Genomic DNA, 121,735 nt, shown 5'->3' on the forward strand with positions numbered 1-121,735 from the left:
ATTCCAGGAATTCTTATAGTATATTTATTTTCTAAAGTTGTAAGACCTCATAAGAAAATAAAACAAATCACAAAAATATTCAGCCCCACGTTGGAACGCCATTTTGCCATTGCCACAAAAGCATGAGGCAACATTGCTCCGACTCAGACTCAGGGAGAAGGGTAGGTTCTGATAATACTTGTGCGCAGAGCTCCAAGTCCCAGGTGCTAAGGCTCTAACCTAACTGTGTTCTTCGAGTTGTTTTGTTGAAAATTATTTGTTTAATGGGCGCCACCCCGTTGGTAAGGTTGCTGAGGGTAACGACGGGGAAGAAACCCTTCCAAAAGCACACAGTAAGGCAGACCCAAAGCCCTAACATTTATTCATGCTCGGTTCACAAGCTATGATATGAACCCCAATACTACACTATTAGTTTCCTGGAAATCCACTAATAGCATCTAAAGTTATTTCACCTTGATAAACTCAAATTTTACTAAACCCACTATGTTTGTGTATCTCGGCACAACTCCATCCTTAACCCTTAAAGCGCCAAACAGTTTCAGCCTAACTCTGGATTAGCGCTCATTTATTATAAAAAAATTAAAATTAGATTTTCTCAACGCTAATTTTAATTTCTTTCTTTTAGGTAACAAAATAAAACAGAAACTGCAAAAAAATATCTTTTATCATATTTATTGCCCAAAATACACATGATTTACTATTTAGTGTTCCAGCTCCTTTATAAATTTTACCCAATGCTTAAAGAACTCTGTTACTGTTTCCTTTTTTTAATTATGTATATAAATGATGACATTGCGTGCTTATATGTACTAGAATAGAACTAGAAAATAAGTATATTACATATTTAATACAAATTTATTGTAACAAATTAAGTTTACATGCCATAAATATGAAAACCAAATATTTTCAAAATTCTTAGTCCTCTAACGGGTGTTATTTTTCTAATTACAAAATAGTTTTCAGAAGTTTATAGAAGTAAATAAAAGATTGTAACACTTATTGGAGTAACAACATGCCTAAATATAAATAATAAAAATAAATGTAAAAATTAAGTATTTAGTGCTCCTTGCACAAAATCGTCAAAATCAGAATCGTCTGGATTCGCCATTCAAGAAACTGTTTATTTCAAAAGTTTATAAATATATAACTTTCGAAAAAAGATGTTCATATAACACAATAAAACTACACAGTAGTTTACCGATCAACTATTCGCACTGCTTCAACAGGACATGAAGAAGAACGCAAGAGCTGCCCGGCGAGGAGGCAGTGAACGTACGCATAAATGCGCTTGCGGCATTGAGCAATACTTAACAAACTGCCAGCTGTTCAGCAAAAACCGGTTCAGTATCGATCGATATACACAAAGGTTGTTACGTGATGTATCACAGCCCCGCTACACTACTGTAACATACACCCCGCACAGTCTAGCGGACAAACTCTGAATTAATAGTGCAAAATAGTAAAAAACAAGTATACTTGCGCGTCTACGCGCTTACGGCGTTTTAGAGCAAACTCGATCCTCGCGCGCATATGCGCTTACGGCGCTTTAAGGGTTTTAAGTGTGAAGTGCTGATAACTAATTGTAATCAAGTCCTGAGGGGACTCTAGGTTACACAGCAAAATTATTTAAATTTAATTGGCATATATCAGTTTATTTAATCTAATTGTGGTTTGTTATATTTTTCAATTCCACAAAACTATCACTAAATTATGAAGGAAAATTAAATACTGTATATATATATATATATATATATATCAGTAAAATCTTGGATTTATTTAAACATGATCAAATTAAGAACCCATTTCAAAACTTCAAAAAAGACAGGAATAACATATTCAGCTCATCAACCTGATAAGTATCAGTTCAACTTTCTAATTAAACTCAATGAGAGGAAGTAAATATTCTTAATCAGTGACCTTAGTTCGAATTCACAAGTATTCACAACAATTAATTTCAATATAAGTATGATAAATCCCCAAAATATATATCAGAAATCACCATGGCGGACAATAATAAAAATCTATCACAATAATCAATGATCAGTACTTAATAGCTATAATCAATATTCAATTATGGACAATAAACAACAAAGCAGGTGGCCACCGCTGAAAAGAGTACTCATGAAAACAAACATTAAACATTTAAATGAACAGTGAGACATTTAATAACTAACATAATTGACAAATGAAGCGCGAATTGTATCCCTGGCAGAGTCCAGAAATGTCCCCTGAAATGTCCAGAAGTCTCATAAACCGCACCAATATGAAATAGAATCGTTGTATTTAACTTTGACTATCACAGTCTAAGTCCGTGCTGGCCAGCCCAAATCCAAAATAATATTTATTCAAGTTCACCAAGTGAAAAAGAATGGACTATTCTATCACTTATCGGTTCATGACAGGCGAATTACGGTGAGTGAATAGAAGTCCCAGTGAGTAGGCACGCGGCAGAGGCAAGTGCGGTGCGGGGGTGGGGTGGGAGGGCCAATGTCACCACGGCCAACCGGTCAGCGGCGACGACGACGCGGTAGCGGCGATGCGACGTGATGCTGATGGCTGTAGGCTGTCAAACCAACCGTTCCGTTTCGCTTGACGATGTCCGGAACGTAAAGAAAAGCCCTACATATTCAATAATATATAGTATTTTTGGTTAGGCAAATAATTAAACTACATAATTAACTACAATGGTGTAAAACAAATAATTTTGCAGATTCAATATTAAACATTTTAATAAATCTATTTACTAAAGCATTATTTTTTTATATGTTTAATTTTATAATATTATTTATATTTTTAATAATTGGGATTCATTTAATTAAAACCTGAATTTAATCTTTAAAACTGTTACTGTTTACATTTATTTACATAAAATTCTAAACTTCATAATATCGATATATATATTGTTTCAGTTACTTCAAAACATTTTAATCCTTTTCTATGAAATAATACTTGTGCAGCTTAAACTGCATCATAACTCACGAGCTCACAAAATAACATGTAAAAGATAAATGATAATCTAGTATTGGATAGTTTGTACAAAATCACAAGTACGAAAATAAGGTTATTATTTAGACACATTAGAACTTTACTAAACAAAGTCATTAATTGTCATTTAAAATCATTACTACGAGATATATCAGAGATATGAAACCATTAATAAATTTACGAGATATGAAACATTAATAAATTTTGGCTCTGAAAATAGTGGACAATAATTAAATATTATATACGGACAGTTAGCTAGTAGAGCAGCTAATAACCTGTTCTTAACGACGAAAGGTAAATATTTTTAAGATAAATATATTGATAACAACACTCATATTCTGTGGCACAAACAAATAAAATCAAGTTACTGGCAATATTCAATAAGGTTACTGCAATATTCATTGTCATCGAACAATTGTGTACAAACCACAATCGTTGTCTCAAAATTGACAAATTTACAACTTTACATTTTACAAATTACACTGTTCTTTTAAACATACAAAACAAATGAGACATTTATATTCACACAAACAAGAACGTACTTGATTTTTTTTTTTTTATAAATATACATTTACTTTAACATTAGACATTTTAAGGCTACAAAATATTACTGAAACAGATTTTAACTACCCTAAATTCTTACTCCAAGTTTCTTCCTTCAAAATTAATATTGCATAATTGGCTCGTATTCATTTAAAGCTACAGTTAGATTTATATGAGTGAATTTTATATCGCTATACACATTAAACAGACAGTACTATTTTCATATTCAGCTCTTTCCCAATAAAATACAAATTGGGCAGTTTATCACACAACATAAAATATTGACAACACAATAAACGAAAACCCTAATTACTTGTTAAATAAGTAATCATACATTAAACATCGTTCCTATGTGCCATGTGTCTTACTTAGGATTGTCCAAGCATGAATAAAGAGAACCTATTTTAATGATTGCAAAAGTCTAATAATGATTTAAATTTTGAAGCTTTTAAATATTGCTTTTGGACAAAGATTTTGAATTATAGAAAATGACGGTCTGCCTTACCTCTAAGCAAATTTTCCCTGAAGAAAATGCTGAAAATCCACGACGTGAAGAGGGCTTCCACAATCCAAGTGAACAGGTCGGCAAGCTCATCCACAAACAAGCCTAATTGTCGAGACAATGCCATATCACCCGCTCAGGATTAAACTTGCCGGCGCACCGGTTCTAAGGTCCAAAGTGGCGGCTTCTGGCTAGGCAACAGCGCTTACGGCAATTTCTCAGCGCCTACATAACTTTGATAGGCAAATACTGCACGCTCAGTTTTAGGGAAATGCATCGGCCAACTTTGGCGGGGCTAGCTACCGCAGTGGAAAATGTCTAGTTGGGTGATCAATCCAACTTCCGAAATGAGGTCCATAAAACATAAACGTTACACATACAGTGTGAGTTCAAAGTATGGATACACTGTTTAGTTTTTTTTATAGATAAAGATGAAGGGATGGAACTCAGGACACCTTTCTAGGAAATAGAAGTGAAACTTTTTAATCATTGTTACAGCTTTGCCTATTTCCCCAAAATGGGATTTTGGGTGGGGAGGGGTCTCAAAATTTTTAAATGTAATCACCCATTGAGTGACATCTCACTTGAAAGGTCTTGACAAAAGAAGAAAACCAGTAAAAATAAGAGCTTTCTATCTCAACCCAGTACAAAATGACAGCTCATTGTAATTAATTAACCCTTTGCACGCCACTAATAAATCCATTAACTTTCCTATAATTCCAAGACAAGTAAACAATTTTTCTTTAAGCATTGTGTCTGTTAATATTACCGTTTAACATGAAAGTTGCTTCATCAAAGAGAGCAATGTTGTTTAATCTCTAATGTATTATTATCAATGTTCTGCATCATTATTTCACAAAATTCTACTCAACCTAAATTAGCTCATGAACTAAACGAAGTTTGTATGCTTTATAACCACTATCATGTAAACTTTACAAACTGATATTTGATATATACCTAATATTTGTAGAAACATTTCTTAGTGAGGCGTGAGGATCTTCTACAACAGACTGTAAAACATCTGTGACAATGCTTTTTAGCCGATTTTGGTCATCCAGTTTGGGGCGGTCTTTAACACTGCCTGTTTCCTAGAAACATTGGTTTGTTGTATGAACTCCTGATTTATATACAGGATTTTGATTGGGACAAGCTTCATTAAATAAATTCCTTACTTCATCGTAAGATCTCATACGGTCTCCGTAGCCTCGCGTTATCTGGATCATAATATGTTCTTACACTCCATTTCAATGTAAAGTATCACAAAAACACGTCTTAACTTTGGTAATTCCAACCAAATACTGAACATGATACTGCACTTACTCAAAACTGATAAGATAAAGGAGGCGTCTCCTGCAGCAGGGAATAACTGCAAAATTGGGAGGGAAAACTTTTGTGGCATCTGATCAGAGATCATGTGCAGAACATCCTCCTGAATCAGGATGCTAATTCTACAGTGCCCACTGCTGCAGCCCGACCAGAGTCCCGCTTGCTGAAGACAGTAGGCACTCCTCCTGGCTATAGCCCGAATAACTAATGACCAGGGGGGTGAGGTTGAGTCAACAGTCTAGAGCTGCACCCGGCGCACTAAGAAAAGCCCCAGTGATAGCAAGGCAAGCCATCCTTTGGATGCCCGCCAGACAAGCTACCACCGTCTTAGCCTCCGTTCTTGGCTACCAAACAACAGCTTCATACATTAGTGCAGGTCTGACTACGGAAACATAAAGCCAGTACTGTCATGAGGGGATTTAAGATTAAATTGCTGTTATAGTACTGTGTATCAATATAATATATCTATAATAGACAAAAATCAGTTGAGCAGAGACATTGTGTTATAAATTAATTTGTAAATACCATTAAGGCTTTTATGTAGTAGAATATCTTATATACTAAAAAAAATTATTAAAGCGTTCTGGAACGTAGTAGGTACTATACCCATACCGGTACAAAATCAGGTAGGAAATATAATGTAGCCAAGAACTGTTTGGGAATGGACGCTTGAAACTGTCTTGTGGCATTGTTCCGAAACTGGCAAATTGTGAAAAAATTTTGAGAACATATGTTTATTTATTGTTAAGAAGTAGACGTTTGTAGACAGACACGAGGCGATACATGAACATAGATCCAGTGTCCTTGATACTGCTAAGAATTAAGGCGAGTGTCGATCCATCACTAGTATAATTCTAAATACAATAAAACTAAAGCTGTATTTTGTTCAAAAGGTAATGAGATGCTCATGAACAGGACAAAGATTACTTTTGTTGAGATCGTAACTGATAGTAGTTTTATGAATATTTTGAATGAATGAGTGAACGTTTATTGTCATAATGCATTTTAAAAGATCCAGCTATGCTGGCAAGACTGATGACATAGTCAGAAATAGAACAATAATAAATATTGTCACTGCTACATAATATAACCTAATATTATATGATAATTAAACACCATTATTAAACTGCATATAAAAGTTTATGAAGATATCAGACATTAATAGGATAAACAATGGAATTTCAAACTTTGATATCAGTAATAATACTGCTAAATAAATGTAAGTGTATACATCCAACAATTCTCTTTCCTCGGTCTCCCATCGTTAGTAGTAATATTACTATCAATTTAACAATAACAAGATTCCAGCTAAATTGATTCGCTAACATATAAAAATAATAAGCTCTAATATAAATAACAGTATTACCATTTTAAGCTATGAATTAATTAATTATATGTTAATGTTATGTAATGCTATGTTATTAATGCTATAATTAACAAAAATAGATATAAATTAATTAAAAGTATTAAAACTTCTTTACATTTATTTTGTAAAACATTGCTGAGTCAAATAACGTTCAGTTTCTTACATTTTTCTTTACAAGAACTTTTGCTGGAAGAAAATTTCATAATTCTTTTTTGGATTTTTAAAATTTTTCTGCTAGTTCTACAGAGCCCCACAATGTAATTCCAAACTTCATAATTGAGTAAAAATAGTCATAGTATAGGGTCATCTTTGTTTTTAAACTTGTGATGTGTGTAACACAGCTCATATTAAAAAAAATAGTATTGAGTTTTTTACATAAGTTTTGTATTTGTCCTGTCCATGTCATATGTTCATCAAAACAAACAGATTTTATGAAGTTAAAATCTATAATGTATAAACAAGGTAGAATAGATTTTATTTTCTTGCTTTCAGTAAATTTACCAATAAATGTGAACATTTCTGTCCATCCTGTCATTGAATTTTCAAATTAATTTTTTTTAATTTCATACATTGCTTTAAGTTTTATACTTTAAATTGTGTCATTTGAATTCTCTTTTGAATAGTAATAAATATAGAATTTTACTTATACCAAGTTAATTCTTTTGTATTATTATTTTTATTGTGTATTAAAGACCATTCTTGTAACTTTGATTGTAAATATGACTTTCAAAATTAATAATACTCTACGTATGATTTTAAAGTAATGAAACAAAAATAGATATAAAGTTCTAACGTTTATGAACATAACAATGGTTAGATGGCAAATGAACCATTAACATAAGTAAAATTTAAAGTAAACTATTATAAGTGACCATATGATAAGGTACAATTTTGAATTTGAACTTTTGTGGCAGTGTGTGAGAGATGATGATCTGGGGTTTGACCCATTCCACGAGACCCAAAAGGCTTTCGCAGAAATGATGGAGAAGGAGGAACCGAACCATCAACACAATTTCCAACCTAAGCTGCTCGCAATGCAGCATAATCACCATAGGTGAGTTGTTTCAGTTTTGATTCATTCCTGTAATTTGAGTTACAAACACTTACAACCAGAAATACCAAAAACAATATTCAAATTAAATTTAATCAATTGTATTACTAATTATTAGTGGATAGGTTTGGAAGTATTGAGTTGTGTATAAATAAAAATTGAGGCGGTAGCTGCTAGAAGGCCTATCTCGAGATGGGCCCTTTTTGAGGAGATCGCTTATATTTTTTCTCCATATGTTTAAGTATAACCTCCATCTCCACTCATTCAAATATTCCTCTTTGTTATCAAGATAAACCTATTTAAACGTCTATGTGTCGAGAGGCCCTTCTAGCATAGACAAATGGTGGCATCAGCTGGCTGTGTGTTTGTGTTTTCTGCTGTACAATATAACCTCACTTCTTGTTGTTTTGTATTGTGATTGTGTAGCTTACAAGTAGTATTTGAGTGTTTTATTTATATTGGTGTTAGATACTGAAAGAAATGAGTGTGTGAACTTCTTTTGAAGTCTAACTCAAAAGGTGTAAAGAGAAAAGTAGTTAGCACTGAACAGTGGGGGCCGTAATGTTCGGAAACAAAAAAGCGGGCAGTCAGGCCTAGGTTATACTTCCACTTCGGGGGAAAAGATGTTCCGCCTAAAGTTAATAATACAGTTAAATCTTGTTGCAAAAGGGATGATGAGTGCTACAAAAAGTTCTCATTTGATGAACAACTTAACGTTTTTAACCAATTTTAAACGGAAATCCTTTGGGTAAAAGTGGTCAAGATTCATACTTGAGTAGTTGCATGACAATACAGGATAAGAAAACTGAATGTTTGGTTTAAATGTGAGAGTAAGAAAATTGATCGATCTGCTGTTTGGAAGTATCACATTAATTTTTAATGGAAAACAGTTACAGGTATGTCGAAATCTTATTTTGTCAATATTTCAAGTATCACAAAAAAAGGATTAGAATAATCCAGGCTAAGTTGATGGCAGGGGAGTCCTTTGAAGAGAGAAGAGGAAAACATACTAAGAAATGCCCTCGGGGAAAACTGTGTGGCAACTTGCTACTGAACATTTAAAGAAAATTCCCACATAGGCCTAGTCATTATACTAAGTCAAATAGGCTGTATTTTGAAGACCCAAACTATCACAATCATAGGCATTTACAAGTTGTTTTCAGAGTATTACATGGAGAAAAACTGGAAATGCTCTGCCAATGAAATATAAAACCTATTTTAAATTTTTTAGAAGGACAAACTTTGCTCTAAAACGTCCAAAAACGGATGTGTGTGACTATTGCACTCAATGTCAGAAAAAAAGCTTGAAATCAACCAAAACGATCCATGCCGTAATGACTATAATGTTCATAAAAGAAGAGCTGAAAGGTTTAAACAAATAAAACAAGATTTGATCAAACAGTGCAAACAATCTAATGATGTCTTAGTTTTGGAGTTTCGACTACTCCCAGAACCTTCCCTTACCCAAGTTAAATATCACTTCCAATTTTATTAAAAGGCTTTTATGGCTGTATTTATTTAATGTTCATGTTCACAATGACGATACATCCTATTTCTATACGTTTATTGAAGGTGAGTCAAAAAAAGGGTGCTAACTCTGTTGCGTCATTTGTTTTTGATTGTTTTGAAAAAGGTTTTCAACAAACTTCAAAATATAAAAGAAGTTGTGCTGTTGTCGGACGCGTGTGGCGGCCAGAATAAAAATGCCACAATGACACAGTTTTGTTCATGGTTGTCAAAGAAATATAATGTAAAGGTTAAACAGATATTTCCAGTTAGGGGACACTCTTTCAATTAATGCGATAGGAACTTTGGATTGGTAAAAAAAACAGCTCAAGCAGAATGAAATAATTGAAAATCCCAAAGACTACCTTGAGAGAATAGTTCTTTCTCGCCATAAACCATCTCCGTTCATACTGGTTCACGATGCATCAATAATCGTAAACTGGGACAAAGCTCTTGCTCCCTTTTTTTTACGTAATCCAAAATCAATTGAAATGAAAAAGAATTCCTACAGAAACTACACCTAAGTATAGTATTCAAAAAATATTCAGTGATTATGTATGATCCATCTGGAACTATATCATGCTGTAAAACATTTTCTACAGGAGTTTATGAGCAGTTTCAGCACATGCGCACTTTCTCCGCAGATCTTGATCTTCAACGTACATCTTCCATACAAATTAATAAAAGTAAAGTAGATGATGTTTCTTTCCCTTATGTCTGCAGTAAGTGAAGAAAACCGATGGTTTTATGTAGATTATTTTGAGAAGAAATGCAGAAAAATTTCCTTCCGATTTAAGTTTAATAGACAAAGTAAAAACTAAAAGTGAACAGTATTTATTACGCTATTCTGACACACTAATTTTAACATTAAAATGTGTTTAGGTTGTACCATGTTATTAAAGAATTATGTTGATGTAAATTATTGCTTTGTTTTATTTTGTCCTGAACTAGAAAGGCCCCTAATATTAGGTAAGAAAATTAATTTTTTTATTTAACTTTTGTACCGTTATGTGACGCTACAAAACAGCATGCCGATGTAGGGTTTTATTACTGCTGGTAGTAGGTTAATAAAAGTAATTAAACTTAGTTACACTGTGTAAATATAAAAGAGAAATCTGTTTGTAAAATAAAAAAATATAATAAGTGAATAAATTATCAAAATAAATGGCTTTCATCCAATAGTAAACATTTAAATGCAGTTTTCTCAAAACATGGTTTTTTGAGATAGGCCCTTCTAGCAGCTACCGCCTCAATTAATCTTTAAAAATATTTTGTCCATCCAAATGTCTTATCAGTGATCTATCCTATGTTAGACTCAAAACATTTTTTTTCTCAGCTTTTGATATAGATACTAGATCACTTTGTTTATTAATAAGTATTTAATTTCTATAATGGGTTCTATTACAATGTAGTTAAGATTAGTTTTTGTCAGGTTTAAAATTAAATTGTTTTCTAAATTAGAATGATTTCAACTTGATAACTTGTGAAATCGTTACATACAACTTTGGGTTTTTGAGTTATCTCACAGACTGGTTGATTTTTCATATTAGTCATACCCAAAAAGTGTGTTAATTTAGTTAGTTTATGTTTCATTTTTTATAATTTGTTTTCTTAAAGCTGACTAGCCATATACCCGAGAGTAGCAAAGCAAAGAAGATGGTTGGGCTCCAGCCAATAGTGGCGCAGTGTGTCGTTTCTGTTGCCACACATCACTTTACACATGGCAAAAACTCCTCATTATAGGAGTATTTTACACTACTATGGGAATACAAACATATTTGAATATTTGTGGATTGTCATTGTATTATATTAACCCTTTCCGGGCCAGGCGGCAATATATTGCCGCCATAGATCGTGTCTGAAAAGTGCCAGGCGGCAATATATTGCCGTCGGTGACATACGCGAAAAGCGCCAGGCGGCAATATATTGTCTCCTTGATATTCGTCGTTTTCTTAAATAAATACGACGTCAAATGATTAAAGTTTTATGTTTTTTTATTCCCTGCTATATTTGTAGATAGTTAATATGAATATAATTTTTATTTTGGAGGTCTATGCATTTTTATTTCGTAATTGTCACGTGACATTATCATCTGACTCGATCTATTGTTGTTAATTCTTTATGCTTTAGTGTAATCGTACTATTGTATGCTGGATTCTTCTTCATTATTTTATTTTGTGGTTGTAAATATTAGTAGTGTTAGTAATTACCTGCTTAGCTATTGTGTGTAGTAGTTACAATGACTGACAATTTGCGATCTCACGGGAGTGAAATTGTAAGTAGCATATTTGTAAATAGAAAAAGTGTAAATAAATTTCAAATAAAATTGTGTAAATATTTCTTGGTAAATAGTGTTTTTAACTGTATTGAAACTGTTTATGGATCCTACAATCATCTGTTTACCGGTACATCCATAATGTGAATATTTATTTTAAGTTTCTTGCAGTGTAAGAGTCAGTTGTTTTATCATTTATAAAATGTTGCGAAGTACAATTATGCGTTATTTATACAAAATGTGTCATAAAAAATTTATTTATGAGAGAAATAACACAAAAATTTTGTATGGTTGTTCCTTTCTAAATGTACAATATAATAACATAGCTCCCCACAGTAAAATTATTTTTCCTTTTTTAGTTATTTACAAAAAAAAATAACAAAATAAAATTTTTGTTTATCTAATCCATTAAAACATTATTTTTTTAAATTTTAAATTACTTAAAACTACTATCTATATATTTTTTTTGTTGATAGTATATATCTATACGAGTAATTTGGTGCAACTTTTAGGTCATTCTCTAATGTTTATGAAAAGTTTATAAATTTTAATCTAAGAGACTGCAAAATCGCCAATTTTAGCCTGGCACTTTTGACTAGTCACAAGGGGATATGATATGTGAAAAAATTTTGCAACATCTCATATTTGGTCCTAGCCCTGAAAGGGTTAATAAAAATATGATTTTGTTTAATATTTAATAATTTATGTCTAACATTGGCCAATATAAAGTGTCAATTCACAATAGCCTAGGTAACAAAAAATACAAATCCTAAGAAACATCTGCTTATGTAAAATAAAGTATGAATAATTATTAGTTTTATAATATATATTAAAATACAGTAAATAATTAAAGTAATAATTGTAAACTTGCGTTTTTCCTGGATCTTGTCATCAATCGTGTGAACCAGTTCTTCTGTAACCAAAAATGGACGCCCACTTCGTTCTTCATCGTGCACTTTACTATGTCTTTCATTGAACTGTTCAAAACCATCTTCTCACCATTGAATCACTCATCGCATTTTATTCGTAAATTTGCCAGTAAATTTCAATTGGTTTCACTTGCCTAGCATTCAGAAAATGAATCACAGATCTGATTTCACAAGTGGCAGGATTTTTAATCAACACCGACATTGTAAACAAGCACAACAAAGCGTATGTGGCTGACAATGATCTCACGTTTCTTCTCCTTGATACATATCATCTACCGCAAATGTGCGGAACTGCGATCGCAGCGCTGCAGCGGCAATAAATTGAAATGTATCTTATATTCTGGACCTACCTCGTATAATTCACACACGTACACAGACAGTTGGAACTTTTAGGTGAGTGTGAAAGATTTGGAAGTGCTGCTAACCAACACATTGTTTATCCATCCAATTGTTAGCATTGCTGTGAGTATCATCATCACAGTAACCACTTTCTTTATTCATAAAAAACTTCGCTAAAAATTTGATAATATTCGAGGCCTGAATTGAAGTATTAGTAAACAACATAAAACATTTTTACAATCAAACCATTTTCAGTTTACCATACCATATTACAGTACCAGAATATAGCAATCGACCCTTGTAAACAAATATATATATTTGGCCAGCCACTACACATGGCCTGCTTGAGTTGACATGACAACTGTGGTGTCATTAAAGGTGAGCCTTGTAGTGTAGTGGCCTTCCAAACTTCAAGGGTTCAAAGTTAAGTGTGTAACAAATATTTTTTATAGTTTGCTTTTGCTCTTTTTAAGTGATTTTGATATATTTGCTCGTAAGTCATATTTAATTACTACTCAATGATCAATCAATGTTTGTTGTCAAGGTTAAATTGTTTGTCTTTGAATTTGTCTAGGAACTTTTATTAGTCTCTTAGCTATGTATTATGTAACATAATGTCAAGAATATCTACGTAAAACTTTCAGACAAGGAAATTATCTGGAAAAAAATTTTATGAAATAAAACATTATTTTTAAATTTTTATATGACTGAACAACTTTCTGTGCACTACAGATATACAGATACACAAAAGCCTTTTCTGTGTATTTTTTTAATGTTGGATTTGGGAGTGACCACATTGATACAAATTCTGTAATTGATATTATTTTGTAAGAATGAGCAATTTCATTACTTTTAAAGTGTGGATACTGTATATTTAAAACATAATTTACGTCCAGAAGATACGTTTTATATTAGTGTGGGAGAATTCCAGCTAAAATATTCCATCTATTAATAATAAAGATAGGAGTTACTAGTGGAGGAGAATTCCAGCTAAAATACCCATCTATTAATAATAAAGATGGGGAGTTACTAGTGCAGGAGAATTCCAGCTAAAATATCCATCTATTTAATAATAAAGATGGGAGTTACTAGTGCAGGAGAGTTCCAGCTAAAATATCCATCTATTAATAAAGATAGGAGTTATTTTGCATGCACCTTTTTACCTTAAACATTTGTAATAAATAATATGAAAAAATAAGCTTCTTTTTGTTAATTTTAGCTTATTTTAAAAAGCTGTTAAAATTTGAAAATCGCATAACTTATCTCAAGTGTTTGTCTTTGTTCAGGATAAGCACGTGTACAAAAACTTGTAGATGGGCTGCGGATCGGCTCATCTATATCTCCTCGTACTCGGCTTCCTCCCCCTGGCTTCACATCCACCCCGAACCACATGAATGCCTTCGGACTTGGCATTCCACGTACAGGTAATACAGTCACTGTCAATATTTGTCTTATGTGAGAACTGAGGTGATTCAACAGTTCTTTTTAACATTTCGACCACATAAGTATTTTCCATGATATTTAATCGAAACAAACGAATTTCTAGGTTGTAATAAATCCGGTTTCAATTATTCAATTGACATACGACTTTTGCAGCCATAAAATGAGCTTATAGAGTATAGTAGTTTACAATCGATAGATTAAAGGCAAATAGATAATTATTTTATAACTGCCAAAGTTTCTAATTGCATCAGCCCAACTGCCAATAGTTTGGTTTATAGAGTTAATGATGCTGTTGTGTTTCCAATCCCCACCTGGTTTATCATATCATTTTTACCGATTAACTTAGGCACTTTTATTTCATACCACCCAATTAATTATGGCTGGTTTTTGAATAATTTTTAGACATTAATGAAATTAAAAGGCATATGATAATATATTTGTATTTGATGGTAAAACAGTACCACATGGTAGCATGCACACATGTAAAAACATGTAATGGTGGAAGTTATTTTACATATTTAAACAAAATAATCACGTTATTGTCTTTGTTTGTTTCTTGTTAAGCAGTATTAATTATTAGGTTACTTGTTCTCACAGTTGCCCTTTATATTAATTAAAATTGATACATTCATAGTTTATCTCCTTGTTATGCATTGATCTTGGTGTCATCTATTTCTTGTGTGCGGTCTTTTTATTTTATTATCACACAGGTTAACTTATTTGTTTTGAAAACTGATACCTACGTCATAGTTGCTATTTTCTTGGTTTTGGCATTGTTCTTGTTAATATTTCTTTGTTATTGTTATTACATTTATCTCTATTTATTGTTACACTATTAATTGGTTATCTATTTAGACTTTCTTTGTTATGCATCTTTACAATTTGCATAATCTTAGTTGTTTCATATAATGTCATCTATTGTTTTGTTTACTGGTTGCATATTCTAATTGTTGTTTGTTTAGTGTACTAATTAATTTCTTTGGTCAACCGATTCTGGTCACTTGTTATGCACTGTAGATAAAAATTGCAACCTTACTTGTTGGAAATGGGTTGATTTGCCGTTGAAATAATAAAAATAAAATCAAATAAAATCCCCCCCCCCCCCCACCCCCCCCCCCCCCCACCCCCCCCCCCCCCCACCCCCCCCCCCCCCCACCCCCCCCCCCCCCCACCCCCCCCCCCCCCCACCCCAAAAATCATAAAACAAGTTATTACAAGAACATCAACAACCATAATTAACACAGCATTTATTAGGTTTTGTTTTGTCTGACCGAAGCTGATTAAGAAGTTCTGGGAATACCTATCGTTGGTTTTACCATGTCTATCGTTGGTTTTACCATGTCATCTCTTATTGTTTTACAGTTATTAAGTGAGACATATTCAGTCTAGTTACTGTGTCAATGTGGCCTGCATGTGTTCCTGAATACAGAAAGACTACATTTGCTTAAAATCTAAATAATTACAATCATTGTTAAAAAAAAGCATAGCAGATAATAAGGAAATATTGCTTCACGGCCGCAAAGGACAGATATTAAATAGATTGGAAGAGATATAAATATATACAGGCCATTGTAATATCACAAACATCTCTGAGGCAACATTTCACACATCCTAACACACGAGCTTCAACAGTGACATCACTAAATTGTACCTGTAAGATAGGATATCCACAGGAATCACACAGAGTCAATAATATGATTGGAATGTAAAACATGTTGATAATGATTTCTAGCATAAATTTTATAGTTTATGGTGAATGTTCGTGACTGACTGACTATGTTCAGAAAAGAATTCTACGCTTAAATTGAAATCTTTTCAAAACTATTTCTCTACAAATGTTTTTGTCCGAAAGATAGTTAGGTCTTCAAATTTCTAGCCTCTCTTAGCAAGTCTTAGGAGGTAAGTAAAGATTCTTAGAAAATTTCAATTAAATCTATTTGATTTATAAAGATTTTGTTATGAGGCAAAATGAATTGTCCAATTGTAAAATAATTTTACTTTAATAAATTTGTTCCTGTAAAGTCACACCCTGATGTGAATGTGGTTCAAAAAGAGTTAAATGAACCACTGACTATAAATTTCATAAGAATTTGGTTTCAACAGATACTATAATTCTTATAATGGCTATATCATTGTTTTAAATATTGAACTTAATTTTGTGAATACTCACTCCCTGTGTTGAGTCCAGAATTTACTTTGGAAAAGTTAGAAGAAAAGAAAGAATTATTATCTGGTTCCAACAGGGTAGCTGCTCTGTGCCTTCCCGTCAAAAGTGACTCTGAAACAGGGGAAATTTTCTTTCAAATTTTAAGAAAGAATAGATACTTAAAATAGTTTCTTCAATTTTTAAAATAAAATTGTTAAGAAGCTCTATACTGTTTTTTATTACAGGACATAGAAATTTCCTGTTATACAAAAAAATCTATTTTTAAAAACCAGCATTAAAGTACATCTTGTGTGGTTTCCAGGGACAATTTATAATAGGGAACACAGTAAATGCAAGCTTGTATTGTTTTATGAGAAATAAATAAAAAATGCTGAATTTTATATGATGACACATGAGCTCTCAGTTAAGTCAGATAAATATTGGGAATGCAAATTTACAGTTTTCATGATGAAGGAATATTGTTCAAAATTAATTTTATGTTATGATCATTGATTCTGATCAATCTTGTACAGTCAATTTGACCATTAATCCAGATTTATTACAGTGGACACTTACTATATAGATTATAAATTACAAGACTCCTCCAGAAAGTATCCTTTCCTCAGGATTTTGAGAAAATAATTGTTCCAAACAGGTATTTATACTTACAGCTAAAAATATTGAAGCTCCTTTGTTGGTTCAGTACTAGACTAATGTCATATTCCATTACACTACAAATATCTTTCATTACATAATTCGGCTTGTACTAAAATGGTTTGGAATTCTCATGTGATGATTATCTAATAGAGACCAACATAAAAGAATAGTTTAAACGATTTAAAAATGGCTCAAATTCAGTGCAGTGATTCATATTTGCTCAATCGCATCAGGCTTTCTTCACCTATTTAAATGCTTATTTCCTTGTTTTTCTGTTTTGAAATTTTAGTCAACACTCGTCTATAATAATATCTCTCAATTAGTTTCAAGTAGTAGTTGGGTGAATAATCTTCCAATCTGTTTCCATACAATCACTCCTAGTTGAATGACAAATATGGTAGCACAACCAACACACAGTGATTGTAAGTAATTAATTATAGAAAAATATGTGACTTTGATCTTCTATAATCTAAGGCTGGATAGCAGCATTCACCCTTGTTGACGTTATGTTACATCAGTTACAGTACAAAAATGTTGACATCAGACAAGATGGATGGAGATAGTGCACTTTAGAGCTGTAACTGGACACAACATAATACAGGGTGGGGCAGCATAACTTCCTTTTTTTAAAAGTGTGCCATTTAGTTGATTGATGTCATAACGGAGCGCTAGCTGTCTCGTTCGAGAGGTGGGGCTATAAAGCTTTGTCCTGGCACAGTTCAGTCGCCATCATGCGTTGGAACAGTGAGGACCGTGCATTTGAGGCCTACTTTTCGAGTGGATGTTCAGTGATCGCAACCCATTGCACCTTTTGAAATCACTTTAATTTAACCCTGTTGGCCCCTGTTGCGGACCGGAAATCAATTCAATAATGTAACTTTGATAGCAAACAGGAAAAAATCGTTAAACCTAGTGAAATTACAAATTCGTTCAATACATTTTTTTGTAAGTGTTGGAAAAGATTTAAAAACAGATGTTTTATCCTCTGCAAAACTTTGGAGAAAAATGTATCCAATAATGTTTTTGTTCCCATCTAACCTGGAGGAAGTTCAGAGAATTATAATGAGCCTTAAAAATACAAACTCGGTTGGGTAGGATAACATTCTAATCTCTTGTCATTAAACAGTCTGTTTTTGAGATTTCTGCTCCATTGGCCGGTTTAACAAATGTATCTTTTCAGACGGGGATTTTTCCGGAGGAACTACAACTTTCTATAATAAAACCACTCTTTAAAAAGGGTGAAAAAGATTTTACCTGTTTTAAAAAATTTCTTGAAAAAATAATGACAATTCGTATTTTGAAACATTTAGAAGAATATAAAGTTTTATATCAATTTGGCTTCATTAAAAAATCTTCCACAGTAACTGCGGTTTACAATTTATTGGACTCAGTATTAAATTCCATTGATAAAAAGCATCAAACTGCTTCAATTTTATGTGACCTGACAAAAGCATTCGTGGAACATAATTTACTCTTATTACAAACTTGATTATTATGACACGTGGAAAAGTCTACGAATGGCTAAGCTCCTATTTATCTGACAGGAAACAGAGAATCACATACAAAGATGAATCAATGGAAGCACACATTTCAACTTGGAAGACTATTACACGTAGAGTTCCCCAAGGGTCAGTATTGGGCCCTTTGCTGTTTTTAATTTACATTAACCCTCCGAGAGCTTTTCGTCACGGCCGCGACTAATTAATGCCTATTATGAAGGGCAAAGTCGCGCCCGCAACTATATAACAGCACTTTGTTTTATATTCATATTAAAATGACAGCATAATAGTCAAATTCGGTATCATTTGAAAGATGAAGATTTGTTATATTACATATAATTGCGACAATGCATAATTGTGGAGGCAGTGCATTACGTCATACTTTGTTTTGACGATATGTTACAAAAGTGTTTACCGCTGACAGCTGACTGCGGTGTTGCGTGATTTTACAAACATGGATCACGATACTTTGGAACATTCTAGTGAAATTCTGGATTTTTAGATGAATATATATCTAGTAAAAACGATATAAGTGACATTGAAGCTCCTGATATAGGCCTACCTTCAGACATTTCACTTCTTGATTGTTCAAGTGGCAGTGATGAAGAGTACGAACCGGACCCTAATGAACTTTCAAGCTAGGGTCAAATTACGCCGGTGCACAGTTTGCTAAAGCATAAAAAAGACTGAAGCAGATTTTGGTGTCCTGGCTGTAATACAGGTGTGCACAGGGAATGTTTCCACTTATTAGAACATTCCTGGAGACCCCTTAGGCCTGGGAGAAAAGGAAAGGCATCACAAAGCAGTGATTTAGAGTAAACACAGGGAAAAAATTGTGTATATACTTGTGATTTTTTCAATGTTATAGTTAGGTTTTTTAGTTTAAATATAAACAAAGTGTATATATTTGTAAAACTTATTACATTTGGAATAATATGGCTATTTTGAAACTTTTGTTTTGTGTACATAGTGAAATCTTGAGTAGTGGATGTTAGGACATGACAAAATTTTGAAACTTTTTTTACTTCGGAGAGCTACAAACCTGAACAGACAGAGGGCAAGTACAATACTATTATACTTCTTTTATTCCTTTTTGTTTTGTGAATACATTGATATATAACATGAGCAATATAATTAAAAAATTGTATTTTATATGGTTTTTTAAAAAGAGAACTGTAAAAGCGCCAAAAAAGCTGTGGCACTACGGGAGTGGGTATGTGGCACTCGGAGGGTTAATGACCTCAAATACAGCTTAACCTGTTCGCCCGTTACATTATTTGCAGATTTTACACAAATTTAACAGTAAAAGGAAATAATTTGGCTGAGCTTGAAAGTGCCTTGCAAACATCCCTATGTGAAGTAAGTAATTGGTTTAACGCTAACAATCTGATATTCAACAAGAAAAAAAGCCAAATAATTCTCTTCATGTCTTTTAAAAATCAGATTCCAGAAGTAAAATTGCCTGATATTGAGGTTGTTCACTCTTCAAAATTCCTCAGGTAGTAGTAGACAGACACCTTAAATGGAATGAACACATACAGCAACTAACAAACATAACTAACTTGTTTTGCTTTGAGAACAATTAGCTCTGTATCAAACCGTGATACTATTAGGTCTGTCTAATATGCATATGTTTTCTTGCACCTGAGATATGGGGTGGCATTTTGGGAAAATTCATTAAACTCAAAAAATGTGTTCAAATTGCTAAAACGAATTATAAGAATTATGTTTAAGCTCTGAACCCGACAGTCAATAACCCATTTTTCATAAATAAGAACATTTTGACCCTCTTATATCTGTATATTTTTGAAGTTTAAAGTTTTTACAAATCCAATAGTGAACAGTTCCACAAAAATCAAGTATTTCACCCTTACAAAACAAGGAATCAGATATTACACTATCCTATTCATTGGTTAAAACTATGAGCAGGGGGTGTATTATTCTGTATTAAAAATTTACAATAAATTGTAGGATCTTTAAAAAATGAATATTCAATTCAAACATTTAAAAATTCCTTAAAATACTACCTAGTAAACCGGGCATATTACTCTGTCGAAGAATACTTAAATACTTAATTTATCTATTTATATTTCTTATTTGCCTTAAATAATTTTTTTGAGCAAAAGTGTAATTTGTACTTTTGATTTCTCATTTTTTGTATTTGTTGTGTTGACTGTGACAATTCACATGTTTATTTTAGCTCTGCTAAAGAATGTAAACACGATGTGAAACTTTTATTGAATAAATTGTTATGTGGGTCACTAAATTTCAAATGTGACAAAACGAAGAACTGGAGTCCCATGGCCCATTAGATCACCTGAGAACATTGAGAGCTTCAATGTTGCTATCACCACAGCGTTCAGCGCACAAACATACGTCTGCCCTTGGACTTTCCAATCGTTCTGTGCGGAGAATTCTCCATGAAGACCTACATTTCCATCCATACAAGATACCAGAAATCGGTATACTCAATGTATCTAGAATGGGGGACATCACCTACCTAATTTTACTCTTCAAAAATACGTAAAACAAAACTCTCATGTTTTACTGATACATACAATGTTTTATTCAGTTTTGAAAAAAAAGGAAGTTATGCTGCCCCACCCTGTATTTCTAGTGTATTCACATTTACAAAACCAACAATTTTAATACATGGGAGCTGTCCAGAAAACAACCTCAGTCTTCTGTAGTGTGAGTAGTTTGGGGAGACCAATGGTTCTGTATTGATACACACATTTGTTAGTGTTGCCAAAAGCTTCAGTGATGAGAAGTTTTGGACTGCTTGTAATTTACTGTAATATCTGTATTCGGTAATATTATAGAATACAATTTAAAACTCTGTCAAATTTAAAGTTTCTGGAGATATAAGATTTTTACTGGCCAGAAAACTTAAAAATTTAGGCGCAGAAAATGGATGCTTTTACTGACCAAATAAATGACAGTGCTGTGGTTTGTTTAAGGGTAGATAGATACTTTACTGTTATAGTCTAAGAGCTAGTGGTCGGCTACCTGTATGTATTTGACGAGACCTGGGTTTTTGTACAGTGAGGCCCCTGTACATGAGATGGGGAGTCACTAAGCTCCAGGTGGCCGACTTGGCGGGCGCTCAGGTAAGACAGGTATCAATTTTTGGGGAATTTCGTAAGTATTTGATGACATCTGCCGTTTTGTAATTTGAAAATATATTATTATTATTATCGGAAAATAACAATGGCAGACCATTATCGCGCAGATTTCATTGCGGCAGACAATTTTGAAGGTGCTCAAAAAAATAAAATTTTGAAAGTAATTGACGAGATCTGCCATTGATATATTTTATTTATTAGGATGTTAAAAATTTATATTGATCATGGCAGACGTCTATATAGCGGACATACTTTAGTAGAAAAAAAAATCTTAGCTACTCCCTGATTAAAAATATTGATTAAAACAAATTGGGTAAAGATCATCAATTGTTGAAATATGGGGGAACAACTTTTTTTTGTTGGATGTCAAAATTTGAATTTTATCGCCAAATTTCTTGCGAAGTTTTTCTTCCAAATAAGATGCGTTAAATATTGATGCTGGGTCTGAGCTTTCACTTAATTCTTTAAATATTTCAAGATACTCTTTCTGCAAATAACTCAGAAAATAACAACGTCCTCGTTTTATCACATTATCTTCAACTAAATGACATATTTCTTTATAAACAGTTTCATGTACTTCTCGGGAGATGTGCCATGCAATACGAACACAACTTTTCACGAGTTTTTTTTTTTTTATACCTAAAATTTTGCCGACAAATTTCATGGTAATGTACTTCCAAGGTGAGAGAACACTTTCTATTTTTGTTAAAGTTTCTTGGTAAATTGTAATATCTGGCTTAAAGTTTAATAGGATACTCTTTTTAAATTGATCCTTCTCTGAAGTCCGTAATGGGTCAATTTTATATCGAAATTGTTTCTTTTTTTGTTACAAAAAAAACACAAATTTGAGATTGCAGAAGCTACAGTATCGGAAGTTACAGTATCGGAAGCTACAGTATTCGAAAATTGAACATTCGATGATTTTGCTGAATCTGAAGATGATCCCTCCTCCAACGAAAGTTCAGCTTCAGCGTCGATTTCTTTTTCTGCTTCTTTTGTCTCAAGAATGTTTGCATTGTTTTCAAGGGAATCATGTACACGTGTATCCTCAATTATTGAACTATCAGCTGATGTAGATGGCTGTTCAATTGCAGACAAAGACTTTTTAGACTGATAGAACTTTTTTTTCAACATCTGTCGTCAAATACTGCCTTTTTAATGCTGTAAATGTCTTATAACAACTACTATGATATGCTGAATCATAAGTTTCGTCCGGTAAAATAATTTCTTTATATTTTAATATGTGGAATTTTCTTAACCTCAAAATCCTTTTACATTTTGATATAGTATCTGATAATGAAATCCGCGCGATAATGGTCTGCCATTGTTATTTTCCGATAATAATAATAATATATTTTCAAATTACAAAACGGCAGATGTCATCAAATACTTACGAAATTCCCAAAAATTGATACCTGTCTTACCTGAGCGCCCGCCAAGTCGGCCACCTGGAGCTTAGTGACTCCCCATCTCATGTACAGGGGCCTCACTGTACAAAAACCCAGGTCTCGTCAAATACATACAGGTAGCCGACCACTAGCTCTTAGACTATTATCTATGATAACAGTAAAGGTGGCAGGTTCAATAAAAAAATTATGGAAAACAGTCTTTGAACATTTCTGAAGCTTTGAACTAAGAAAAGTTTTCTACAAATTTACATAACTGAAAAGTTGAACCACAATTATTGAACTCATTTGAAATCCTCTCTGAATCCATAAAATACAATTAACAAACACTTCTTTTCATTACATTTTATATTTTGTTATGAAATGGGAAAAAGAGACCTAGTGAACAAACTCATAGTGATGATATTCTTGTTAATCATGAGTGAAATGAAACAATAATGATGTGATATTCATATTCTCTCACTAAACAAAACTAAATGAAGCCTAACATTTTTTTAGAACTGAAATATATTGGCTAGAAACCTACTGTTTTTATAGGATAGCAATGGAGTTGACTTGTGTAGTTTATGCAACATGAAATTACTTTGAGTTCTAAATCGTATTGTGAGGACCTTGACCTCGTATTGTATCTTAGATGAGCCATCTATAACAAGTTCCACAGTTCAAAAAATTAAACAAAAAATCCATTTTGATAATTCCAATGGGATATTTTTCAATATCCATCATTAACCCACTGAAGAAGAATGTATTGAGACCTCTGCTGTACCAGTAACAGCAATTATTAACAGCAAAGGGAGTGCTGCAAACTGCCCTTGACATCTCCTGCCCTCACAAGAAGAGCAAAAATAAAACTAAGAGTAAACCAATTCACTACTATGACCAAGAATCAGCTGAGATAAAAGCTGCCTACTTAAGAGCCTCAAACACCTATGAAATTACCGGAAGGGCACAAGATAAAGAAACTATGGTAAACATAAAAAAGAAGTACGACAGAAAACTAAGGATGTTGCAACAAAATGCAAATACACAGAAAATAATGACATCTGACAACAAATCCAAAGCTGTATGGGACATAATACATACAGAGACCAATGCCAAACAACTTAGCAAAACGTGTCCTAAGCTAAACATTGACGATGCAGTGGTAGACAATCCTCTTCAGGTAGCTGAACAACTAAACACTTTCTTTACTCAGATAGCAGAAGTGACATTACAGCAAAACAGCCAACAGCCAGGAGACAGCAGATTAGAAGAGGACCTAAACCTCTTAAACCACCCTTTAATACAACCATTTGATCTGACCGCCACAACATGGGAAGAAGTAAGTCAAGTAATACACAACCTAAAAAACAAATCATCGAGTGGTACAGACGAATACTCATAAAAAGTTGTAAAGCATTGCGCAGTGGAATCGATTCATCCTCTTGCATCAATTATAAATAAATCATTTTCCCTGGGCCAATTCCCAACAAAGCTTAAAGTCTCCAAGGTCTATCCCCAGCACAAAAAAGGACCAAAAACTGACCCAAAAAACTATAGACCCATTTCCTTAATATCAACGTTTTCAAAAATTATTGAAAAAATAGTATTGAAGAGACTAATGACACATCTTACACAACAGGACTTAATTACTGACTGCCAGCATGGCTTCCAGAAGGGAAAATCTACTTTATCTGCCACCATAGGTCTGGTCGAATCTATAATTGACAGCATAGAGGAGGGACAATTTGTCACTGCCTTATTCCTAGACTACAGTAAGGCCTTTGATTGCTTAGGACATAGCCTCATCTCTAAAAAACTTGCAGCTTTGGGAGTAACAGGTCTGGAAAACAAGTGGTTTGATAGTTATCTCAAAGGGAGATCCCAAATTGTGGAGATTCAGCATACTACATCTGGCGTCACTAGCATGTTCAGATCTTGTCCTCAACCAATTACTAGAGGAGTCCCACAGGGATCTGTGTTGGGACCCATTTTGTTTATTCTGCTGACTAACGACTTCCCAGCTCTAATTCAAAATGAAAGTATGAGCTGCATAATGTACGCAGATGATACCACTCTTCTTCTAAGAAATGACACAGCTGAACAATTGTACAGTAACTCTATCACATCATTAGAAAGCGCCATAATCTGCAGTAAATTAAATGACTTAGCAATATACCCTGACAAAACTACACAGGTACACTTTAGCAGGAAGAAAGAGGTACCAGCAAGCATTCCCAATATATCAGTGGCTAACCAGATCAAGTTTTTGGGAGTAACTCTCGATAGCAGACTCACATGGGCAGATCATGTAAACAACATATGCAATAAAATTAGTACAGGCATCTACGTTGTTAAATGTATTAAATGGGTAGGCTCTCTGGAAGCGGCAAAAATAGCCTACTATGCGCTAATAGAGTCTCACATTAGGTATGGCCTTATAGTCTGGGGAACCTCCCAAGGAAACCTCAAGAGAGTTCTGGTACTCCAAAAGAAGGCAGTCAGGACCCTTGCAAACCTTGAGCCACTACAAACTTGCCGACAGGCCTACCAGACCCTAGGCATACTTACAGTACCTGCACTTTACATTTATGAAGCCATCTTGCACGTAGATAAACTACATCTGCAGACTCACATGGACCTCCATAATTACCCCACACGCCATGCCTCAAGGCTCACCCTACCTCAACACAGAACAGCTTTATACGAGAAGAAACCTTCATACATTGGCCGGAAATTTAAAAACCTCCTACCAGACTACCTCCGCAGCCTGACAGGAAACAGACTAAAGAACCTACTTCGAGAGTTTTTGCTGAAGAGACCTGTATACACCATTGAAGAGTTCCTGGAATCTGCTAACACTGGAACCACGTGATTTTAAAAATTGAAGCATAAACCTCCTAAACTCACAATGATGACACTATTAAACTGTAATTATCTAACTTTGCATTATGTATTATATTTTGACAAATTACTGTACTTAATGTTCACGTAATAAAGACATTTTGATTTTGATTGATTAAATAGAGCAAAAACAGTTTTTGAGCATGGGAAATAATTACATCTTCTACACTTCCATCAATATTACTTAAATCAGAATTGCACTTGTAATCACTGTCTAATAATAAAGCAACTAAAGAATCCCACAGAGTTTTACACCCATTAGGATCAATTTCACAACTATACAAAAACTAACACTACACCAGTGTATAGCAGCTGACAAAAACAATGATAAACGTTCCAACAAAACAGATGATCAATTCAGTGCTACCAGTAACATAATTAAATGTATTATCTTCTTAGTAAAGGAACTATTAAACACCATGGCAATGATATCTGTTGAATATTTTCAGAACTAGAACACCCCATAACAATAAAGGGTAGCTAAACATAGACTATGTAACCAGCGTGTGACTTGGCATTCAGTCCAGGACCGCTACGCACATAACCAGGGTGTGTGTCTTCAATGAGTTAAGCCTGGGTTTTTGGAACCTTGATAACCTCAGATTTATTGCCAAGTAATTTCGGGTACATAAGAAGTCCTTTGGTTTTATATGCTTGACTAAGGAACTTCAAAATATTAGTGGTAATCCTAGGCAGCAAAATATTATGGTCAGGTTATTTCTAAACTTTTGAGATGTATTATACATGATAAAAAATTTCAAATGAAGAATACATAGAAAATATTGAAAGATAAATACAAATACATATACATTTTTTAGATGTAAATAATAAGATTTCTGTAATGATTTCAATGTTTTGTATAAACAAAACAGAGGTTACTTTCCAGACAGCACTAATGAAAAATAAACAATCGCATATAGACAAATTTTTAATAGAAAGCAAAATCAAACTTACAACTTGTAACTTGTAAAAATGTTTATATTAAATAAAGCCTTAGTAAAAATGATCTTTCATAGTAAAGATGGATATATAGGTAATTATTTTATAAGTTGAGAAGTGAAATACCCTGTGACGATGCAGCAAAAAGAACAAAATAAGGAAGCTGAGGTCTATAACAATAACCAAGCAAAATTTTTGTTCTCAAAAATGAAAAGAAATCTTTTTACAGTACAATATTTCATTCTCATTATTTGACGATTCATTAACAAATTGTTGTTTAGCAAATTAATATTACAAAATTTTCTCTTAAAGTTAAAATAGAGCAAAAATTAAACATTAAAATACTACATTCAATTAAAGCTTTTGATACAATATACTCTAACACAATTACCATTGTAGCAGCAATCAAAAAGCCATTTAGATTCTGGAAAATGTGATTTTTTTATGTAATGCAATGTTCTATTTAAAAAAAAATACAATGACCACTAACTTAACAAAATTACCTTGGCTTTTCTGAGCATGCTATATACCTGTAATACAAAAACATAAAATTACCGCACAATAAAATACTTTACAGCGGAATGCCCAGAATATTAAAAAAAAAATTGCTAACCTCTTCTTTTTTGTATCCAATAGTTTTAAAATTCAAATTGTTCTTAAAATGAATTACTGTTCTAATAGTGTAAATGCAGTTTCATCATGACATATGATCAATATTACACCATACTTTTGGCATAATAAAATAATCATTGTAAAATTTCTGCAAACAACTGTTCAGATAGTAAAATTTTAAAAATAACTTCTAATTAGGGGCATGATATGGTACTCTAGAATAGAAATAAAGCAATCAATAGGTATGTTATAATAATGAATAAACTGTAATATAAGAAACCAATTGATTAATATTCTATACTTTTTTCCTAAATGAACAATTAAATATGTTACTCTTAATTATATGTTATTTCTAAGAAAAGAAAATGTCCAAACCTGAATGTGAATTTAACTGTGGTGCTGTCTTGTATGTCACCTCTCCATTATCTAGACCTATTTCTGTTTCCCACTGATGATGTGGCAAGAGATCTGTACCTTGTGAATGAGAGGTGCTGCCATTTTCTTTTGTTTTTCTGCAAACAGTATTATAATTATTTATTATGGATATCAAGAAAGACTTTCAAAACAAATATTTCACTTATCTATTACACATGTACTGTCAAGAGTATACATCATTCTAAAATCATCAGATGTACATAAAAAGTTCTGTCAACCTTTTACTTTGGCTTTCCTTTTATCTAACCTTTCATAGTTTCATGTTATATTCTACAACTACTTATGATATAACTTCTAGAGTCAATTGTAAAAGAACATAAAGAAAATACATAAAATGGCTAGTGGAATAGTCTAAAATTGTTCAACACAAAATTATCAGATCGATCAATAAGCCAACCTTCTAGTGAAGTTTGACCACTTTAGCGTCCAATACTTTTTTATAATTAATAGGAAACCTAAAAACATGTTTTGAATCAAACAAACCTCAACCAATAAAATTTGTACAAACATTATGACATTGAAGTCCAGAACCAAAACATAAGGCCCGAGGCGGCTTGTTCTTTACCCTTCCCCCTCCCGACCATCACCTTCCTGTTTTTTTGTTTCCTTTTGGTGTCCTGCAATACTACAGGAAATGCTGACATTGATTTTCTTGTTAGTACATGTGATATGCTTTCTCTATCTTCACTGGTATGTGTGATGTGTTGTTATGTTCTTAGTACTGAGCAGTGACATTGCCTGGGTTCATTCATATCAGTTTGAACTTTATGCTGTTGGTAAACCGATCATGTATTACTGACTACAATACAATCGTTTGACTTTATTGTCGTTGCAGCGCTGACCTTCAAGATGCTTCTTCAGTTGCAAACACAATAGTAGTCACTGAACACTATATTAGGGTTGTACACAGAATTATCAAAGTTGTTCTCAGTCAAATGTTATTAGATCTTGAGTTTTTTTAGCTGCATAATAATGACCATCCACACACAACCATCCTCTTCTCAATAGTTTAAATATTAAAACAAATGTCATAGTGAATATTTCTCGAAACTTGATGAAATTCCTTTGATAACAAAGAAATCACAAAATGTTTGTTGATTTTCACTTTTTCACTCCCTTTTTGCACCAAATTGTCAGTGATCACTGAGTGATTATCAGTTTATTCGGTTATCTTTTAAAGCTACGGTAGACTCCCGCTTATCCGAGTCCCAATTAACCCAGGCTCTGGGTTAATTGAGGCCTTTGAAGATAAAAAATGTTTTTATATAGACCAAGCAGTTGCAATACAATAATAAGATAATGCATGTATGACTAACGGCTATTTCAATTTGTGATGCGTGTACTCTGGCTGTTGCTTGGTCGAGTAGTACAGTGCACTGTTACTGGGTGTTGCCACAACACAGGACTAGAACTAACTAAGATAAACTCACTACACCAGTGGAGATAACCTTAGATCAACCGGAGACAGATGTAGCTCACGAATATGTCGATCTTCATTCACAATTTCACAAGACACGTCACGTAAAATACAATGTTTCATGATTGATTCAAGAAGCTGTCAAATTATGTCTTGATTTTATAAGTTCTTGGAAACGCTAAAATTATTTTTGAAATTTTCCTGGTTCTCAGAAAAATTCCCGGTTTCCCGGTCAGATGGCCACCTTGAAAAAAGTGCATGGATCAACAGCCAGATATTTAAGGAATGTTTTTAAAGAGTTTGTCCCTGTTGTTGAGGAATTTTTAAAAAGCAGAAAGCTTCTCCGAAAAGCAATCCTATTTAAGGACAATGCACCTTCACACCCTAATGAGAATGAGCATTTTAGTGATGATATTAAAACCATATTTTTACCCCCTAATTTGACCTCACTAAAACAGCCTCTAGATTAATCAGCTCTTGAGACCACGAAAAGAAACTACAGACGTAGAATTCTTCAAACGCTTATTTCACGTCTAGACAATGGGATGAGTATTACAGAATCTCTAAAAAAAATAACAATCAATAATAATATGCAGTTTTTTGGATCGCTACAGCTTGGGACGAAGTTAAAAATTCAATACTATAAAAATAGCGGAGAAAACATTTTAACTTGCCACAGTATAAAAAAAAATGTATCAGCAGAGGAAAATGAAAGCCTATCTGAATTAGTGCAACTAGCTAATCAGCTTCCTAGTGATCAGCAAACAGAAAATGAAGATATCTGTGTGTGGTGCAATGAAAATGTTCAAATGGAACTTAGTGATAATGCAACTGTGCACATTGTCAACAATCCACAAGAACCTGACACAGACGATATCACCCCTAATGTGTTTCATTCCTATGGACTGAAGGCGATTGATGCTGCTATTGCCTACATCGAACAGTAGGAGGAGTCCAAACCACTTGACCTCCTAACACTGCAGTGATGGCGCTACATCGCGGCGACGAAAAGGGGAAAGAGGTTAGTGCAAAAATCAATCAAAGACTTTTTCATTTTTTTACATTTTCTATTAATATTACTGTATGTTATATAAAAACTGTTTGTAATTCAGTGTAAATACAAATTTGGCACATATATAATACTGTCTTTAAAATCCAACATGTTTGTTTTTATTTATAACCTATTTAACATTGTCTCTGGATTATCCAAGTTTTCCCTTATCCGAGGTAGTCTCGGACCCATTCACCTCAGATAAGTGAGATTCTAATGTATTAGCCATTTTATGTGCCATTTCATCACTCATACAGTTTTGTTTGTACGCTTCACAATTCTGACAGTTAATTTCAATTGTTTTAATGTCTTCAGTGCTAAGAATAAAGTAACAGCATTTACACAGTCTACAGCATTCTCAATCAACAGAGGCATTAAAAAAAATAAACAACAACAGATGTAAACATGATTGATTTTTGCTGTAATTGGTGTAGCTTGCCAACAAATGAAGATAGACAGTTAGCAAGTGTGGGACACTAACCACAGTACTGCAGTGGTGGAATTAAAAAAAATAGTACTTAACGGATCCAATAAAAGGAAAAGGCTATAAAAATAACCAAAGTTAGTGACTGCAAATAAAATGTTTTTTAAATAATATTTTAAACCAAAACTATTACTATAGCATGCCATTTATCACCTGGAGTAAATAGAATACTTCTTCAAGATGGTTCAGTAGACAAAGCTCTTGAAAAATAACTGAGCGTGAATTTACAGTGTATTGAGGACATTCTAGAAGCTCTTATTGGAATTCTTAATTAATTTGAAAACAAACACTCCAATAATATACTTTTTGTGAGGGCTTTTATGTTCAAAGAACATCATCAGACCTACATAACTGAATAAAAGTGGTTACAATAGTTAGTATTTGACATTATTTCTTGTTATTGTTTATAATATTGCTGTTATTTCTTAACCATATTAACATGATTTCATTGCTAAATAAATCTAAGAAACGGAAATCTTTAAGTTTAGCTTAGTATATAAATCTTGTTATAGCAAGCAAGCTATATGCATTATTACTTGTTTTATTACTACTGTTAATTCTTAGCTTAGTTCATATTTCTTTTATACTAGCTATAATAAAAATTCTAAAGTAATAAAATGGATGAAGATTATATAAATTAATTTGTCTGGAAACCAAAAAAAGGACAAAGAATTTGTTTATGAATGTATTTTTTATTTACAAGTTAGGCCAAAGTTTTGAAAAAATATGTTTTTAAATATATATTTAAATAATGCTGATAGTAAGCAAGCAAAATTTAGTACTTCATTTTATTTATTAGTTGGTGTAAAACTCATTACAATATTGTTTAAAACATTTATTTTTGCTATCAATAATTTTGTCAAGTGACAACTATTTTAATTTGCATGTGAAACTACAGACAAGAGAAAACAGATATTTTTTTCTTATTTCAGTTCAAAATATATTTACTTTTGTTATAGTTATGTTTGTTGATAAAAAAAAACTGTTATTATTTGCAATAAACAAAACAATTCAAATTTGTTTTATTTTATTTAAATTTTTTCTCTCGTTATAGAAAACAATCATACAAAATCTTTAAATGCTTTTTCCAGTGTAAACAAGTCAAATATGATCTTTTACCTCAAAATTAAGAGTACTAAATAGAGAAAATAGGTCCCAGATAATAGTAGTAGAAGGGTTAATGAGATAACTGTTTAATAATAACAATAAATGTAATGTTTTTCTAATTTTCACAAACTCATTCTTGTTAACATTAAGATAATTTCAGTTTAGTATGATAAAAATATTTGGTTTCTTTCTTAAAAAAAGGTCTTGTGCTCCTTTGGATCACTCCACAAAGGTTTTCATCAGTATTAATAAAAATTTTAGATACAGTGACAATTCTAAAATGAAAAAATAACCAAAACCGCAACATTTTAATAGTATAATTTACCTCAAACTAACAAAAATAAAAAAGGCAAGGTGTGTGTGTAAATACATACATAAAATATACAGTATTTTTTAAATAATAATTTTGTACAGTACTCATAATCTTAAAACTGATCTTAGCATTAAGACATGACCTTGAAAACTGATTACCCTAAAGTTAATATTAGCAATTCTCAATAGTAAAAACACAAATAACACGATCTACACTGCAATAAACATTAACTGAACTAAAGTTACAAGTTGTCTTAAGGCTGACTATTGGCAACAATATACATGGGAACAAAGAGTGAAAGATATATACAAATAAGAAAAGAATAACAGGATGGGAGCTTTTACAAAAAAATTGGACTCTCATAACATATAACAGCCACATGTGTGGTCACAGTAAAGATCTTTACTAACTTGACAAGAATAAAATGTAACTTCATATGATGATTACTGAAGAAATAAGTTGATATACCACACAACACAACACTTTCACTGCTGCCTCCTAATTTTGACAACATTCTTTCACTGTCCGCCATTTTAATGATTTTAAATAAATGTAATTTATAACCAATTATGATAAAACCACAGTAATTAAATTTTTTTAAAGCAGAGTTCTTCCTCTTTTACACAAATTCTCATGCATAAATATTTTCAAACAGAAAGTCTTGTTTTACAATTTAAAAAAATAAAATGTTTTTTGGAAAAATAAAAAGTTAACAAAAATAATTTCCATATACCAGTCTATAACATATTTCCCATTATTGTTTGCTGTATTCAGCGTTTTAATTACTGTCATTATAGCTACAAATATTTACAATTGAAATCCACTTTTGTTTAATACTTTTTTAGTGTGGGGGCCTAACCCACTTGTTCCAGGGCTATCATCAAAATCTTCATCAGAAGCTGAAAATAAACAAAAAAAAACTATAAAATTCTTTAACAAAGCAATTATTTATAAAAACAAGAATAAAAGGTTTTATTACTATTATGCTGATATTTGTTTTTTGAGTAAAAAACAACATCAACAAGTCCATTAGTAGTAAAATAAGGATCATTATCTATGTCATTGATGCACGAGTGTTGATGACGAGACAGGACGAGTAATTCGCTGTTCATTTTAATATAATTATTGACTCTTTTTGGGAGACCAGAGGAAGAAGTGAATGTGTATACGACAAATCATTCTATCTGGGCATCGCTGTAACATCGGTGTCGTACGTAAACCTCTAAAATATTAATAATATTGACTTCTAATTATACACGTTTGTTTGAGGTTATATGTAACAACGTGCTTCTATAACAGACTCTCGACTCTGAGCAACTCACTGTCCTGCATTTAGCCCAGTCAGGAGTAGTTGACCTTGACTGACGCTCAGTTGTGCCAGCCACTGACTGATAACAGCGGATAACAAGAGAAGCCTAATCTTCCTTATCAACACGCACCACCACTTGATTACGCTTATTTATTGTTGAACGTTTATGTTCTCTTTGTCTACTGTCTCCTGTGTCTAAATATTTACCACGTCTGAAGTCTATTTATTATTGTTCGTGAAAACTCATTTTATTTATTAACTTATTTATTTTATTAACTTATTTATTTTATTAACTTATTTATTATATTAACTTATTTATTATATTAACTTATTTATTATTTTAACTTATTTATTCCATTAAATAATTTTCATCCGATTTATGAAATGTCATTTAAAATTGAACACGCCACCAAAGGAAAACCGTGCATTTTATACGACGACCATAAATATAGACATTTTAGAGTATTAAAAAACGGTGATTTGTCCTAGCGTTGTTTGGGGAAAACCTGTAATGCATCAATTAGGAGTGACGCCGAAGTGACTGTGGTTAGTGTTACCAACGATAAGCATACTGGACAACACCCTGTCACCCTGAGACGTCTGTCTGCAGCTGCTTCACCGGCCCAGTCTCCGGCATCGCAATCACCCACCCTCGCCACACCACTCAACACCCCCTACCCACTCCTTCATCACCTACTGCACTGACAACCCCCTCGACCCCCGCCCACTGCATCACACCCATAGCAATCTCTACAAATACTTCCTCTTCATCAACTCACCCGCTTTCTGACCCAAATTCATTAATACCCACACCTTCACCTGCCGCACCGACAACCCCCTCGACCCCCGCCCACTACAACACACCATAGCAATCTGTACAAACATTTCCTTTTCATCAACTCACCCGCTTTCTGACCTCGATTCATTGCTGCAAGAAAATACACTTCTGAAGGAAGAAATAAAACGCCTACAGACCGAACTAAAATCCATATTAGACCATGCTATCGAGTCAGACCAGCGCCTTAGTCTATACATATCAGAAATTTTTGCATCCACAACTTCCCAGTCATCAAAACCCGTAAAAACCAATGACGGTGCGGTACAGTGCGACCCAATCCCTCTGACCACCCAAGAAACTCAAACCCTTCCTGTTTCAATCCCAGTTCCTGACCATAGCAATGAAATTATAGACAGTTTAAAAACTACAGTCATTATTTCAGTGAGGCTGAAATTGAATGTTTGCAACTGCAACATACACAGTGCGTCTGCAAGAATCGAAATGAAACCTGGAAACTCGTAAATCACAAAAAAAACAAAAAACAAACAATCCATTTCCTGTCCTTAAGCACCCCTCGAAACAGTGTAAACCAAGTAATTCACAGTCTCCTAACCCACCTAAAGTTCCAAACCCGACACCATTTTCACCATCAAAGCCTACCAAAATTCCAATTAAATGTAAAAATAACAACCGAAAACCAAAACCTCTTCCACTACCTGTATCTAACCTCATACCCTTCGAGTCGGTTGTGATCGAGGGAGATAGCCACGTCTGCCACATCGCTGGAATGACATCCCAGCTCCTCTCTCGACAGGGGTCTGCAAGCCTGGGGCGAGGCTGCTTCAGATCACCTCATCCCAACCTCAGCCGGTGACGAAAGGGACTCGATGCAGCGTCCTGATCGCCGGAACCAATGACCTCCTGATCGCCGGAACCAATGACATTGCGGCCGGGGAGCAGCGGAATATATACGACAACCTGGAGAAGAGGATCACGTCCGTAGCTTCTCACAACAGGCTGATTGTCGCCACGCTGCCCCATCGCCACGACTTGCCCTCTACGCACGATATTAACCAGCACACCGCCCTCGTGAATGCCTATATAGAAGAACTGGCTGCTAGGCACCACATCTCTGTCCTAGATATGAACAGACTGCAGCGGAAGCACTTCACGAGGCACGGGATGCATCTCCACACTAGAGGGAAGTGGCAGTTGGCCAGACTCATCGTGAAGGCTCTTGGCGGGTTGAGCGCCTCGACTGCTGCAGCCAAGAAGGCTGAGGTTGCTACTGACACCCGCACTGCTGTCCCACCAATGCTGCCGCCACCACCATCACTGCCACCGCCGACGCCACCACCGTCGCTGACGCCGCCACCGTCACCGTTATCGCCACCGTCAGACTCTATACAGTTGACTCCAGAGCCCCCGATGCCGACTATATCTTGTGACGACGCCATGAAGGAAGATCGAAGAAACGGCCCTGTTGTCCATTCTGCAGCTTCAAATTTACAAGAGCAAAGAATTGAGACTGCTTTTTTAGGGACCCCTCTTTAAATCAGCGGACAAAATTGGCAAACAATAGCCATCAAAAACGAACAAACTCAAAAATTTACAAACAAATTGAACTGAAACTGCTTCATCAAAATGCTCAATTTGCAACCAACAAATTGGAAGAAATTCAACTCATGTGCGAGGATCTCAAAACAGATCTTCTTGTTGTCACTGAAAACGGTTTCAACAGTGATAACATCGCACTGTGCAAAATTCCAAATTATAAATTGGCTTCCGCGTACTGTAGACCCTACTCCAAAGGAGGAGGGGTTGCTATTTTTATAAAACAAAATTTCACGTTTGCCCCCTTTCCGATCCAAGAATTACTCAAAAAAGATTATGAAGCAGTCAGAATCAAAATTCAAACAGGCAAATCAAAATTAGTAGTGATCGGAATATATAGGTCTCCCAGTGGAAACAAAGATATTTTTTTTTCAAAATTCGAACAATTACTGATAGACCTGACTGATCAACGTCAGGAATATGTTGTGATGGGGGATTTCAACATTGACGCGTTGGACAACACACACCATTCCACAGTTCGATTAGTTGATTTACTTAGGTCATTCGACCTGGAGTTGTTAGTCAAAACTCCGACGAGAGTGACGGCTACAACCCAATCGGCTATCAACAACATCATCACCAATCATCCAAGTGTCGCGGTATATGTGGTAAACACAGCTATATCTGACCACTACAGGCAAGAAGCTGTCGTCAGTGGAATGAAACTTGAAAGGGAGCCCAAAATTAACCAAACAATAAGAGACACAAGGCCAGAAAACATCGCTCACCTCAACACTTCCCTGTCAACAGAAAAGTGGAGTTTCCTTCACTCTTCTCAATCTGTAGAGCAGCAGTTCAAAACATTTAACGACGTCCTAAATTTCAATATTAACACATGCTGCCCTACAAAAACCATTAATATTTGTGAAAAAACGTCAAAAAACAGATGGATCACAAAAGGTATTCTGGTCTCGAGAGAGAAAGTGAAATTTTTCTCTGAAATTAACAAACTTACTTGTAATGAAAATTCCAAACATTCTTCAAAAAATACAAAAAAATTTACAGGAAAGTGATCCAAGCTGCGAAAGCATACGATGTCTCCAAATCTATTCTATCTTCTAAAAATATTTCAAAAACAACTTGGGACATCATTAACAATAAAACAAAAGTTAAAAAACAAATCAAAATTAAAAATGGGAATATACTTGTGGAGGATGGAACTGAGGTTGCCAATCAGTTTAAACGAATTTTCGCATCCGTTGCTGTTGGGCAAAGTCCTCGGCCGTCTGAACCGCAAGTACGTCCCTCGCGAAGACAGAGTCCAGCAGCCTCAATGTTGCTGACGCCTGTCACTGAGGATGAGCTTCACCGAATTATTCAGCAGCTCCCAGCCAAAAAGTCAAATGATCTTAATCTAATGTCCACATGGCTCATCAAACAATGCTGCAAGCATTTGGTGAGACCTTTAAATAAATTGGTAGATTCTTCATTCCGAACAGGAGTTTTCCCCTCCCTCCTGAAAATTGCAAAAGTTGTTCCAATTTTCAAAAAAGACGATCAATTTTCAATCAATAACTATCGGCCTGTCTCAATTTTGCTAGTATTGAGCAAAATTTTTGAAAAGCTTTTTCTCATAAGAATGCTTCAATTTTTGGACAAATACAGTCAGCTCTCAAATGAACAATTTGGATTCAGAAAGGGCAAATCGACGACAGACGCAGTAGTGAGTCTTGTCGATATGATTGTAGAGGGAATAGAATGTCGGAACCACACAATGAGTGTGTTCTTAGACTTGTCCAAAGCATTCGACTGTGTTGACCATAGCATACTGCTCGACAAACTTGGGTCCAATGGCATCAGAGGCGTGCCCCTTAAATGGCTTTTTTTTTCTTTTTTTTTTTTTTTTTTTTTTTTTCCTTCTGAGGGAAGAGGACACTTTGTCCCCGCACTTAGTCCTAAAAGGACCTTTGCGCCCCCTTACTTTTATTTGTGCCCTCAAAAACCGAGGCTTTTGCAAAAACCAATCAGATTTAAGGGCTCCTGTTCTTTGATGTCCTTGGGGCTGAGGAGGTATGCTCCCAGGTATCTTTTCCTAGTCTCTACGATGGCAGGACAATCCAAACCAAATGTGCTCCGCTGACTCCTCCCTCCTCTCCACAGAGTCTACATTCGCTGCTCCGACTAAGGCCTACCTTCAAAAGGTGCTTTCTCTGAGGGCCATGTCCTGTCAACATTCCTAATATCAGTCTTATATCCTCCTTATTCTGGTCTAGGAGAGCTGTCCATCCTTTTGCATAAGGAGAGATAAACATTTTGGATATTCTTAAACCCGAGGCTCTGCTCCAATTCTTATATCTTGTCCTCTTTTCCCAATCTTTAACCAGAGCTTTAATGCTGGAGAAGGATATTCCACATCCTGGCTCTGGCCCCACCAATATGGATTTCCGCTCCCTTTTTGGCGAGGATGTCCGCTTTTTCGTTTCCCATGAATTCCTTCATGACCCGGCACCCATCCGAGTGTTACTCTATTACTTGTTGCTAGCTCTGCTAGGGCCTTCCTGCATTCCCAGACCGCTTTCGAATCAATCGAACAGGTATCCAGTGCCTTCAGTGCAGCCTGACTATCAGAGAGTATAAGGTATGATAATCCTTTAGTCCCCAACTGTGTGAGTCTTCTAGAACATGAATCTATTGCCATGACCTCCGCCTGAAAAACTGAGGCATGTCTTCCCAGGGGCACAGCCATGTCAACTCCAGGTCCATGTATTCCATATCCTGCCCTTGAGTCTAGGAGTGAACCATCGGTGTAAAACTTCAGGACTCCTTTTTTTGGGTAGGCCTCCCTCTTAATCCATTCCTCCCTACTTCCGATAGAGACCGTGTATGGTTTTTCAAAGGAGTATTTTCTTAACCATAGTATCAGATACTTTGGTTTAGCATTTCAGCCTCAGGGAAATTTTCCAATATCTTCATATGGCCTTCTAGGGAGGTAAACATTTTATTACCTTTGTCCCTAGAAGCTTTCATTGCGCTCATCGCAGCTGTTCTCATCACTTCCTGGCCAAGAGGAGTATAACCCAGAACCGCTTCCATTGCTAGTGTTGGGCAGGAGCTCATTGCTCCCGTGATGCTTAAGCAAGCTAACCTCTGAAGACTCTGTAGCCTTTTTTGCAGCTGTTGTTTGTTCGACCTTCGCCACCATACTAAAGCAGCATATGTGACCATTGGTTTCACTATGGTTTCGTAAATCCAATAAATCATTTTGGTTTAAGTCCCCATTTAAATCCAAAGAGTCTCTTACAGGCCCCAAGGGGCCATTATTGCTTTGGATATCTTGTTTCTAATATGGGAGTTCCAAGTGAGCTTCTCATCCAAGATTAAACCCAGATACTTCACTTCTTTTGTTTGGTTTTATGCTGATTCCCTCCAGGACCGGTTTAGCTAGCTGGAATTTCCTTTTCCTGGTAAAGGTAATCATGTTTTGTTTTTGATGGGTTGATCCGCAGGACCTTCCCCATGACACCAGTTGCTTATGAAGTTCAGTTCTGTTTGTAATTGGCGTTCCAGCCTGCCAGTGTTTTTCCCTTTAATCATAAGCACTAGGTCATCCGCATAACATAGTAGCCTTATCCCCCTCTTCTCTGCTTTTCTTAGGAGATCAATCCACTACCATCGCCCACAGGAGAGGAGATAAGACTCCCCCCTGGGGGCAGCCTCTTTGGGCCGTGATCGCAGCCGATTCGTCCCCGTACTTGGCTTTCACCTGTCTGCTTTTTAGGAGGGCTACTATCCATTTGACTACGTCTGAGGAAAACTCCAAAACGTTCCATCGCAGTCTTCATGGATTGATATGCTACTCGGTCGAAAGCTCCTTCAATGTCCATGAAGACGCTGACTAGGGCTTCCTTTTTTCGAAGGTATTCTCCACCTCTCTCACTAAAACTGTGGAGAGCAGTGGTGGTTGATTTTCCTTCTATGTATGCGTGTTGTGTTGGGACTAAGTGGGTGTTCCAGTAATATTGCGTCCCTTATGTGTCTATTTATTATTTTTTCCATAGTTTTCACCATGAAGGAGGTTAGGCTTATGGGTCTATACGAACTGGGTTTTTGTTGGATCCCTGTCATTTTTCCGCAAGAACACCACTAGTGCTATCCTCCAATTCTTTGGTATATATCCTAGGGCGAAACTGATTCTAAATAGAATGCTAAGGGTATTTAGTAGAATGTCCAGCCCCTCTTGAAGCAGGGCTGGAAAAACTCCATCCGCCCCAGGAGATTTAAACGGCTTGAACGATCTTATCGCCCATTTAATTCTTTCGTGTGTGAATAGTCTGTTAGACACCTGTCTGGGCTTTTGCCACCTCCCGACTGGATCCCCCCCCCATATAGAGAATAAGTATCCTCATTACGAGTTAGTTGACCCCCCGGGAAGTGTGTCTCCAGAAGTAGTTCTAAGGTCTCCTTCCTGTTTCATTGTTAGGTCACCGTTGTCCTTTACTAGAGTCCCCATAGGATTTGTATGCTCCGTTTGGAGAGTTTTTTGAAGCCTGGATGCCTCGGGAAGACTGTTGATATTTTTTACAGAAATTTCCTCCAGGTTCTTCTTTTATTTGTTCTTAGTTCTTTCTTATATTCATTTTGGGCCTGTAGATAAGGGAGCCAGTCGTCTGTCCTTTTTGCCCATTTTAATAATTTCCTCGTTTTGTTTCTTAATGTTTCCAACCTCCCAGTCCACCACGGCACATCCCTCTTCAACCGGTTTGCCTGGGAGGACAGTTTTTTCTCGTAGGCCTTTATTATAGCTTGCTCTACTATTTGTGCAGACCTTTCTAATTCAAATTCATTTCTCTGCAAGGGTCCTATTTTCTTCCAACTCTCTCGGCCCAGGGACTCTCTGTAACCTCTCCAGTTGGTCGATTTTAGGAACCCTGTGGGTCACGTATCTTTCCCCTGTCTCCTCTATGTCGAACCTAATTGGACAGTGGTCCGATAGTGAGGCCTCCTTGGAGACGTGCCACCTTACTATATTTTATGTTTTTTAGTCCTGTAGATAGTGTTATGTCCAGGACTTCTTTCCTATTTCTAGTTATAAAGGTTGGGCTTGACCCTCTATTCTCTAACACTAGATCATTGCTGAACATAAACTGTAGAAGTTCCTCACCTCTCTTGTTTGTGTTCGTACTTCCCCAATACGTGTGGTGAGCATTGCAGTCGCAGCTGAGAATGAGGGCCGAGCCTCTGTCTCTGCAGCTCTGCAATAGTCTTTCTAGTTCTTTTGGTGGGCAGCTTGTTGACGGGTTGGGGAAGTAAGCTGAGGCTATAGTAACCTCTCTGTCCCCTTGCAGTGAAGGCTTAGCTCATTTCTAAGTCATAGATACCAAGTTGTCCAAATATCAAATCAATCGTCAAAACCAATAGAACTGAGGTACGGTGTTCCCCAGGGATCCATTCTCAGTCCTGTGCTTTTCCTGCTTTATGTCAACGACATAGGATCATCACTTCTGCATGGAGGACTAGTGCAGTATGCTGATGATACGACTCTCTGTTTTAGTGCAAGATCAAGTGAAGTGTTGGAACAACAGGCCTTTGTTGACATCAATAACTGTGTACAATACTTCCAAAGCCTCAATCTCACAACAAACTCCTCAAAATTCAACGTTTTAAATTTTGCTTTGCGCGATGTAGGCAACCATTGTGGATCTGCCGTCTTGTTAGCTGATTCCACACTGGAAGAAGTCCTCTCTTCAACATTCCTAGGAATACACCTTGATCGAGGGTTGACTTGGAATGAACACATCAATCATGTTTGCGCAAAAATTTCCTCAGGCATTTATGTCTTGAGATCCTTAGCAAAATACTGCCCAAGTCAGGTACTGATAACGGCGTATTATGGCTTAATTTACCCCCATTTGTCTTACGGAATGGTCCTGTGGGGAGCGTGCGCAAGCTCTCAGTTTCAGAGAGCATTCAAACTCCAAAAAAAAGCTATTCGAATAATTGCAAAAATAAAATTCAGAGTCGTGCAGGCAAGCTTTTAAGGTATTACAGCTGTTAACTCTCCCGTGTCTGTACATTTTAGAAACCACTTTGTTTTGTATGTATAAGTGTGCCTTAACCAGAGGCTGGGACATACATACGCATGAGACACGAGGTAGAGAATTACTACGAACTGCAAGCCACAGAACAGTGGTTTTTGAACACCTGCCCTCATAGGCAGGTGTTAATTTTATTAACAGACTGCCAAATTCAATACAAAATTCCCTAACGCCCAAGGCGTTCAAAAGGCGCCTTAAACACCTCTTGGTGTCACAAGCATTTTATAATGCAGGGGAGTTTTTAGCATTTAACTGGGAGACCACCCAATTAAACGACTTATTCTGCTGTTTAAAGTGGGATATATTGGCGAAGGATAAAAGGTGCATAAGTGTAAAATTGTATGTGTGAATGAGAATTTTGTGGCATGAATGTAAGAAATTTTAGATTAAAATTTGTGACGTTTGCTATACATTGTAATATTGTTGCTGCAATAAAGCTGATTTGATTTGATGTCATTTGGAATAAATCATCATTTTCACCACCATTTGAAAATCTGATTAACTCTTCTAGCACTTAATTATCTTCAATACTGTCACAATTCATTGTATTTACTTACGAAACAATCGTTGTAAACAAAATTAATAACAAGCAAAACAATAACAATGCAGATGATGAATTAACAGAACGACAACAAACGGCCGCCCGCCCACCGCGTCGACAAGTTTTTAAACAAATCACTTTTTCCGATATACCAGATGACTGTCAACAACATTTCATAGATCATAATCCATAAATAAAGAAATAAAAACATGGAAATAGCGAATGACTATCAATGCCGAAGTATAAGTACATTTAAATGCATTTTTATTACTGTAAAAATCAGAGCTGTCAAAAGACATTGTCGGCAGTCTAAAGAATTCCATGTGTGACGTCAAATGATGTTGTCTGTAGTGAAAGTGTTAAAGTAACACCACTACTACGGATTTTCTGAAAGAATGATTAAGCAATGAATACATTTACATTTAAGTAAATAATCTAATTGATTTTTTTAAATCTTTTAAATACAAGGCCTATCCAGAAAGTAACATATGTTGAATGGTGCGACAGTGGACAGGGCTACAGCCACCATCTTGGTGTCAAAACACTCTGGCGTTCGTTTAGTACGCATTGAGCTGTAGTCACACACTGTCTGTATCTCTTTTACTTTTCTCACTGTGATTAATTAAAATGTATGCTGCAATTGAAAATCCTGTCACTTGTGAAGTGCGTTCAATGTTGACCAAAAACCATACAACAATTGAAATCTATTGCCTACTGTTTCAAGTTTATGGAAATGAAATAATGAGTGCATAGTAAGGCAGTGGTGTACTGACTTTAAATATGGCCGCACCAATGCTCATGACGATAATCATAGTGGTCGGCCTAGCCTAGTTACTGAAGATTTGATGTTGAAAATCGATGACAATGTTCGTGAAAATCGCTGTTTCACAATGACTGAAAACTTGGAACATTTCACAAAGTTTACTTCATGAAATTGTTGTAGGGAAACCACAAATTTTAAGAAAATGTCTCCAAACTCTGTCAGCAAGAAAGATTATGGTAATTGTTTTTTAGGATGCCAAGGATGTGATTCTGGTTGATTTCCTCGAACGAGGATCACCAAATCAACGCAGAGAGGTACTGTGAAACATTGCAGAAGCTACAGCGAGCGATAAAAAACAAGTTTAGGGGAAAATTAAGCTCAAAAATTCTGTTTCCACAACAATGCACGTCCCCATACAGTTAATCATACAAGAAAAGTCTTGAATGATTTTGAGTGGAAAGTGTTTGATTATCCGCCTTATAGCCCAGATCTGGCACCAAGCAACTACCATCTCTTTTCAGCGATGACGACCTGGCTCGCAATGCACCGGTTTGATGGTGACGCTAAACATTACGCGGGCATTAATCAATGGTTAAGATCTCAGGTGGCAGATTTACAAAGCTGGAATTGAAAAACTTGTGCCATGTTATGATAAATGTCTCAATTTGAATGGGGATTACATTGAAAAGTAGTGTAAGAGTGTAGCTTTTAAATATATATAATAAAATGTTCCTATTTAAGTTGGTTAATTATTTATTTAAAAGTAAGTCACAACACAACAACACAGAGTCCCTCACTCACACTTTATTTAGATAATATTTTGTTCTAGCTTTTGTCATAATTTCTACATTCTTCCAAGTGACAACAGTAATATTCAATATATTTTTACTGGACAACCAATTATAATCTTAGCACACATAAAACATTATCAGTTTAAAGATTTTATAATGATAGTTTTAATTAAGTTGTGGTATATTTATGAATTAGTATTATAGTTATAACATAGCCAAAACATGAATATAGAAGATGATATATAAATTAAAAGTTATTAACCCATTGCGGATCGTATTGTTTTGGCGCGCGGGCACCAGCGGGCACGAATTAATTTACGGAAGTGGCCGCACGAACAGCAATGGTGTGCTACATCGTATCGCTCGCTCGCTATTGTATACTAGAAAATTCAGCTGTGAAGGTATTCGTTCAGATGGAACATGGGCCTGCTGGGGTATTCATAATGTAGGAACGCGAGCAAGGTTCCGGGGTGGCAGGGATGATGTCTGAATCATAGTCTAAATAAAGCGGCTCGGGCGAAGCGATTACAACATCCGGGCCATTGTCTAGACTAAACCCGCCAACATGTACGTCTGCATCGATTAGTTGTGTCACTAACCTCAAAAGTATCATAATAACAACTGAGGAAAACACCCAATTATAAGCGCTAAAAAGCAGAGAGTAATCTCATATGAATGATTTTTCAACTTCGACATACAACTGCGATCTCTAGGATATTTATAAAACTTTTGAAAACTCTAAATATAGACCGTTGTTAAACACTCTTAGTTGACAAGTGAAGACGATCGCCCGATCTATCAGACACTAATAGAACTATTTGGAGGGAAACTTAAAAGCAGATCACTTCTGCGACCTGAGCTCATCATCGTGCTCAGGTTAGGCCCGGCCGCTGCATGACGAGTCCAGCTCGTCAGTGATCTGCAATGGGTTAAAACAAGAATTCATGTTTTCACAAACATTGCTTTGGTTAATTATTTTGATTGTATGAATAGCATGTATCTCCATCATGAAATGAAATGAAATCATATATGTTTGACAGATATTCGAAACTTAAACAGTGTTCTCACCTGAAAAATTATATAGTTGCTTACAAGCCTGTTAATAAAGATTACATTTAAAATAAACACATACCATTAATTTCTTGAGTGGACAGGCTATGTGTGTTTGGAATCCATAAATAAACTTTAAATAGATAATCCAATTCTGATTTCTTATTTTTTCAGTTCATGAATTATGATTACAACAAATCTTGATATTAGATTTAAATTCTCTTGATTTCAGTATTACTGATAAATTAATTACTTTTGTATTTTAAAAGCTGTGAAAATATTCAGTCCCAGGAAAAGAGGAATATGAAAAAAGAGGAGTCACACACAAGAGGTTTACCACGAAGTCTGAAAACACATCTCCTTGTATATCCAGTATTGCAACCCTGACGCAGGCCTCATGATTGATTTTTTGTCACTTTCTTCATCATGTGTGCTTAAACTTGCTTTAACCTGAGGGAGGCTGTATCCACTTCTGACACAAGAGGTCATGCAAAAGTTAAAGCACATTCCTAACACTTATTTAAAGTTTTATAGTTCACTCAAAAATAAAGAATCATATGTTCCACTTTTATCACAATTTTTCTAGTAATAAAATAAATTATACACGTTTTGTGAACAAAGTTCTTTTAATAAGAACAACTAACTCAATAGGTAATTTACAATTTGTGAGAGAAGGCGCATTATTTGTCACAAGTACACATTTAGATTTTTTAATTAGAGATTATTTTTGTATATCACATAAAAATATATTTACTGAAAGAAAAATTTACAAAACGGAAACATATTATATATTGTTAACTATAGTAGTAGTTGTGTTGTAGAAAGGGCATATTGCAGAGACTAACATAGAGAGCACAATATAATTAAGAAACAAAGCGGTTCAAAGCATGATGATTGTTAAGTTACATATGAGAATATATGCATATTTAAAATATGAAAAGTTCCTTCAATCTAGTCTATATATTTTATAATTCCATTCGGTAAAGTAAACTGCCAAGGGTAAAACCTCTAATGTTAAAGTAGTTTACTTTGATCTTACATGCAAAATTAATTGTCCATCCATACTAAATTATTTGTAAGGAAATACCAGCAATGTTATGAATTAAGGCTGAGTTATCTGAAGATTATAATTGTGTCAGCAATGTTTTGATGTGGTGTGAACTGGAAAACATAAGATAATATTATACCCAGGTACGCCTAAAATAACTAAGGTAAAATGCTTACTTTCCATATTCCAATTTTTTGTAGATGCATTGGATTTACAATGTAATGGTTTATTTTAATACTAGTGATATTTTTTTAAGTGTATTTAACCCTTTTACCTCCAAGTATATTTTAATTGGATATGATCTCTTTGTAAAAAATTGAACAAAACTTACTTACGTTTACTTAAAATATCAACTTTTATTTCTTTAAGACATCAAGTTAATTTTGTTGTAATGTGTTCCAATATAAAAAAACTCTTAAAAAAATAAAACTCTAAAAATTACTAAAAACTGTTAAAACAAATTTTATTTCTTACAAATTCCTCAAAACCTTTCCTCAAAAATAATTTTGCTCATGTAAAATTAGTTAGAAATAGTATTACATCTAACTAAAGCAATTTATGTCAACTTATATTTACTTCATAAAACAGAAATAAATGTGTAAGCCTAAAGCAATTTATGTCAACTTATATTTACTTCATAAAACAGAAATAAATGTGTAAGCCTATCTTTCTTAGTAGAAATGGTAACGCTCATATTGCATTTTTTTCCAGATAAATCCAGTATAAATCCAGATTTGTGCAATTTTGACAAGTCTCAGTTATGTGAGGTTTTGTCTTAACCCTCTCCCGCTCGCAAGGCATGAATCGGCATGGCCACCACATAGCCACTGCAGCCTAAACGGCACAGATCGGCACGCACTGCTTTATCTACTAGAGCCGATAAGTGCTGCTCTCAAGTAGCAATAGTTTGTACTACTACGGGTTGTTTGCTATCAGGAGACCATTTACTTTACTTATACAGTAGATTTATTCCATTATTTTGCTATTTATATTAGTTGTGCGGAAACAATGGCGGGCTGAAGTACACTTCGTGACAGTGAAATCGATCTCGTTATTAGTAGTGATTGCGACGATTCAAGTGAGTGTAGTGATGTACCAGAGCTTTGTGAAGTGGTTGGTGGCATTGAGGATGTAGTTCGGAATGATCACAGTGGCAGGGGCAGTGACGGCGAGCCAGACAATGACCTTCACTAAGTAACTGCGCAACAAACAACCCCGCGCCACCGGCACCCAGCTGTCCGTGTGCCCCCTTCCTGGTCTCGTACAATCAACTTCATTGAACCAATATATAATAAAATAATTAATATATATATAATTATAGTTAATTACAATGACAGAACCTATTTAAGTTGAGGCGCCGCGTATTTTGACCGAGCGCGACCGGCAGAGCGAATTAATTGAGGTTAGAAGCACCGTGAGCGCCTGGAAACAATGCGAGCAGGAGAGGGTTAAAGAAACTAACTAATTTTGTATTCCATAGTAAATATGCCTTATCCATGTAGATTCAGTTCAGAATTATGTAAATTATACCATATATAACAAATTATACAATATATTTGAAAGTAGTACAAGAAAACAATCTTCATGGGTGTTTCTTAAACGTGGCTGAGTTAAACACCCACTTTCAGCATAACTATTGTGATTTCCGTTAGAGGCTACATTGGCACGTCTCAGCCATGATGCCAATTCCCGCGAACTCTGTCCGCGGTTTGTGGTCATCAAGTCATCAAGTCTCATCGTGGCAACACTTCATATTCATCACAATCCATTGAGCTGATTCATTTAAATTTGAATTTGAATTCAATTTATTCACATATTTTAATGTTACAATCGGTTGACCAAATATAAATACAGTGAAAAGTACCCACCAAGACTATATGATCTGTGAGTGGGGACGAGTACCTTTATCAGTCTGTTGGTATCTTAATTATCCATGAATAAACTATACAGTACTATTACACAAATAACAAACTTAAATCTATTACAACTTGATTTGGCTATTAGATAACAGTAGTCGATGTGAGTTGACTAATGCAATTATTCACTTTATAATTATTTACAGTAGTCAGCTTTTTTATAATTGTGGTTAATTTAATCCATAGTAACTAAATCAAATTACGTAACTATCTAACAATTTTAATTTTAAATTACGTCTTTTTTGCTCGGATTAAATAATTAATTATTTATACTAATCAATTGATGATTCTTATACATTTCTTATTTATAATTTTAGTCTCAAACCTATGGAGAATGTGAGTGACTGTAGAGGCATCAGTATTTAATAAGACATAATCTATTTTAAATGTTTGTGACACCAAAAGCCTATAAGGTTGCCAGGGTGTATTTCAAATTTACAGTTGAAGTCCGAAAGAACCAGAATAAAGCATTTGTATATACATTGTATACACATACATACAAACACACAAGACAATATAAAATGACTAAGTGTAATGCAAATGCATGAATGCCTCCGCTGCATCTACTCCTGCACCTATAAAAAACTCCCCCACCCTCCTACCGTATGCGGCGACACTACTCCCCTCAGCAACTATTTTCTATAGATTATATGCGAAAGATAGAAAGAATTTGTTTTGTCAATATTATTAATTAGTCTAGGAGTGAAGAGTCCAAAATTAATTTGATTTTGTGTTGGATACTCGTGCTGAACATTGAAGAATAAATCATTTTTATTATTCTTTATGTGTATTAGGAGAAATTTTAATAAACAATTATTGGATACAAAGAACTGGAAACTCCCTTTGCAGTATTTCACTCGGGCATCTACTCCCTTTTTTATATGATTCTGGTCTTCAGGACTTAGGGCTATAGGACTGTTTTCTAGAGGCTATGTTAGCTGTAAAAATCAGTCAGTGATACGTGTCAGTACCCTACATCACAATGTAATAATAAATCAGTATTATCAGCCCTAAAAGGCTAAGATTTATTAACCCTTTCAGGGCCAGGACCAAATATGAGATGTTGCAAATTTTTTTCACATATCATATCCCCTTGTGACTAGTCAAAAGTGCCAGGCTAAAATTGGCGATTTTGCAGTCTCTTAGATTAAAATTTATAACTTTTCATAAAAATTAGAGAATGACCTAAAAGTTGCACCAAATTACTCGTATAGATATATACTATCAACAAAAAAATATATAGATGTAGTTTTAAGTAATTTAAAATTTAAAAAAATAATGTTTTAATGGATTAGATAAACAAAAATTTTATTTTTTTATTTTTTTTGTAAATAACTAAAAAAGGAAAAATAATTTTACTGTGGGGAGCTATGTTATTATATTGTACATTTAGAAAGGAACAACCATACAAAATTTTGTGTTATTTCTCTCATAAATAAATTTTTTATGACACATTTTGTATAAATACGCATAATTGTACTTCGCAACATTTTATAAATGATAAAACAACTGACTCTTACACTGCAAGAAACTTAAAATAAATATTCACATTATGGATGTACCGGTAAACAGATGATTGTAGGATCCATAAACAGTTTCAATACAGTTAAAAACACTATTTACCAAGAAATATTTACACAATTTTATTTGAAATTTATTTACACTTTTTCTATTTACAAATATGCTACTTACAATTTCACTCCCGTGAGATCGCAAATTGTCAGTCATTGTAACTACTACACACAATAGCTAAGCAGGTAATTACTAACACTACTAATATTTACAACCACAAAATAAAATAATGAAGAAGAATCCAGCATACAATAGTACGATTACACTAAAGCATAAAGAATTAACAACAATAGATCGAGTCAGATGATAATGTCACGTGACAATTACGAAATAAAAATGCATAGACCTCCAAAATAAAAATGATATTGATATTAATTATCTACAAATATACCAGGGAATAAAAAAACATAAAACTTTAATCATTTGACGTCGTATTTATTTAAGAAAACGACGAATATCAAGCCGCCTGGCACTTTTCAGACGCGATCTATGGCGGCAATATATTGCCGCCTGGCCCGGAAAGGGTTAAGTAGTGTACACTGCCCTGTACTATGGTATAATTTTTTTTTATAAAGACAAAAATACCTTGTGTAAAATATGTATAGCCTGTCAAAAATTTGTGAGCACCACAGCAAGTTGGGAGAGCCTTCTTTGGCAATTCTTGACAAATTACTCATCCTTCTCCATTACAAAGAAATAAAAAGAGTGTACACAACTAATAATAACATAAGAACAATTGAATAGCAAATAAAAAATTATGTAAACAAACACAGAACGTCTGCATTAGTTTTCTGAACAACTGTCATACTAAACACAAAATACGGTAGCAACGAACTTCAAACAATACATCAATTCCATTGCAATATTGTCAATGAACATAATCTCAAAGTTACAAAAGCCTTTAGGTGTAACCATATGGGTGGTAAACATACAGAAATAAAAATAAGTGTGCTAAACAGACATCAACAGAAATAATATGTTTAGCACGGTCTGTACTGTACGGTATTAAAAGGGTTAAACATGTTAACATAAAACACTAAAATATTACAGATGAGGTGTTGTAAACATTACGAGATATGAGTCCTTTTGAACTTTTTATTAAAGACTGAAGCTCTCTACTCCTTTGCCACAAAGTAGTTTGTAGATTTTTTATAAATATAATAATAATATTTTATTTATGAGTTAATAATTTTGATAATTTATACATAGTCTGGTACTATTATTTACAGGTTACAAAACCTTATTGAACCGATCTACAACAAATAACAAAAACAATTAAGTGTATTGGTTTATAACAACATGATAATGTAGCTATAAATTAAAAATTGATATAAAATCAAGTTATTTAACAATATTCTCCTCAAAAACTTAAACTATAAAATAGATTTAAAAAATGCAACCATTAAATAAATAAGCTTCATAGGTGAATTTATTTTCTTTGTTTATTTATAACATTTACAATGGAAATGTGACAAAAAATTCATTGGCCAAACAGGCCAATTCTTTCAATTCCTTCTTTTAGCGGAGCACTACCAGCCACTTGGAGATAAGTTTAGAGTAACTAGATCTCTGCTGTCTAATATGAAAATTTGTCATACCTGTCTTCCCCAGATTGTGGTCGCTTTTTGTGGTTTTTTGACGAGTTGTTTGTTTTACGAGATTCGCCTTTACTGTGATTCGAGCTGGAGTTGGTGTTTGGTGGAGAAGCTTGTGGGACACTCGCTGGGGCTACGGGCACTGGGACTATCACTGTAACAGGCATACTCTGTCAGCAATGTTGCAGTTGCAATAAAAACTCTCTGTATGTCTAAGCATAGCACATTCAAATAATCTGTTATTGTCCACTAAATCCTTGGATAATCCTTCAAGTTGATCAGAGAACTGTATCACTGGCTTCAGAAAATTTTCTAGATTTTTACCTATTGACAACTATTTGAAACTGAGAACTACCATTAACTTCAGAAAATTATCTTGAATTCACAGATAAAACTAAGCTTAACATGTTTTAAATCATGTCATCTGCGTTAATACGTTCACTGTATCAAAAGTAACCGGTTATTTGAAGGTATTCACCCCAGTGCAGATAGCATATTTCCTGAGCCACAAACTTGATGTAAAAAAAGCTATATTTTTGGAAATTTTACTTACCAAATAGCATTTAAACAGGAAATAGTTAACGAGTAATGGTTACTTGTAACGCACTGGAGTTATAATGATTTGATTGTGAGAAAAACAAGTAACCAGTTACTCCTATAGCTCAAGCTTTTTCTTGAGTCTTCCAAGAGTGAAGGCATATCAAATTCCAGTCCATACAGAAATAAACCTCACACTTTTCTTAAAAAGGAAGGATAACTAAGCGCCAGTGTGTACAATAAAAAAAAAAAAAAAACAGGGTGAAAAAATGTCATCAAAAGATTGCGGACAAATTAACCAAACACGTGAACACATACTGTAATTAATGCTCTACAGAACCACATGTAGACTGCTTTAACAGCAAACCCAAGTAAATTGGTTATTTAAATTGAAACTGTTGAAAGCTAAAAATGTAATAACTCTTAATTTTAAATTTAATTATTTTTCTGTTGTGTAAAAGTGTTGAATTTTTAGTTTTTATGTTTCTAGTTTGTGTATACATTGTGTAATACGATAAAGAATTGTTTTTTCTTACTGAAATATATCAATAAACAAAGTTATCCACATGGTTTATATTCTATTTCTTTTAAAACCTGTGATATTTGTGCCTAGATTTTATGACTAAAACTACAAAAAAACTAATTTTTCTTGTACAAAAGATTTACTGTTCCTAAAATAACAACACTTTACTTGTGTATGTTATGAATAACTGGTTTAATATATTTTGTCCCCTCCCAAACTAACGTAGGATGCTCCATTGCAGTCGGCTGCTGAGAAATGATGTACAGAAAGTTCCCTGTGCAACAAGTAACCTGTTACTCATAACGCACACAGATTATGTTTCAATATAAGAATAATGTCTTTTTGTGATAATAATATTGCAATCAGACATGGTAGGTTCAGTTTTGTAGTACTTTTTATTAATTCATCAAAACAAAAACCTTAACCAATCAAAAAAATTTGTAATTTATACACTATTAAAACTATCTACTTAAAAAATATTTGCTATTATATCCTATGCCTATAAAAAACCCATTATAGTAGCATTGTTACCCAATGTCTACTATATAATTTTCAGTAAATCAATAACAAACAAATATATAATAAATAAAATTTAAAAAATTGGAGATAATATCGAAATTGATATTGATGGTATCAGAATCATCCCTCTTCTATTCTCATATATATATATATATATATATATATATATATATATATATATATATATATATATATATATGTATATATATATATATATGTATATATATATATATATATATATATATATATATATATATATAAATCTTTACATTTTGACTTTTCAATTATGCAGTAGTTTGAATATGATACACAAAAGTATCTGGAGTAATATTGTCATGGGCTTGATTGTGTATTATGCATTCCGCGTGGAAACATGATTCATGACATGTCTTGTTCTGGACATATATCAACTTCCTGAACCATCAAACATGTAGAACAAATTCAAGAGCTTGTGCTCACAGTCTGTAAACAGACAACTGATTAACTGTCAATTTACTGGTTATCTTGGAGCTTGGTTCAACAAATAATGAAAGATTTTGGGATGAAAAGGGTTGCTGCCAGTTTTTTCCTTGATTTAACTAGCATTGACATGTCGCCATTCAGAAAACCATTTGAACATTTGAGTTTTTCCATAACGTCATCTTAGTAGTCTGTTTTCAACATTAACATTACAAGGGTGTTAACAGTATTTTAACTTGATATAAAACACAAAATGACAGCTGCACGTTTTTTCACTTAAACCTTGCCATCACTGCAAATGAACAGAACAAGCCAGGTAAACAACACAGACGACATAAACTTTAAATGAGTTATGCCAGAGATTCTCAAAGTAATAATAAAGCAAACTTTTTTAAACATTTTCAAGAAGTGTACGTATAATTTTTCGTCATTGTCATAATAGGGCCGAATATTTTATTTTTCTTATGTTATCGGCAGTAAGATACTGTGAGTGTACACAGAAATGTTTTCAGTACAGCGCTGGAGATGACTCACGGTAGCGCCTGGTTGTTCCCAAGTCTTACTGCTCAGTAGTGTTACTGATTTTTTGTATCCCTGAACGATGGCAAGTGTCCGGAAAAATCCTGTTCCCTTTACAATCAATCCATCGTCAAAAAAAATATGTGTATATATTTACATCGAAATGAAAAGATTTCTTGCAACTGTAACAAGTGGTGGAAGTGGAGACGCATCAGTGAAGGCAGGTCAAATCATAAGTCACGGTAAAAATGAGAACACGGCCGACAGGGCAAGTGTAATCCAATGAACTTACTTACTTACTTACTGCCGGGGCGTAACAAATCTCAGTCGATTCTTTGCCTCGTCTATGAGCCTCTTCCACGCCACCCTGTCTTCCGTCAGATCCACAGACCCTCCACACCGGGTCACATCTTCGACCACTTGATCGCACCATCTTATCTTTGGCCTACCCAAAGGGCGCCTTCCTGTCGGTACCGCCTGGTAGACCTCTTTTAACCTTGTGCCCTCCTGTCTCCGATGTACATGTCCTAGCCAGCTAATTCTCTTTGCCTTCACCAAAGCCACAATATCAGGATCTTGGTATACATTGCGTAATTCTCTATTTTTTCTTATTCGCCACACCCCTTCATCACATATTGGTCCAAATATTTTTCGGAGAACTTTATTCTCAAAAACAATCAACCGCCCCTCATTTTTCTTCGTTAATGTCCATGTTTCACTTCCATACATTAAGACTGGTTGAATGATTGTTTTATAAATTCTTATTTTGGAGCATTGTGACAACAATCTTGACGTAAAGAGTCTTGTACACGCCCCAAGACACCTATTTGCATTAGCTAATTTGCTTTGTATCTCTATATCCTCCACGTTTTTGCTGTTTATTGTTACACCCAAATATTTAAAATTTCTACACAGTCAATCGAGTAGTTGTCAATGCTTAAGTTTGTTCTCACATTTCCAGCATGTCTTCCAAAATGAATAATTTTAGTTTTATCTTCATTTAGCTCTAAGCCTACTGTTTGACATTCTTTAATAAAACTTTTTGTTAGTGTGGAGAGGTCATCCAAACTTTCTGACAAGATCACTACATCATCCGCAAATGCCATTATGTTCAGGTCCACTCCTAATTTAACCCCTCTTTGTAGTCTTTTAACTTTTTGTAATGCCTCTTCCACAGCCAGGTTGAAGAGAGTGGGAGAAATCCCATCTCCCTGTCTTACTCCAGTGTTGATAAGGAAGTTTTCCGACATTTCTCCATCTACTCTTATTTTGGCCTTTGAGTCACTTATACACATTTTTGACAGTCTTATCAGTTTTTGCGGGATTCCATGTTTTTCCATCTTCTTGAACAGAGCATTCCTATCCATGCTGTCATAAGCTTTCTTGAAGTCTATAAAAATTCCATAGAAGCCTTTGTTGAACTCATAATATTTTGAAATTGCCTGTTTAAGTAGGAAAATTTGATCTATTGTGGACCTGCCTTTCATAAATCCTGATTGCTGTTCATCAATTATTGCTTCAGTATAAGGACTTAATCTTGATAGTAATATTTTTGAAAATATCTTGTAGACGGTGTTCAAAAGAGATATTCCTCTATAATTAGAACATAATTGTTTATCCCCCTTTTTGTGCAGAGGAATTACCACTGCTTCTCTCCATACCTCCGGTATAATTTCCTCTTCCCATACTTTTGTAATAAGTTTATGTATTTCTTTTATCAGGAATTTTCCTCCACTTTTAATAATCTCACTTGTAATTCCGTCTTCACCAGGAGCCTTATTGAATTTAAGCTTCGCTACCACCCGCGTCTTCTACTTCTTGCGTAGAGGGTGGCATCACCTCCGGTTGTACATGTTGGTAATTTAATTCATCGTCAACGCTTCTGTTTGTACAGTGGTCACAATTCAGGAGTTCTTCAAAGTAGTCTTTCCACACTTTAACCCCTGATTCTTTGTCCATCACTAACTGTCCATTTTTGTCTTTTATGCCATAGCTTTTTGCTGAGACGCCTTGTTTGAAAAAACGGATTGTTCTGTAAAAATCTCTTGCGTTATTTGCTGTTCTGTCATTCTCAGCCTTGGTAAGTTTTCCGTTTAGGAAGTCTCTTTTCGCTCGTCTAAGTACCACTCTGGTATTTCTGTTAGCTTCACAGTATTCTGTCCTAAGTCGTTCTGTCATTCTTCTGCCTTCTTCATCCACATTGTTCCTGCTTGCTAACCACCTGTGCTTTATTTCTCTTCTCTTGTTTACGGCTGTCCTGCATTCCTCTGTAAGCCAAGGATTCTTCTTCATATTTTCCTTTGTGCCACACACTTCCTTTACTGTTTCAGTGACTATAGTTTGTAAATTTTTCCATTGTTTTCCAATCTTGTCTGACTCAGTCATTTGTGTCTCTATGCTTTCATCTTCCAATATTTGGAATCTATTACTCAATTTAATTTTAAATTCCCTCTGCACTTCTGGTATTGTTATTTTGTCAGACGCTAATTGTTCTTTCCTAGGTGTTCTCTTTTTATTCACATTTATTCTTTGTCTTAAGCTAATTAAGACTAAATAGTGGTCTGTACCAAATTCTGCGCCTCTGACTGTGCGCACATTTGTAATGCTGCTATAATGTCTATTGTCTACTAATACATGATCAATTTGGTTGCTTGTTTTCCCATCTGGAGAAACCCATGTAGCTTTGTGAATTCTTTTCCTTGGGAACATTGTGCTACATAATTTCATATTTGTTGAACTAGCTAAAGTGAGCAGTCTCAACCCGTTTTCATTTGTTGAATCATGTAAACTCTCCTTTCCAGCTACTTCTGTCCAATAGTTTTCTTTGCCCACTTTTGCATTAGCATCACCCATCACCAACTTCACATCATATTGAGGCAGCTTATTTATCTCTTCCTCTAGCCTGCCATAGAATACATCTTTCTCCTCATCTTCAGCCTCCTCTATAGGAGCATATAAGTTTATTAACGAAAGATTCTTGAATTTCCCGCTTAACCTAATATTGCACAGTCTTTCACTAATTGGTGTAAAACCTATTACTGATTCAGTAATATTTTTCTTCACCGCATATCCTACCCCTCCATAATATCTGCCATCGTCCGTACCACTATAATAAATTGCATATTCTTTGGTATTAATTTTCCCAGCCAGTGGCCATCTGGTTTCCTGCAATGCAACTATGTCTAAATTATACCTACTTAATTCTTTGGCTAAAATATCACACCCACCAGGCACCGCTAGTGTTCTGATGTTCCATGTACCCAGTCTCAAATCCTTTGTACGTAGCTTGGTCTTTGCCTTCAGTTCCAGTCCAGTTTCCGAGGCTCCATTTAAACGTTTCGTAACATTTGTTTTTTCCAGAGTGGGTTGTTGGCCCAACGTCCAACCCCCAACCTGGAGGACCAGGAGTTTGTGTAGAGTCTTCTTCTCCTATGACAGTCGCTTTCACCACAGCTTCCAGACCCTGTCCTGGCCCTGGTTCTTTATCGGGGTACCTTCCCCTAGCCTTGCGGGAGCCAACCCTATCGTACAAGGCAGTACGGGCAGTGCTTATTTACTGGCGGCACTTTCTCGCCATGACACAACATTGTCATTGGGATTTGTGGTTTTTGAAGAGTGTGACCCCGCCACGAGTTACCCTCGCCACTCCCTCGTAATGTTGCCGTAATCCAATGAACTATACTACTGGAACGCGCACTGCCCATAAGCCACATGTTGTGTTTTCCGGTCGCACACAGCTGTGCGTTACTGGTGTATCCATGGACTTGCAGGCGCTGAAAGTGGGCAAGAACTCACCGAGTTGAGCGGCGATCAACGGGACGATACGGCATCACGCCTTTTCATGCCGAAACACAAATCATTGTTTTTATTTGCATTGTTGGCAACTCTTCCTGTTTATTCCGTCAAGACGTCTGATCTGGGCAACTCAACTAGTTTGGTTTCCTTTTATTTGTCAATGTTAGTAATGTAACGACCCTTATTTGTTCCCGTCCTTAATCCTCACCCTTTCAAATAGAAACCCTGTTTACCAAAGTGCAGTTTCCCTTATTGCCCTGACCTTTTTATTTTCCGCCTTCCGCTATTACCGACATCCTGTTGTTCCAAACTTATCTTATCTTAGCGTCTCCTCCCACGGCCCTATGTCTAGCCCTACACCCTTCGTTTTCTTTCCGCCAATCAATCCTTATTTCCGCTACACCTAAAACATCTCCTCTACTCCCCTCATATCCGTAAACAACCAGCGTCGTCCTAATTTCCCCTGCGTCATGCCCTAGTTCCACGTACCTCTTTTACCCTGACCTTAGCCCGCACCCTGGCGGTTATCCATGTTTCCGCTTACCATTATACATTTCCTGACCTCGTGTCCTACTAATCCGCTTTGGGCATCGCCTTCAGGTAGTCGGCGTCGTCCTATACACACTTCCTCTTACAATTCCTATGTCTTTCGCTTTCCGACGTTACAATAAGCCCTATCCTATTTTCCCACAATCAGTCCGGCCCCTCCGTCACTTGACCCTACTCTGCGCCGCCGATGAAACTTCCCATTACCTTATCGCCTTCCGCGTCTTTCCCCATAAACCTTACCCTCTCCTAAACACTCCTACACGCACGCCTAATTCCTACCTCCCATACGTCCTGCAGCGCCGCTCTATACAAGTCGGCACCTTTTTCCCTATGCCGACGGACCCCTAACGACCCCATCCCTACAATAAAGAATATAGTCGAGTATTCAGAAACAGCAGCGTCGCCATTTCAAACAGGTTGGAACAAGCAGACCATATAACCCTACGGAGAGATGTTGCCGGCACCGCAGCTAGGAGCAGACTGACAATATTGGGGGTTCTGCGCATGCACCAACCTGGCTGCTAATATAAGGGAGCCGATCACCAGCACAGCTCTCTTTCGTTCCTGGGAAACCACTCCAGGTAGAGCAGCTCATTCATTTGATACAACGCTCAGTAGATCCTGGTAGACCACCACAGGAAGCTCTCTGAGACCGACCATGCTTCGCCACTCACAGGTAAGATAATCGCCTTGCGCTAGAAAAATCCGAGCGCCTCTATCCCCTCGCCCGCTAAAGCAATCCAAGTGGAACCTTTCGTCCTGCGCTAGAGAAATCCGAGCACTTCAATTCTCTCGCCCGCTAGAGCAATCCAAGCGGAACCTTTCGCCCTGCGCTAGAGAAATCCAAGGGCCTCTTCGTCTTTCCCCGCTAGAGCGATCCAAGCGGAACCTTTCGTCCTTCGGTAGAGTAATCCCAGCGCCTCTTTCTCTGTCCCTGCTGGAGAAATCCGAGCGGAACCTTAGTTCTTTTGTTAGACTCTTTTCCAACGCTTTTGTTTCCAAATTACTATTGTCCATACTCCTCCTCATATCCTACTTGGCGCCTGGGCTGTGATGATACCGAGCGTTCGTATTGAGTCCACTTAGGTTGACTCTGCTCTCAATCTGAGCCTTTGGTTTCCAACTATCTTTTCCCGACCCCTGGAATACTTTACCCCATTTCACGACTAAGACTTTCTGGGTCAGTTACAGTTACGGTTACGATACGGTTGCGAAAAGTCGTCACAGTAATGTTTGTTATTTCGTGACATGGTGAAGAGTTGCTCTGCGTACAACTGCACATCCAGATGGACTAAAGGCAGCCACATTTCTTGTCACAAGTAAGTTCTTACTATATCAACCATGTCATTATTTACTTTAACCCTTTTAGCCCCGGCGTCCGATATATCGGACAGAGGTGGTCTAGCTAAAATGGCCAACGTCCGATATACCGGACATCTCGAGAATTTAATGTAGCTGGCTAATAATATGTCCAAATGCCATCAGTTTCGGTATAGTAGTCAGTGAAGTAACGGGCTACATGCAAAAACAATAACCTTCCAATTGGAATCGTATTTCGTCGTCGTTGAGCGTAGTTTATTTGTCGATGTCAGCTGTCAGACGACTTCAGTTGCATTGTTGTTGTATGCTGACTTATAACCTCAATTAGTTTGCGTGATTGAAAGCGGTTGTTTTTCATGTGATTTATTGTATTATTAGTAAAAAAACATGAGTAAACGTCGTAGAGAAAAGTTACCAGTGAGTGAAAACACTTTGATAAACACTATTATTGGTACTTTGGGATTATACTGACCACACCCAGACATGAATCGTTATTTGACATTTTGCTTCTACTGATTACTAGATTAGCGTAGAACAATATTTCGTCAATATAAAACAGGAATTGTCTTATTGCAAACCCCTCCCCATCCTCAGACAGAGGTCAAAGTCGAGCGTCTAGTAGATAACGTGATTGCAGAGTCTCGCCGCCCCTTCAGCTGGTGCGTCGCTTTGTTGTACTTCCGTGTTTTACCTCTACATTTCTCCAGACACAAAAATTCAATAAAAACAAACATGATCAAACTAAAACTAAACTCTTTATTGAAAAAACACTCAAAACTTGTTTTTATTCTTGATCACACTCCGCCACCCAAAATGCGAGTGCCATGCCTTCGCGCTGATGTCAACGAAAGAAAAACATCCCTCGAGATAGTACTTATCAGTAAAATATCAAATTCTAGAGGATCTGATCAGAAATATAAATTGAATTGTAATGGAAAGGCAATTATGTACCGTGCAAATCATGTGATGCCGCGTGGCCTGTCGTAATCGGGATTCTCGAGAAAGATAAGATAACAGCGACAACAATACCGATAACAATTCCTGGAAATGCTTGTAAGTTTGTAATTTTGTAATTAAAGAGTTGTTTTTTCGTTCTATCATGTTTGTTTCTATAAATTTATATTTTTGTGTTCTTCATACTGGTGTGGTCGGTATAATCCCAAAGTACCCTATTATTAGTGGTGAATGTGCTATTTTTGAAGACAATGAATTGAGTTGTTTATATAAAATGTATATATTGTAAATATTATTTCTTGTACTTTTTTGAAAAATTAAACAAGTTTTAGTCTTACAAACCATTACAATTATTTTGTGTTATTTTACAATTGTTATTATTTCAAAAGTAAAAAAACAAGTATACATATCTGTATACTTCTACTGACGTGTATTTGGAAATATATGAAGAAGTGCTTATGCAGCAATACAATTAATTGGATATATCTCATGCATTTATCAAGGAAAGTTCTTAAAATTTTGTGTGTGTAGTAAGAAATATGTGTGCAACAAAACTGCTTCATTTTTCAGGGGTTACAATTTTTTTTTCTACCCTTTATGTATGCCCAAACTATAAAAAATAAAAAAAAAATTTTTTTATGTATAAATACGCTAAAAAAACAAATCATTCTGTAAAAGTACTTTTTCACTATTACATCTAAGAGTACACTTATTTGTGAACAATTTAAAACAAAAACCTAAAAATTATCTTCAAAAATAAGAAAACTATATGTATTTTCCCTCAATTCTGCACTACGGTCCCTTATCGCCATGGGCTTTCTGGCAAGTTCATGGAAAAATGACTGGGGTTAAAAGGGTTAAACTTCCAAAATAGTAATTTTCACCAATATTATGTTCTGTAATACCAAATTATTAACTGGGTTATCCAAATAATTAAAAGTTAAAAAGGACTTTTAATGAGTACATTTATATTTATAAGCTATCGTTTTTTAATCATGAACAATAATTATATACTTGAATAAAACATGCTTATCACTCAATTATTTTATCCGCATTGATCCAAGATATCAATGTTGGTCGTTATAGAACTTATGAATGCATAAACTTATGTCATTGCTAAAAACAGTATATACTGACCTACTCTACTTTATAATTATGGGAACTTTGTGATTTTCAGCTACCTGTATTTTATTATTTGTTTGTTTGTTTTGGCTTTCCATTGAATGATGACAATTTACTAAAAAAGTGGATTACTGCGACAAAGAGAAAACATTTTAAGCCAACAAAACATACTTTATTATACAGTAAACATTTTACAGAACATGATTACCATTTAATTTTGCCTAACACACAACGAAAATGTCTCAAAAATGAAGCAGTTCCAACAATTTTTTATTTTCCATCTCATATACAACAGCCACTGGAGAAACGAAGGAGGATTATTGTCAGAAAGAAGGTGTTTTCAAGGGGGTTTTCAAGGGGCATTTAACTTATGACGAATTCACTGCGGAGTAAGTTCTTGCCCATTTCCAGCACCTCCAGTTTCGGAACGCAGCCCAGGATTTCGGCTCGGTTTCTCCGGCCCAGAGCACGTTCCATTATTATAGTTCGTTGGTGTAATCACTCGTTCTCCAAGTCCAAGTTGACCAAATGTAGCCAAGGTGCGCAAGCAACTTATTTATCACTAAGTTTTACAAAAACAATCATAATTGGCCAAGAACGATCACAGAGTGAAATCTGTATAGCTGTCCTGACCTCTGGCAGCATGAAACCTAACAAAATAAAAAGACATCTTGACACTAAACATGGAAATATCGCAAACAAACATAGAGTTTTTTTAATGAAAACTTAACAGTGTTAAATTTACAAAAAATTCTTTTTCTGTAACATTTTTCTGCATATAAGTGTACCTTCAAAGACTTTGTTGAAAGACATCAGATTTTTCACGGAATCACTCAGAAGAACAAACGTACACAATTGGAGAAGTCATGATATTACCAGGAGCAATTTATATGGTTTCAACTATGTTTAGAGAATCCATAGGTCAACAGTTGAAGGCCATACCAATGTCAAATGATACGGTATAAAGACGTGTAGCTGACATTTCGGAAGATATTCACGCGCAATTGGTGGAAAAGGTGAAAAATTCTCATTTTGCCATACAAGTTGATGAAGCTACCGATCTTCATAGAATTGCTTATTTAATATGTTACGTAAGATTTGTCCATGGTGATGCAATGCGGAAAGGGTTGCTATTTTGTGAGACGTTTTCAGCCGATACCACTGGTAAAACCATTTTCCAAATGATTGATACATTTTGGCAGCATATTAACATATCTTGGATGAAATGTACCGGAATTTGCACATATGGAGCTCGGGCTATGTCAGGAAAGTTCACTGGACTTCGAGGGTTGATCAAAAAGGTATCTCCAGAAGCGCGATAAACCGGCTGCATAATTCACCGAGAGGCTTTAGCAGCAAAAGGTATAACCTCGGAACTTCATGAAATTTTACACGTGGTCGTTAAAACAATCTATGTCATTAAAGGGCAGCCTCTATAGTCTCGAGTTTTTAAGATTCTCTGTGAAGATATGGTCTCAAAACAAGCACATCCTTCATATTGTAGCTCTTTATTATTATTACTTTGAGTTATAAATAACAATTATATATTGTAGTAGCTGAAATAAATAAATCGTATTTGTTGTATATAATTTGCTGTTCGATTACAATTAAACCTCTTGCCACATTAGGCTCTAATGTAGTATGCATAAATTGTGAAACTAAAAGTTGACTGTAAAATTTCGAACGCGACTCACTTACATGTAGGGGGGCCCGTCTACCAGCTGGATTATGCAGGGGGGCTCGAAGTAAAAAATTTGAGAACTGCTGAGTTATGCTATTTATGCCTAGCAGTAGATATGCATACTATATGATCACCGCCCACAACAATGTTGTTCTGGTTACTTTTGGGTACCCCCTCATAAATACAATTGTATCTATGATAAGTAATGTATGATAAATACAAATAATATATTTTAACTAACTCAGTATCCAAAATGTAAAATCAGGAAGTTCTGCTTCATAAAGAGCTATTGCACTTTGAATTTTGTTTGTTTTGAATACAACAAAGCACAAGAAGGAACATATTACATAAAAGATAAAAAAGAAAAATAGTTCAGAGGAAATATTTTATAGTTATTAAGATCTTGAACCATGGCAAGCCATAACTATGTAGCCAATGTGTCCTGTTTCTTTGATGAAGTGTTTTTTCTTAGTTCGTAAAGACTATAATAAGTATGTCTGGTTTGCTACCTATACAATTTTATAGCTAGAATCTTTGGAAGGAGCTTTGTAATAGCAAAAGTCTTAATTTTGTACAGAACCAAAATGTTTAGTGCAATATAAGAGCACTTGTACAATCACAATCACATCTCTTATTGCAACATCTTTCTTACATTAAATTCACGAGTCCCAATGAAGGTTGAACCAGTTGTGGACATAAGAGGGCTATTCACAAAGTAAGGAACGTTTTCATCTGATGCCACCAGGCATGTGCCAATCGCGTATAGATTGATGTGCTCAATACCTCAGTCAGAGTCCAGCCGTGACAATGGGAAGATCTCAACACTGCCTGTTTTATTATATTCAAATTTGAAATCTGTGTTGCAATCAAAAATCCCGCCAATTGTGAACTGCATTATTTGTTTTTTGGTGGCAAAAAACTTAAAACCAATAGAAATTCATAAGGAATTGTGTAAAATGTATGCGGATAACGTAATGACTGGAACGTAATTTCTGTCAGAAAGTGGTGCATTCAATTTAAAAATGGCAGAACAAACACTCATGATCAAGATAAGAGTGGACATCCGAGCATTGTGACTGATGATTTGGTCACCAAAGTTGACGATAAGATTAGTGAAAACCGCTGTTTCACAATAACTGAGCTCTCTCTATGTTTCTCACAATTTTCACGGCCTTTATTGTTTGAAACTGCTTCACAGAAGCTAGGCTAACATAAATTTTGTGCAAGATGGGTACCAGAAGGCACAGGCAGAATTCTATGACACAGGAATTTCAAAGCTTGTTCACCGCTATGATCAGTACATGAATTTGTATGGTGATTATATAGAAAAGTAGTATTTTAATTCCTCTTTCACATGTATATAATAAAATGTTTTTCTTGTTCTTGGTTTTTTAAATTTCAAAACGTTCCTTACTTTCTGAATAGCCCTCGTATATAGATCATTGTACCTGGTATAATTGGTATCATTTTCCTATGACAGTTATAATAGTCTCTACATAATTTGTTGGTCATCATAAGTAAATTTATTTCAAACTATATACAGGGTGAATATAAAGTGAGGACCCCCCCCTCTATTTTATTCTATAGGTAATATAAGGAGATATCCTTTGGGTAGTGGTGCAATATGGAAAGGAAGTTTCATTTTATGATATTGAAAATTTTTTTGTCCCCCAAAAATGCGAAATTTTGGGGGACCCCTCATTTTAAAGAGCATGAAAAAACTTAAATAGTGGTGAAAACCAGAGATCGCTATCTCTTTTCCAACAACATAGCCAATAAAAATTGTAATTAAGTCTTTACACCTAAATTTATTTTGTTTGGGTACAGTTTCCGTCTGCGTGGAAACAGGTTTATTGGTTGTTTGTGTTCTCAATGAGTGAGGCATGCAATGGATGAAGAATCCAATATTAGAAAGTAAACTGATAAGGAGTTTATTGTCAATGAGTGACTGGGCTTTCCCGGTTCGAAGTACAGTTAGTACAAACTAGTCCATTTTTGCTTATTTTGAGAAAATCGCGTCCAAAGTTTTGATATTGTACAAAACGTACATTAATTGTAATTATTGCGTAATTTTCAGTAGGTTTGTTCTTGAGGTCAATGTCCACTAGTAAAATAAAATTATTTAAGTAATTTCATGATTTCTGGATATGCAATTTTGCAGTTGGAACCTTGTCAAACTATAATTTCTCAACTTTTTGGGATAGGAATTTCCAGAAGGATGTAAAGTAAACAGAAACCATGTAAGACTATGTTTTATTTATTTAAATATTGTGCACAAAAACTTTTCCCAGAAGAATATTTTTGCGCTTGCAATGTTTTTCCCACTTCTTCCAGCCATTGTCTCATTCCATATAGCACAATATACTTGCTTGGTTACACTGTAAGCTGTCATATTGTACACATTCAACTTTCTTGTATAGAAAAATGAACTTATAGATGCTCTGGGACATGTAATGACATTCTCTAAGTCAGAAAGTAATACTTTCTTTATAATATTTTTTTTATTTCTCCAAATAAATCACTGGATGAATTACTTTCTAAATCACTCTGTGCCATTTTTTAATTTCAAAAATTAAGAAATATTCACATCAAAATCAACTGGACTATCATCAGTATACATAACCTCAATGTAAATAAATCGTCAGAACACAATAAGCTGTATGAGTCAGCTGATGCATTATTATTTATAATAGACAGTAGAGCTGACACCAACAGCTGATCATGCAGTTGGAACATTGTCATTTTCGTATCTTTATTATTATTAAACATACGACAATGAGAGTTAGTGCATTAAATAGAGAGTGTTTTAAATAGAATAATTGCAAAATAAAATCAAATTTCATAAAAATATTAGTTGGAACCTTGTCAAGCCAAGGTAGCGAGTAGTTATTATCTTAGTAGATCATTATTATCCAGTGGTATTGTGTGGTTACTGTTCCGTGAAGTATTTTGAGAAGGTTTTATGTGTTTTAGTGTTATTACACTAATTTATTTAGATGCACTTTCGCATTGTGAGTTTTAAATAATATTATCTAATTAATACTGATTACGAATAAAAATGGCACGTAGTCACGAAGATAAAGTAGAAATGATATTTACTTTCGGGGCTTAGAATGAAAATTATCATGAGGCAGAAAGGTGGTTTAATTTGGCACATCCTGATAGACCTGTGACAAGGAAATACTTAAGAACTTTAGTAAATAAGTTCCGAGAATTTGGTTCCATCAAAGATGCCCCACGCTCAGGTCGGCCTTCTTTAGATGGTTACAAACAGTTCGAAATTGTTGCACAATTTGTTGAAGATCCGCAGAAGTCCACCAGATTAGTAGCAAATCTTTGTGATGTTTCCCAAATGTCTGTGGTAAAGTTACTGAAAAAAAAAAATTTCACGCCTATAAAATTAAGCTTATCCATGAGTTAAACGAAGACGATCAAGACCGTCGTCTACAATTTTGTGAAGAAATGGAAGCACTAATTTCTGCTCATCCATTGTTTGTTCGAAACGTTGTGTTTAGTGATGAATGCAGTTTTTTCGTCAATGGAGATGTGCACAAACACAACTGCAGGTACTGGGACACAGAAAATCCCCATGTTTTCCGTGAATCTCGCACCCAGTACTCAGAAAAAGTTAATGTTTGGACCGGGATTTTTGGGAATCACATTATAGGACCATTTTTTATTAATGGAAATCTCAATTGTCAACTGTATTTGGAAATATTACAAGAGTCAATTTTTCCTGCAATAAATACTGTTATTAGGGAGAATCAACATGAATTTGAAGAAGAACTCGTTCATTTCCAGCAAGATGGTGCCCCATCACATTATCATCATGCTCTACGACATTTCCTGGGAACTCAGCTACGTTGTCAGTGGATTGGTAGGCGTGGTGTAATAGAACGGCCTGCACGGTTTCCGGACCTTACACCCATGGACTTTTTTCTATGGGGGTCACATAAAATCCGCAGTTTACAAAACACCAGTAGCAAACCTTGAAGATTTAAGAAACAGGATTATTAATTCTTCCAACCAAATACCACCTCAGACTTTCCAAAACGTCAAAGAGGCGTTCACCCTACGCTTGTCTCACTGCCAAATAGTAGGAGGGCTTCAGTTTGAACATTTGATTTGACTTCGTGACGTGGTGAGTTATTAAAATTGTTTTGGTAATACTGGCTATTATTTCGGATTAGGAAAGAGATAGCAATCTCTGGTTTTCACCACTATTTAAGTTTTTTCATGCTCTTTAAAATGAGGGGTCACTTGATAGGGGTTTACATATGAAATTTTTGGGTTGCCCCCAAAATTTCACATTTTTGGGGGACAAAAAAATGTTCAATATCATAAAATGAAACTTCCTTTCCATATTGCACCACTACCCAAAGGATATCTCCTTATATTACCTATAGAAAAAAGTAGAAGGGGGGGTCCTGACTTTATATTCACCCTGTATATACAAAGTACGGGCAGAAAATATGAACAAAAATATTAAACATTAGAAAAGATAAACAACTGAAGAAATCCAATAATGCCATAATGATATACATTTAATTTTTATGACACACATACATATTTGATCTTTATAGATCGATTTTGACATTTTACATTGATTATGATAACTTCTATTATGAAAGTTGAATGACTGCAATATCAGCCTGCAAGCTGAACTTGCATAATCAATTGTGATGAATGAAATAAAATTTGGATTGGTAAGCCTTATTGTAAATATTTAATACCAATCCAGAGCCAATAATGGATTCTAAAATTTAATTGGCAGTGAAAAGCTTCATTTTTAATAACATGAATATTTTCTACCTTTTATGAAATTGGGTTTATAAAAAGAAGGCACTGATTGACAGTTACTGACCAGAACCTGAAGAGGGCTGGGGTTGACCAGGCTGCAGGGCCAGGGATGGCCACGCCTCCTTGCTGGCTGCCTGCTGTGTCGTTGGGGGTGTAGTCGACACTACAGGCCCTGAACTGGTTACTGCTGGTGGACTGGGCGTTGGTTTTCTACACAGGAAGTTACAACAGTTCATCATAACTCTGTTGGTTTTCAATTAATTATCACCCATAATCTCTCATGTAAGTAATTAAAATAGTTATTAAGAGTGTAATTGAATGTGTTTTTATATCTTGCAAGACACAATTGCAGATTAGAAAAACTTTTATTTTTGTCAATTACTAAAAGTAGTAAAAATTGTGATGTGATCTTTGTCTACATAGTCTGGCTCAGTGTGATTTTATTGATCAGCCATTTTGTTTATAAGGACAATAATTATTGACATTTGTTATACATAGTGTTTAAATAAGGTGGTTAATTCAAACTATGTTGAAGTTAAAACATCTTTTATTTTACCAGGAAAGTTAGGGATATGAAGCCATTACCATTTTTTACTTGTAAATTATAATTTGATTTAATTTTATACTTTAATCCTGCAATCAAAACTGTGTTTGAAAACACCACCGACTAATCGTATAGTTAATTTTATCTTCACATAGCTTTAATCACACTGAAGTTGAAACATCATTTGGGCTTGAATAATCCCATTACCAAAGACAAAACTTAAAAGCCTACCAAATATTGTATTGGAGTTTGTCCAGATGAAATCCAGACAAGATAATTTGGAAACCACGATTACATCCCTTAATGATCAACTTATCTGCTGTCCCACTGTTTCACAAAGACCTGTTCTTCATGAACAAAGTACTCAACTACAATAATTCCAATAGACAACTTCAAGGTACCCAAATCTACTCCAAAACAAAAAGATTTGTTAACAGCTCACTTCATAGCTTTGCTTTGCTCATTTTGTTCATAGTATGAGGTAAATGAACAAAAATTAACTGTATAAATATCTCTCTTCAAACTGCAAAATCTATTACCTCGAGCCAAATAAAAAACCACCCTATTTTTGCAATAACTCCCAGACATTGGACATTTTTAAGTTCGACACAGCAAACCTACAACCAAAAATTGTTGAAAATAACTCTTATCTCTAAATAAAGAATCTTCTTGAAGAAAAGGCCACCTTGCATTGTAACTAAACTTGGGCCCAAAGAAGCAATAGAAGAATTTCATAACAAACACATTGAGCAATTATAAATTGATAAAGCTAACTATCTAATAAACCACTCCAGTAACAGCTCTTCTTTCTTCTTAATTGAATGGCAGCCACAGAAAAGAAAGAACCTGACCCCTAACGCAGTACAGAAGTAATTGAAAAGGGAACTGCTAACACTATGTCAAAATGTACAAGGGGTAAGGAACAAAGTAGATAAAAATATCTCATCTACTTTAAGATATTAAACCTGACACAATCATCTTGAATGAGTACGGTCTGAAGACTGAGCTCTTAGAGAATATTAAAATTCCACAATACTCAATCAAAATACACTTTTGCAGGTAAGAAACAAGAAAAGAAGTGATATGCCATGAATGTGAAAGACTCGCTGCATCAAAAAACCAAGTCATTGAAGATATCACATCATTACAAGGAACTCATGTGAGGTGGAAATTATCAGAATAGCGGTCGGAAAACAACACATCAACATCATTGCCATATATAGATCTCCAAGTGAAAAGCTGGATGAAGCCTTAAGACATTCTTTCTAACATCATCAAAGAAAATAAGGCTGAAAACCACCCAATAGTCATCATGGGTGATAAAAACATAAACAGCCTAGTGTAAAATAATATATCACAAAACCTTGAATATGCTTAAACCTACCTGCATCCAAAATCAATGTCACAGTAATACATGCAGGCTTGTCAGACCACACAGCATAATTGAGTAAAATTTCTCTTACAGCACAGAAAACATAAACCACTAATTTAATTGTTAAAAAATAAATAAGGACAATCTCGACACTCTAAAGACTCTCAGGAAGGCTACTCAAAACCTCTTTTAAAACTCCGGTTTTCCCGGGAGATAATTTTTGATTCTCTAGTCCATTTTCAAACCAAATAAACAACTGTAATACTGCATTTAACCCTTACACAGAGTGCAACAGTGACGATTTATCATTACCAACTGTATTTGCAGCAAATGCCACAAAGCTGCAGAGGTCTAGAACATTTTTTAGCTAGCTATATGCGAGAAATTCGGTGATGATTCATGGCTACCACATATTTTGTGCTCCTTAGTATTTATATCTTTGTCTTACAATGTGTCGACATAACATTGTGCATACCTAATAACTTTATTTTCGGTGATGTTTGGAGAATAGATGTACCCAATCTGGAAGGATAAAGAGAACAAACAATTGCCAACACCAGTCAGACTGCAGTCCAACATTGAGTCAGAGGTCTGCGGTGCAAGAACTTACGGTAAGAGACCATGATTTCGCAGGTACACAAGGTCAGTTCGGTACAACTAACAAATAAAGTAAATAATTTAACCCTCAAATGGGCAGTGATTTCTTTCCCACAGTTGGCAGGCCATTTTTGAGTCTTTTGAACCCTTACTGTTTTTTAGTTTATAAAAAATACATTTTAACTATAAACCTTTATGTGTAATACATTACTGTTTTCAGGAATATTTGAAGATAATTATGGTATGAAACATTATGCATAAACCATAAAAAAATGGCTACACTATTTTACCTTTAATTTCTTTCTTTTTTCAAAAGTGGTGGGACTGCTACTCGTAAAGTGTGATGATATTATAAAATATTAGAATCTGATATAGCCAATGTATTCTTCATTTTATCTTGTTTCAGAAAGTATTAGTATAATCACTAAAGGTGAAAATGAGGTAAAAGCTCCCAATTTTTTTGGATTACATAGATTTGCTTGATTTGCATACCACCTCATCTGACCCTCAACTTCAAAAGTAATATTGCCTCAAGGAGAGCTTTTTGCAATTTGGGTTAAAACTACCCTTGTATAAAAAATTCAAAAGTCCAAATTTAAGAATTTTAAAGATTTGCAAACTTTTATTGAAGTCTTGAAATGATTTACTGATATATATATATATATATATGATAAATTGTGACTTTTCACAAGTTTTCAATTGGTGTATGATTATATTGTAACTTTTTAATTCCTCCAAAAATCTTGTTGAAGACTTACCCCTTATAAAAATACTCTCTCTTATGGAAACATAACATTAGTATTATATTTATAGAAAAATAGTGTATAAATTATAGTTTACATAATGATATAATTAATTTTTTATTTTATTGAATTTACTTTTAATATTTTTGTATTAAACTATAACAAAAACTATTGTTTATTTACATTATAAAAGGATGTGTGAATAAAAATTGACTATTATTTAAGAGTTATATTACATATAAAATAAAATAATAAACTATAGTAAAAAGTACTTATTTTAATATTGAATTCACATCACTTTCATGAGGGTCACCACATGTTTTTCTATTCAGTTTTGGAAATACCACTGACTATACCATATATTAATTTTCAACGTACTTTCAATTTGCCTAATAGGTACTCTCTGCTCTCCCTCCAAATTATTTTCCAGCAACTACTCCGTGGTCCAACTATTGTATACATGCGTGTATTCATATATATATATATATATATACATATATGTATATAGGGTGAGTCTGACCACCCGTGCAGTATTTACAGCTGTCTTAATAACTGACTTCGACACTTTTTCTATCTCTTTTCTCCATAATTTGGCCTCTCTGAATCCGTTAAAATTATTTTCAATTTTGATAAATGCCCCTAAAGAGCCCAATTTGGGGGGTAGGGGTGGTTTTTGGGGAATTTTCAAATTTAAACATGGGTCGTGTGATACATCAATTTAAAGGTTTAATTACACCGAACATTTTGGCGCAAACAAAAGTTAATTATCTTTAACCGTATGTACAGGGTGTACCAAAACGTTTAGAAATAGGACTTTAAAATAAAGTACCGTGTTACCCTACCTACAATATGGAACAGCTCCAGATTTTTTTCCTAACTTGCTATTGACCTATTTTTCAATGAAATATGTGGTACGGGCTTTTTCACTGGATTTTCTAAATTTCAAAAATATTCAAAATTTAAGAATACAAAAAATCCTAACACTCAAAATTCTTAAATAGCAACATATAATAAATTTTATATCAAATAAAAGGTCTTTTTAAAACAATTATTTTTTGTATTTAACTTTTTTTCCTATCTATTACTGTTTCAAAATGGCAGCCGAAAAACTGAATTACGTATGTCTATTTACAAAATGTAACAGATTATTTTTAAGTGATATGAAATAAAAACTATTAATAAGTTAGGCAAGTGATTAATTAAAAAATTGTTATAAGTCTCTCCATCTAGGTGTCCTTCAACGAAAAAAGGACCTACAATTCTCCTGCCAACAATACCACACCAAGTATTCACAGTCCAGTACCTCTGGTTGTCAACCTCTCGTATCCAGTGGGGGTTCTCATGAGCCCAGTACCTCATGTTGTGACGGTTAACTTCGCCGTTGCTCCGAAATGTAGCTTCGTCACCCCAAAGTAAATTGCGAAAAAATGTTCATTTTGTAGCAACTTTTCTCTTACCCACAAACAAAAATTCATTCTTTGAATGCCATCATCACTATGAAGTTCTTGGTGCAGGGATATCTTGTAGGGATGCAATTTTATTGTCTTTCAGGATCCTCACCACTGAACTTTGGCTCATACCAGAATGAATAGCTATTCTTCTAGAAGAATCATTTGGGTTTAGTTGCACCGCCGCCAATACTTCTGGTGCCCTATCACTTCTTACAGGCCTTGCAAGTGTTTTTCCCTTATTGCTGTCAGGCTGTACCTGTCCTGTTTCACGAACTCAAATAGCAAGTCTTTGAAAGGCCATTCGTGACTGAGGTTCTCTATTTGGAAACCGTTCGGCATACACCCTCGCAGAAGCCACATAGTTTTGAAAACATTCGCCTAACACCATTACCATATTGAATGCCTCTGCATTTGTGTAAGGCATTTCGAAAAACCACAAGCTGTTCTTAACAGCAGACACCAATGAACTGACTAAGGGTAGCCTTATCACATTTGTCAGATAAAGATGTCTAGCCAGCATACCGCAAGTGATAAGCCTGTTGAGGGTGGTACAAAGTACCTTTCTAGTCCAAGACTGCATTGAGATTGTGCATACATGAATCATTGTTATCTTTAAAAGACAAACATGGAAACTACTATAAAAATATTGGGCCACATTGAAAAATTAAAACATGTTGAATTTTGGTCTGATTTCATAACAAATTCTGTTTATTTAATCACAAAACCCTGTTTGTTCAAATAAAAATAATTTGTTACATTTTGTAAACAGACATACGTAATTCAGTATTGACGTACGAAACGGGGCTGCCATTTCGTATAGTGGTCCGATTTCAATTCTTTAAGTGTATTTGTTATTGAATAACCAAGACCTTTAAAATGATATGTTACAAGACTGTAAGTGATATTTGAAAATTTTGAGTTGCCCCCCTCCCCCTGTCCCCTAAGGGTCAAAAATGTGAAAAATATCATTATTAGTGTAGCCCTTTGTAGCTAGTAAGATTGCTGCATACAGGTTTTATATGTCTAAAATAATAATAAAATTAAGAGAGGGTGAAACTTACTTTTCATACTATCGATATGTTCGTTTTTGTTAAATTACCGTAAAACGGTTTATTTAATTATTCCGTAATTTTCATAGTACAACGTGGGAGAGATTCCTCTAAGCGCTGGCTCTATTTTGTAATCCTTTGAGTGGAATGAAAAATAACAGTCAGCTGATTTTGACAGGTGTTGCCGCACTCGCCATCAGCTGGAGATGGTGCCCACAACCTGGTGCAACTGACTGGTGTGAAACTTCGTGTGTGCGTTGTATATTCTACTTCTAAAAAACAAACACCTAGTCGGTACTGGTGCCCTAGATGTGATTGTGGTGTTCATCCTGGTTGCTACAGTGCCTTAGAACACTTCAGGAGGCCTGTAGGGGGAGGCAGAAGAAAGAGCGTAGCGCAGCAATCAGAATCTGACCCTAACTAAGTTTCTTTAGTCAAATGTAGATATGTACATATATGTATATAAACATAGGGACCATAATAAGATTGTTTTTACTATTCATAATTAATATAACAGACATTTAGCTTTTGTGATGTTATATGTACATCCAAACCAATATTGTTTGAGAAGTGTTTATTTCAAATGTGTCCATTGTGCAAATTTTGGTGTATGGAACATTTTTTTAGTTTTTATATTTTGTGTGTGTGTAGTTTTTGTTCGAAAGGCTTTGAAGTGACATTTTTATTGTTCACAATGAAATTTGTATATTTTGAAATATTTATAACCATGTTTTAAAACGCATTTACAACCTCACCTTCTAAAAAAAAACAAAAAGAAAAAAGTTATCTACTACTTATCAAGACTATTTTAGAGAAAAGTGGTAAGTGTTTTGAATAATTATCTTTATTTCCTAAAGCATGTTTTTCTGAAAAGAATTATATACAACACGATCTTTGAATGTATATTTGTATCTAAAAAGTGGCTTTTAAGAAACCATGTATTTTGCTTCAAAACAGCCCAGCACTTTAAAGTGATTTAATTACCACTTGGAGGGTTAAATGGCGGCATTTAAAAGTATCCAAATTTTATATCCCAAAAACTATTAATCACATTTGCAAATTACAAGAATAAATTATTTATTGCAAATTCAACGACAAAACTAACAACTAGTTACATCAATTTTAGTTGGTGAGTGTTTATCTAAAGAGCAACACCCGTGGCTCAGAAAGCAAAGTGATGTCAAGCCAAAAAGGCCTCACTAGATGGCTCCACCCTGAAGTCTCATCTGAACAAGTCCAGAAAGGAAGGAGGAAGGAGACAAATCTACAACCATTAGTAACTCCAGTTTAGATAGTTTTTGTAGTATTGTGGTCTTGAATTGAATTTGCATCATTAAAATTACTAATATTTGCTTCAACACAGTTCAAGTTACAGTTAATATAGATAGACAAAAGTGATAATATTAAATTATTGACCAAATTTTCAGCATAAGTCTAACTTGGATAATTTACTTATTATTCTAAGAGCCTTCTTTTGCCAAATAAAGATCCTTTTAGCTGAATGTGAACTATCCCAAAGATGTATACATGGTTTAAATGAGTATGAAAAAGACCAAAGTATATCATGACAAGAACCTCCAGATTCAGACAATCCTTCAACTTTCCTTAAACCCTGGACAATTGTTTTACAAAGATGATTGACATGTTCATCCCAACAGAGTTTGCTATCTAAGTGGATGCTAAGCGGTTGTACATGTAATGACAATGGTCTACATTTGATAAATGATTTTTTAATGTAAATATTATATGTTCAGTCTTGGTATCATTATTATCAATATTACAATGTCATTAACAGAAAACCAAAGTTTTATAATTATATTTCAAATTTACATTTCGTCGCTAGCGAAATGCGAGAAATTCGGTGACGATTTATCACTATCATCTATAGTTCCTTAGTTTTTATTATCTCTTTGTCTTTCGATGTGTCTCAATAATAACTTTCCTTTCTGTGATGTTTAGAAAATACATGTATCCAATTAGGAAATACAAAGATAACAAATAAATATCAACACAGCGCTACCGTGGGGCAGACTGCAGCCCAGTATTGCGGGTCAGAGGTCTAGCGGTGGGCGAACTTTCGGTATGAGACAATGATTTCGCCAGTACACAAGGTCGGTTCAGTACAATCAAATAATCCAAATACTGTCATCTGAACTCTACTTAATTAATTTATCTTTTGTAAGGGAGGGAGGAGCCTAAGAATACCACATTACTTCAAAGAAATTTGCAGGGATTCAAGGAAATGAATATGTTTAAAATTCCAAGTAATTTTTCCTTTTTAAGTCATAGAAATGGTAGGTTATAATAAAATGAGCTTCCAGAATATATTACATTTACGTAAAAATGTATGGATTTATATTTATAGAGAATATATTTATTTACAACTATGCAAAGTACGACATACGGATAAAATACGAATTAACGATCGTCTGTTTACTATCGAGGAGCTAAAGTCCGCGCATAGAACCAGCAGACATGCTAGCATTAAAAAAATATAGACACAGAAAAAACAAACTTCAATTATAATATTATTAATTACGTTATTTACAAAAACATGTTTTACCAATCGCTAATTTGAGTACTGCCAATCGTTTTTGTCCACGAATAGACAGTGTAGACTCAGTCAGTTAGGCAACAAGACATAAAGATCCTCATGCACGTTGGACTATTTAGTTTGAACAGTTCAAATCGTCTGAACAAGCACATATGCGTACAGGTCGTTCCGGTAAATAGTAATTTTACTCACGTGAACTGTCGCAAGTATTTGCTACAGTAATGTCTCGGCAATGTTTATAATTGAAATTTTAATAGCCAACACTGTCCTCCATTCCTTGTCCGGCACTGGTTGCGGCAGCGCTCGCAAGAGCTCTTGCACCCGTTTAGACTAGCGATGTTTAGTTGGACACAAAACTTGTGCCATTTTTTGCTGGTGTAAACGCAGTTCAATCCAGATTTGGATGTGACCGTGATATCAAAACATAACATCACTTCCTTTGTTTTAACCTAAGTAATTTGATGACAATCGGAACGTGTGTGAGGAGCAATCATTCATAGACCAACCGAGGCCTTGGCTGCCAATTCTGAACATTGATATTTCTCCTGCCGCTCAACCCTCAGATCAGTCTGTCATTGCTGTGCAAATGTCCCCTTCTCGACATTACTTGTTGTAACTAACCTGCTACTTTCTTCTCCAACAGGTATCTTATTAAGCTTTATATAAATCCAACTGATATTCTGGTGTACTCAAAAACCCGGGCTGCAACTCTTACAAACCGTCAAACATTATATTATTCAACGAACCAAATTGTGAAGTCTGTTTATAACACTGTACATTTTAGGCTATCTATCTAACACACGTATTTCCAAAGTACCATTTTCTCTAAAGAATAAGAGTTGGCCAACTTTGTACGGAGACCCAACTTTGGCGACTGAATAATACTTAAGTACAAAAACCCATTTGTATCGCATTACTATTATTTTTAAAATTTTCCCAGTTCTCAGAAAAATTCTCGGCTTATTCCCGGTTTTCCCAGTCAGGTGGCCACCCTGTATATCTAAGATATCTAAACTGGAGTTACCAATGGTTGTATCATCTACATAGAGAACAGAGAAAGATTGAGCATTATAACCAAAATCATTCACAAAAATTTAAAAGATCTTGTTAAACCCAGTACTAGACTGAATAAGTGTTTTAGTAGTTTTAAATTTTACTGTACAATAAACTGCCAATTTATGTTAGGTTACTTCCAGCAATAGATTTAGTTATAATATAGCTAGGTGGCTTAGGAGTGAAGCATTTTATACTATTGAAGAGTATATGAACTGTGATATGTTGGACTTAACAACTTAATATTGTTTGTTACTTTGTCATGATGCCTATTGTAACTTATTAACTTAATATAAAATAAAGTTCTTGATTCTCATTTATGTAGATTAAACACAGATTATTATTCAGTTCAAATCTTACTTATTCAAGTAAAATCACTTTTTTAAAGTTTACATTATAAAAGAGTTTTAATAAAATCAAGATAATCCTAATATTAACTTTTTTAGGATGATCTTTAACTTATATCTGACCTATTTAAAGTTGCGTTTATTAGCTGATCATGTAGTTTCTTTTCGTATTCTTGATGTTTCGCTTGTTGCATTTCTTCTTTAGTAAAACTGGCTTCAGGATCCCCTGTTCAATAAAAAAATGTTTTAGTGCAATTACTGGAAGTTTTTATGTTAATTTAACTAAAAATATTTGTAATCGATGATAAGTAACTTGAATTTAAAACTAAAGTGAAAATATAATTTTTTAAAGGGTTACTATCTTAATCAATTGTAACTTCGGAGTTACCTTCCAGGGATAGGACAACATTCAGGTATCTAAGACAATATTATTTTAGACAGTTGAGAAAAAACAAAAAATACAGTAATGTCAGGAAAAGGAGAAAATTGATTGAGGTGAAGTTTAGGAATGATTGGTGCTTTGTAAGGAACTGACATTTTGGCTCATGTGAACAAGAAAAGAGATATATTGACAACACCTAGCAATCATCGGTACGGTCTGAAAGTCCAATTTTGGCAATGAAGGTGGACAACATTGTTATTTAAAGATATTGGCCTAGATTTTGAAACTCCTATGAAAAAAGACGGGACAAGTGAAATAAAGAAGGGAAAATTTTGAGAAATTAGGGGAAAATCAAGTAACCAAAGAGTTTGCAGAAGAGTTTTATACCAAGAAACTTGATGCATAGGACAACTTGATTATTTACTTTCGTATGTATTGATATTGATGGCATTATTACTGACAAAAATGTCGATTGATATATTCAGAGTACCCAGGATTGCCCATTTTGAACAAGTAAGCTTAGAAATTGCCAAGGCAGATGAAGAAAGGGGTAAAAAGAAAATTTATATCTCTATTTACCCACTCCATTCTCTGTCAATTTGTCTATTCACCAACTTCTCTTGTTTCTTACTACTTTCTTTTTTGCTATTTCTCTATGCTGGGAACCCAGGCTAATGAGCACCTCATTTAACACATTCAGTGCTAAGCGGGACCGTTCGGTCCCTGCCCGAGCGTCTCGGCACCATTCACGGGTGCGCGCTGGACCTATCGGTCCCACTGGGCATTGTTGTTTTGCTCTCGGCACTGTTTAGGCAGCACTGCAAAGAGGTCCTTTCTGATAGCGTGAGCGTGTTGGGCCGGTTTCGTTCTTTGTTCTAGTGTGCATAGTTTCTCGGTTCAGCTAACTATAGTTGTTTTCATCTAGTGCTGTGTTTGCTATTATTTCGTGATTCTTGTTAGCGAAATAAACAATGGCTGGGACATCTAGAGACCCCAAAGTAGTTTGTATAATACATTACCAATGATTCGTGATGATATAACAAGTGCCATGACAATAAGATGTACAATAACAAAAAGTGTTTGGTATGATGTACATATTGTAAATAAGACGTGTTAAAAACTACAAAGAAGGGAGGGGATGGTTGTAAATAATAAAATGATATACTATTAGTGCCTTTCAGTGAAAATTATCTTGTTTTAGAGTGTGCACTCATGTATAAATCAACAAAGACCTGTAGCTAGGACAACGGGACCCATCGGTCCCGCAACATATTACATAATTTTAGGAGTCTTGGGAACATAATGCCTAATTTCTTGTCTTTACTACCATCAACAGTCATAAGGTTACGTGTACACCCCTAAATAATACAATAGTTCTTGTAATAAATGTCAACTTCAGGTTCAATGGGCATTGGTCCATGCTGACGGGACCCATCGGTCCCGCAGTATAATGATGTCAAAAAAAATGTAAATGTAGGTCAAAAATAATCTTTTATGCTTTTATGTCACTTCTGCAAGTTATATTTTCTAATTAAACAAATTTAAAAAATTAGCACCGGGATTTCGCTAATACTCAAATGCTTAGCAGTGAATGTGTTAACACTGTGTAATAGACATGAGAAATCACAACATGTCTACCAGTCTGCCCATGTTTATCAAACAGCTTACCCACCATCACCATCTAGTTGTCCATACCAGAATGTGCTCTCAAAAGTTAAGTTGATCTCAAGCTTTACACTAGTACTTCACCAGTGGTCTTTCCGGTCTAACCGGACCTGAATGACAGTTCTGATACTTTGTCTTCAAGAAAAACTATCTTGTTCGTTAGAATGAGGCCTAGGCCACCTATCTCTATGGGAACACGCTCAGCCTAGCAAACATTATGCCTTGTCATGAGTTCTCACAGTAATGGTAACGACGATATTGTCCGTGTATCTGAAGGCAATAGTTTGTGTCGCATCATAAAAAACAACTACAAAACTGCTGTCTCTTATATTGGCCTTCACTTCGCTTGCCAGTTCTGTCTTCTGCTGCCAAAATATATCATTTTGAAAAGGAGGTAGAATTGACAGGGGGGAGATAGGAAAGAGAGAAGAAGAAAAAAACCGAACACATAAAAGACTAAGAGTAGAGAGATTCTGGATTCCCTCTTAATCTTTTCTGCGATTATGTAGAAAGTGTTTGAATATCTGTGACCTGCTCCATTCTTCTAACTTGAATATTAGTAACAGTTCCCAAAAATTTCATAACAATGTCATAATTTGACAGTAGCAGAAAACAACTTAGAACACAAACAATTTAGAATACAAAAGTTATAAATACGAGGCATGTTTTTAAAGTAAGTACCGTTTTTAAATTACGCTGCCACAGCGCTGCAGTTGCCATTTAGAGCATGCGCGTAGTGTAGCTACATCAGTTGGGAAGCCGCAGACGCCATTACGATGCTGTTTGATCGAGTCTTCGTTTGTTTACGTGATTTTAAAATGCCGCCGACTATCGAGAATCCCGCCGACTGTGAAGTGCGTGCTGTGATTCGTTTTTGCAATTGACATTCATCGCACAAGTTGATGATTGACAATCAGTGAAGTTTATGGTGAAAACATTATGAGTGAAGGAATGATGCGGAAATGGGTTAGGGCCTTCAAAGATGACCGCACAAACGTTCATGATGAAGGACGAAGTGGGCGACCTTCAGTCATTACCGATGATCTCATTCAAAAAGTGGACTGTAAAGTGAAAGAGAACAGACGGTTCACAATTTCGTCCTTAGCTGAAAAATTTCCTGCTGTATCAAGAAGTGTTCTCTACGAAATTGTGTCCGAACGTTTAAATTATTGGAAACTGTGTTTACGGTGGGTACCGAAAATGTTGAATGATGAGCACAAAACCAAACGATTGGGTAGTGCATTGAGCTTTCTCAAGCGTTACGAGAGCAATGATTTTTTAAGCCTTATTGTTAGAGGCGATGAAACGTGGGTAGCCTACGTTACACCAGAATCAAAACAGTCAATGGAATGGTGGCATTCAACATCCCCTAGGAAAGTCAAATTCAAGCAAACAATTTCTGCCAAGAAAATCATGTGCACTGTCTTTTGGGACAGACAGGGTGTGTTGTTGGTCAATTTTCTGCCTCACGGTGAAACGATTAATGCATCCGCGTACTGTGAAACTTAAAAAAAACTGTGCCGCACAATTCAAAACAAAACGCGTGGCATGCTGAGTGCAGGCGTCGTTTTGCTCCATGATAATGCTCATCCACATTCAGCAAATCAAACGCAATAGCTCATCATTTCATTTGGCTAGGAACAATTGGACCATCCTCCATACAGTCCCGATCTTGCGCCTAGCGACTACCATTTGTTTCTGCACTTGAAGGCGCATTTGGCGGGGAAGCGTCATTCCAATGATGAAGAAGTAAAAACGTCTGTGCAACAGTGGTTGCCCAGTCTGGCGGCAAGCTTCTTTGACGACGGCATACAAAAGCTGGTCCCAAGATACGAAAAGTGTCTTAATAATAATGGAAATTATGTTGAGAAGTAGAGGAAAGAATGCTCTTTCAGGTAAATAAAGTTTTGTTTGAAAAATTTACTTGTTGATTTTATTATATCAAAACGGTACTTACTTCCTCGTATATTATATCTGCTTGTGAACTTACAGAAGATCTAAGGAGTTATTATTAATATTGCAAATGATATTTTGCACTGATAGTCACAGGTATGGTAGCTGAGTATATCACAACTGACTGGTATATTTAGTAGTCTACATTTTTCAGTTATGCATCAAAAAGATAGATGTTCAGATACACCGGTTTTCTTGGAATCAATAAGTTAGGATGAACAAAAAACAGCTATGGAGATTCTAAAATGTTAGAAAATTATTGCAAGAGATTTTGACTGTGAGGAAAACTTAGTTAAACAAGAACAACTTCTGGTTAACTTACCCAGAAAACTTACCACCACCAAAACTATGAATCATAATTAAATATTAGTCAAGGGAAAACTGATTTGATCAGAAGAAAAGACAAAATACCTAGATCGTGAAGGTACATGCAGTCTCCTTTAGGGCACGTCTGGTTTTTCATGAAGTGTGAGCAGTACTTTGTGGTCCCTAACGATGTTTTCACAGTCCTCCCATCGACCATTATGTTGTTCACAGACTGAATTGCTCGTAATGCATCATCTGCTCTTTGATACGTTACATAAGCACTTGCACTTGGACCCTAAACACATTTCAATCACTTCAACCTTGTTTTACCAGTATGCACCGGTTTTACATGCAAATTTACATTTAAAGCTACTATAGGACACAAAATTTTACTTGAAACACTGCTATAATTATTTATTCTCAATTGTATAAAAGTAATCACAGGCAAGAAGAACACAATCATATCATTAAACATGGTGATTTATGAAAGTAGTGAGCACTTTCAAGAAAAAACGGTACTTTGGGATTATACCGACCACACCAGTATGAAGAACACAAAAATATAAATTTATAGAAACAAACATGATAAAACGAAAAAACAACTGTTTAATTACAAAATTACAAGCATTTCCAGGTATTGTGATCGGTATTGTCGTCGCTGTTATCTTATCTTTCTCGAGAATCCCGGTTACGACAGGCCACGCGGCATCACATGATTTGCACGGTACATAATTGCCTTTCCATTACAATTAATTCAATTTCTGATCAGCCTCTCTAGAATTTGATATTTTACTGATAGGTACTATCTCGAGGGATGTTTTTCTTTCGTCCTTCGGTGCTGCCCCGCGCTGATGGCTGGAGGCACTCGCATTTTGGGTGGCGGAGTGTGATTAAGAATAAAAACAAGTTTTGAGTGTTATTTCAATAAAGAGTTTAGTTTAAGTTTGGTAATGTTTGTTTTTGTTAATTTTTGTGTTTGGATAAATGTAGAGGTAAAACACGGAAGTACAACAAAGCGACGCATCACCTGAACGGGCGGCGAGACTCTGGAATCACGTTATCTACTAGACCGCTCGACTTTGACCTCTGTCTGGGGATGGGGAGGGGTTTGCGATAAGACAATTCCTGTTTTATATTGACGAAATATTGTTCTACGCTAATCTAGTAATCAGTAGAAGCAAAATGTCAAATAACGATTCATGTCTGGGTGTGGTCGGTATAATCCCAAAGTACCGAAAAAACAGATTTATTTCATCCTATTGGTACAAATGGTTAAAATTCTTTAAAACAGTCTTCTGCATCAATACACATGCGGAGACGATTCTGTCACACCTGGAAAGTAAAGAACTTTCGCATTTGCAAGTCCTCCGTCACTATCCTATATACCGCAAATGTTGACAAGTTCAGGATGTCAGCGATTACCTAGATACTTTACCAATGGTCTGAACTCAAAACTTTGCGTACCGCTGGATGTTTTCATCGGTTCAGGCTAATGTTGGGCATCCAGAACGAGGCTCATGGGTAACCTCCTCCTGGCCCTACTTGAATGAAAGCCTTGTGCCACTTTCCGCATTGAGATCTCAAAATGCATTCCTACTTATAGGACTCGTGAAGCATTTGATAACTTTCCATTGCATTCTTCCCAAGCTGTACACTAAACTTGATTGTGTAACGCTGTTCAAGCAAGCGCTCCATCGCGCCATGACACAATTGGAAAACAGTCTTCTTAATTCACTCTACTGCTCAGAGCGAACTAAGAACAGGAGCGTTTGTAGGGGCAGAACCCCCACCACATTATCCGACCGGTCCATATGTGCTGTGACGGATAGTCGTGTCACAATAAAATCATGCTCATTACTTACATAATGCACCATATATATATATATATATATATATATATATAAATATAAATTACAGGGTAGCGCATGTCTGTCTGTTCCAGTGGCTAGTGTAAAGTGATGCTCTATGCATCTGTTATTTGTTTGTGTGTGTTTTTAAAACGTTTACAGCCCAACAACGAGTTTACATCCTTCAGTTGTGGTGTAAGCATAATAAAAATTCTGCTATAATAATTGAAGAATTTAGTGGTAAATATCCAGGTGTCTGATACCTCCAAGACAGTATATGCGGAAGTTAAATAAGAAATTTGAAAACAGGAAGTGTTTTAAATGCCCCGAAGTGTGGTTGTCCACGATCAATTTGCAACGAGGAAAACCTGCAGACAGTTGCTTAAGCTTTTGTAGCCAGTCCCGGTAAATCGATTCATAACGCATCTGCTGAACTAGGAATATCAAGAAGCATGTAAAGAATGTTAAAGTAATTAAAATTTAACCCATACTGTCTATCTTTATTGAAAGCGCTTCACAAGGATGATTCTGATAGGCAATTGGAATTCTGTGAGACCATAATTATATGCTCAGAGGCTTGTGATCAATTTTGTAGTGTAATGAGGCATGCATGTTTCAAACTAAATGGACGCGTTAATCGGCATAACTGCGTGTACTGGTAGGATGTAAATCCTCATGACATAATCCGAGCATAACTCAATATGCATGATGCTATGGTATGGGGGTATTTCGAGTACTGCACTGATTGGTTCTTATTTTCTTCAAGGAAATGTTAACTCAGAAAGTTACTTACGGTTGCTGCAAGAAGTAGTAGTTCCCGAGCTCAGAAACAATCCTATTTTCAATACTCATTTGTTCATCTGGCAACAAGATGGTGCCCTAGCACATTTAGGTATCCAAGTTCGAGATTTTTTAAATAATACATTTAATGAATGGATTGGTTACCGTGGTACAATCAATTGGCCTATGTGCTCATCAGACCTGACCCCATGTGATTTTTCACTCTGTGTATAAAGGAGACTGTGTATGCTTCAAAACCGCAAATTTAGAAACCTAGTTAGAAATGCATTTGATCTTGTTAATAGCGATAAACCTTTATTTCTAAACATTTGTGATTCTGTTATCAGTCGTTGTATGAAGTGTATACAAAATCAGTGGACATTTCGAACAACTACTACAACATCGTATGGTAATATGTTAGTAATTTCATATAATCAATTTGTTTTCTTGCCTAAAAGTGTTTTATTCAATTAACCTATAACACCTTTAAATTTCTCTTCTGGGGAAACTGACATATGCACCACCCTGTATATACAGTATCCTTAATTATAGTATATATAATATTAATATATAAAGGACACTATAACCCTTCTTTTAAATTTATTATATTCTAAAGATCCTTCCTTGTGGAATTAATAATATATTATTCCTAAAATGTCAATCCAACACGGAAATTTATAAGAGAAACACTAGTTTTAAACGTTAAGGGAAAACATTTAAATTAGTCCTTCCACCTCAGAAGAAGTAGGTAAATTTTGTGACAGCTGAAATATTATTAATTTATTCTCATATGATTTACATGTATTCAATATCAATAACTCAAACACAGTAATCATTATGTGTTTATCATCTCTTGTAGGATTCTAAAATCTGTGGATAAGGAATATATTTATTTAGTTATGGTGTAATACAGATAATACAAATTACAATTTGTATTGCATTTGTATGCAATAATGATATAGCATGCAAAAATATATATTCTTAATGCTCTTGAAAACATTCTAAGTCCATGCCCTTGTTGATTGGAGCAAACTTATGAATATAATTATTGTAATAATAATTGGAAGAGATGTAATATTAAAATAAACAATCTTTATAAACCCATTTAACTTTGCACTCGAAAGGCCAGCAGCACTGGCCACACCAAGGTTGCAGACAGCTCACGTTAGTTTTGCTGTAGTTTGTCCTCGCAATTCGTATGGCCAGTACAGATGGCCATGCTACTTTCATTGGCAGCTCGGTGGCCATATTTTTTGTTTGCCTCCCCAGATCAGAATTATTTTTCAATATCCTCTGTGTTATTTGCATAGTAACACTGATTAAAGAAGAAATAAAAAATCATTTAAAATGTATTTTTAATGAATCTTTCTAATACAAACATAAACATACATTTAGGAAATTGAACTCATACATATATTATTAAAAAAGATATGTAAATAGTGTTATATAGTAGGCATTTACAGTTATGTTTACTCAGGCATGAGTTATTTAAAATTTGTCTCAGTCTTTATATTCTTTCAAAAATACACAGCTATGTGTATTTAAGAATAGTTACCACACGTCTTCTAGTAAAATTGTCTATCACTTTAGTGTATAGGCCCACTATGCACCATTCGTCTTATTTGTACAGTCAATGTTTAGAAAAGAATTAGAGGCTAATTTAAAATTTACTGCTTCACCTAAAATTACGAGGGTCGTCCATAAAGTAACCGCCGTTTGGGCGTAGCGCGATAAGTAGTGGGGGTAGCGCCGCCATTCTCACATCGGTGTGCGCAGCCGTTCAGTACGCTTCTAGCTGTGCAAGGGAGAGCATCTCGTGCGATCGCACGTTCTTTTGTTACAACGCAAAAACATGAGCGCCGTGATAGAAAATCCCGCCAAGTGTGAAGTTCGTGGTGTAATAAGATTTCTGTGGTCGAAAAGTTACACAGCAGCTAAAATTCATCGTGAATTGAGTGCGGTGTATGGCCCAAACATTATGAGTGAAGGTGTAGTCTGTCAATGGGTTCGTTTTTTTTAAAAATGGAAGAACGAACGTTCACAATGAAGACTGGAGTGGTAGGCCATCTCTCGTCAGTGATGACTTGGTGAACAAAGTGGATGAGAAAATTTGCAAGAACCGTCGCTTCACAATCTCGGAACTTTCGGATCATTTTCCTGAAACCTTTTACTGTGAAACCTTAAAATGGCTACGACGAGCGATTCAAAACAAGCGTCATGGTCTTCTGACATCTGGTGTTGTGTTTGTCCATGACAACACCCGTCTTCATACAGCTCAAAGAACAACAGAACTTTTGGAAAAGTTCAAATGGGACGTTTTTGACCCACCCCCCCCTACAGCCCGGACCTGGCTCCCAGTGATTTCCATCTTTTCCCGTACATGAAGCGGTGGCTTGCATCTCAGAGGTTTGCGAGTGATGAAGAGCTTCAAAACGCTGTGACAGGTTGGCTAAGTTCTCAGGCGGCAGATTTTTTTAAAGACGGAATTTCAAAAACTGTTAAAAGATATGATAAGTGCTTGAATTTGTATGGTGAATATGTAGAAAAGTAGAGAAAAGCTGTAGTTTTAACATTTATATAATAAACTTTTTGTATCTCAACTGGTTTATTTTTTATTTCAAAACGGAGGTTACTTTGTGGACGACCCTCGTACATTAAAATAATAAAGCTGCTCGATAGATTTCAGCACTCACCATTCATTACAGAACAAAGAGAATATTAAAAAAATAACTGCTATATTTAGTGGCCATTGGTGCTGGCCTTACAAACTATGGACATAGTGTATCTTGGCCAGTACAGCTGGACATACGAGCTGAGATAACATTACAGCAAAAATTAATCCGCGCTTCCAACAAATGGCAGCAGGTAGTAGAGCTGGCCGTACAAGCTTCAAGGACAAATTATAAATACTGCCTTCGAGTGCATAGAGTTAATGTGTTCCTAAATATTCTCATATACAATTCTTATTCAACATTACACCAAGACAACCAAATAACCTGAGGAGATAATTTTTCTGTAAAGCAATAAAACATATTTTTGGACGATGATGTTCAATATACTGTTTAATTTATGAAATAAAATTAGGCTGCTATACATTATATGAAACTTTGATGTATATTATTCCTTTTATCAATTAATCTCACTAACAGTCTACTTGCCCTTCTAAATAATTCATCAACTTTTTGCAAATCATATACTGCTGAAAATGTATTAAAATAATGCATCTCAGTGAGTCCAGTGACATACGGGAACGTTGTGCTCGTTATGTGCTGTGTGTGTTGTTTGTACGTGTAGTTCCATTTTCACTGTTTGATTTCATACAAACAGTTCTTAGTTTGCCATCTTGGTTCATTTTCTTTGTTGTGTATTGTGTTTAGAGTATCATGATTGTATATATGTAATTGCAGTCCAATGGAGGAGTATGTTGAACACTTTTTTTTCTGGACAAGTATCCGATTCAAGTTCAAACAGTTCTGATGATGACAATTTGTGTGAGAGTGGATATTATTGTTGGGGGTGAGAGGAGTGTAGACCTCAAAAAAATATTTAAAAAATAAACAAACTGATATGCAGGTACCAGTGGAGATGGGGGCTGAAAAAGTATTGGGAATAGACTGGATGAGGACAGACACCAGTGACAGTGAGCTGGATTTCAATCTCCAAAAATGACATTATTAATTGCAGTATTGCAGTCAATTAAGGGTTCCAGGACATCTTCAATGAACTTTTTGGATATCCAGATGTAATTTTTGGGTGAGTAAAACCATTTGTACTTTTCTGCACTTTAAGTTCGCATGTCGCCTCCCTAACAGCAAATACTCTTACTGAAATCTCATTTCAACACATGGATGAATTCTGGTGGATTGTTGACTACAAGTTATATCCACAATATAGGAAGTCATACATTTATTAGACTTAGTAATAAAACATAGTAATAAATGAAATACAAAAAGAAAATTTCTAGAAGTGGTATAAATTTTTAAAATGTAAAGTTAAGATTTACCTGTGAACCGGCATAGGATGTACTCTGGTTTATAACTACTTTGTGGATTTTGCCGTACTTTCCAAAATATTCGTGCTTCTTCAATATCTGCAAAATAAAATATCACGTTATGAAATTGTTTGTAAAAGATGAATAGCTAGCAACAATATTGTTGCTATACCAATATGTAACATTTAATTTCTCTTTAGAAACATGGAGATTAAAAACAAATTACATAATATCAGTAGTTACTTCATCACTGGACAGTTTCTTTTACACAAACAGGTTTATTAATATTAGTTAATGGATTAGACCTAACCAATACTTAACATCAGTGACGAATATTGGACATGATGTAATAAAAATTAACGTTTACTTGCTTAACTATGCTTAATTATGTTTTGTTTTTGTTGTTTTATTTGATGTACTACACTATTACTATGTGATTTCGAAACTCTGAAAAACTAAGTACAATTCATAAAAAACTTCATTTAAATTTATACTTCTATCGATGTATTTTCTTTCGTATGGGTGTCAGTAACTTTGTACAAACCAAAATAACCCTATTACATTTACACTGAAAACTCATGTTTTTTGCTTGGACTCAAATCACTACAATACTTTTATGAAGAAATACGGTAAAACACTGTATAAGTTACTATTTTAGTTTATATTTACTCAAATGCTTGGTTATCGGCACATAAACAACAAGAATGGCCGTTACACAACACAGACTCGTCCACTAGGTCGTGACTGGAAGACAAAATCATTGCATAGGTACTTCAGTGTTATCGCAGTCCACTATTTTTGGACGACTTTACCTTATCGGGAAACAAAATAAACTTCATTATACCTTCCTAATACTTTCCATCTTCTATGATATATAAAAAAATACTCAATGAGCTATACTTCCTATAGCTAAATCGTCTGCAAATAGACCTACATGAGCGACCCTTCAAGTAGACCTAGACGCACAAATCACCTGTCACTTTCGAATAATTAAACGTTATTCTTTTAGTTTTTGTTTTCATTTATTGTCGTAATAACTTGTAAATTTCAAAATAGGTTAAAGAAAGTCTCTTCTTTTTAATACTGAAATTTATTTTTTCTCCGATAAGGAAAACTCGTCAAAAATAGTGGACAACACGTGTTTCACAAATCAAAGAGTAGGGAAACAACATAATACTTGTATTTATTGATAGTTGGAAACTATTGAATAGAGCTATCTAGCTATTTGGCCAAAATAACATTGCACTATATAAAATATTATTAAAATACAAAACGTCAAAATTAGCGACGCTGCAGCACTCAAAGGATTATTGAATTTTTTGCATTTACTATTTTCTATATTTATGATAGTGCACTGCCATGGGTCTGCTGTGTCTGGCCACTGATAGGCAGTAAGCGAATTACTGTTCGCTAAGACTTGTTTTTGCTGATCTTTGTTTATGAAAAATTGTAAATAGATAAACCATTTAATGAATTATTGTGCTTTTGCAAATAATATTTTGCTTGCAATTTGTATTTTCTACATTTACATTTATGCAATTTTGTGCGTCTGCTACGTCTATTCGCAGGTGACAGCTGGGCAATGAGAATCAATCGGATGATCACTAATATTTGTTTATTTTTCTATTGTACTTGTACAAATATTCTCTCTATAAAATATATAATGTTTATATTTATTTCATAACTAATGGTAATTTGAAACATTTAAGACATTTTAGGTTCAAAATATGTTTTATAAGTGATACAAATGTATGCCCATATTTTTTGAAAGATTAAAGGCATATAATATGGAAGCCCGTATTATAATCTGCTAAATTTAAGTAGAAGGTAGGGGATATGGCTTTTTTTCTTGAAATATATTTTCTAAGCCTATTTTATTCTTAGCCTAATCTAATTTTCTAAGCATCTGCAAATCACTTTAAAATAGAGTGGTTTTCTGGGATTGTATTTTTATATTATCTTTCTAAGAATTAAGAGTGGCAAAAACTGGTTTGATAGTGATTAAAAAAAAAAAAAATCGACTATAAAAGCTATTATTATTCAAAATTTTATATTCGCGAACCAATGTTTTTAAGATTCTAAGTCGGATTCAAGATTCGAATATTCTGGATCTGCCCACAACTAAGTCTTACTTAATTTCATAACCTAAAACAAATAAATAAACACATTAAAAGTATTTACTTGTAAACTGATGCTGGAATTTCCTAATGTTTAAAAATATGCGTATTGAAACATTGTATGGTAACCCTCATATTATATACCCCATAAATTTCAAGTGACTTCTTAATCAATCCATTTTTCACTAATTAAATTCTGCATAATATATTATTTGTTTACAATATATTCTTATTGTGTACCTTTTAGAAACATTTTAATCAAAACTTAAGACATATTTCTTATTATTTTGATGCTATGGAAGAAAGTTTGTACTAGCTAAGACACAGCCATGTGAATTTTATTAACGACTAGCTGTTACCCGCAGCTTTGTATGCAAATTCTTGCTGAATAACACAGATTTCATGTACACATCTTTTTAAAATTGCATCAGACTCAAGAAATAAGTGATGTCCATTGGATGATATTTCCATTTGAATTTTCATTCAAAATTCTATGATGGTTTATTGAACCACTCAAAATATTTCAGTGGTATTTGGAACAAGCCAGGAAGAGAAATTCTTAAATTGGAATTTTGTACAATTCTTGGTAAACAATATGAAGGAGTCCTGTTATAATTTTGAAAAGGAAGTAGGCATAATTATGGAACAATTTTAATTTTAAAATGCTACACATAGCTTTTTCCAGTGGGTATACAAGGTCTGTGCAAAAAGTATACGACCGCCGACGAGTAGGCGGCCTCTGCGTAACCGGTTATTGGAGGGAAGGGGCAAGCCTACTCCTTCCCATATTAGGCATTGAATACGGTCACTCAGTGAGTCACAACGCTCTGTTCCGTACAGTACTGCCGTGTGGGTGCGTCGCATTTCAATATGACTGAACGTGTTGAGCAGCGCATTTGCATTAAATTTTGCCAAAAACTTGACCATTCAGCATCAGAGACGATTACTATGATACGGAAAGTTTATGGTGACGTGTCTATGGGCGATACACAAATAAAAGAGTGTTTTAAAAATGGCCGCATATCAGTGGAGAGTGATGACTGAAAACGCTGAAAATGTTGAACGTGTTCATGCAGCAACTAATGAAAACCGTCGATTGACTGTCCGAGAGCTGGAAGAAGATTTAGGAATACCAAAATCGTCAGTTTGTAACATTTTAAATGAAGATTTAAAAATGAACCGTGTTTCGACAAAATTTGTTCTTCGGCTGCTGACAGTAGACCAAAAGAACTGTCGACTTGAAATCGCACAGGACAATCTGGATTTGATAAAAAGTGACCCAGGGCTATTTAAGTGATTACTGGTGATGAGTCATGGGTTTATGGCTATGACCCTGAAACAAAGGCTCAATCTTCACAGAGGAAAACTCGTGAAGAGCAAAAGCCGAAAAAAGCAAGACAAAGTTGAAGCAATGTCAAGACAATGCTGACAGTTTTTACCAGGACGGCGTTGTTCATCACGAATATGCTCCAAGAGGCCAGACAGTGAATAAGGAGTACAGTAGAGTCCCGCCGATCCGAACCCCGCCAATCCGAAAATCCGCCTAATCCGAACACGGCTAGGAGAAAATATAAAATTGCTAAAAAGGCAGGAAAATAAATTAAAACCAGTTATTATAGTAAAACGTAAGTTTTATTTCTCAAAGCATTTACTTACTGACATATAGAAACTGAAATTACATTTGAAACGTTAGATGATACATACATTGTACGGAATTTATACTGTTAATAAATGAAACATAGTACTGTACTGTACTGTATTTATAATGTACAAACCCCTACGCAAGGCTTAGCAAATAATTTGTACTTTAACTTGGACACAATAAGGGATAAAAACGTAAAACAAAACACTGCAAAACCCAACACTTTCTTAAGACCTAAAGTCAGTGATCTTCTTTTGACGCAACACACTAAAACGACTGGACGATGCAATGTTTCGCCAACGCCGAATGAACATTACGTCATTGGGAGTAGCAGCGGCATGTTGCTCGACGTAGCGTAGAGCGAGGTCAAAGGCACTTGCAGCTGCGCTGTGTGGAACAATATCGGTAGTTTGGGCGTCTCCCTCATCCTCACTGCTACATGAGTCATCAGCTGGGACTCCTTGCACCTGTGCCACGATGTCTTCGTCTGTGTACTCCTCGAAGCCTTTGTCATCTACAGCCGTCCACTCATCAACACACTCCTTCTCTACATTTTCGCATCCCGGTATTTTTTTTACAAGAGGAAGAAGTTCGCATTCATTTACCGGTGGAACAACCTCTTCAACAAACTGCAGATCAGGCCAAAGATTTTTCCAAGATTTCTGCAGAGCTCCTACGCTTGTGTTCTCCCAAGCCTCTGCCACCCAGAAAATTACATCTTTGATCGTGATTTTCTTAAGCTTTTGGAGAATTGTGAGGTCTTCATTTTCCTCAAGCAGGCTTCGGAGCAGCTTTTTCCGATAATTTTGCTTCAACGCTTGCAGAACTCCTTGGTCCATTGGTTGTATGATCGAAGTAACGTTCGGTGGTAGAAAAATGGCTTTTATATCACCAATAACCAGCTCTAAGTCATCCGGATGGGACGGAGCGTTATCTATGAGTAACAACGCTCTATCAGGCAGTCCATTTTCTTCATTGTAGGCTCTCACGTTGGGCACAAATTGTTTCTCAAACCATTCTTGAAACAAAGCACGATCCATCCAAGCTTTCTTTTGGTTTTTATAGTAAACCGGCAGAGCGTTCATATTCATGTTTTTAAAACATCGAGGTTTTTTGGATTTACCGATAACCATCAAAGGTATCTTATTGGTGGCGGAAGCGTTGCTGCATGCTAATACGGTTAGTCGTTGCTTATCCATTTTAAATCCTGGAGCGGACTTTTCTTCTCTTGAAGCTAGGCTCTTTGTTGGCAACGCTTTGAAATTTAGCCCCGTTTCATCAGTGTTGTACACTTGCTGGGGTGAGTAGGAGGATGTAATTTCTTTGAACTCCTGAAGATACTCTGCGGCTGCGTTGCTGTCTGCAGACATCTTTTCGCCAGTTACAGTCAGTTGCCTGATACCGTGCCTTTTTTTCCACCGATCTAAAAAACCGCAACTAGCCGAAAATGACGGATCGCCTCCCATAAGGATGTTTAGTAGAAGCGCCTTTTCTTTAATAAGAGGGCCGGTAATGGGAATGCCTTTTTGTCTCTATTGAGAAAACCACAAGTAAAGTGCTTCATCGAGTTTGTCATACGATGACACAGTAGTAGTTTGACGTTTTTCTAGAGTGTTTTCACTTGTAACAGAGCAAAATTGTTCGATTTTTGCCCGCTTCTTTTTCCAGTCACTGATCGTCGCTTTACCGACACCAAATTCAATTGAAAGTTGAGTAGCACTTTCACCATTGTCTAGTCTTTTGAGAACTTCGAGTTTTTCTTTTAACGTACACGAGTTGTGTTTACGTTTACTAGCCATAATGATATCGGATATACGCACAGAGCAGAGCAAAGAACAAACAAAACTGCAAACCACAAACTACAGAATACACAGTAAGAGCATGTGCTGCGCGTATGGAAGATTGCACTAAACTGTTGTCTCGCCACTCGTCACCGGGGTGGGTGGTGGAGGGGATAGGGGTGAGGTAGTGGCAGTCCAATAGTTTTGCGTGCCACACTGTTTCAAGGTCACCGACCAACTCGCCCCGCCCACCACAGACAGGTGGCTTCTACTAGATTCATTACGCACAAACAATGGCACTCAGTTTCGACCACGCGATGTTACCGTACAAAGACAGGAAGCTGTAATATTATTATTACGTTTAATACGTACTTACTATTGTTTATTGCATTTGATTATTGTATGCATTTAATTGTTTTAAAACCACGTAAATTGCACTTGAAAGTTGATAAATGGTACTATTTAACAAAAATCCGCCTAGTCCGAATTTCCCGTCAATCCGAACAAGGTTCGGTCCCAATTAGTTCGGATTGGCGGGACTCTACTATATTATCTTGAGGTCCTAAGGCGGCTACAAGATGCGAAGGAAACGACCTAAACTGTGGACAAGCCGTGACTGAATCCTGGACCACGACCACGCGCCAGCTCATTCCTCAAATCTTATTCAGCGTTTTTTGGTCAAACACGACATCAACCAACTACGACAGCCTCTCTACAGTCCTGACATAGCTCCTTGTGACTTCTGGCTATTTCCGAAATTAAAAATTCCTTTCAAAGGAAAAAGATTTGACGATGTTGAACAAATAAAACAAAATGCGACGAAGGACCTGTTAGCCATTCTGCAAAATGAATTTAAGGAGTGTTTCCGGAAGTGGGATGAGCGTTGGAATAAGGTAGTGGCTTGTGGAGGGGAGTACTTTGAAGGGCACCAGATTGCTGTTGCCGCCGAGTAACATCAGTTCATGCCAGACATCAAGGTCAGATACTTTTTGGACACACCTCGTACATCTATAACTTCTATGAATTTTTGTTCCATAAAAACCTAATTTGTATTCAGGTGCTTAGAGGGTGTCCACAAAAATAAGCTCAAGAAATTCAAACACATTCAAGGCAATTCAAGCTTGGATGATAAAAAAATACAAGGCGTTTAAAAAAATTGAAAAATATTTATATCATTTCAACTGTTATAAAATAATGCATATTACACAATATTAATTCATCTAAATATGGAAATTAGTTTTATTTTAATTATAACACAATAACAAGAAGCATAATTTGAGAATTTATACTGGTATAAACCATATAAAGGGTATACACACATTAGTGAAAGACTGTGTATGAATCATTAAAACAATTTAATTCCATAATGGTTTTAATAATAAAAATTTCAAAAGAATATTGAAAAAGAGTATGACTTATTATTAGTATGACTGCTATTAAGAAGGAAAACAAAAAATATTATCAAAAACAAAACATTACAATAAAATATAAAAAAGGTCAAACACAACCAACAATTTGACTTATATTAAATTTTAATTCACGGAATGATTTCTTAGTTGGTTACTTTTAATTTTAGACACTACTTATTAGTAGTAGAAGATTTAACTTACTATAAATGTCTTAAAAATAATACTCATACCTTCACAAAATTCTGGAAGAATATACGTGCAGAGATATCTTCAAATCACTGTTAAACTTCACAATCCAAACATGGGTAGAGACAAAACTTTAGCAGATTATAGAGTTATGTTTATTTTAAATCAAAATGGAAAAATCTCTTTTTACCACCTCCAGAAATAATGTAAGAACCTGAGAATATTTAGTTATACTGAACAATTAATTTTATATGCATTATACATAATGCACAACACCCAATACACCACAGAAACTATTTAATTTTGTTACAGCTTAACTGCATCCTAAATTTTCTTGTTAATCAACTCAGTTTCCTTTCTTCCTGCACTTATAAGTTTTTGTTTTCCTCCTCCAATTCTCATACAATTCTTTGATTTCTATGTTGTCTACTGCATCAAGAAAAGCAGTAATTAAAGTAGATGTTCTTGCTTCTAAAGTAGCAGGTTGTTACTTCATTGTTTTAATTATTAGATCCATCTGCTGGCTCTGACTGATCTTATTAAGAGATTCATCGAATGATATCACTAGTAGTTGCCTTGATTTTATTTAGAAGCTGGCTTCAGAAGAACAGTGCTAGCCCACAAAGAATGAAGTATTCAATTTTAGTTCTCTCTAGCTGCATTGTACTCGGTATATCATTTTCTGGTATACTTCAAAATGTTTATGTTCTTTGCAGCAGATCTGTTTCACCTATAGTTTTAGACACACTGTGAGCACCAAATAATCTCAGCTCTACTGACCTGAGAATTCATCAAGTATTTGTCCATTACAGATGGTTTTCTCTGCCTTCCTTGTGCAGCTCTACTGGAGGAACCGCAAACAGTACTTTCGGATCACTGTTACGATTTGGTAATCTACTCCAAATGCTGCAGACTCTGTTAGAGTAGTTGTTGTAGTACAAACATTGGAGATATGCTGAGTACCACTACCTAAAAAGCTTTGGTGACCAATACTCAATGCTGGAGATGATTACGTAGATGAAGTAATTCCAGTACTACTCGAATGTAACTTAAAAGGGCATTCACTAGGTTGGTTTTCTTGTGCTTTTCCTTGATTTAATGTTTTTGTGACTTATGAGAGCTTGTCTTGCCATAGTACTAACAGAGATTATCATCCCAGGACAATATTTGGATGAAGCAGCATACATTTCACCAAGGACTTTTCTGACCCATAATTTTATTTCAGAATCCTACAGCCAGCTGTTCTGGGAACGAGTCTTGTCATGTCTGGCCATCTATCCAAATCATGTTGTTAGACCTGTAAAACAATATAACTTTAGGATTCACAGAAGGAATGTATATTCTAATCTGAATAATGACAAAATCTATTCTAAATTCTAATGAAATACATCTAATTTATTCAAAGTAGTATGAATCAAAAGTTCCTTGAATTTAAATTTCAAAATAGTTAATAATGAAAATACGTTTTATGTCTATAAAATAACACATTTTTAGAATGCCATTCATTTCACCTTGATGGGACAATTTCTTTAAACCATTTGAATATAAGACTGTATAGAAAACATATGAAAGAAGTACTTATTATAAACATTTTTAATTTTTTTAACATTAACATTAATGAACATTTCATTTTAAAATTAAAACTATATAACTTTAGTAACATATTAATTTGTTGCAAAATTGAAATTTTTAAGGGAAGTTCCTTAGATGTTAAAATAAAAATGGTGCTGCAAACTGAAATTTTTAAGGGAAGTTCCTTAGATGTTAAACCCTTCCATAATTCCAGGGAGAAATGATTGAAAGTTATTATATAAATTAGGCTAAAAGTAAAAGAATGTTTTAAATTAATTATTACTTTTCTCTAATTCAAATGCCCTACACCGATGTCAAAGCGAGAAGTGAATACTCAGAGCTATGCTATAAATGTAGCTAAATAACAAATAAAGCCCTGAGAAGGTTCGTGTTGCTTAGAGTGAAGACAAAATGAATATTCAAAAATTAATTTTAGAACTAATATGACGTACTCCTCTATAGTGATAGATGATTTACTGATGTGATTAAAGCTCCCAATCTAACAGAGAGATCATGGTCTTCATCTCCAATGGTACTAAAGGTCTATGAATTTTACCTGTTTATATTTTATCTGTTTCCATAAAATAATTTTATTCAACATTTCACTCACTGTTGAAGCAATAGGAAAGAATGAAATAGTCTACTCAATTCAATAGTCATTGTTTTGGTATAACCAATTAATTCTAGGCTACCATTATGACCAATTGTAGGCTATTTATTGTATACAAATATTTGTGTAATTAATCTGCTAAAGATTTATAGTGAATCTGATACAAACCATTTGTCATAAAATAAGTTAGACTACTTTAGTTGTTCTATAGAATGTTAAATTTCATTACAATAACGTAAATACAGTCCTATTTTTATTTATTTATTAAAAATTTAGTTGACCATAAATACTATTCACACTCTATTATGATATAATAACGACTAAATTCTACTTTAAGGCAACATGAACTTAAAGAATCAAAGATCAATAAAAGAAACTATTTGTATTTGTAACAAATAGACATAGGCCAACTAAAATATGAAAAATAAAATAAATTGTAAATAACTTATAGCATTTAGGCCAAAACCTAATGTCAGAGGTATGTATTCACAGTAATTCTGTAACTGTAACCCTAGAAGTGGCAAATGAACTTGCCTAACATGCAAAACTTTCAACAATTTTATTTTAATTCATTTTTACATTTACTGTACTGTATAATAATTTTACAGTGTTTCAAGAAGTCTAATAAAACAGGGAGAAAGAAGCTAAATGTTTATAAAGTAAAACGCTCATTTACAAAAAAATTGTACTGTAAAATCTGTCATAATCTTACTTTTTAACCCTGCAACTGGCTTTAAGCGATTATCGACGCATTAACTACAGTTTCAAAATGGCACTAAGCTATTTTCGACGCATTAACTATGTCGTAATATGATTTCTCACAGCAAGTCTATTTTTATTTTGTTTGAAGTAAAACTTATGTAAATCTAAAGATAAAAATTTCATATTATATCATAAAACGTTCAATAGTTAAGTTAAATCTTTCATTATAAAATTCTAAACTTGGATGTTCACATTTCCGATTGCCTTTTGTTTGCGTAATTTTCGAACACGCTAAAATTACCGTATGTTTGTAAAAACTCCCTATCGTAAGTTTACGTTCTACACAATCGTAAGTGTCGTCATTGAAAACAGAGTATTCTTGGCTTTCAGAAACATCTTTCCAATAGCCAGTAGGAAAATAAATGTTTATAAAATAAGCGTTTGAAAAGCTCGAGTTTTGTAAAATCCCAAAATGCCTAATGCGTCGAAAATAGCTTAATTAAATTTTATTATTTTGTTACTTTATCGTTATCTGGAAATAGTGAAAATCATATCAAAACAAAGAAGAAGAATTGCTCTAAGCAACAGTATCGTCAACGAAGACTATGAACTAGTATTTTATTTTTGTTCTGTTGCGCAATCACTGACTCAGCCAGTAGAGAAGAACAACGCATCGCTTGGTTGCCATGTTGATTTCTCTGTTGTTATTATGCCATTGCCGGTATTAGTGTATTGCTTGCTATTTATTTGGATATTTTAGACTTTTCGTTATTTAGTGTGTATAAAAAGTTTGTTTAGTGTTTTTTTTTTTTTTTTTATTAGTGAAGTGAAAAATGTAGAGGTTAGGTTAAGTTTTAGTGAATAGGTTGGATTTTTGTGAAACTGAAAATAAGCCTACGTTCATGTAGGTTCAGTGTTTTATTATTTTGTAGACAATTTAATTTTAATTAAAATTAAATTTTGATTGAAATTTATGCAAAGGTATTTATTATAATAGCATATTCATGTATTTTAGACAATAAATTTTTTTTTTACTTTTTCTGAAGGTATTAGGGTTTTATTCCTATGACCATCGCTTGTTTTATTTTTTTTAACAAAAAAATAATAGAAATAAAAATACATTGTTGTACATTTTAGAAAACTTCAATAAACGTACTATCTATATAAATAATTTTTGGATGAAAAAAAATTGTTAGCTAAAAAAGTTAGGCATTTATTTCACAATTTTGACTTTTGTAAAAATTAAAAAAAAAGTTTGTTGCCATATATAAATATCTTATACAATGTAAACTTCTATAAATATTATATTTTTCTCTTCTACATATATTTATCTCTTAGAAAAAAATATTTGTTCATCCAATAGATTCCAAAATGTCACAATGGTATACATAATAGTGCTATACAAACTTTTTCAGATTTTGTAGTTTTTATAGATATATTATTCAAAAGTACCAATAAACTTCTTTTACCAAAATATTTTTGTTGTAATTTGTAATTGAGGCATATAAGCAAACTTTTGTATATTTTACAATTATTCTAAAAAATTTCATTACCTGAGAGGGTGCTATACATTTGAGAAAAATTTATTCTTTACTAATATTTTTACGTTACTCTGTAAAAAAATAAAAATACATTAAATGATTCAATCTTTAATATTTTTTTTGGGAAACTACACTTATTTCTAAAGACATAGCTGTTTTAAAAATGTTTGTATCTTAACCCTTTACACGCCAGCCTATTTTCCAAAAGTACTACCCAGAAACGCCAAGGGTATTTTCAGCAGTTTTGCAAGCTTTCACAAAATTTATCATAACTTTTTTATTTTTTAACAGATATTGATGATTTCTTTACCATTGTTTTGCTTATAACATTCTCTTGTTCAGTTGGTAAATTGTAGTTGCATAAATGTAATTTAAACTTATAAAAAAAATAAAAATTTAGAAAACAAAAATTAAAATTTTCAAAAAAATGTTTTTAGCTCTAATAAATGGTTTCAAAAAACATTTAGGCTGATTTTCTGTTATATCCCAGTAATCTATATCTACCCCTTAACCGAATTACAAAATTTCAAAAGCCTACCTTACACAGAAGTCCAGTTGTGATTTTTTTCACTAAATGTGACACGGGCACAGTTTTTGTAAGTTGTATGTAATGTTACACTAATCAAATCAAATCAAATCAGTTTTTTATTGCCGGAACATTATACAACGCATGGCAAATGTCATATTTTAACTTTTTACTGGCTAAAATTTTTGTCAAACACACCACAAGAAATCTCATTCAAACATACAATTTTGCAAACTTACCTACATCCATTCATTCACCAATTATTCCCACTTCCAGCGACGAATTTTGTCAGTCTTTTTAATTGGTGGTCTCCCAATCATAAGCAAAAAACTCGTCAACATTATAAAATGTTTTTGACACTAAAAAGCGTTTCAAACGAGTTTTTAACACTTTGAGTGTTGAAGTGTTTTTAATTGAATTTGGTAACTTATTGACGAATTGAACACCTGCCTGTGAAGGCAAGCGTTCATAAACCACCGTTCTGTGCCTACCAGTTCGGTAGTTATCTCTGCCTCTAGTCTCATACATATGTATGTCTCGGCCATTCGTCATGGCACATTTAGACATACAAAACAGAGTTGTTTCCAAGATGTAGAGAAAACTATATTCACAAATCAATATTTGACACTATACAAATCGGTACTTTGGGATTATACCAACCACACCAGTATGAAGAACACAAAAATATAAATTTATAGATATATTATAAACAAACATTATAGAACGAAAAAACAACTCTTTAATTACAAAATTACAAACTTACAAAGATTATCAATTGTTGATGGGGTCAGATTCGCTTAAACTTTTTTCAATGAACTTAGAACGTTATAAAACGATGTAATTGAGTAACAGAACTAATATTCCATCAATCAACAAGCATTTCCAGGTATTGTGATCCGTATTGTGGTCGCTGTTATCTTATCTTTCTCGAGAATCCCGATTACGGCAGGCCGCGCGGCATCACATGATTATTTAAGTTTTTTGCACAGTACATAATTGCCTTTCCATTACAATTCAATTTATATTTCTGATCAGCCCCTCTAGAATTATATTTTACTGATAGATACTATCTCGAGGGATGTTTTTCTTTCGTTGACATCAGCGCGAGCTTCGGAAGCACCCGCATTTTGGGTGGCGGAGTTTGATCAAGAATAAAAACAAGTTTTGTGTGTTTTTTCCAATAAAGAGTTTAGTTTTTGTTTGGTAATGTTTGTTTTTGTTGAATTTTTGTGTTTAGAGAAATGTAGGGGTAAAATACGAAAGTACAACAAAGCGAACGGGCGGTGAGACTCTGCAATCACGTTATCTACTAGACGGCTCAACTTTGACCTCTGTCTGAGGATGGGGAGGGGTTTGCGATAAGACAATTCCTGTTTTATACTGACGAAATATTGTTCTACGCTAATCAGTAGAAGCTAAATGTCAACTGTCTGAGGATGGGGAGGGGTTTGCGATAAGACAATTCCTGTTGTATATCGACGAAATATTGTTCTACACTAATCTATTAATCAGTTGAAGCTCAATGTCAAATAACGATTTATGTCTGGGTGTGGTCGGTATAATCCCAACGTACCAATGAATCTAATAAAAGCGGCGTAATAAAAATGCCCTAACAACAAAAGTAATGAGAGAATTACAAAAGTAAACAACGCACAACAACACGAACGTAACCTCACTCTCGACCAAACAATCCAACAGCTGCGAAGCTCAAATACGACCAAACAAACAGTCCATAAAGGAATTAACTAATTTGTGGTTGCAAAGCAACTAATCGACTATCGATTAGTCAAAATTTCGCGGCAATCAGATGAACTATAAAAAAATTACAGGCGAAAAACGTGACGTACCTATATTACGGCTGTTGGCGATTTTCGGCTGTTGAGTAGCCGACGGCCGTAATATAGGTACGTTGGGGTGCAAAGGGTTAAAAAATAGATGAGCAGTGATTAAAATACAAAACCCTTACAAAATCACCAAAAAGTGCCTGCCATTTTGAGAAAAATGATGGCCATTTTCAGGGTTGTTTCACAATGTTAAAAAAAATAGGCATACGAGCAGAGCTTCAATTAGGCAAACACCAGTAACATAAAAAATAACTAATATTTTAAACAAGATTAATGATAAATAATTATGTCAAATGAGACATAATTTTCATTATAATTTCATAATAAAAGCCTTCATTCTGTACGACTTGTATGAGGGATTTCCCAACAGTTTACGTATTGCTAACTTTTCACAGCTGGCCTGCTCTTGAAAATAAACAGTGATGGTTTTGGTTATTAAACTAAAGATAACTAATTTAATTCATAGATATTACGTTTAACAATATACTATCAATAAAATTTAATATATAATCAACAAAAGACTTACCTGTCATAAGTGATATTTTTTTCCAAAACGAAACAGCAACAATCATGTAAGGTTAAACTGGAATGAATAGACTGACGAATGATGAATAACGATTAATATGAGTATTAGATACTGGAACTGCTTCGTTGTAAAGCTTAACAACTGGAATTGTTACGACACCGCTATAACGAAAAAGTTAAAATGTTCCATTACGAATTTTGCAGTAACGCGACAGTGTGAATTCGTGGCATTTGAGTAAACGTGGACTTATGTCTTGTTTATCAACATATTTCGACAGTTATTTATTCAAAAAGTATAATAATTTTCAGCTTTGCAAATTCTTCTGTTTCAGTTATTTGCGGAACTACTAGTCGAAATTGTTCTACAACTGTCACAAACTCGTTGCGACAACTGGAACACAGTAACTAATTTCTTTCTAGTAATATATGGAAAAGAAACAATGTCAGAATCAAAAACGTCTTCTCCTCCATGAACGTAGTGGACTAACTTGTTGACTATCATACTGCGAAAAGGACTAGTCCATAAATGTGGGAGTTAACACCGCAAAAACGTCAAACAAATTACCAGCAACCATCAACGTGCAAATTCATGTTAAATTTATTCAAGGATTTTCGAAAAAAATCAAGCAATTTCAAGGCATTTTCCCAACATCTGAAAATTCAAGCTTAATTCCCGATCTTCCTGTTTTTTATGGCTTGTGGACACCCTGGCTTATCAATGAACAGCATTTCTTTTTATTATATTCATTATTTTTAAATAAAATATTCTGAAAGTATTAAAGAAATGTAAATTGTAGTAAATGTATAGAGAATCGTCCATACACCAATACTGTTATGTATTGAAGTACTCATTGATTGAATATTGGAATCACTTTACATTGATCAGCTGATAATGTCAATAACAAAATATTTTACAACATGCGTTTGCTGCTATGCATTTCTTATGGGAATTTTTCTTAACTTTAGAAGGCTTTGGGGAGAGCTTTGAGGGCAGAAAGAAAAAAACCTTTCCTTAGTACGCCTCTACAATAAACCTAAGTAACAAATTTCATGTCTCTATCTCTTTTTTATAGTTTTTTCTGGGCACTGACGAACCAGTTTGGACATATGGTGCATGTGTGCACATGTGTGTGTGTGTGTGTGTGTGTGTGTGTGTGCACGCACACGTGTAGATAAAAGTAGAATCTAAAAATTCAGTCTGAGGTATTTATGGCAGTGTCATGGGTTCCTTGACAAACTTGTTTTGAAATCCTTCTCACCTGTAAACGGCTATAAACAATTCACTTTTGTATCTTCAACATTTTGTCAAAAGTGGAGTATTAAAGCTATTTGTGCCTGAATTATCCACTACCTGAAAGAAATCAAACATTGTTCTGTTATGAAATTTAGTATACATTTTTTAGTAAATATATTTTTTTTGTGAACAGCAGGAGTTTAAGCTGTGAAAAGCACTTCAATAAACAGAACACAAAAGTTAAAATTTATTTCAAAACCCATGGATACAATCATTTTGGATGGCAAAAGAAAAGAATAAATTCATAATGCATACCCATAGGCTCTGCTATCATTATTGAACATAATACACAACTTTCAACATCAGTACTATAATTGTTTTGTAATTTTTTTGTGCCAGGCACCAATCTGCATAACAAGGGTTGGAATGGAGATCCTAAGATCAATTAACTTTGACAAAATCAAACATTTTCATTGATGTCCAAATTCTGGTCTAAGGAACGATTTCCTTTGAGTAACCTGTACAAAAATCTTGGAAGAACAAGGTTCAAAACAACATTTGCATATATAGTAATATTGTATAAAGCACTATTACAAAAGATATGAAATTTATTGCTGTAAATTTCAAATTAAGTTGCAAAATTAATTATTCCCGCTACTTACCTTTTCTTATAATGCCTTAGATTAGGAATATTTTACCCTCACTTATCTACTTACCTCAGCATCTGCTAGACGCATGGGTAGGCCCACCACAAACACTAGGTTCCGCTGGACTACCCTCACATTTGCTAAGTGCTTGCGGTTCTCAGTGATCTTCTGTTTACGTTGCTGGTCTTTCTGACGTTTTTCTGCTTTCAGCTTGGCTACTTCTTCTTGCGACAAAGGCTTGAAATCTGCTGGATCTTCTGGGTACGCTTTGCGGCATGCAGGACACAAGCCATTTTCATCAGTTCGAATCCTATGCCAGCAAAATCGGCAAATCTAAAAAATAAAATAAAATTCAATAAATCTTTATGACAAACTGTACTAAAACCAAAACATTTAAAATTTAAATCAACTGAATAATTAAATCAATAATTGTGAGTTGTATACAAATAGTACAATTGAATAATGTCTATATTTTTTGTAAGTATGGATTTTTTCTAACCATAATTACAATGATGTATAGAAAAATTATCGATTGTTGTTTTATGTAGACCTATTATTATTAATTAGTCTTGTAATAATATTATTTATTATCAGACAGTCAAAATTCTTTATTACATGCCATCAAGTACAGTAATAGTAATAGTATACTTAGTAATATAATAGTAATAATATAAAATTAACATTGGTTATTAAAGTGCAGACACAATCACAACATCTGATTGTTTCACCTTTAGTTGGATTTTCAAAATTTACTGTAAAAGCTGAATATTACAATACTACTGCACAACACTTGGAAAGTACCTGATAGCCACAAGTGCATGGAAAGAAGTTTAAATCATCTACTTCCAGCGGCTCCATACACAGAGGACACTCCACTTGCTCCTCCCCACTCTGGTTGAGAACAGACATTTTTGCCTGAAAAAGTTTTTTTTTATATCAATAACTAAAGTAAAAAAATATATATATAGAATAAGATTTTACAAACCTGTGTTTTCCATACAGCTAGCCTATTACTATTTCAAAACAAAATGCAATCATGATAGACATTTAAAGTTTTCACTTATATTAACTTAGAACATATGAATGATTTAAACATTTCTTTTATAGTTATAATTAATATTGCTTAAATTTGTTCTTAATTAATTTCAGAATTAAATTCAAATTTTCAAAATTGTGTTTAAAAGGTTTCAGAAACATATCACTTCAGATTTTAAAAATTCATGACCATAAGAAATGTTTAAACCGAGAATTCAAAAATAGAAGATTTAAGGTGTTTAATTAAATCTGATGCTATGGATAGCCCAATATTAAATAGCATAAACTTACAGCTAAACTTAAACTGTTATAGTGAGATTGATTGATATAGGACAGCTGATATAAGAAGTAACTAGACAGTAGCATTTCAATTACCAGATTTTCAGATAAAGATAGTTGGGTTTAACCCTTTGAACCATAGGTTTTTCAGAGCTTCCTTAACCCAAGGGTTTTTTATTTGAATAAGACATTTTGGTTTACACAATATTTTATGAGTTTGAGATAAATATTTACTGTGTTAATTATATATATTCTTGCATCTTATATGAAATTCTGAACAAAACAGCTATTTCAGATATAAATATCTTATGAAATATAAACTTTCATTACTTTTTTAACCATATATAGCCTATATAGTTTTACTCCACATGATTATGAACAAGAGGGATACTTTAGTTGTTTAGTATAATAATTAGTGCTTATTCCTATTGATTCCAATGTCCATATACACGAATATCAAAATATCTGTATAATATTACAACATTTGTATAAACTAATGTCTACTTTAATTGTATACAATCCCAATGTCCACACATATGAACTTTACAAATTTGCTTTCAAACATAAAATATAACAAAACTTTCACTAGTGCTATACCATAATGATCACAAAAACATTTTTTTTCTATTACAGTTGTGAAATAAACTTTATACAGTATTAAAAAAAACACTATAAAATGTACAATTAGTATTAATATTGTACAATACAGCTTATTTTATACTGATTTAAAAAATATAAATCGTGAAAATTAGTTCAAAAATAATTTTAATACATTTTTTACAAAGGTTTGCACAAAACAGGTAAAATAGTCCTGGCATCATTAGCAAAAACATTACAGTAAATCGACGAGAACTTAGGAATATTTGCAAAAAATGGCTGGATTGCAAAATGTAAAAAATGTAATGGTGTTGCTGAATATTGATTCCAGGAACTTATTGACTCAACCTAAAATATGGGAACTGTTAATATTGTTTAAAACGGTTACCACATTTAGCAATGTAAAGATTAAGAACACAGAAGTACTATTTGGACTTTTATATTACCGAAGAATTGCTTTTAATAAATGTTAAACCTAACAATGTTAAATTTAGATTAGAAAGTAGGCATTTTTTCTACTGTCAGCCTGGATAAAGCACTAATAAAACACTAATGGGACAAACATCTAAACACACAGAAAAAGTTATTTTTACACAAATTAAAGACAAGAGAAAATTTAATAAAACTCGTAAATCTCCAAATTATACTTTTAACTACTTATACTTCAGTCTTACTTGGCCAATGATAGTGGCCAAAAATAAAATAAAACTCAAAGGAGGCTTGACACCTTTCTAGGAAGAGGACTAATTTTTGAAAATAAACAACAGGTTATCCAACGACAAAATGTTCACTGAGAAACAATAGCTATTAGATTTTTAGAAAATAATTATATTATGAACCAACTCTTACTATAGGTTCTATTACCTAAGAATCATATCATTCTAAACTAAATTTAAAATAACACAATTATAGATGAGCCACTTTGAAAGCGACCTGCAAGATTTCTTGCGCCATAGGGGAAGGGAGGAACAGAAGCTCGACCTTGTCCAGTGCCAACCCCCTCTTTCACTGCTCGATCTAATTCCTTTACAAGACACAAGTGGGAACCAAGTGCTTTGCTTCCCTGCGTTGGTGTTTTGAAGCATTACGCTATTTTGTTATTCTCGTTGTTATGGAATAACAGTTATTGGAAATTTTTAGGTTAAAGGCCGACCTGGCAAATCACGAATTTGACGTTATCAACGTATTCTGCTCAACCTCCTGAACAAAAATATATATGGTTTTAGGGGGTGCAAATGATAAATAACATGGTTTTATGGGGTATTCATAAATAGTTAAGTTTTTAATGTTTTAATGTTCTGCTTGTGTGCTGTGTCTGGATATCTGTAAATATTATCTGTGGCCGGGACTGATAGCATATCTGTTATCTGAGCGCTCCGGGGCAGAAGTCAGTGCTTTACAAGATATAGTGTACTGTAGTTTGGATCGAGTGAGTGCGTGATAATCATGGATCAACCTTCCACTAGTTCGACGAATCGTAGTGAATTGTTTGTGTCGGAGTGTTTTCTCAGGCATGTTAAGAGTTTATGTTTCGACCGAAACGAGATTATTTAGTTTCTGTACATTCTGTCGTCTCGTTTCAAAAAGAGATTCAAGAATAAAAAATAAATTAAACAATTTAATGGTATTTTACTATCAAAGTTAACATACCTTAAATGAAATACAACACTACGGTATTTGAAAAATAATCGTACGAGTATTAACAATAATAAATCATTAGCTGTTACCCACGGATTCGCATGCAATCTTAGAACCAAAGTCCTTATATTACTTATTAAAAGCAATTATGATGTAATATGATAGGAGTCCTATGAAAATTTTAAAACGTAAGTAGGCATACATCAGGTAGATATTATTTAAGTTCATGGTAAATAGTATCAGAGTTTAACTTAATTATTATATAATGTTTGGCACGTGTAGGAGCATTTCTGGTCCTAATTAGTTATATACATAGTCACAGCTGAATCTGCCTTGATATCCCGATCAAGAAAACACAAATCTCGGATCACACAGGTCTCGAAAACTTACTTCAGTCAAAAAGCATATATTTCCAGTCCTTGTCATATATTTCAGGTCTAAGATATTTCCAGTACCACAGTAGAGTTTGCGGTGTTGTTCTGGCGAAGAAAAAATATATATACTTACCTAGGACCGAGATGCCTACTTCGGTTAAAAAGCACCTACTTAAGACCGTTTAAATTCACTTACCTACTATGTCACAGTTTAGCTTGCCATATTGCCTCGATCAAAATACTATATACGTTCGATTATCTACTTCTCAGAAATCTATTTTGGTCAAAATCGTGTTGACATAGTTGAGTTTGCCTTGTCCTAATGCAAGAAAATACACACATAAGTAGGACTGAAAAGCCTATTACGACCTAGGGGGAAGTTATACCTACTTCTTATGTACTTTCGCTATAAGACGAAAATCCTTATTAAGGTTATGCAATATTCCAAAACAATCGTTATTAAAGTTTTGCATTACACTTGTTTTTCGGACTGTAGCAAGGAAAAGAATGAATCGTTGAGGCATGTTCATATTCATTTGTCTGTTTTCCATAAGCAATTGTTAAAATGTAATATTATCATAATGTCAAGGAAGCCCACCAGTTTAAAGTAACTTATGTGAAAACATTCATAATTTTGTTCATTAAGGTTAGTTTTATAACAGTATTTAATGCACATTAGATGATTTTAATTTGTCACTGGCGCAATCTGGAGTAAAATTTATATATTTTTTTCTGAATTCAAAAATATTACAGGTAACTTTTCTTCATAACAACCTTCCTCAGATTTCAATGGACATTTTACAAAAAGAATTAACCGAATTCGTCCAACCGTTATCGAGATTAGCGCTTTTTTTTTTCTTCTTGAGGGAAAAGGACAGTTTGTCACCGCGCTTAGTCCTAAAAGGACCTTTGCGCCTCCCTTACTTTAATTTTGTGCCCTCAAAGACCGAGGCTTTTGCAAAAATCAATCAGATTTAAGGGCTCCTGTTTTCTAATGTCCTTGGGGCTGAGGAGATATGCTCCCAGGTATCTTTTCCGAGTCTCTATGATGGCAGGACAATCTAACCAAATGTGCTCCGCTGACTCTTCCTCCTCTCCACAGAGTCTACATTCGTTACTCTGACTAAGGCCTACCTTAGGTGCCTACCTTAAGGTGCTTCCTCTGAGGGCCATGTCCTGTCAACATTCCTAATATCAGTCTTATATCCTCCTTATTCTGGTCTAAGAGAGCTGTCCACCCTTTAACGTAAGGAGAGATAAACAATTTGGATACTCTTAATCCTGAGGCTCTAGTCCAATTATTGTGTCTTGTCCTCTTTTCCCAATCTTTGACCAGAGCCTTAATGTTGGAGAAGGCTATCCCACAACCTGGCTCAGGCCCCACCAATGTCGATTCCGCTCCCTTTTTGGCAAGGATGTCCACTTTTTCACTCCCATGAATACCTTCATGACCCGGTACCCAACCGAGTGTTACTCTGTTATTCATTGCCAGCTCTGCTAGAGCACCCCTGCATTCCCAGACCGCTTTCAAATCAATCGAACAGGTATCAAGTGCCTTCAGTGCAGCCTGACTATCAGAAAGTATTAGGTATGATAATCCTTTTGTCCTCATTTGTATAAGTCTTCTGGAACATGAGTCTATTGCCATGACCTCCGCCTGAAAAACCATGGCATGTCTTCCTAGGGGCACAGCCATGTCAACTCCAGGTTCATGTATTCCGTATCCTGCCCTAGAGTCAAGGCGTGAACCATCAGTGAAAAACTTCAGGACTCTTTTGTAGGGTAGGCCTCCTTTTTAATCCATTTCTCCCTACTTCAGATACAGACCGTATATGGTTTGACAAAGGAGTATTTCTTAACCATAGCATCTGACACTTTGGTTACCATTTCAGCCTCAGGAAATTTTTGCAATATTTTCATATGGGCTTCTAAGGAGGTAGCATTTATTACCTTTGTTCCTAGAAGCTTCATTGCGCTTATAGCGGCTGTTCTCATCACCTCCTGCCCAAGAGGAGTGTAACCCAGGACCGCTTCAATTGCTAGTGTTGGGCAGGAGCTCATCGCTCCTGTGATGCTTAAGCAAGCTAACCCTTGAAGACTCTGTAGCCTTTTTGCAGCTGTTGTTTGTTCTACTTTCGGCCACCACACTAAGGCAGCATATGTGACCATTGGTTTTATTATGGTTTCGTAAATCCAATATATCATTTTGGGTTTAAGTCCCTATTTAAATCCAAAAAGTCTCTTACAGGCCCCAAGGGCCATTATTGCTTTGGATATCCTGTTTCTAATATGGGAGTTCCAAGTGAGCTTTTCATCCAGGATTAAACCCAGGTACTTCACTTCCTTTGTTTGGTTGATGCTGATTCCTTCCAGAACAGGTTGTGATAGCTGGAATTTTCTTTTCCTTGTAAAGGTAATCATATTTGTTTTTGATGGGTTGAACCGTAGACCTTCCCCATGACACCAGTTGCTTATGAAGTTAAGTTCTGTTTGTATTAGGTGTTCCAGCATGCCTTTGTTTTTTCCTTTGATCATAAGCACTAGGTCGTCCGCATAACATAGTAGCCTAATTCCCCTCTTCTCTGCTTTGCTTAGGAGATCATCCACTACCATCACCCACAGGAGAGGAGACGAGAGATTAGCGCTTACTAACACATTTCGCCATTCATTTATATTTATAAGATATATAAAGTATCGATGATTGTAATAAAACGGGGGAGACTTCAATAAGCGGCCTACATTCGTTATTTGGTTGTTTTTATTGAACAATTCGATATATATTCCAACCTCGATATGTACAAATAAATTATAAAACAAATACACAATATGTTTTACTAAAATACAGAAACAAAAAGAATCTTTTACATGATAATTTTTAAAAAACTCTAATTTAGGTAATTCTAAGCAATATATGGGTCAACCTCGATTTTTCTCATATTACAATATAATGTTCCAATAGTCAATTAGAAAAGGAAATGACTAGAATTTCTTGCCGGAAAGCAGTTATAGGGAGCAGGCAACTCATATTACATTATAATGTTCCAATAGTCAATTAGAAAAGGAAATGACTAGAATTTCTTGCTGGAAAGCAGTTATAGGGAGCAGGCAACCGCGAGAATTACCTATTAGTGATCAGGGGCACTGACGTGATCTGGGCTTCAAATTTGGAACTACTCGAGTTAATTTTTTTTCTAAAAGAGCAAGCAGCGCGAAGCGCTGCGCAGCGGGCAAGCATCGTGCGTGATCTTCGTCTATACTGAATTGATTCAGGCCAAAGGAATGACACAGATTACTTTACCAGATTTTTACGGAGATTTTGTATTGGGCGGATTATATTGGTTTACTTTGCTTTCCAGCATGTAATTATGTGTTTAAAATTGTTTTTACATACATACATTACCTACATTATATTGTAATATGTAATAACAATTTATCAAAAATTTTTAATAAAAAAAAGGATCACGCACGATGCCTGCCCGCTGCGCAGCGCTTCGCGCTGCTTGCTCTTTTAGAAAAAAAATTAACTCGAGTAGTTCCAAATTTGAAGCCCAGATCACGTCAGTGCCCCTGATCACTAATAGGTAACTCTAAGCAATATATGACCGTCTGGCAGTTGCCTGCTCCCTATAACTGCTTTCCGGCAAGAAATTCTAGTCATTTCCTTCTCTAATTGACTATTGGAACAATATATTGTAATATGAGAAAAATCGAGGTTGACCCATATATTGCTTAGAATTACCCTAATTTAATACTAACGTTACAACACAAAAAAACCAACTATGGCCTAGATTTAGATATCAAAGAAACCTTACAATATTAATAACTTGCCCAGCTTTATATCAAATGAGTAACTGCTTCTGTGAAATGGAGGAAAGAATTCTCCCCATGGGTTACCAGAAGCCAAACCCACATGCTGAAGCCACTTAAACAAATCTTGTCACTTGTGACAAATATCTCACATATTTTCCTCATTCATCGCCATTTTCAAAATCTCAAAATATTAGTTACTTCTTGCTGTTTATTGTTTACATTAAAATTACTATAACTAATAAGTTGAAACCATATGCTAGGTGGGGTAGGGTACGATAAGCGGATCCAGTTTTTGCTCAAAGAATGTAATCATCGATATCTATTATTCGCATCTCAAATCCTAGACTATCAATCGATATAAAAGTATCTATAGTCCTCGATAACAATCATATGTTTTAAAATAAAATATGAATTTAATATTTAAATTACAGTGATGAAACAAATTATTATAACCAAAATTAGGAAAACTAAAGACGGCCATATTTACTTCTCTCACAGTTACAGTTGTTTCTTTCCCACAAATTTCACATAATGGATTTTTCGGTACGAGTTCAACATGTTGAAGCCATGTAAAACATGTCATCATCTTTCAAATCAATGTCGTGTAGTTTTCTAAAATTGACTGCCATTTTTAATAATCAAATGTTACTTATGTAAAATTGAAATATTACCTTACGTGTATTATTTGAAAGTGTTTAACTTACAGCTGTTGATATAGATTATTTAAGTTAATTGTTCAAGATAATTAATCAGTAACGATTGATTATATCGGTTGTTATGATTAAGTAATATCGTTTACCAATTTCGATATAAAAAACCGGGTCCGCATATCGTACCCTACCCGCTAAGTGAATTAAATTGTAATATCAAACTATTCCTTTGGATGAAAACATCGACCTATTCGACAAAAACAGCCAAAAACGAGTGTAGGTCCCTTATTGAAGTCTACCCGAGCTTTATTATTGGAAACGTCAAAATAAGAGTGTTTCAATATATCTAAAAATTAATATGGAATTAAGTTTTATCCAGTAAATTCTAATATAGTTTTTTCCAATAAATTCCTATTTAGTTTTATCCCGCAAATTCATAGAGTTTGTAATGAATTTAGACTAATAAGTAATGCAAAATCATTTTTATTTGTTCCAATCATGAGAGGTTTCATCAATAATTTAGTTCTTTTGTTATACAAGAAACATCACTGACATGATTTAATTGAATATGTGTTATTATATGATTTTAACGAATATAATTTTAACATGGCCATTTTTGATGGACAAGGTATTTTAATACTAAAGAAAGATTGAAGATAACACTCAATCAAATATGTCCAAATGCCACACCCATGACAACAGAATACCCATTAACCTTAGTAGACAATTTTAAATGTAATAAATATAGCCTGTTCAGTATATGTTCAGTAGTTCAATATGAAAAACCCATGAACATCAACATATTTTTGACACTATGATAAATTAAAATAAAGTAAGCTATTTTAAAACATTACTAAGGTATTTTGAACTCGGATTTATCAATAGAGATAGCCTAGTTAAAAAAAATTAATATATTCAACACACAAAAATTAACATACAAATGAACCAGATTAAAATATCCTTTTTTTCATTATTAGGGCCTCAGCTATTGGAAACAAGCTTATTGATAGGCCACTATTATGTTTTGTTATGTGTGTTATCAATAGGCTGTAAAAGCCTATAAAATAATTGTCAAAACCTTTTATTTTTAATTAAAATGTAACAGATTATGAGATTGACCATATATGAAAAATAAAATAAAATAAAGTAAATTTAATTCGTAAACTGCTTCCACTAGAATAAAATATGCCAAAATTACTTCTGAAGCCTCTTTATCTTGGTTGCTTATGTGGGTTTTGTTTACAGCTGTTAGCTTAGATATTGTACTTAAAGTACCGTAACATTTTTAACAAATACTACGAAACATCAATAAAATTTGCAATCAATACACAATTACAAGTGAATCACAGAAACATCGCAATAGAATAATGGGTATTAATAAAATGACTACCTGGAATACTTGGCAGCTTGTAGACAACGTAGGCTGTTCAGCTACTCCGCACAACGTCATAGGAGAGGGGATTAAAACTAGAATAAAATGTTGATTTTCTTACCTAATGCTCAGAGTCCAAACTCACGGTATACTATTTGAAAAATATAATGCCAATATTTAAAATATCAATAAGCTTGGAATTTTCTTGTCTAGCAGAATAACTAACCAGGAAACTTCAGTTGACGAAATCTGTACTGTTGCGCAGCTGTTAGCGCAGTGCAGTTGGATAATAAACTTTTAAAAGACAGACCAAAGTATAAAATATTTCCACAATTTTGATATATATATAATTATAATACAGAACGTCAACTAACGAGCTATTTATTTCAGGATCTAGATTTTTATTCTTTAAATAAAAATAGAATCTCAGATTTGCAAATATAATCGACGATAGCTCATCATGCTTGTTTATCTATTATAATTATGCCAACAAGTCATATTTTATATTTGACTTCATAATTATAAAAAGGTATACAAACAAGTATATCACTATTATCCCGAGTTTAACATAAGTTGTCAAAACAAATATATATATAAACCGTCAATAACATGAATGATTGAATGTTAATCATAATCAATCGTATAATAAAAAGGCATTTGGAACAAAAACAAAATTTGTGGGAACTCCACAAGATTAAAATAGATTTTCGTTGGTTTACAAGAATTGACACTTGAAATTTACAAGCATTGAACTACCTGAAAACAATAAAAATGTACACTACACCACCACAGGAACAGTTCTGTGGTCTGAACGCCCATGGTTTTTAGGAGCATCTAAGTGCTGTATTGATATGTACTACAAACTTCCAATATGTAAAGCTATTTATGTACTAACGTGTTATATACTGTTATCTGCCAATTTGAGGGAACTTCCAGAATCTGCTCTAATATCCGTCCCTTAAAATTCCATACCGCAGGATTCCTAATGCAGGGGAAATCCAACCTCCCGGCTATTACGATCTCTCTACTAATGGTAATTCCTGGTTTCTGAGAGTTATCAGCCTCTGGAAGCTCTATATCAGATATATGTGATATATGTGGTCTTTGTGAATTTTTCTAACGTTTAGACATTTCTGAAAATCGCCTACAAAGATTTTTAGTTTGTTGGGGCTCTAAGAGGTTTTGGGCGATAAGAATAATACCGCTGCCTCGCCTTAGAAGGCATTTTTACAAGATCTCAACACACTCTAGAAGCACATGTGTTATGGGATCTAATTACTTCTGCAAATGTTTAGGCTTTGGAAGCTTTATGCCTATATTCACTCTCAATTTATGTGAGCATCCAGACATATGGTGTTACTGGCCTCTAGAAGCTCCAGATCACAAGGAGCTTCCAATCTATGGGATATTTCAGGATTTAACACTTTCCAGACTCTGGACCACCCTCCCTCGACTTCATTTAAGCAATGGCTCACTTAAATCTGAGCTACCGGATGGATGTTCAGAAGTGGTACATCAGTGGCCACAGGTATCGATATATTTAAGAAAAGAGTGGACGATGCTTTCGCTCCCCCTGGAAAAGACTCTTCAGGCTGCGACATCACGCCTGGAGGTGTATATTCACTTCTTGGACACAGTAACTGCACTGAATTAGCACCCCCTTCATTGATATTTCCTAGTTATCTCATATAGTTTTTCCCCCTTGGGGCGGCCTACGGCCTACTGCCATCTTAAGCCTCAAGGGCTTTTTGCGCACCCCGGAAACACCATGAGGCCCACCAGTCTACAACTTCAGCAGTTCAACAAACCGCCGAAAAAAACCTATCAAGTCCTCCTGGGAAAATTCACCACCCCTGTCCAAGCTACCAAAGATGGCATACTGCTCTCTTGCTATTGCAGGGCAATCAAAGAGCAGGTGCTCAGCAGTCTCCTCCTGCTCATTACACCTTCCACAGAGCGGATCCTCCTAAAGGATTCCAACTCTGTGTAGGTGCTTCCTCAGGTGACCATGCCCCATAATGAGACCAATGACCTTAGAAGACATTGATCTGTTTAATGAGAGAAGGTCCGAAGCCACCTTGGAGGAAGGTGACTGTAATACCATTCTACTCACTCTCAAACCCGGATGCAACCTCCACCTTCTCCCATGCTCCGCGCGAATCCATTTCGAGACAACCCTAGAGGATTCACACCTTGGAACACCGCAGAACGGTTGAGGGCCCGTCATAATTGTTGCTGAGCCCTGGTTGGCCAGGGCACCAACTCTTTCGTTCCCAAGAATCCCCTCATGACCAGGAACCCAACAAACGGTTACATTGTTGATTCTGGCAAGGGAGGAAACGGTCTGATAGCAATCCCAAACCAGTTTGGATTTGATTGCGCAAGAATCCAGCGCCATCAGCGCTGCCTGACTGTCCGTGAAAATGTTAATCGTCTTGCCCCTATATCGCAGACGAAGATTCTCACGAGCACATTCCATAATGGCTGCGACCTCCGCTTGAAAGACTGTCGGATACGGGCCCATAGGAACCACCAGCTCCCTACATGGTCTCACTCCCAGAATTCCAGCGCCTGTGCCGCTTTTTGTTTTGGAGCCGTCTGTGTACCATTCGAGCTCCTCCGGTGGAAGAGGTTTCTTCCCCTCTGACCAATCATCCCTTGAGAGTAAAATAATCCTAAAGGGTTTGTCAAAGGAAAACTTTTGTGGCATCTGATCAGAGATCATGTGCAAAACATCCTCCTGTATCAGAGTGCTAATTCTGCAGTGCCCACTGCTGCAGCCCGACCAGAGTCCCATCTGCTGAAGACAGTAGGCACTCCTCCTGGCCATATCTCGAATGACTATGTCCAGGGGGGCGAGATTAAGACAACAGTCCAGAGCCGCGCCTGGCGCACTAGGAAAAGCCCCAGTGATAGCAAGGCAGGCCATCCTTTGGATACCCGCCAGACCTGCTACCACCGTCTTGGCATCCGTTTTTGGCCACCATACGACAGCTCCATACATTAGTGCAGGTCTGACCACGGAAACATAAAGCCAGTACAAGCGCCTCGGCTTGTCCCCAGAGCCCACCTATCACACGTCTGCATTGCATTAGAGACCACTTACCCCTGGCAATGACCCTTTCTAGATGAGGTCCCCAGTTTAGAACCCTATCTAGGATCACGCCCAGGTACTTGACCTCAGGCTTCAGCTCAACGGGTGAGCCTTTAAATAGAAAGGGACCAATGCCCTCCATCTGTCGCCTCCTGGTAAAGGCAACCACAGCAGCCTTGGTGGGGTTGACGGTGAGGCCAACCTTATCACACCAGTTTCCCACCATGTTCAGAGCAGCATCGGTCAGTTCCGTGATTGTTGTGTTGGACTTGCCACTCACAAGAATCACAATATCATCTGCGTACTCCGCTGCTATTCAAAGAATTTAGCAGGTCATCCACAACCAGGTTCCACAGAAGAGGAGAGAGGACGCCGCCTTGCGGACAGCCCCTCGTAGCCTTCGCACTAACACTTGCTCCCATGAGGGTTGTAACAACAACCCTGTTCGTGAGCAAGGCCCCTATCCAGTCACACACCTGACCATCAACGCCACGTCTTGAGACCGCATTGATAATCGCCTGAGTGGCTGTATTGTCAAAGGCACCTTCAATTTCTAAAAAGACTCCTATGGCTACCTCTTTTGCCGCTAGCGTCTTCTCAATCCTGCATACCAATTGATGCAGGGCCGAGTCGCATGACTTTCCTGGAGTGTAGGCATGCTGGTTAGGATGCAAAGGTCGCTCCAGAAGAGCTCCCTCCCAAACAAACCTGGCAACCATTTTCTCCATGGTTTTGAGAAGGAAGGTGGACAGGCATATCGGCCTGAAAGACTTCGGCCGATCCATGCCCGCCCTCCCCTGCTTCGGTATGAACACCACTCTGGACACTCTCCAGGATAGTGGGATGTACCTGAGAGCCACGGAGGCTCTGAACAGTCTGCACAGCTGGGGAAGGGGAATGTCCAATCCCCGCTGCAAGCAAACCGGTCTCACCCCGTCGCCCCCAGGAGCCTTGTAAGGACTGAATGAGTTAATATCCCACTCAATCCTACTGAAGGTAACAATACGGTGCGCCAGACTCCACTGCAAATGGGTGGCGCGACCCGCATGTCTCCCCTCACTTTCGGGTGGTTGTTCACCCTCATGAACAATACAGTCCGGGAAGTGTGTTCCCATCAAAACTTTCAGAACTCCTTCCGGCTCAGTAATGTAAACACCTTGATCGTCCTTGAGACTACCAAGCGGCGAGATGGGATTCTTTGCTAATAGCTTTTGTAGCCTTGCACAGCCCTGCACACTGTCAATATCGGTGCAGAGCTTCTTCCAGGCTAACCTCTTAGCCGTACAAACCTTGCGGTTGTACAGTGCAAGAGCCTCATGGTAGGTGTCCCAAGTGCCCCAAGTTTTGGCTCTCCTGAATAGAGCCCTGACCCTCTTCCTCAAAGAGGCCAGTTCAGAGCTCCACCAGGCTACCTTTCATCTATTTTTGTTGATAACCGGGCAGCTGAGATCGAAGGAGCCGACAATCGCAGAAGTAAGACCGTCAGCAGATTCGTCAAGCTGCGCCGCGCTGTGAATCCGTTTCCCATTAGTGGAATCAGAATCCACCCGTGCCCTGAGGTTTTCCTTGTATGATACCCAGTTTGTGTTCCTCGGATTCCTATACTGAAATTTTTCCAGCATCTGTTCACCGATCTTAAAACAGACGTGAGCATGATCAGAGAGGGAAGGCTCGTCAGACACATGCGAGCCATGCATCCGACCAGCCATACCCTCCGACATCATGGTCACATCCAGCACCTCCCTTCTTGTCCTCGTGCGAAACGTGGGCACATTTCCCACATTTGCAATCATTAGACTACGGGACATTATATATTCTAGAAGTAACTTACCTCTGTTATTGGTGTTGGTGCTGCCCCACGCCTCGTTGTGCGAGTTGGCGTCGCATCCCACCACCGGTTCCGCTCCACTCCTCCCAACATGGTCCACCAAGGCAGCCAGTTCCCTAGAGGGCGTGGACTCCGCATCATCATACGGTAGATATGATGATGCAACTAGCAGGGCTCGTCCAGTACCAGCCACCATCAGCCTGACTATGGCGAGATCCCTGCAACAAAATTCCAGAACAGGAATGCTGTCCACCTTGTTGCTTACAACAATACATGTCCTGGCATTTTCAACCTGGGCACTAACAATTTTCACCCCTGTCATTGAAAGCCCTGATATTTTTCCCTTGCTGATCCAAGGTTCCTGTATCAGAGCCACATGATAATCTTCCGACAGGAAGCGTCTGCAGAATACAGCCGAGGCAGCCTTATTGTGCTGCAGGTTGATCTGAAGAACCTTGATCCCCATGATCAGCCGCCCCACCCCGTGCCCTCAGCTGGACCTGCTCCACACCAATGAACACCCTCCAGCCCCTCCCCTTAAGAGTGGCTAAAGATTGTTCATCTATTAAAATTACGAGTGTTCTGGAATCTCCCGTGTGGACATCTCCAACAACCCTCCAGTCCGACACAGAGATCCCAGCATTCTGTTTATTTATGGCCTTGAGAATGGTCGCAGAGTCCTTCTCGGCCATGGGACCATCAACCCTTAGGAAGACCTTGGTAGATCTTATGAGGTCTTTGTAGTCCCCACAGATCACCCCTATTCCCCCAGGACCACAGATCCCCAGCCCCGGAGCCAATCCCTGGTCTCGTCACTGCCACACAGCATGACGAGAGCCCCCCTTTCCGGGAAACACCTCTTGAACTGCAGGCACACACCCTCTGCTGAGAGTACCTCGTCGAGAATGCGCCCCCGAAGCTCCATAGCCTCCTCCTCTGAGAGGCGCCTCTCAGGAAAGTTCGCAGGGACCAAGACTAGCTTATGTCCCGTCAGAACCTCCCTGAATGTTTCTCCCAATCCCTCCTCCGTTGAGGGATTGGTACTCCTCGCATGCTCAGAAGGTGCGGTCGGGCGCCTCTTCGGCAGGGGTTTTTCCGCCGAAGAACCGCCCGAGCACCCTCTCTTCCCACTAGGAGTAGAGACCGCTCCTGCAGTTGCCTCTGGTGCTGCCTCCCTCTGTTTCCTCATCTTCCTTCTTTCGTTGGCCGACATCTTGCCCGTTTGCCTCCTCCATTGACTGTCCGGAAGCCAGAAGGGGAGCTTAAGGTTGTAGTCCATTAAACATGCTCCAGTGTCTGTGTCCATGGACTCAGCCCTTCCGCTTGCATCATCGAGTACTTCCCGTTGCAGTTCTTCCAGATCTAAATCCCCGCATGACCAGGTAAGGCTATTTATGCTTAGGGGGGGGCGCCCGAACCCCAAGGGCTCCGTTTACGACGCACAACCCCTGCGCCATGCATCCCTTAGGCACGGGGCGCCTCACACCGTGGGATTGGGGTGCCCTCAGTCAAAAACAAGTTTTTGTGTGGTGCGATTCCAGGCGGACCCGGACTGGCACCACTACGCGCCGAGGGCCGTCACCGTGCAGAGTGCACAATCGAGGCACTACCCTAGATCCTGGGGTTTTGTTGACAGCAGGGCCACCTCAAACAGGACGCTAAGTAAGCGTTTATCCGAGCCCAACTATTGGTTAGATGGTTGGATTCGGATCCCCCTTCGGTCTTGAGCGACACCTTGGCGGTGCCGCCCCTGGAGAGGTACTTTCCCAGTTCATTGGGGTTCACCCGAACTAAGGTCAGCCCGTCTCCTAGACCCCATCTCATATAGTTAAGGCTAATGCATTATTGTTCCAGTAAAGCAACCAGAGTGACACCAATGTTTAAAGGGATGATAGTTGTTTGTATATTTGCCATCGTTAATGTTAACAAATAAAACACTAAGATTTGAGGAAAGAATGT

General features: G+C 35.4%; 2 protein-coding genes across 4 annotated transcripts; one reads left to right on the forward strand and one right to left on the reverse strand.

The window, feature by feature from the left end:
• The first annotated feature begins 7,582 nt into the window (after positions 1 to 7,582).
• On the forward strand, positions 7,583 to 14,266 carry LOC124364909. Its single transcript, XM_046820720.1, has 2 exons — positions 7,583 to 7,776; positions 14,109 to 14,266. The coding sequence occupies exons 1-2, from the start codon at positions 7,598 to 7,600 to the stop codon at positions 14,248 to 14,250; spliced, it is 321 nt and encodes a 106-aa protein (XP_046676676.1). The 5' UTR covers positions 7,583 to 7,597; the 3' UTR covers positions 14,251 to 14,266.
• Positions 14,267 to 16,399: 2,133 nt separating this feature from the next.
• LOC124364882 (CCR4-NOT transcription complex subunit 4) lies at positions 16,400 to 115,127 on the reverse strand. 3 transcript variants are annotated; one of them, XM_046820691.1, is made up of 10 exons: positions 114,976 to 115,127; positions 105,901 to 106,014; positions 105,169 to 105,432; positions 88,776 to 88,862; positions 82,251 to 82,440; positions 77,963 to 78,065; positions 68,194 to 68,339; positions 51,355 to 51,505; positions 27,908 to 28,044; positions 16,400 to 16,543 (listed from the first exon to the last, which is right to left on the reverse strand). In XM_046820691.1, exons 2-10 carry the CDS (start codon positions 106,006 to 106,008, stop codon positions 16,416 to 16,418), a joined length of 1,314 nt encoding a protein of 437 aa, XP_046676647.1. In that variant the 5' UTR covers positions 106,009 to 106,014; positions 114,976 to 115,127; the 3' UTR covers positions 16,400 to 16,415. The 3 variants fall into 3 exon arrangements, with proteins under 3 accessions (XP_046676647.1, XP_046676638.1, XP_046676656.1); XM_046820682.1 differs by having other exon boundaries at positions 114,873 to 115,118; XM_046820700.1 differs by lacking the exon at positions 114,976 to 115,127 and adding an exon at positions 114,681 to 114,809.
• Between the last annotated feature and the right edge of the window lie 6,608 nt (positions 115,128 to 121,735).

The sequence above is a fragment of the Homalodisca vitripennis genome, chromosome 1 (assembly GCF_021130785.1).
Source record: "Homalodisca vitripennis isolate AUS2020 chromosome 1, UT_GWSS_2.1, whole genome shotgun sequence".
NCBI lineage: Eukaryota > Metazoa > Arthropoda > Insecta > Hemiptera > Cicadellidae > Homalodisca > Homalodisca vitripennis.

What these genes read in the sequence shown, in the direction of transcription:
- LOC124364882 (XM_046820682.1), bottom strand. Translation starts at nt 114,932, where the DNA reads ATGACGTTGTGCGGAGTAGCTGAACAGCCTACGTTGTCTACAAGCTGC. An exon ending in ATAAACGCAACTTTAAATAG is followed by an intron (nt 68,340 to 77,962) that starts GTCAGATATAAG and finishes CTTCCTGTGTAG; the next exon opens with AAAACCAACGCCCAGTCCAC. An exon ending in CCAGCCCTCTTCAGGTTCTG is followed by an intron (nt 51,506 to 68,193) that starts GTCAGTAACTGT and finishes TGCCTGTTACAG; the next exon opens with TGATAGTCCCAGTGCCCGTA.
- LOC124364909 (XM_046820720.1), top strand. Translation starts at nt 7,598, where the DNA reads ATGATAAGGTACAATTTTGAATTTGAACTTTTGTGGCAGTGTGTGAGA. An exon ending in ATGCAGCATAATCACCATAG is followed by an intron (nt 7,777 to 14,108) that starts GTGAGTTGTTTC and finishes GTCTTTGTTCAG; the next exon opens with GATAAGCACGTGTACAAAAA.